General features: G+C 34.8%; 2 protein-coding genes across 2 annotated transcripts; both read left to right on the top strand.

Annotated features, from left to right (window-relative positions):
- Positions 1-13,375: 13,375 nt before the first annotated feature.
- On the top strand, positions 13,376-60,147 carry LOC117022404 (transmembrane protease serine 11D-like). The gene is made up of 10 exons (XM_033106445.1): positions 13,376-13,445; positions 28,124-28,242; positions 30,247-30,365; positions 38,385-38,452; positions 42,128-42,285; positions 45,056-45,094; positions 47,794-47,971; positions 54,196-54,455; positions 55,635-55,777; positions 59,219-60,147. The coding sequence occupies exons 1-10, from the start codon at positions 13,438-13,440 to the stop codon at positions 59,378-59,380; spliced, it is 1,254 nt and encodes a 417-aa protein (XP_032962336.1). The 5' UTR covers positions 13,376-13,437; the 3' UTR covers positions 59,381-60,147.
- Positions 60,148-78,293: 18,146 nt separating this feature from the next.
- LOC117022644 (transmembrane protease serine 11C-like) lies at positions 78,294-141,595 on the top strand. Its single transcript, XM_033106788.1, has 10 exons — positions 78,294-78,349; positions 85,752-85,867; positions 96,188-96,306; positions 106,923-106,990; positions 111,342-111,505; positions 130,116-130,154; positions 133,857-134,028; positions 135,221-135,480; positions 136,535-136,677; positions 141,434-141,595. The coding sequence occupies exons 1-10, from the start codon at positions 78,294-78,296 to the stop codon at positions 141,593-141,595; spliced, it is 1,299 nt and encodes a 432-aa protein (XP_032962679.1).
- Positions 141,596-144,179: the final 2,584 nt, after the last annotated feature.

Raw genomic sequence — 144,179 nt, 5'->3', positions numbered from 1 at the left:
TTATTCCCCAAACACACGCCGATCCCCAGATCAACAGAGACCTCAGTAAACATTCCTAGATCCTTCCTCCCTTAGGGAGAGGTATTCTACACAATGATCTAATCACTGTCTTTTAAACATACTAAGGTTGTTTCTTTTAAAGCATCTAAAAACAAAAGTGAAGAAGAGTTTTTATGCCAATATTTAATGTAATTTTATCTCCCACAATGCGTCCACTTGTCCCTCCTTTCCAGTGAATCCCTCTTTTCTGGAGACCTGGCTTGTGCTGTGGCAGGACACCATGGTCGTTCCAAATAGGGTATTAAAAAGAATACTCACCATGGGAATCCATACCCATAATTTAATACCCATAACTTAATGGGTTCTAAGGCATCTTAAATATAACATTGCATAGCTATAGATACATTTTTCAGAAATTACTACTTTAAAAATATTACCATATGTTCAAGTCAACATATAAGGCATTATCTCTAACTTTAATGTTATAATTAAATTACTTTTATTATACCATCTGCCATCTTTCATGATATTAATGTTACAAAGAATCTTCTAAATATTAGTTTCTTAATACTGAGCAAGAACCATGTCCAAATGCTTGTGAGGTTTTTATACTGTCTTTGATACAACTTTACTATCATTTTTAAATACTAATGCATGGTCTATTATTGTTCAAGAATACTTTTAAAATGAAAACATAGATATAAAAGATATGAGACTGAAAAAAAACCATGTCACACCTAAATTACCCTTAGTCATAATCTAAAAAGAACATGGTTTATAGGAATAAAAAAAGAAAAAGAAAAACCTGCGACTTCTCTGCGTTTTTTTCTGTACAAATTTAAAAAAAGTGAAGATAACTGGCAGTTGGTAGTGCCATACATTCTCATTCCACTTCCAAATGAACAAGACAATATAAGGTACTTTTAATGACTTGTAATAATCACAACAAAATCAATTACTAAAGAAGTATCTCCAGAAAAAAAAAAAAAAGCCTACTCTTGATTATAAGGAATCTACTCAATTACAATGTTCCCAACAACCTGAAAAGTGCTGCTGGCTGAGGTCCTCTGGGTAGGCAAGACAAACCCATATCTGACATAAATATCTATTCCTGAGAAAAACTGGCTGGCTCTTCCAGGATGGGAGATTCAATGTAGTCGACTTGCCACCAAGTGGCCACTTAAGGAATAGTGCCATTCTATGTGTTCAGTGTTCGTCCCTGATGATGATAGCTTGGACATTGAGAGGAAAGGTTAGTTCAATTGGCATTGAGAAGTGAGAGGTCAAGCTGTCAGAGCTATACATGGCCTCCATCTCTCCCACTGTTCATGGCCTGACATTTAAGTTTGCAAATTTGTTGCAACAATGTTGCTAACCTTTTTTGATATCAAAGGGATTATTCATTATGAGTTTGTACCAACTGGACAGTTAACCAAGTTTACTATTTGGAAGTGTTGAAAAGGCTCTGTGAAAAAGTTAGACGACCTGAACATTTTGTCAACAATTCATGGCTCTTGCATCATGACAATGGACCAGCTCACACGGCACTGTCTGTGAGGGAGTTTTTAGCCAGTAAACAAATAACTGTGTTGGAACACCCTTCCCACTCATCTGATCTGCCCCCAATGACTTCTTTCTTTACCCAAAGATAAAGGAAATATTGAAAGGAAGACATTTTGATGACATTCAGGACATCATGGGTAATAGGATGACAGCTCTTATGGCCATTCCAGAAAGAGAGTTCCAAAATTGCTTTGAAGGGTGGACTAGGTGCTGGCATCGGTACTTCGAAGGTGACCATAGTGATATTCAACAGGAGGTATGTAGCACTTTTTCTAGGATGAGTTCGTGAACTTAAGTGTCAGACTTCGTGTAAGATTTATAGATGTGATAACAGGAAGTAAAGGCCATCTAAGATGGACAGGAAGTAAAGTGTTCATCTAAGGATGTTCTATTTTTTTCTACAATTGTAGAACTGTAAGTCATCTGTTGAAAGCAAGGGCCGGGAGTAAGTCATAGAAGACAAATAGTTGGGGAGGGGTAGAGAAGATCTGAAATCGTTTTGTAAACACTAACTAGACACTGACCAGGGAAATCTACCTGCATTGCTGGGCAGTACTGAAGAGCCAGCGAAGACCAACAGTCATACATTTATAAGATTAAAGTTAAAATAGATACAACTTAGAGCAGTTATATATATTCATACTACTGTTGCTATTGGTCAACCAAATAAAAAAATCACTTAAAAGCCTTTTGTAGATAAATAATTTTAATTGAGTTTATCAGCCAGACATTTCAGTTAGTAAAATGATTTAGGGAGTTGTATATTAATATATATTCTATTTGCCATGATTGCTTCTCTGAATGTGGAGGGAAAGTGCAGAAGTCAGATGTGTGTATGTATGCAAGAAGGTGGGAATTACCCTCCATAGAAGAAAATGGCTCTATGTAGCCCAAGGGAGACTGATGTGGAGGGCTTAGGAGAGGCGTAAAGAACACATACTTCTTCCTTTAACAAGTTATAAAGGTACCTATGGCCAAGATGCTTCTTACTATTAGAAACTGTTTTTTTAAAATGACATGTAAAAATCATAAGAAAATAACTGGTTGTCAACATTAAAGCCATCACAGGTTGTGATGAGCTTTGGATTTATTAAACCATGTTTGAATGAACGTTTGGTTCGGCGAAGCCAAATCACGTGTGTGAATCTGGAGAGGAGGGTAGTTCAGAAATATCTGGCGCCATTTTCAAACTATGCCTGCTTTCCCCCTCTCGCCATTGTAACCACTACATGTATACACATACAAACTGCCTTGGGAATTACTGCTGAAGGAATGACTACATTACATATTGTTGAATATGCCAGGTGCTTTATTCTTAAATTCATTTCATTTGATTTGATTGAATTTAATCTTCACAGCATTATGAGAATGGTATTTTAACTCAATTTGTACATGCAAGAAAACTGAGGCTTTTAGAAATAAATAACTTCTAAGAAACTTGATGGGTAGTAAATAGAAGAGCCAAGATTTGATTCTAGGTGTACTCCAACTCCAAAGAGCATACTGTTTGCATTACAACAATTCCTTCTGAATAGACAATATCCTTTGAAACAGTGGGATATACTTATTTCCTTAACTGCAATTACCTACACATAATGGTTCACAAAATTAAATTTGGCCACACTTACAAATCCAATTATTATTCAATTTTAAAATGTACATTTACAATAAATATAAAACTTGTATTTAAATAATATTTTATATCAAATGGTGGGCATATCTTTGCTTTTCAATTATTATAGAAACTCTGAGAGAGGTCACAACAGATTCATCACCAACCATAGCCATATGACTATACTGCCCTGAAATTGATGACTAAACAAACTTCAAATTCAAAGAAAACACTACTGGCCAACACCCTTTTAGATCATCTGCGTTTTGGTTGTTTTTTCCTGCTCATATTATTATGACAGACTCCACTGAATGATTCATATTCCTTTCAAAGCTACATCTATTAATAGACATTTGTGTAATTGGAGATATTCTCTTTACCATGCTGTCTTCCCCTCAGCCTAGGCAGGCAAAAAAACAGTCTCAATAGCTCATACACTGCATGGTTTATATTCCATCAAAATAAATTTTCCCTTTTATTTTCTTGAAGCATGTTCCTTCGAGGTCAGGTTGCCTTAGTTTTGTGAATGTACAACAGGAGGAATAAAACCAAGCCTATGACAGGGAGGAAGAGGATTCTGATACTTTTTGTATGTTATTCTATGTTCCTTATTCTTGCAATGGCTGTCCCTTAAGAATAGAAAAGGTCAAGGCCTATCCTGCCACTCTCTTACGATCTGAAAATTGAGTCATCTTTGGTGTTGGCTAGGATGCAGAGAAAAGGGAACACTCATAAACTGTTGGTGGGATTGTAATTAGTGCAGCCACTATGGAAAACAGTATAGAGTTTCCACAAGAAATTAAAAATAGAACTACCATATGACCCAGCAATTCCACTTCTGGGTATTCATCCAAAGAAATACAAAACACTAATTTGAAAAGATATGTGCACCTCTATGTTCATTACAGCATTATTTACAATGTCAAGATATGGAAACAACTTAACTGTCCATTGATAGACTAATGGATAAAGAAGTTGTGGTACATATATACAATGGAATATTACTCAGTCATAAAAAAAAATGAAACCTTGTCATTTGTGACAACCTCGATGGACCTAGAGGGTATTATGCTAAGTGAAATAAGCCAGACAGAAAAATATAAATACAATGTGATTTCATTTATTTGTGGAACTAAAATAAAACCAAACAAAATAAATGAATAAACAACACAGAAACAAAGTCACAGATACAGAGAACAAATTGATAGTTGTCAGATAGGAGGGGTGTTGAAGGATGAGTAAAGAAGGTGAGGTTAAGACGTATAAATTCTCAGTTATAAAGATGGTCATGGGGATGTAAAGTACAGCACAGGGAATGTAGTCAAGAAGACTGTAATAACTATGTATGGTGTCAAATGCGTACTAGACTAACCATGGCGATCACTTTCTAAGTTATATAAATGTCTAATCACTATGTTGTACACCTGAAAGTAATATAATATTGAATGTCAACTGTAATTCAAAAATACATCTTGTATTGCAGAATTGTACACCTGAAACCTATGTAACTTTACTAACAATTGTAACCCCCATAAACTTTAATTTAATTTATTATTTTTTTAAAGAATCAACATCTTTTGAACTAGTCCCTGTTGCAAGCAAATCCTTTGCCTCACAAACCATAATTTCATGCTCCACTTCTCTCTCTGTGTTGAGCTCATCACAGATGAGCAGGAAGTCACTTTCAGACCAAATGCAGTTTTCCCCATGCCACTCCCCTGACTAATTCCCAAGTTCTGTTGTGAATAATGATGGCGTACTGGGATTTACATTATTACATTCACTTATTGGACATAAAAACAATATGTGTTGACTAAGTACTGAGTCATGAAAAAGGCCTTTGTTGAGTACTCCAGGAAATACAAAGATGGAGGAGAAAGAGTAGTTATTGTGTATAGGACAATGTGTAGTTGGGGGAAAGTACTGTCAACAAAAACCAGAAGACAATACTGCACATCCTTTAAAAAATTACTAAAACAAAAGCACATTTTTAAAAAATTTATTGGGGTGACAATTGTTAGTAAAATTACATAGATTTCAGGTGTACAATTCTGTATTACATCACTTATAAATCCCATTGTGTGTTCACCACCCAGAGTCAGTTCTCCTGCCATCACCATATATTTGAACCCCTTTACCCTCATCTCCCACCCCCCACGCCCCTTACCCTCTGGTAACCACTAAACTATTGTCTGTGTCTATGAGTTTTTGTTTTTCATTTGTTTGTCTTGTTCTTTTGTTGTTTTTGGTTTATATACCACATATCAGTGAAATCATATGGTTCTCTGCTTTTTCTGTCTGACTTATTTCGCTTAATATTATACTCTCAAGATCCATACATGTTGTCACAAATGTTCCTATATCATCTTTTCTTACTGACGAATAGTATTCCATTGTGTATATATACCACAACTTCTTTATCCATTCATCTATCGAAGGACATTTTGGTTGTTTCCATGTCTTGGCACCGTAAACAAAGCTGCAATGAACATTGGAGCACACTTGTCTTGATAGATAAATGTTTTCAGATTTTTTGGGTAGATACCCAGGAGGAAGGATTGCTGGGTCATATGGTAATTCTGTTCGTAATTTTTTGAGGAACCTCCACACTGCCTTCCATAGTGTCTGCACCAATCTGCATTCCCACCAATAGTGTATGAGGGTTCCTTTTTCTCCACAGCCTCTCCAACACTTGTTACTATTTGTCTTGTTGATGATAGCCATTCTGACTGGGGTGAGGTGATATCTCATTGTGGTTTTTATTTGCATTTCTCTGATGATTAGTGATGTTGAGCATTTTTTCATGTCTATTTGCCATTTGTATGTCCTCTTTGGAGAAATGTCTCTTCAGGTCCTCTACCCATTTTTCAATTGGGTTGTTTGTTTTTTTGTTGTTGAGTTTCATGAATTCCTTGTATATTTTGGATATTAGCCCCTTATCGGAGGCATTGTTTGCAAACACCTTCTCCCATTCAGTTGGTTGCCTCTTTATTTTGTCGATGGTTTCTTTTGCTGTGCAGAAGCTTTTAAGTTTCATATAGTCCCATTCGTTTATTTTAGCTTTTACTTCCATTGCCTTGGGAGTCAAATTCATAAAATGCTCTTTGAACCCAAGGTCCATAAGTTAGTACCTATGTTTTCTTCTATGCAGTTTATTGTGTCAGGTCTTTTGCTTAAGTCTTTGATCCATTTTGAATTAATTTTGGTACATGGTGACAGATAGCAGTCCAGTTTCATTCTTTTGCACATGGCTATCCAATTCTCCCAGCACCATTTATTGAAGAGGCTGTCTGTCCTCCATTGTATGTTTTTAGCTTCTTTGTCAAAAATTATCTGTCCATATTTATGTGGTTTTATTTCTGGGTTCTCAATTCTATTCCATTGATCTATGTGTCTGTTTTTCTGCCAATACCATTGCTGTTTTGATTACTGTAGCCCTGTAGTACAAGCTAAAGTCAGGGAGTGTGATACCTCCAGTATTGTTCTTTTTTCTTAAGATTGCTTTGGCTATTCAGGGTCTTTTGTGGTTCCAAACAAATCTGATGATTTTTTTTGTTCTATTTCTTTAAAAAATGCCATTGGGATTTTGATGGGGATTGCATTAAATCTGTATATTGTTTTGGGTAATATAGCCATTTTAACTATGTTGATTCTTCCAATCCATGAGCATGGAATGTCTTTCCATTTTTTGTGTCTTCAATTTCTTTAAAAAATGTCCTATAGTTTTCAGCATATAGGTCCTTCACATCTTTGGTTAAGTTTATTCCTAGGTATTTTATTCTTTTTGCTGCGACTGCAAAAGGAATTATTTTTTGTTTTTCTGTTTTTGAGATTTCATTGTTAGTATATAGGAATGCAATGGACTTTTGTACGTTGATTTTGTAGCCAGCAACTTGACTGTATTCGTTGATTGTTTCTACTAGCTTTTTGGTGGAGTCTTTAGAGTTTTCTATATATAGCATCATGTCATCTGCAACGAGTGATAATTTAACTTCTTCATTCCCAATTTGGATGCCTTTTATTTCTTTCTCTTGCCTGATTGCTCTTCCAACACTACGTTGAAAAGCAGAGGTGATAGGGGACAGCCATGTCGTGTCCTGAACGTAGAGCAAAGGACTTCAGTTTTTCACCATTAATTATGAGAATAGCTGAGGGTTTGTCATATATGGCCTTTATTATGTTAAGGTATTTTCCTTCTATACCTATCTTATTAAGTGTTTTAATCATAAATGGATGTTGTATCTTGTCAAATGCTTTTTCTGCATCAATTGATATAATCATATGATTTTTGTCCTTTATTTTGTTCATGTGATGTATCACATTGATGGATTTGCGGATGTTGAACCATCCTTGTGCCCTGGGGATGAACCCCACTTGGTCGTGATGAATAATCTTTTTAATGCATTGTTGTATCGAATTTGCTGGAATTTTGTTTATTATTTTGCGTCTGTATTCATCAGAGATATTGGTCTGTAGTTTTCTTTTTTTGTGTTGCCCTTACCAGGTTTTGGTATCAGGGTAATAATGTTGGCCTCATAAAATGAGTTAGGGAGTACGGCCTCTTCAGTTTTTTGGAAGAGTTTGAACAGGATTGGTATTAGATCCTCTTTGAAGGTTTGGTAGAATTCACTAGTGAAGCCATCTGGTCCTGGCCTTTTGCTTTTGGGAAGGTTTTGGATGACTGATTCAATTCCGTTACTGGTGATCGGTCTGTTTAGATTTTCCAGTTCTTCATGGGTCAGCCTTGGAAGGCTATATGTTTCTAAGAACTTGTCCATTTCTTCTAGGTTATTGAATTTGGTGGCATATAGTCCTTCATAGTATTCTTGGATGATCCTTTGTATTTCTGTGGTGTCCGTGATAACTTCCCTTTTTTCATTTCTGATTTTGTTAATTAGTGTCTTCTCTCTTTTTATCTTAGTGAGTCTAGCCATGGGTTTGTCAATTTTGTTAATCTTTTCAAAGAACCAGCTCTTTGTCACATTAATTTTTTTCTATTGTCTTTTTGTTCTCTATTTCATTTAGTTCTGCTCTGATTTTTGTTATTTCCTTTCTTCTGCTGACCTTCGGTTTCACTTGTTCTTCTTTTTCTAGTTCTTTAAGGTGTAACATGAGGTTATTTATTTGAGATTTTTCTTGTTTCTTGAGACAGGCCTGTAATGATATAAATTTCCCTCTTAAAACTGCTTTCGCTGCATCCCAAAAATTTTGGTAGGATGTATTTTCATTGTCATTTGTTTCTATGTATCTTTTGATCTCTCCTCTAATTTCTTCTTTGACCCAGTCGTTCTTTAAAAGTATGTTGTTTAATCTCCGTGTATTTGTGGTTTTTCCTGCTTTCTTTTTGCAGTTGATATCCAATTTCAAAGCCTTGTGATCAGAGAATATGCTTGGTATGATTTCAATCTTCTTAACTTTGCTAAGGCTGATTTTATGTCCCAATATATGGTCTATTCTTGAGAATGTTCCATGTACACTAGAAAAGAATGTATAGTCTGATGTGTTAGGATGAAGTGCTCTATATATGTCAATTATGTCCATTTCATCTAAAACTGTGTCATTTAGGGCTGATATTTCGTTATTTATTTTCTGTTTGGATGATCTATCCATAGATGTCAATGATGTATTTAAGTCCCCTAGTACAATTGTGTTTTGGTCAATTTCTCCCTTTAATTCTGTTAGTAGTTGTTTGGTATATTTCAGTGCTCCCTAATTGGGGGCATAAATATTGATGACTGTTATGTCTTCTTGTTGTATAGTCCTCTTTACCATTATGAAATGTCCATCTTTGTCTCTTGTTATCTTTTTCAACCTGAAGTCTGTTTCATCTGATATCATTATGGCTACACCTGATTTTCTCTGGGTACCATTTGCTTGGAGTGTCAATTTCCACCCTTTCACTTTGAGTCTATGTTTGTCCTTGTAGCTGAGATGTGTCTCTTGAAGGCAGCATATGGTTGGGTTTAGTTTTTTGATCCAATCTGCTACTCTGTGCCTCCTTATTGGTGAGTTCAGTCCACTTACATTTAAGGTGATTATTGATATGTGAGGATTTCCTATCATTCTATCTTTAGTTTTCTGGTAAGGCTGTGTCTCCATTGTTTCTTTGCCTTTTTGTTGTTGTCTATCATTTCTGTGTGGTGGTATTCTATGATGTTTCCCTCTGTTTCTTCTTTTATTACAGTATATATTTCAGTTCTGGATTTTTCTTGAGTGGTTACTCTTAAGTAAAAGAAAATTTGATATTTAGAGTATTCCATTTTCTTTAGCATGCTTACTTTCTCCATTCCCATATTCCAGTTCAGGCCTTTACTCTCCCCCTTTTTATGTTTTGATTGCCACAAATTGCCCCTGTTGATGGTGGTCGAATAGCCTCTTTTAGTATTTCTTGTAGTGCAGGTCATGTATTAGAAAATTCCCTTAGCTTCTGTATGTCTGGAAAGGTCTTTATTCCTCCTTCATATCTAAAGGATATCTTTGCTGGATACATTATTCTTGGCTCATAATTTCTCTCTTTCAATAGTTTGAATATTTGGTTCCACTGCCTCCTGGCTTGTAGAGTTTCTGCTGAAAAAAATCTGATGATAATCTAATGGGCTTTCCTTTGTAGGTTACCGTCTTCTTTTCCCTGGCTGCCTTGAGGATTCTTTCTTTGTCGTTGACTTTAGATAGCTTCAGTACAATGTGCCTTGGAGAAGGCCTGTTGGGATTGAGGTAATTAGGTGTTCTATTTGCTTCTTGGATTCGAGGATCCAGTTCTGTCCACAAGTTTGGGAAGTTCTCATCGACAATTTGTTTGAATATATTCTCTGTTCCCTTCTCTCTTTCTTCTCATTCTGGTATGCCCATTATTTTTATATTGCTCTTTCTGATGGAGTCAGAAAGTTCTTGTAGAGTTCTTTCATTTATTTTGAGTCTCAAGTCTTTTTCTTCTTCCATCTGTGTAATTTCCAGGTTTCTATCTTCGATGTCACTGATTCTTTCCACCATCTGGTCAACTCTACTACCTAAGCTGGTTATTTCATTCTTAAATTCTTCTATTGAGTTCTTAATCTCCAGAAGTTCTATTTGGTTCTTTTTTAAAATTTCAGTCTCTTTCATAAAATGCTCATGTTGTTCTTTGATTGTGTTTCTGAGTTCATTAAACTGCCTTTCTGTGTTTTCTTGCATTTCGTTGAGTTTTTTCAGCACTGCAATCTTGAATTCTCTGTCATTTAAATCACATATCTTTAAGTTCCTTTTCTGGAGACTTTTCACTTTCTTTCTGAGCTGTCTTCTTGCCTTGGTTATTCATGGAATTACTGATTTATTATTTCTCTTCCTAGACATCTACAGGAGTGGCTTCTGCAACAGGTTGATAGGAAGAGGTCTTTCTTTTGTTTTCCAGTACTTGTTGGTAGAATGTTTTATTTTCTCTCCGACTGCAGCCTTTTTTTTCTCTCTCACATGGTAGTGCTATGTTTTCTCTGCACTATTCCAGCTTCTCACACAATGGGGGGATTCCCTGGGAGACAGGTTTCTCCTCTGTTAATAGTTCACCTGGGTCACAGGGCGCAGTGTCCGTGTGCGTATGCGGAGAGCTTTTGAAGTTCCAAAGCTCTTCCTGCACCAGATTCAGAGCCCGTATATTTCAGCAGAGATCCGCCCAGAACTCCTGCAGAGATCTGCCCAGATAGGTGGGGCCAGGGGCGGGGTGAGTTGTGAGAGGTGGCCCAGAGCAATGGCGGCACCCACCAACACAGCTGGTCCTGCTTCCACAGCTCCATCCCCTTTGCCAGAACTAGTTGGGCTACAGAACTGTGTCTGCGGTCCAGTTCTCAGAACAGCAAATATTCTGTTCTTTTGATCTGACACTGCTACTGTTCCACTTCTAGCACCAGGCAGGTGGGGGTGGGGCGAGCTCTGGGAGGGTAGGGAGGGGGCGGCTAGTCTCAGTGCCTAAGGCTTCCGTTCTCTGCTCTGCAGTGAGGGCTTAAACCACCGTTTTCAGCCTTCTTCCCTCAGTCTTTGCTCCGAGGTCTCTGCTGTGAGCGTTGGGTTCAGCCGTGTTATATGCTGCCCCCTCAGCCCTGTGGGCCATAAGCGGAGCCCTAGCAGCGCGAGTTCTTCCCTCTCCTGCAGCTGCGGTAGTTCTGGGATACAGCGAGCTCGGAGCACTGAGCTAGGTCTGCGTCCTGCGCCCGCCCGCGTGGCTCCGTCTCTGCACTTCTCCCTTCCCACCTCCCCAGCTTGCGCAATTCGCCCACCTTTAGGTGAATTCAGTAGTGGGCCTCTTCATCTTGCCTGTCTGCTGTGCAGGGAGTCCTTTGTGGAGTTATTGTTGTTCGATTAGTTGTAAATTCCAGGGGAGCTTTACAGAGGCTCACCTCATGCCACCATTTTGATGACTACCAAAAGTACAGTTTTAAAAAGCCATTAAAATATTTAAGTAATTGGTTCCAATAAATTTTTTTATTTTCATTTATTTCAAGAAAAAACTTGAGCATTGGGCTGAAAAACTATATTTCTGAAGGTTGTCATTGAAATAATCATCAACAATAAAAAAAAAAAAAACTATTTCATATTAGGAGATGGTTTCAGTATTTTATGATGAATCTATCCGGAGTAACATGATTCACCCTTTAAAATGCAACCATTAAAATTGCTACTAATTTATGAATGTATGTACTATATTTGCAAATTTTCTGTAAATTTGACATTATGTCAAAATAAAAAAGTTATAAGACACTTTTTATGCAGCTACTTGATACATATGTAGCTACTAGAAATAATATATACATCTACTAGAAATAAAAGTTAGTAACACATGTACATGTTTATAAAATAACATGAAGTATAAAAAGCGTAGTACAAAGTTATACATTATGGTATAACTGTGTGAAAAAGACCTGTACATATGAGAAGTACTTAAATGTTAACATTGAAATGAAAATGATTTAGTTAACTGTGTTCAAAAGTTTTAAAAATAATATTTCATTCTTTTTACTAAAAAATACAAACAAAAGAAAACAAAACAACACAGAAAAGCACCATAAAATCAGGCATGAGATATAGGATCTGATGAAAATATTATAATAGAAAGACAGAGAGGAGCCCACTCATTCATGTCCCTATTGCCTGGTTTGCATTTTATATTTAAAAAATGTAGAAGTAAGTAAACACTTCTCCAGTTTCAGTCTGGATTGAATTTATTAGCCATCAGCTTTCAGTGATTTACAAAATAAAGTCATAGAATTTTAGAGTTGAAAATCTTCTCTAAGGCTACCTGATTCAGCTTCTTGTTTTCTCTGATGATAAATGAGACTCATAGAGGAAAAAGTGATTTTTTTTCCCCTTAGGTTACACAATGAGTTGCTGAAAAAGCTGAGACTAGAACTCAAGTTTTAACACACAGTCTATTCTATTACACATTCTAATTTTCAGCCTTCATTATTTCCCACATAGTAACTCCAGCATAACCTTCCAAATTTATCTCCTACTTCCTTCCAACACATTAGACAAGAATGTTTTTTCTCACTTCCACACTACTGTAGCCTATATAATTTCCTAGACTCTGCTCCTTTCCTGGAAACACCACCAGACATTCCATCCTTACCCTCACCCTTTTCATACTCTACTATGCTCTACTGTCCACTCATCTATTAATAGTGAGTTAGATATTTTTTTAAAAAACATACTTAGAAAAATACAAAGTGAATTTTAGTTCCAACTATTCTGCTTGCTTATCCTACAACTTTGTACACCTACTCAATTACTTCTCTGAATCTGTGTTTTATATACTATAAAGAATAACAATACTTTACCACAGAGAAGTAACAACTCAAAGGTAGTACTACTCATTAATGTATGGTAAGTATTTTCTGATAGTCCTTGGCTTGCTGTAGCAAAGAATGAGGTGTGTGAAAACATAATAATACGGGCAAGTGTCACATCTTCTTTAAATGAAAAATAATGAGTCTACAGCATGTTGGAGTAGTTGCAAACTTTCACAGAATACCTGTCACCTGTTATTGAGTTTAATCACAGTTTACCAGAATAAAGTGAAATCACCTTGTCTATTTTGGATTATGTTCTACAAATCATACTGTGGGTTCAAGCTGATTCCTTCAGACTTGTTTAACAAGTTAGATAATAATCACATGGGATTTCCTCCTCTGTCTTTAGCTCTTTCATGGGTTACACATAATACATGAGCGTCATTCATTTGAGTGGAAATCTCAGAGCAGGAGAGAAAAAGAACCTCTTCATTATTCAGGACCAAAATGTATAGGTAAGTGTTATTTTTGCTTCTGTAGTTTTAGAAGGTTTACTATATCTTAGAACTTGTGAAATACATACAGAAGCTTAAGAAATTTTGGCTGTGTCAAGCTACTTTTCTGAAAACGTCATTAAAACTCTTAGATATTTTTAGATAATATGCTCGATATTGTTTAAATAAGGTGCTTGGCTGCTTGACTGAATTTTTTACAAAATATGAAAACCTACAGAGATGGCTTAGCGTTATGACAATGTATCTTTAAATAAGGAAGTGTTTTTGGTTCCTCATGTTTAACTTTTCAAAAAGTGATATGTGGACTTTAAAAATGAAATCAGTGAAAAAATTCTTCTGTTGTTTTAAATTAATTTTTAGAATTCTGTATTTTAACTCCCATCAGGTTATTATTACTAGCTATTAAATATGCAATGAATCCTGAAGTTCTCTTTAAGAAAGTAAAAAGACATTATTTGTCTACTTTTTATATACTTATTATATCATTATTTTCAAGTAAATTCTTATTGATACTTAAGAAAAAATAGTATTTGTCTAGTTTTGTTCTAAGTTAACAAATATTTATTTTCTTGTACTTTCACATAAAAAAACAAGTTGTAGCATAATCTGGATTCTGATAGTACAATCTCAAAATCATTATATAATTTGATGAGTTTGTGTGTACCTCATAAGTACACATATTGCTCATTTTGTTTTTCCATGACACAGAAAAATATGATTCTGATAAGTCATTTTAAAAGGGGAATAAATAAAAGCATGGACATTGTGTTGACTATGTTAAGTATATGAGTTTTCTAAAGTTTGGTACATTTAAAGTGACATCAAAACTCAAATCACTTTAATAATAAAATATATGTACAGGGGATTAAGAACTACAAACTGCCAGTCATAGAAGTAGTCACAGGGATGTAAAGTACAGCAAAGGGAATATAGTCAATAATATTGTAATAACTAGGCATGGTACCAAATGGGTACCAGACTTACCATGATGATCACTTTCTAAGGTATACAAATGTCTAGTCACTATGTTGTACACATGATGCTAATATAATATTGTTGTCATGTATAATCTAAAGATAATTTTAAAGATAAGTGTACAATAATGTGCATTTGAATATATATATGAGTAAAAAATGAATAGCTGTCTAAGTTTCCAATAATAAGCAATTAACAGTAACATAAAGAAAATAATATTATTTCATATTCATGCAATGGATATGACAAATTCATTTAAATAAGTTAAAATCTGTGAAGTAATTTATATACTATGTCTGTTCTCATTTTATGTAAAAAAAATCACAAAAATGTGTTTACTCATCAACTATCACTTTGTAAAGCTGTACATATGTAAAAGTGTAATGAGGACTAAAAAACATGAATTATTTTTTGTTGTATTTAATTTAAGTGGTGAGCTTATGAATTATATTTTTCTCATTATTCATAAACTTTTTATAACACTGTAATATACAAGGTCAGAAAATTAAGTCTGTGAACTTGCCACTGTGCGCTTACATTGGTAGCACTGTACAAACAGCTTAGTAACATTTCATAACCTTGGTATATCAGTATTTCACAGCTGTGTTCCTGTTGATATGTGGTGGCATCTTGCTGAGTGGCGTTAATTATTGTTGTTGCGTATTTTTGTGTGCCATTGCGAGAATGTCTGAACTTAAATTAGAGCAACGATCAAACATTAAATTTCTTTTTAAACTTGGAAAGAGTGGAAGTGCTATCAGGGACATGTTAGTCCAAGTTTATGGGAATAATACCATGAAGAAAACGGCAGTGTACAAATGGATTAAACATTTTTCTGAGGGGAGAGAATGGGTCACTGATGTAGAGAGGTCAGGGTGGCCAGTAATGAGCAGAACTGATGAAAACATTGCAAAAAAATCATCAAATTGTGAGTCAAAATCATCGACTGACTGTGAGAAGCATAGCAGTCCAATTAAACATCAATAGAGAAGCAGGAAAATCTGAAATGAAAATCTTGGCATGAGAAAGGTGTGTGCAAAAATGGTCCCGAAGGAGCTCACTGATGAACAAAAGCAAAGGAGAATTGAAGTTTGGCAAGACCTTTTGGAGAGGCAAGATGATGTTTTGGGCCATGTTATCACTGGTGATGAACCATGGGTGTACCAATACAACCCTGAAACAAAGTGCACAGTGGAAGTCTGCCAATTCTCCACAACCAAAAAACTTCCATCAGTACCAATCAAGAGTCAAAACAATTTTGCTAACCATTTTTAAAAGTAGAGGATTATTTGTTATGAATTTGTACCAACTGGACAAACAGTTAACCAAGTTTACTATTTGGAAGTGCTGAAAAGGCTGCGTGAAAAAGATGAAAACGACTTGAACTTTTCACCAACAATTCATGGCTCTTGCATCACGACAATGCACCAGCTCACACAGCACTGTCCACAAGGGAGTTTTTTATACAGCAAACAAATAACTATTGGAACACTCTCCCTACTCACCTGATCTGGCCCCCAATGACTTCTTTCTTTACCCAAAGATAAAGGAAATATTGAAAGGAGATATTCTGATGATATTCAAGACATCAGGGGTAATACAATGACAGCTCTGATGGACATTCCAAAAAAAGAGTTCCAAAATTGCTTTGAAGGGCAGACTCGGCACTGGTGTTATTGCACAGCTTCCCCAGGGGAGTACTTCAAAGTTGACTGTAGTGATATTCATCAATGAGGTATGTAGCACTTTTTCTAGGATGAGTTCGTGAACTCAATTGTCAGACCTCATATGTCATATTCTAAATCCTTCATTGTCATTTCAACAATTTTCATAGGATCGTCACTAGGAGTAGTTTCCATCTCAAGAAACCACTTTCTCTGCTCATCTATAAGAAGCAACTCCTCATCCATTAAAGTTTTATTATGAGATTGTAGCAATTCAGTCACATATTCAGGCTCTACTTCTAATTCTACATATCTTGCTATTTCCATCACATCTGCAGTTAGTTCCTCCACTGAAGTCTTGAACCCCTCAAAGTCATCCATGAGGGATGGAATCAACTTCTTCCAAACTCCTGTTAATGTTGATATTTTAACCTCTTTCCATGACTTATGAGCATTCTTAATGGCATCTAGAATGGTGAATTCTTTCCATAAGTTTTCAATTTACTTTGCCCCAATCAACTAGAGATATCATTACCATACATTGTCAATGAATGTATGAAATATTTTGAAATGAATTTTTTTTTCTAAGCAGTTATCAACAGTGGGCTTAAAATTTTCAGTAAATCATTTTTAAACAGATGTATTGTCATCAATCCTTTGTTTTTCCATTCATAGAGCACAGGGAGAGTAGATTTCACATAAGTCTTAAGGGCCCTGATTTTCAAAATGGTAAACGAGATTCAACTTAAAGTCACCAGCTGCATTAGCCCCTAATAAGAAAGTTATTTGAAGATTTAAAGTCAGGCATGACATATAGGACTAGTATGTCATGGGAATATTTTTATAAAAATGGAAAAAAATTGAGTAAACAGATACATTTATTCAGGAGACAAAAAGGAATCCCTTTTGTGCATGGGTATTTGGGCCCATGTTAGAAGCCACTGTAATGTTCAGAGTAGACAGGGCCTCACTTCCATCACCTAATCCATTCTCTCACTTATAGATTCACTTAAAGAACCATTGAAAACTTTTGGTGCAGTAGAGAACTAATTACAATCAGTCCCTGCCTTCATTTATCTGACTGATCAAGCAATGACATAGGGCCCTGTGCCAGACATTATTCTAGTTGTTTTATTAAATTTTGAACTCATTTATCCTCATAATAACTTGGAGGTAGGTTCTATTGTTACCACCATTTTGCTGATAAGGAAATTGATAAGTTAGGTGATTTCCCAGGTTCACATAACAGGTAAATGGCAAAAGTGGAATTCAAACCCAGTTTAGTCCAGCTTCAGAGTCTGTGCTCTCAACTGCTGCCTCTCTCATGGAGCTTACAGTCTACTGCGGAGAGGAGGCGTGTGGGGATGGGGAGACAAATAAGGAACGTGGAAGCAGACAGAGCCTCTTAAGGAACAATGGGTTTGCACAAATTGAGAGTATGGAGTAGAGGTGAGAGAACCTTCCTAACAGGGCAGTCTTGGAAGTGAGAAGGAGCCATCTTGGAAGTGAGAAAAGAACAGTGTGATGGTTATAAGCAAATTCACTGATTCTTCATTTAATGACAAAGGAGAAAACTGAGGTTCAGAGATGTGATTTGTCTTGTGTCAAACAGCTTTTCTGATCACTTCAACAGTTTTACCCTACTCTGCATACTGCTTCCCAAAATAAGAGATATGTCTGCAGCATTTTTCCTGAGCTCTGAGGAATACATTCTGTTGTTGTAGGTCTCAAAAATATTAGTATCAGAGACCTTGGAACTCTGCTCATTTCATTGGGATGCAAAATCATGCTGGAAAAAATGATACTGAGAATCTCATATCTTTCCTCTGCTTCGTAGACAATCTGGGCAAGAAGCCACTAGGATTAAATTCAGAAGTGGTTGAGTGCAAGATGTTGTTTTTAAAAATATATTAATGCAACTAAATATTACTCAAGAGCATTTAAAACAACTAACCTTGGGTTTGGTCCATGATTCATTAAAAGCCACTTTTTTCCCATGAAAACAATTATCATTTAATGGATATAGTTAAATAGAACTAACCATAATGAATACATATGGGATTCTGATTCCAGTCTCCACTCCTACCCTCTAACTTACTAGTAATAACCCTCAACTAGTTGCACTGAGAGAATAGTTCCAAGAAATTTCTGGATTCTCTATCATGCCTGCTAACTTTTAGTTTGTGCTAAAATGTCTTTCTTGCTTTAGACCCTTTACTAATGATTTCTACTTTTTTAACTTATACATTTAATTACATTTTTTCTTTCTTCTACTCCATCATGTACAACACCTCTTTTACCACCTCTCTTCTTCCCTACCTACATAAACAATGTTAACAACCTGGCATATAGCCTTCCATATAAATTAAGCAGGATTGCTGCCTTGGTAATTGTCAGAATCTTTTTATATTTGGACTTGTATATCACAATCAAATCAACATTGGAGGATGAACACATTTGGGGAAAAAAAAAGCTGCCTTCTGCTTCTCTGGAGTGTGATGTACCATATTCCTCACCTCATTGGGACACACTTTGTAGAAACAGAGAAATATCCTGACACTTGCAAATTAGTATTATAAATCAAGTAAGGGTCCCTAAATCCTTTACTCATTTATTTCCTTTATAAAGCAAACATGTATCTAGCTCTGTATTTGGTCAATATATTTTGACAAAGTCATAAGGTTTTGAACACTTTCTAATGATCTTATAGCAGAAGAGGATTAATTGGACTTTAGGAAACGGAGAAGGAACTAGTATGATTTCTAAAAATCACTGTTTTGTCTTGGAGCTACTCTGATTGAATTGTATCCAAAACTCTTGTGACACAAAGTGTGGTTCTTGGAACAATAACATTGGCATCTCTTGGGAGCTTGTTGGAAATGAGAACCTTGGGTCCAGCCTCAGATACATTAAATTAAAATTTACATTTTATAATATATGGTGATGGAAGGAGAATTGACTCTGGGTGGTGAACACACAATGTGAGATATAGATGATGTATTACAGAATTGTACACTTGAAATCTATGTAACTGTACTAACAATTGTCACCCCAATAAACTTTAAGTTAAAAAAATGACAAGAAAGTACCAATGCATTTCATTAAATTGAGTTTGAAGTTAAAAAAATAATTTGCATTTTAACAGGCCATTTATATATACATTAAATTTTAAGAAGTACTAAACAACAATTACAACTACAAAACAGCTATAAGGTAGTCTCCAAAATGAAGAGAGGGGTACAGCAAGAAGTATCCCCATGTATTTAAATATGAATAAACCCACCCCCTAAGCTGGGCATGCAGTAGACTTCTCATTCCTCTCCAGCAGAAGGACTTAATGTCTTGGATAAGTTAGAACTCACAGAGCAACATTTTCTTAACTGAGTTCTGGCAACAGTGCTCCTCAAAATGTTAGGGATTTCAGAAATAAATATTTCTGTACTCAAATAAATTTGCAAAACACTGCTACCTAGTCAGTTCAGGCTGCCTAAGAGAAGGAAGAAACAGAATTGGGGAATGTGCGAAGAACAAATAAATGGCTTTTTGTCATTTGGCAGTTTGAATTAAATAAAGGTTTTTCTCTAGGATTTCTTAACCTTTTTTTCCCCTCATCCTGACATAAGACAGGTGACAGTAATATGTGTGACACACCCCCATGGATCTAACCAGACTTATAAGCAATTCCCAGTGCCCTACTTGTAACTCCAGCATACCCCCTAAAAAAAAATAAAAAAATGAAAATGAGCAAGAGGAATGTTATGTTAAAATTATCTACTCTAAATTGTGTAACAAGTAAATCACTTCAAAACTCTGATGCTTTGACTATTATTAGTAACAAATTGCTTGCCATCAACAATAACACACCACATTCTAATACCTGACTGAGAATTGCTTTCTAGGAAATGGTGTTGAAACTTTGGATGGGTTATTGAGTACTTTTTTATTTCTGTGAATTCAAACCCACCCTCATTGTCAATTTTTGCTGAAAGCTTGGTAATTTTGTTGTTGCAGTAAGTTAACAATCATTAAAAGACAAAATTTTAGCAACTTTATTGAAATATAATTACACACCATAAAGTTCACCCATTTAAGAGTGCAACGATTACCAAAATACAATTTCAGAACATTTTCATCATCCCAATAGATACATTTAATTTTTAAAATTAATTTCAATTACTCATTTCCCAAAGAGCATTTGACAATAAAATATCACATATTACTGTCATGAATGATTTTTTTGTAATTTTCAGAAAGCTGGAAAAATAATGTTGGTGCTAATAAAAATTAAAGATCATCTTTAGTTAAAAATAAAGGGGAAAAAATGGAAAGGAAATGAGGGGAAGAAGAGAAGGCAAAGGAGAAAGAAAACTTCCAATTAGTTTTTGGAAACTAAATCAAGGTGGGGAACAGTGCTATTTGGAAGAAAATAGACAAGGAAGCAAATCGACTAGTTTCTTCTTTGAAACTATTCTGGTTTCAATGGCTCTGTCAATAGCTACACTTTTTAGAACTCAGAAGGAAACTAACACTGAACAGCAGTGGCCTCTAGAGTACATGCTAGTCTCTCCCATGTTAATCAGCAAGGAGGTCAGTAACCTGTGCCAGGACTTCCTCTGTTACAGGTGTTGGTATTAATACACTAGGAACATGTTCTTTACAATGGTAGAGTCAACAAAGTATTGCACATATCACTTTATGGATTTGGTGGCTCCTAGAGAAATATACTTAAAATATCAAAATCATGAAGTTCCAGAAGAAATATTTCCATCTGTTATGTTGTTTTCAAATCACCTAGGTAGGCTCACCTGTGTAGACAATAACACCGTCTACCATAATGTCACTCACTGTGCCCATTTGTACACTAAAAAGGCTATGTAATCTCAATTATGTAAGCAAGAACCCACCCTTTGGGTAGCTATACAGTTCCAGCAAAGTTTGCCTTCCTTCTAAAAGCAAGTATACCTCAAGTGTAGCAGAGCAGTAACCAGAATATGTCTCTAAGTCTTTAACTGACTCTGTCAGTCAGCAGTCTTCAGACATCTTCTATTAATAATTACTCAAGGCTGTCTCTACAACGTAAATCTTCTAACTCTAGTTCTCTTTCCACATCCCCTTAGATATCTTTTACAATGCAAAAATTAAACATTATACTCAGAAAGAAATCATCTTTTTTAATTGAAAAAAATTCAGCACCCTCCTTACTTATTGTAGAAACATAAAGTGAACATTATTAACAAAGAACAAAACTGAAACCATTTTTCAATTTAGCATGGTCCAAATAAATTATGATTTGATACACTGTGATAAAGCCTAACCTACAATATTTTCTCTCTTTAATAATTGTTTAAAAAGCCTTAAGTATTAGAACTTAGTGAAATTTTTAAAAAATCAGCTAATAATTGCTGTGAATCAACTTGAAATACATTTCAATGCTATAATAATAAACTGGAGAAGGAATGCTCATGGACTTCCCAATATGAAAATGATTCCTTCAAGTTTAAAACCAATCAGACAAAAAAATGAATAGAGCATCATTAGAGAAGGCACTTATTTTTCTCCCAGCAGTAAAGATGGATTTTCCCTATTGTGGCCACATCTTCTCTTGGGGCTCACTCTACAACCTCTACCTCTTAAAAAAACCCTGAGTTCCAGAATACAGCCTGAGTCCTAGGAAAGGAAAACCTTAACTATCCTGTGAAACAATTGAGTCCACACTCTTAGCTTCATTGGCAGCAGGTTCTCATGAACCATCATCAATTCCCAACTTCTTAACTACTACATACATTATGCATACATTATAGACACACACACATACACCTATTAGTCATTTGTCTCTATCAACTTACAAACTTTGTAAGAACTTCAATCCTAGATTGGCTTTCTCTACAAGTAGCAGATTCCAGAATTTTCACACATCATTTCAAGTCTACTATATACAACTGTGCAGTTTGTGCAATACACAGAAATGCAAGGCTCAGGGAAAGATTGGAGGCAGATACAGTGCCTATATTCCCTGCCAACCTATCTGTCCCAGGATGAAACAACTTGTAGCTCAAGGAGCAGCTTTTTATAATTTTCTGCCTCTCAGAGAGTTGTCTTTTCCTAAATCTCACAAAAGTATTATATTGGCTAGCTCAGGTCTCTCACCACTTGCCCAGCCTCTGTATCCTCAGGAAGTATAAAATGATTTATAGTCTCAAGGAATATAAACTTATTTAAATGCTACCCGAGATAAAAAAAATAAACTGGAAAGTAAATTATTGAATTAAAAGAAAGTCATGTAGTGCATTCTAAAGGTACACACACATAGAGTGTTGCGCATTTGTGATTCAAGGACAGGATTCTCTTTTTGAACAATTACAGTTGACATACATTATATTAGTTTCAGGTGTACAACAGTTCTTTTTGAACAATTACAGTTGACATACATTATATTAGTTTCAGGTGTACAACAGTGATTAGACATTTATATAACTTACAAAATGGTCACCCCACTAAGTCTAGTACCCGTCTGGCATCATACATAGTTATTAACATATTATAAACTATCTTCCCTATGCAATACTTTACAAAGGATAGAATTCTTCCATATAAATCTAGTTTCCGGAAAGTATGATTTAGTAAAACAAATATATTCAAGAAGTCTAAAAACTGGGGCACTGACTCTGTATCTCTCTTTGTACAGTGTACCCAAGTTTATCAAGTTGATAAAGTTGATATCAACAAACTTGATATCAACTTTATAAACAAAAAGAAAAAGAGAGAAATAAAAGTGTTGGACTAGATCACTGATCTGCAGGAAATAAATCATTTTCTCCCACCCCAAATTCAAACAGAAAAGCTACACTATTTTCATCTGTTTGCCATTATTGAGCTTCCAAACAAGATCTTGTTTGAACAAAGTCTTCCTCAACTTAAAAAAAAATTAAACCATTGAATTAGTCTCTACTGCCTGCATAGTGGTAACCATCAAGAATTAAGGAAACTGACTAAAATAGAGTAAAGCTGTTTACTTTGGAACCATTTCTCCTACTCTTAACTTCAATATATAATGTAGACACAGAAACATATTCAAAAGTATGTGTTTATATATCCTGTAGTATAAGGTCTGTAGAATTATTTTTGAATTTCCATCTCTGGACATCAACAATAAGGTAGTAAATGTGATAGAAATTATTAATGTGATGATTAACGGAAAATCTCCTCCCATCTGATGTGGACATTTGAGTTTGAGCTTGACAGACCTGGATTCATATTCCAGCTCTGTCACTTACTGAGTAACTAAGTCTCTATTTCATCATCTGTAAACGAGTTATTTATAAGGATTAAACTAAATGATGTACAAAAACTCAACACAGTGCCAAATACATGGTAAACCCTCAATAGATTATTCTCTGATCTATATTTTGTCAGCATTAAAACAAGAATGCATCACACAATCCTATATAATCCTATATAAAAATCCAAACTACAGTACAATTTTTAAATCCCTCTCTGCTGTCTCATTCCTTAATTTTCCCACAAATAAGGCCTGATGTGGACTCTGTAATTGGTATTGTGCTAGGGATGGGGCATATCATGACAGACAGGATGCATTTTTTCCTTTCATGAGTTATAGCCTAGAAGTGGGTGCAAGCAAGAAAATCATTGTTTATCATCTGAAGGGATAAGGTCTAGAATAGAGAAATCCATTGAGCATTAAAAGGTCAGATGAGGGGCAGCTAGGACACAAGAAGGGAAAAGAAAGATGCCTGAATTATCTTAAGAATAAAATGGGAATTCGCTGGGCCTGTGGCCGAGGATAAGTCGACAGGTGAGGATGCGACAGAAAATAAAGCAGCAGTGGTGATTGCGATGGGCCGTAAATTCCATGTGGAAGGTCTGGATGCCACCCTGAGGATCTTGACGAGCTACAGATAAATTTCAAACGAGGCAGATACATTTCCAAAAAATCCCTACAAGGGTTTTAAAGGATTGCTTGAAAAGAAAGAAAAAAATGTTGGATTCAATCTAGGTTCCCTTTCTCCTACATCTCATAAGTGATTCATCAGCTAATCCTCTAGGGTCTAAATTTAAAATATACCCAGACTCTGACCACTTCGCACCACCTCCACTGCTACCAGCCTGTCTAAACTCCCATCATCTCTCACCTCAATTATTGAATGACCTCCTGAGTTCTCTCCCACTCTATCCCCAGCTCACTACTCCCCACACAGGGCCCAGAGTGATCCCATTAAAGTAGATCTGATGTCACCCTGGCTCAAAACCCTCAAAGACTTTCTATCTTATTTAGAGTAAAGATGAAAACCCTGACATACAAAGCCCAAAATGATCTGACCCCACCCGCTGATTCCCTATTGCTACCTTTCTAACCTTATCAGCTCTAATGCGCCCCCACCCCTAACTTGCTCACTCCACTTCAGTCCAGTAAATGTACCGGGTGAGCTCCTGGCACAGGGCCTGCTGTTCCCTCTGCCTGGATCATTCTTCTCCTTGTATGGTCATGACTTGTTCACTCACCTGCTTCTTGTCTTTACTCAGATGTCCCCCTCTAAGCACAGCCTTTCCTGGCCACTCTATCTAAACTTCCAGCACCTATACATACTCCCTTTCCCACCTTCCTGCTTTTTACCTTCAATTTACTTATCTTATTCATTTCTGTCTTCTCCCACCATTAGTACTGCCATCTTTATCTATTTATTTTCATTGTATTCTCAGTGCCTAGAACATTGGAGGTGCCCAACAAAAGTCTCTGGAGTTACCTGATTAGTTAATGGAAGAAGGGAGACCAGTTAAGAGACATTTCAAGTAATATAAGTAAGGAAATAACCTCCAGAATTAAAAAAGAAATAGAGGTTATAGAGAAAAAGATTTAGGTGGTGAGATGAGCACTGTTTAGTGACCTCTTGAATATGGGAAGTGACCAAAAGACAGTAGGTACAGCTAATTCCTGGGTCTCTCACTTAGGGTACAAGGTAGATAGAGGGTAGTGAGTTCACCAATGTTAGAAATAGTGGGGAGCGAGTGCAGTGGGGGGGGAGATAGCAAGTTCAGTTTTGAACTGAACTGTTATATTAAAATTAAATCAATGATTATTTTATTGCACACTTACTCTGCATAAGACAAAATCCTCACTTAATGAATACTAATTCCCTTTGGTTCCCCAAAGTGAGGTCAAGAGAGATAGGAGTCCCAAAGATTTTCCATCTCCTGTAGTGTGAGAAAGGAAGGAGACATGTTCTTTGATTGAAACCAGCCTGATTTCTGTTTCCAGCTCTGTCACTCCTGAGTAATTAGGAATTATTTACTCTCTGAGCTTCAGTTTCCCTACCTTCAAAACAGGGATCCCAATACCTACCTCACAAGACCATTGTGAAGACTGGCAATATATGCATAGAATTCCTGACACTTAGGTCCTCCAAATAAAAGTACAGAATAAGTTTTCTAACATTTATCTAACTTTTCCAAGTTAATGAAAGAAAGAGAGGAAAGTTATTTAAACACGTCACAATTAAATATTTGTTTTGCTGTTTAAATGTAAACACTGAAACGTCCCCTGATCAGGACCCTGCTTTAACAGCAAGGTATTTTCTTGTACAGATTTCCATTGCATTATAAGTCAAAATTCAGTATTTGAAAACTTTGTCTTTTCTCTAATAGTTTACAGAGTAAATATTGTGCACAATTGAGTTTGTGTGGCATAAGCTTTATTAACCAGTCACACACAGAGAAGTTCAAAGACAAGTTGCACTACCAACAAAAAAGCAGATATTTCTTCAGCTGTGTCTATAGGGTGGAACAATCCATTCTTACGCAATTAATTGTGGCTTGTGAGATTAAGGTAATTTGGGCTCCACACCCTTTGTTTACTGAGTCATGTGTCTCATGGTCACTGGGTTTAAGATGTTTTCCATGAACTGAAACAAAGTTGGCTCTAAAGTCATTCCCAGGTGAGGATCATCCAAGCTAAAGGATATGCTGACTCTAACATTTGGTTTTTGTTTTCTGGGGTTTGGCCCTCCAACTTAATCTTTGTTTTTCAGTACTTCTTTCTCCACACTCATAGATCTTGACACATTAGTTCACCTCTGGAAATAGAGTCAATTCCTAGTTGAGGAGGAGAATCAATCAATTTGAAACTTATTTAGGTTTGGAGGGTTTAATCTTGCGTCGTACTCTTGTCTCCTTTTTGCCCTCCCACTGCTCAGTGGCTACGAACATTCACTGAACTCACGAATGCCAAACCCCATGCATTTGTGATCGCACGTCATTGGTACAGCAACCCCATAAGGCAACAGATGAGTAAACTAAGGATCAAAAGTCAGCAAATGTCAAGGTGCCAATTTTCTCCAACTTGACAATGACCACTAGGGGACCCCAAATGTTGGACTTTGGACAGTGTCAGTGAGTAGAGCAAAATGAATAAGTAAGAGCAATGGAGGAAAAGGACATCATAAAGCTAAAGCTAAATTATTCATTTTTTAAACTTATTCTGAGATTAGTCCTTCCTACTTTTACGTATTTAAATGACCTTTTATTAAATGATAATGTTTAAGCATGCTTGAACACGTGTCGAATAACGTGTTTATTCAATAAAATTGAAAGCTGGTGATTCTATGTCCACCTCCAATAATAATCTTCTGACGTGTTACTGGTCCCAGAGCCACAGCATACAACGCACAGGGAGTACACTGCAAAACACTGGAAGGTGCCCTTCTATAAGTCTGTGAGTTGGCTAGAGCCCAAACACTACCCTGCGGTAAAACCTAAATGTCTAGGAATCGCTGACCTTCAGAACATTCCCTTCACACGTACATGAGAATGTCGGCAACACGAATAGAAAAAATGAAAGTCAGATTATATTCTGGCTAAATGTAACTGCTTTTCAGCTCCGTTAAGGCTTTTAAATCTGAAACACGGTCAGCAGTTAGCACATGCAGCAAATATTTATAAATATCATAAATATTTGCGAACCATCCATAGATGCCAGGCACCCTGGAAAGTGTCAGAAGCATAAGCATGAAGACCACCGTACCCCTCGAGGTGCTCACAGGCTAGTGGACAACCTATTTAACCAGGAGTCTATACTTTATAAATCCAATATAACCTCACTGACCTTCAAAACAGCCTCGTGAGGCAGGTAGTATTATTCCCATGTTTCAGATGAAGAAAAGCTCAGATAAATGACAAGATGATCTCCAAGCACACAAGGAATAAAACAAGAATTCACACTCAGTTCTTCCGGCAACCTCCCCAGTGTGAGTGTGTATGTGGTGGGGGGGAGGTGGGGAGGAGGCAGCGGAGAAGACAGGACCTGGCCTATATGCCTGATATCATACCGGATGCTGTGTTAGTATAACTCTACTGGCTTACACTGCGGTTGACAAATTCATGTGGAAAAAAATGATAAATCACACAAATCCTCTGCTGGTCGTACAACTCTAATTCATTTCAGAGGCTTGCTACTCTCCTGGATCTCAACAATCAGCCTCTGGCCACATCTCCATCTTTATAACAGTGAGAAATGCTACTGTTCTGACTCCCTCTACCCTTCTCCCCATACAGAATGATCTCTCTTCTGTACATCTCTGGGGACAGTGCCCAGGTGAGGGAGCTTACTACAGTACCTGTCCAACACAAGGTCTTGGAAGGAGTTAGAGCAAAACAGAGAATGAGTTGTTCTTGAAAATATCATTAACTGGCAGAAAAAAGGAAAGAAAATTGCAAACCATAGGTTAGATTTCCTTATTCTTCTATCAACCTACCTAAATGACAACATGTTTGTGCTGAAAAAAAAAACATTTGAGGAAAAATCATGACAGAGAATATTGTTCGGGTCACGTTTATTTCCATCGAGAGACTATATCCCCATCGAGATATAGTGACACTATATCCGCATCGAGAGTCACTCGGTTTCCTACAAACAGAACTATGTGCAAGCTAAGAGACTTTAGAAAGGCAGAAAATTATCGTGAACACTGAAATAACAGCTTCTCTGAGTGGAATGAGTAGGTTTTGATGTTTTTCTCTTGTTCTTAGGCCAGCACGGGTGCCATCGACAAGAATCCTGAATCCGTACATAGTGTGTTTTGTTGTTACTGCGGTGGTGGTAATTCTTGCAGTGACAATAGCTCTACTGGTTTACTTTTTAGCTTTTGGTAAGTACCAGAAGATTAAAAGTACAAATTTTCAGTCGAGATAAATATACTTTCGGATTAAAAGTTTCGCATTCTTTAATTGCCATTTTTATTTCTTAATATTTAAATAATTACATATCTTACTTATATATCCCATATTTTCTATATTTTCTATATATAGAAAATATATATTTTCTATATTTTCCTTCAATCAGTATATTTTTCTCTTCTTTTGGCCTTTTTTAGTATAATAAATATTATTCCCCAGGCAATAATTATTCTAGTCAAAGAAAAAAAATCTCTTAATACTTTCTGATACTAGAATTTTCCTATTTTTTATTAATATCATGATTACCTTTTTCATTTAATAACCTGATAAAATTGTAAAAGAGAAATATTGCAAAGAACCTTAAGTTTCAACACGTAAAATTTGGATGTACCTAACTACTTGTTAATTTGTAATTTATCTCTTGAAAACAATCTTAGTAGCAGAACAATTAAGATAGCTGAATTTGCAATTAAGTAGAAGAAAAGGATAAAAACAAACTTTAAAAAGAATTCTGTTATTTTATTATGTTTCTCTTATTTTGTTTAATTTTTCATTATTACATCACAAAAGTATAGGAAACATGAAAAAGAAAGAAATAATATAAAGGATACAAATACCCTGCTAATTCATAAACAACTATCCATAATCTCAGTGACTATTCGTTCAGATGTTTTAGTGCAGATAAATGTGTCAAATTTCACTAGGTAATACCTACTATAATATGCTTTTTTCACTTAAAAATAATACACTTTGAGGTTTTTTTTAAAAAAAAATTCCACTATAATTCTGTTAAGTCCTTTAAAACATGTGTGGGGATGTATGAGCGTGAGTGAGAGAACATAATTTACTGTATGTCCTATTGCAAATGGGCAAAAATGCTTAATTATGCAAAGGTTGAAAAACTCCCAAGGGTGCAAATCAATTACCAATATTAGAAAACCCAGTAACTTGGAATAATCTTTTCAATCTAATTATAAAGTTGTGGCTAAATTTTGCTTTTGACTACATTTTGCTATCAAATCACATGGAATCAACTATGTCTATGGTGAATTAAGAAAAGTAGACAAAAGAAAGATCAATTTTCAGATCAATGAATATTCACTCTTGACACGGTGTGTCACACTTAAACACAAAGGGAGCAGCCTATGTAAATGCTGTACAAAGTGTATCCCGGTGACTGACTACTCATGGCACTAGAAAGACTTGTCCCTCTGACACAAAGGACTACACCTACCTTTCCCCAGGATCTCCAACTCTTTCCTGTGATGGAGGCATTTCTCCTCGTAAATTACGTATATGAATGATCAAAAGAAAGCAGGGAATTTTCCTCAGACATATTAGGTTATGTTCATAATGTTTCTAAGATGTGTACAAGTATGTTTTAGGGGTTTTTGTTTTCTTCATGTAGCTGAATATGTCCTCTGAAAGACCCTTTTTGATGAAAATAATTCACATTGGACAACCAGATTAGATATTAATATCTTGTCAGAAGATTTATTTTCTAGCTCAGTCCAGAAAACTAATGACAAGTTATTGATTCCTCCAAAAAAAGTATTATTTGAAATAATTTTTAAAACTATTCAGAATTACTTTGGGTTATTTTTTAATGATAAATGAATAATACCATATTATAGACATTTGTTAAAATTTCTTGAATAAATAAATCTGCAAAAAGAAATCTTCCTAAATATAGTTAGATTGAAAATTATGATACTTCTGGAAAATTTAATTTCTCAAATAATGCTGTTCTGATTTTCATATATCTTTCACAGTTCCAGCTTTGCCAGTCTTTCTTAAAACTGAAAGAAAAATAATTTTATTACAGGTACATTTATATTGAGTTTAGAGTAGTCTTTCTTTTAAGGGAAGCAAAAAAAAATTTTAATTGTGTAACATACTTCCCATAATCCTGAGTAAACTAAAGATTAAAGCATTTAATAAAGCGAAACTGATTCTGCCTTTTCCTTGTTTTACAGAGCAAAAATCTTACTTTTACCATAGCAGCTTTCAAATTCTAAACGTTAAATATAGTGATGAGTTAAACTCACCAGCTACACAGGTATATAAGAGTTTGAGTGGAAGAATTGAATCTATGGTAAGTATTTGTCTTTGCTCTTTATTCCATCATAAAACAAATATGATAATAAACCTGTTATTTTGTGATACATTTGCAATTGCTAGATGCTCTGTATTATTTTCCTCCCTTGAATGGTAAAAGATGTTTCTTTGTGCTTTTACCAAGTTAACTCGATAGTGTACTGGTTCTTACTCACATTTTCTTCAGTCATGAGTAAAAAGTGTTTGAAGGGTCATCACTAAATACATATTTTTTATGATTATGATTTCAAAGATTGGAAGTGTATTATTTGTGCAAGTTGACCATTTATTACTGCTCTCCTTGAGATTGCCTTTTAGAATCCTTTTTATTTTGCCTTAGTTCTTTTTTCCTTATTCAACTGAATACACAGGTAGTAGGTGTTACAAGACATGTTTGCATATCAATAATTACAGTTTGGAAAACACACTACTTCAGTGATAGATGTAGAAACTATGCAAAGCAAGCTTGGGCTTTCACTTGAAGAGGCTGGCAGCCTGCCTGCCAGGAAACTTCACAAGTGGACCCTTAGCATTTGTTTATCACAACAGACCAGGGTCTGACCTTCGGCTCTGCAGAGTCAGCGTTGACCAGTCTCAGGGTTGCTCATTTATTACCTTTTGGAGTCTGAAGAATATAAATTAATCTGATGGCTCTACAACTTTAGCATGTAACAGAATCACCTATATTATTAACATCTTGCATACAATAGTGTATTTGTTATAATTAATGAACCCAGGTTGATACGTTGTTAACAAAATTCCATATTTTATTCAGATTTCCTTAGTTTTTACTTAATGTGCTTTTCTATTCCCTGATCCCATCCAGGATACCACATTACATTTAGTTATCAGGTCTCGTTAGGCTTTTGCAAACTATGACAATTCTTTGGATTTCCCTTGTTTTTGAATACCTTGACAGTTTTGAGGAGTACGAATCAGGTATTTTATAGAGTGTCCCACACTGGGTTTTTCCTGATATTTTTCTCATGGTTAGACTGGGGTTATGTGTCTGGGGAGGAAGACCATAGAGGACAAGTGTCATTTTCATGACATCATGTGAAGGGGGTACATATTATCAACATGCCGTCACTGTTGACCTTGATTACCTGGCTGAAGTAGTTTCTGCCAGATTTCTACACTCTAAAGTTACTTCCTCCCTTTTCCACACTACCCTCTTTGGAAGAAATATACTATAAAGAGTGCAGGAGAAGAGAGTTATTCTTTGAATATTTGAAAAATATTTAAATCTTGTATTTGTCTATTTTCCCCATGTATTTATTTATTCAAGCACTTGTTCATATCAATATAGTGGTCTATGCATTTTAAAATCTTAATGTCTAGATTTTACTCCAGAAGTGCACCAGTTTACGTTCTCACCAGCAGTATATAAGTATTCAGAAGTATGCTTATTTCCCCATAGCTTTAATACTAGGCATTATAAATCTTAATTGCTGCTAATCCAATAAGTGAGAAGTGGTATCTCATTATTTTGATTTGCATTTCTTTGATTACTAGTAAGATTTATTCTGCCTACATATATTAATAGGTCATTTTTATGATTTTATTTTTGAAATTTCCAGGTCATGACCTTGCCCATTTTCTTATTGAAGTATTTATCCTTTTTACATAAACTGGAAAAGGAAAACTTTTCCTTTCCTCATTAAAATATTAACACCTGTCATTCATGTCACATATTTTTCTCTAATATGTGATTTGATGTAGGGATTTTTATGCCAAATAGATTTACTATTTTCATGTAGCCAAAATTATCAATCCGTTTTATGATTTCTCACTTTTGTGCCAAGTTAAAAATGTCTTTCTCTACTCCAAATACTCTTTAACATGTTCACTCACATTTTCTTTTTGTACTTTTATTATTTCAGTTTTTATAATTTTATCTTTGATTCATCTGGAATTTATTTTATAGTAAGGTAGAGATCCAGCTTTTTTTCCAGGAGATAGCAAGGTGGTGGTATAAAATACATAAACATATAATATAAAATCATGTATTAAATAGTGCAATTGATTTGTCATGCAACCTTTATAATACGCTAAATTCTTCTCTTTTTTCTGTACTCTTTTACTGATTAATCTTGTCTGAACCAGTACCAAACTATTTAGAGTACTGTGGCTTTATGCTATATTTAAACATCTGGCAGAGCAAAATTTCCCTCGAAATTTTGATGTATGATTTTCAGTTAACCTCAAATATTTATCCTTCTGTAAAATCACTTTGAACACTTAAAACACATGAATAATACTCTAATATACTGCTTTATAGTTTACATAGCACTTTCATATGTATTATCTAACCTTAAACTCACAACAGCCATATGAATTAGTAAATCATTTTTATAAACAGGTCAGCAAAGGTTGTGAGATTAAGAAACATCAAAGGCTATTCAACTGGAAAGTGGTAGAACAAGAATTCAAACCAAGGTGTTCTGACCACAAATCCAAGGCATACCATTTCCAATGGTAACATGAGTGCCACCATTATCCTTGTCCCATAGATGACATTCTTATATTTAACGAGTAGTGAAATAGTCCCAGAACCTTCTATAATATTGAGCAATTCACTTCTTTTTTCTTGTTCTCAATGTATTCATCAGTAAAGTAAAATCATTGGGCCAAATGATTTTTATAGTACTTTCTAACTCAAAAAGCCTGTGATTTTGTAATGTCTATGAGAGCTATGCGTACCACGCATTTACCTGTTTTTCTTACCCTGCCTCTCTGTCCCCTCCTCTGTGTTCTTTACAGGCTCACTTTCCTCTACACTGCCATTAAATGTTGAAGTTGCCCAAGGCTTTGACCTACATCCTCCTCTCCTCTCACACTATCTCTAGATGATCTATTTCTAGATGATCTCATCCATAACCATTATTTCAACCAAAAGTTACATACTAATGACTCACTCTATCTCGAGCCTAGACTTTTCTTTTGTACTTTAGACCTTTTCACCCAACTGTCAGCTTGACATCTCTACTTGACTGTTTTTAAAAATCTCAAATACATTATGTCCTAAAACTAAGCCGATGATTTCCCCACACCATTCCGGTCTTCCAACAATCTTATCCCCATTAATCACAATACAATTGATTCAGTTTCTCAAACCAGAAACCTAGAATTCGTCCTTGACATAGTGCTCTGTCATTCCAAATATCAAATTCATTACCAACCCTTATAGGTTTTATCCCCTATTTCCCTCAAATCCATTTATTTCTTTTCATATCCACTACCACCATACCCATCTAAGCCATCATCTCTAAAGTAATAAAATAGCACCATAACTAATTTGCATTATTTCTTCCCTAAAACTGATATCCATACTCAGTAAGAGATATTGTTCTCATATTGCAAAAGCTGGTTATATTATCCTCTTGTTCAAAATACTTTAGTGACTTCCTGTTATTCGTGATAAAGACCAAATGCTTCTAACACACTAACAAGACCTGCATGGTTTGGCCCTTCTCATCACCCTAGCTTCTTTGCTTTCTATGCTACATACTTGGCATTGGCTTTCTTTCATTCTTTAATCACAACCTGTTTGTTCCCACTGCAGGACTTTGCATGTGCCACTCCACCTGTGAGGCTTTTATCTTCCTCTTCAATCGGATAACTCTGATTCTTTCTTTATGGAGCTGAAGATATCAGCTCCATAAGTATGTCCTCTAAGAAACTTCTCTAATCTCATTGATTGGATCACATTCCTCTACTATAAGGCTACACATATCACAGGTAAAATTTTACTTAAAAGTGCACAATAATTTGATTCGTGCCTGTCTTCCCCCATTAGATGTAAGCTCCATGATGGCAAGGACTATTTATTTTTTCTCACCGTTGTATCCCAGTGTTTAATACAGGAGCATGGAGCACAAGAAGTGCTCAATAACTGTTGTTGAATGAATGAAAAATGAATGAGGCCATTTAGAAATAATGAAAGCACCTGTTTGCAAAACATATGTATCAAAACTGTGAATGCATTCTGATTGAATGGGTCTCTTCAAATAAAACAAGAGATTTCAATCAGGATTCATTCCTAGGATCAACTGAAACACTGAAATTCCCGTTTGCTATCAGGGTAATATTGCAGCAGATGTTTCAAACAATTGCCATTTCCCCCCAAAATATATCTGATGATAATCCCACAAATAAACTAGGACACAGGAAGATAAAGTAATATCAATTTAAAATTCATCTTATAACATTACTTATACTATCAGGGCTTTTGGATAAAATTCATTTCAGACACATCCATTTAAAAAGCATTGATTGTTGCCTAACGCCTAAAAGAAAATTTGGCACATATATGGCATTCAAATAGTTGTTGAATTAATGAATAAATTATGCATTCTATCTGTTGATTTCTGTTTTAAGTCCTAGGGACACAAAATAAAAATGTTGTTGCAGTTGGGGTGGACCTCACAGTGGTCTCCAAAATATGGTTGTTCATCCCAAGGAGGGATTCACAATAATTTATTAGAGTGATGGAAGAAAATACTCAGATGTCACTCTACAGGTATTTTTCCCTTAAATGATTTTTTACAAAACAAGAAAGGAAGGAAGAGAGGGAGGAAGGGAGGGAGAAAAGAAAGAAGGAAGGAAGGAAGGAAGGAAGGAAGGAAGGAAGGAAGGAAGGAAGGAAGGAGGACGGGAGGGGAGAGGAGGGGAAGGGAGGGGAGGGGAGGGGAATGGAGGGAAAGGAAGGAAGGAAAGAAAGAAAGAAAGAAAGAGAAAGGGAAGGGAAGGGAAGGGAAGGGAGGGGGAGGGGAGGAAGGGAGGAAGGAAGGAAGGGAGGAAGGAAGGAAAGGGAAGGGAAGGGAAGGGAAGGGAAGGGAAGGAAGGAAGGCAGGAAGGAAGGAAAACAAGAAAGAAAGAAAGAAGGAAGGAAGGAAAAGAAGGAAGGAAGAAAGAAAGAAAGGGAAAGGGAAGGGAAGGAAGGAAGGAAAAAAAGAAACAAAGAAAGGGAAAGGGAAAAGGAAAGGGAAAGGGAAGGGAGGGAGGAAGGAAGGAAGGAAGGAAAGCAAGAAAAAAAGAAAGAAAGAAAGAAAGAAATGGAAGAAAGAAATAAAAGAAAGAAAAGAAATATATACCTTTAATTGGTTTGCAAGGATAAGCAATTGACCTCAGGGAAGACAGAAAGTCACTTGCTGAATTTCAACGAACACTTTGCATGATAGCTGGAACTGACAATTGAGTGTCATGATTTATTAAATTCTACCAATGATGCAATTCATGCATTTGGAGCCACATGATTCTGTGGGAAGTTTTTTTAGCCCTTCAAACCAAGTATTTGAATTAAACTTAGAATCATACTTTTGAGTCACTTTATCATAGTGTTTCAAAATTTTAAAATTCTATCCATATTGTTAACATTGAAAATATTATTTTAAAATAAATGTAATAAAATACCTAAATATTTGTTCTATAACTCAGCGTTTTTAATTTTTAATTTTGTCAATGTTCTATAATGTATATTGTTAGTAATATAGTATTATTACATGTGTATAACTTATAAATAAATATATATGTTTTGGCTCCTTGTGCACAAAGTGTTTGGAATGCATGCAAGTACATAATCAAGAGTACATATTTCAAAACCACTGTAGTAATAGATAGACCATATTGCCACATATTTTATCTTTTTCTTAAAAACTAAACTTCCGGAACCTCTGATTAAACAAAATAGAAAGTTGTATCTGGAGGGTGATTTGAAATCACAGAAACAACCTCATTTCTATCCTTTAGCTCGTGAATAATATGAATAAAACTATATCTATTAAGAAAATACTGAAAGTAAGAAAGTGATTTGTCTTCATGGGTAGCTAATAAGATCTTTTCCCTCTAAAGATGAAAAAGATGTGACAATTATAAACATTCTATGTATAATGCTTTACCCTTTGTATGATTAGTCTATTAACAGATTTAATGATGTTCATTTTGTTAGAATTTACCTAAATAATCCATATCTGACTTCAATTTTTAGTGATAATATTACTGAGATATGAGGATTCTAGACAACTCCAGAATACAAAGATAGCATTGCCACCCTCAATCAGGAGGAAAATATAAAACAGTTCTTTTTTAATTTTTTACTTGATTTTTGTCCAATGTAATAAGAGGGTCAAAAGCACAGGTTACAAAATCAAGTGAGTGTGAAAGCAAACTCATGTGACCCTTTGAACACAGTAATTATTTTGAAGGGAAAAAGCTAAAAGTTGACTGTAAAGCTCACTAAAAGCTAACACATAGTTTCCATAAGCTGCAGTCATCAGCTATATACAGATAAATTTTTTAAACACACCTTTGACTCTTCTCTTTTTACTGATGGAGAAACTGAAAGGAAGAAAGTTTACAAGGTTCATTCAATTTCTCATAGCAAGCTAACTCTGTGTTCTCCATTTACTGCTCTTTCCACTATCCCACTGGCATCCCCTTCAATCATCTGCTTACTGATTTTCTACCAAGCATCTGATAAATTCTAATGAAAGAACCAATAATATTTCCACACATTCCATAAAATATGGAATCTTGTCCATAGGCCTCTTCTTTCATCCTTGTATATAGATATATCAACCAATTAATCAACTTGATTTATGTTACTTTTCTTAGTCCTCACTAAATTGCCTCTTAATATTTTCCGCACAACAAGAAAGGTCATAATTAAATTGGATTTTTAACACTTTGATCCAGTCTAGTCTGTGCAGGTGCAACACCAAATCACAATTTAAAATATGATTATAAGAAACATTTATCTAAATTTTAGCAGCTCCTTCAGCCTTATGTCAGTTCCTTTTACTTCTGTTAAAGTCAAGTAAAATTAAAGTTAAAATCATTTTATTAAAATACTTTCCACAATATACCATATTAATAAACATATTAAAACCCATCCTTCTATGTAGCTAACTGGAATACAGTTCACCAAATGACAACAACAGTTAATTCTAGATCATCAAATTTGGGGTGACTTTTTGCTTTCTTAATACATACTAATATTTCTGGAATTTTTCAAAAAAGGAACACAACTTATTCTAATAAAATCAATAGTCTCATTATTCTGAAAAGTGTTCAAGGCCTCTCTAAAAAAGAAAACAATTCCATTTTGTCAAACAGCTGGTTGTTCTGATATCAACTATTAGAGTGGATATTGAAAAAGATACAATATGATGTAATAGAGATTGCATAAAATTCAAAATTTCAAGAATTGGCCTAAAAACCTGGATTAATGTAACATTCAGCACGCTACTTAATTTCCCCACCTTCGTCTTTTCCTGTCCACCTTCACCTTGGTGCAACCTCACATTACAAGCTAAAAGAATCCACTCTCCATCGTGAGACCTCAGTACATCTGACCCTGCATCTTAGGAACTGTTCCAGTCACAGAACCACTCCTAATTCATTATGAAGCTCAACTTTATACCTCAAGAGGCCTGTCCTTGCTGGGATTGAGCAATGATTCAGAGAAATAGCTGTGGTTAGGTCAGGAAACAAACAACCGATGTGAAAAAAAATAACCTCTGATGCTTAGGCATTAATCAGAAATAGCAAGGAAAAGAGTGCCCTTGGCTTCTTTACCCCTTCTCTTCAAGACCACCATTGTTACTCACTTTAACCTGGTTTTCCCTTTTGGAAACAGTTAAGGGATCACACAATGTAAGTTGTATCAGTGGACTTCCCTAATGTTGGCTTGGTTCCTGCCCCCAAACACCTAGGAACAGCCACCAAATCACATAACATGGGATCTCATTGAGTAAAATATCCAGTGTGTTTCGAATGGCTTCTAGTGAAGACGCATCCTGTCCACTATCATCTTTGTGTAATAGGTGAAGAAACGGGCAGTGCATCAAAAGTTTACAAACCTGCCTAAATCAATCCATGTGCTCTGAAATGAAACTGAACTGTGAATTGATAACATTTCTCATTAACATAAGTCCCATGTTGCAAGTTTGGGAGCAAGGACTAAGGACAGAAAGAACTGTAATTACAGAGAAGCTTTTTTCCTTTCTTTCTACAGATTACTAAAACACTCAAAGAATCAAATTTAAGAAATCAGTTCGTCAGAGCTCATGTTGTCAAACTCAGGTGAGTGGAACTATATAAAAAAATATGTAAACTTAGGTGCGGTTTGGCCCATTTGATTTTGTTTTACAGCATGGATAATGAATGTGACATTCACACAATTTGTTGCAATATTATGAAAATAGTATCATGGGCAGCTTAAAAAACAATGCCAAAACAAAACCAAAACATGCCTCATAGGATCTATTTACCTACTAATGCAAATAACCTTATTAATTTAATTCTTGTTAGGAAAAGGAGGAAAGGGTGGAGAGAGATTTGGGTGAAGGGACAGTAACAGGGCTATCCTATCGTATAAATGTAGTAGATACCATTCACAATGCAGTCTATGTAAACAGTGCCCACTGGAGTTGTGCAATGTTGTGGTCTTCAGCATATTCATCCAAGATCACTATAATCGACATCAAAAGTGACTTGTTTTTTGTCTGCCTGGAATGCTATACTATAAAAAAGAATGCTGTGGCAAATCCAAGCATGTCTGTCATGAATAATAAAGGGAGTAGTGACATGCATGTTAGCTATTTGCCATTCTTGCCTTAGTTGAATGTGTACCTATTCACGTGACATAGGACAAGCATTCTCAACTAAAATAGTCAACCTTTACTGACCCTACCACAAATGCTTCAAATGCCCATATTGCGCAATCTGTCAAGTCATATACAAAAATTCTTTGGAAGAAAGAATTATTTAATTCTTTCTTAAATATCACCACCACAAAAAAATTAAATTTTTAAATTTTCTGTAGAGTCACATAATGAGTACCCTGGAGAATGAAGCTCTGGTCATGTAAGTTTTGTTGAGAGGTTAGAGGAGTAGGAAGAATCCATGAAAAGAGTATTTTCCAAACTGCACTTCAGTCAGTTCAGTGTACATTCGCCTAAGTATTTTTCTTGTGAAAGTCTCTGTACTAGCTGCAAGCTCTGAAAACATGAAGGACTGAATAAGCTATCTGTGTTTTCTCTCCTTTTATTCACTTCCCATTTACTGCTCAATCCCCTGCAATTTCACTTGTGACCCCACCACAAAACACTATTTGCTCTTGCCAAGTTCAACAATGACAGCATAGGGAATACAGTCAATATATTATAATAACCATGCATGGTGCCAGATGGGTACTAGACTTGTTGGGGGGATCACTGCATAAGTTATATAATTGTCTAACCACTATATTGTACACCTGAAACTAATATAATATTGGACTCAGCTGTAATTGAAAAATAAAGAAAAACAATAAAAAAAAATTACATCCAAATCACAAACTCCAAAGGAATGTTATCTGTTCTCTGGACCTCTCAACAGTATTTGGCCCTGTTGAATTTTCAAGTCTCCTTGAAATATTACCATCCTGTAGTTTTTATGACCCTACATATCCCTGATTTTCCTCTTACCTCTCTACTTCCTACTTCTCCATTTTCTTTGCAGTTCTTATTCCTTCTCTGTACATTCCTCAAATGTTGTTGAAGGTCAAGCTGTACTATAAGCCTCACCTTCTCATTACTCATTCTTTCCTTTTGGTGGCTTCCTTGCCACCTATATGCTGATTATTCTCAAAGTTGTATCTCTGGACCAGAACTCTTCCTTCATCTCTAGAGATAAACATATATAGCTATCCTCTTGATATCCTCATATGTATATCTTGCAGACAACTCAACTTTAATATGTCCAGACCTAAACCTATCATCCTTCCCTCACCAAATGTTACTCTTCTAGTGTTACCTACCTCTATTAATGGTATCACCTTCACCTTCAAGAAATATGAGTTATCTTTAATTCCCTTCCTTCAACCCATGTTATACATGAATCAAAGGTGTATATATATATATATATATACACACACACACCTTTAATGCATGTGTGTGTGTGTGTGTGTATATATATATATATTCTTGATACGTATATAATGAATATATACGAGGTTTGACAATTAATTTCGTCAACTTGCCACAGTGCACTTACATTGGCAGCACTGTACTAACAGCTCGGTAAGGTTTCATAAGCTAGGTACATCAGTGTCTCACAGCTGTGTTTGTGTCGACGTGTGGCGGTGTCTTGCTGAGTGGCATTCATTACAGATGTTGCATATTTTTTTGTACCATCGCAAGAATGTCTGCGCTTGAATTAGAGCAACTAACGAACATTAAATTCCTTGTTAAACTTGGCAATAATGGAAGTGAAATCAGACATGTTAGTCCAAGTTTATGGGGATAATGTCATGAAGAAAACAGCGGTGTACAAATGGATTAAATTTTTCTGAGGGGAGAGAACACGTCACTAATGCTCTGTGACAGATAAACTTCTATATTTTTCTTTTATGAGATGATGAGCAGATTCTTTTCTTTCTAATCCACACTTTCACTGAGGATTTAGTTCATTGAGAATCTGGCGTTATTCTGAAATCCCATGTCCACCTCTCTATTTTGCACTAGCCCAAGGCCTCATCTCCAGTACTTTCGTAAATGCTAAAACTCGTCTGTTGTATACTCTAGTGTTTACCACATAATATTCATATTCTTTATTTTTGGTCTTTCAAGATTTCTCTTACTTTCCTTTGAACTCAGTTTTGCATTTCAAATAGAATTTATTATATTGTTTTCTAGCATGTCTGGTTGTTTTATTTGGAAAGTTTTAAAAATTATTCCGGTTTTCATGTTGCTAGAAATAGAAGTTATAATTCTTTGTTCATCGCCTGCTTCTCCTTCAGAACTGCTAGATCTATGAGAATGACAACTATGAATCTTGGTCATAGCTAATTTCTGAAACTGAAAAGAGTGACTAGGACAATATTTGTTAAGTAAATATTAAATTAATGTCTGGAATGAATATTATGGCAGAACTAGCAACTGAGATTAGAGAAAAAGGTCTAGAATGAACATGAGGGCATCAAAACCAAGTTTGTCTCAATGCATGTGTTCAGAAAAAAAGACATCCAGTGTTCAGGGGAGGAAGTGATTTACATCATAACCTACATGAAAGGAAGCGGAAATTATCTTGATGTTAAATAATTATAGCCTTTAGTCGAATTATCGAGGTTTGCAGAGAGGTGTATCTGTGGTTAATTGAAATGGAGATAAAATCTTAACATATGACTACAAAATATGAAATTTGATTTTGTAGCCAGATGAATGGGTGTAGGTATCAGAAATTTAGCTTACCCTCCAAACCACATACATTTGGAAACTCATCACTTCATAACTTTGTTTAATGAGATGGGGTTGGGGGAGAGGGCTGAAGATTTGTGAAGTCTAATAATAGCTAATAGTTATAGTTCATTTACTATACGTTATATATTCTGTCCAAAAGCTTTGCATATATTAATTCATATAATCTTCATAACAACTCATTTTAATGTGAGGAGACTTAGCTACAAAAAGATTAAGAAAGAAACAGCTTAACCAAAGTCAAACAGTAGATGGCAGAGCTTGTATTCAGACTCTGGCATTTCTGACTTCAAAGCCAGTTATCCTGAATGGTGGGTACAGTATACTATGCATTGAAATAAAATATTTGTGGAATAGCACAGTGGTATATCATTACATATAGAAACACTGTTATGTGAATCTGTTCTAAATTAAATACCTCATGTAAATTTTTTAATGTTTATTCAAGAAGAGTATATAAATAGAAGAGCAGAAAATTGTCATACTTATGTATTTTAAAAAATATCTTTATGGTTTTCAGGCAAGCCGGTAGTGGTGTGATAGCAGATACTGTTATGAAATTTAAATTCCCTAGGAATAACCATGGTGCATCAATGAAAACCAGAATTGAGTCTATTTTACACCAAATGCTGAATAACTTCGGAAACTTGGAAATAAATTCTTCGACTGAGATAACACGCAAGTATCATTTTTTATATACCTTTTTTTATTTAATATATCTCTCAGTTTAACCAGTTATAATTCACATTTTAATTTAGTGAGAGACTGACCACTTTTCCCTTTATGAAAACAGTACATTATAAAGCTAGATATAATATGTAGACCTTTACCATAAAACATTCTAAAGTTTAAAGAATCATTCATATAGTAAATTTTAATTTGCTAAAATTTCTTTATTCATTTTCCTTCTCAATAGTCCTTACGATGAATGTTGTTGTCAGATGTTCAATTTGTAGTTATGCTATAGAAATGGTAACTGTTCAAGGTCAGAGAACAATTTAATGATCCTCTTCACCTAGAACAGAGCATGCCGTTGGAAGGTAACTGGTAAATATTTGTAGAATAAAGAAGGAAATTAGAAGATTTAGGTATATCCCTATCTTCTCTTTGAAAATCATCTCTCCCTCAGCCTGTCTTGAATCTATGTCCATTTTCTTCCATCCCTACTGTTACCACTCTGGTCCAAGCCAATATCATTTCTTAAACTTCTGCACTGGCCTCCACACTACTCTCCTTGGCCCTTCCAATCTATTGTCCATATATTGATCAAAGAAATATTTTACAATATAAATGCAATATTGCTTAAAAGCCTCCCACAACTTCCCACAAACACTGCCCCTACCCCCCACACACACCTGCAAGTGGGATGTCATATTTCCTCCTTTGCCCAGGACAGTCATTGTTCATGCCAATTGTCCTAAGAACCATTATAAGTATTGCTCCCTCAGTGTCCTGGTTTGAACAATAAATGATATTGCCATTTCATCTAAAGCACTGCATGATATTGTTCATACTTCCCCCAGCACCTTATTATACCTCTGTCTTTCTCATTCACTGTAATCTGGCCACACTTTCATTTACTTCAACTGCCAAGCTCCTCGCCTTCCAGCCTCAGAGCCTTTGGATACGTCGTTCCAATTTGTTATAACCCTCCCTAGATCATACCTGCACATCCCTCAGGTCTCATCAAAATTATTGCTTTCTAATGGAAGCCTCTTGTAACTGCCATTACTCAATTATTTACCTTTGTCACAGACTCCTTCATTTACCTTCATAACATTTCCCACAGTGGAAATGACAAAATCATTTGTGATTCTTGTACTGTCTTCATCCTATTCTGTAAACTTCGTAAAGGCAAGAACCAGTCTGTGTTGTTGATCCTACTATCCTTCTACCACCCAGTTTCTAGTACCTAATAGATACTTCATTATAATTTGTTGCATGACTAAAAGGATTACTTAATATATCGCTAGAATTTAAGGACACTCCTCCAACTTTGCCACGTACTTCTAGCTTAGTAAACCATGATTCCCTCATAATAAGCTCAAGATTAAAGAATTTTGGTGGCTCCCACACAGGACTGATATTCAATCAGATAGTTTACCAAAGATAGGAAAGTAATTTGAAATCTGTTGGTAAACAATCACTGCACCAGGCCCACAAAGTTGTCTCCTCAGCCCCTCTAAGCCCTCCCACCCGTACTCTGGACTCCCAGCTCCTCGCCCTGCAACTAAAGAGTTAATGCTTAGCACAGAAAGGACCTCCCAGACACTGCTCTAGCTCCATGGCTGGTTGTACCCTTTCTGACTGGCTGGCATTCACATATTACAGTTTGTTTAGTCCTCACAACAACCATATCTTACAATTTTATAGTTTCCACTCAGAAAAGGTAGATAATTGCCAAGGTCATAGAGCCAGCATGTAGAGGAGTCAGGATTTGAAGTCAAGTCTCTCTTGTTCAAAGAAGGAACAAGCAGTGGCCCGTTATTTTTCTTTCCTGCCTCCAAAAAGGTGTCTTGGCTCCTCTGACACTTACAAAGCAGAAGTGATGCCCAAGCCCTGTGAAAATTCTGGCAGCAAGTAAGTTTTGATTTTAGAGAGCATGAAAACCTATTGGAGAAGTTTAGATTTCTCTTACCGGAAACAAGAAGCTGATTTATTTAAAGATTTAAAACAGAAAAGGACATGATCTGACATACATTTTTAGAAAATTCAGCCTGGTAAAAGTATAGAAGGATGTACTGAAAAGTGCAGAAGTGGAGTCAGGGAACCCAGTTCCTGGGTTATTGTAAGAGTATAGGTGTCAAATGATGAAAGCATGAACTACCGTGCTTCCCCGAAAATAAAACTGGATTTTATACCGTATTTCTCCAAAAATAAGACCAGGTCTTACAATAATTTTTGCTACAAAAGATGCATTAGGGCATATTTTCATGGAATGTCTTATTTTTTCATGAGCAACTATGTACATTTCATTTATTCATGTACAACAATCTACATTTATTCAAATACAGTCATGTCTTCTTCTGGAACATCGTCATAACATACTAAATGTGTCTGTCTGGCTGACGATCTTAAGTGAGGCTTACTTTTGGGGTAGGTCTTATTTTCAGGGAAACACGGTAAAGTAGTAGCCAAAGGGATAGGGAAGATGGGGCTAATTCAAAGGAGAGTCAAAGGGCAGAAGGTACAAAATCTGGAAACCAATAAGACGTGGAAATGACAAGAAAGGAAAAGTTAAGAGACCATTTTAGATTTCTGGCTACCGGTTTTAAGTGGTGTGATTACCAAATGAGGAGCCTGGCGTCTGTAAGTGATTGATTCTGATCATGGTTGTCTGAGGACTACACTTTAAGAAAGTAAGGTGAAATGATATACAGTCCTAATAAGGACTCAGTACAATAGTATTGATCTTACTTACTCTCATCCCTTTCTTTTTGGACACCAGAAATGACTGACCAGGATACAGTACATATGTTCACTCAAGGTGAGTTTTAAAATTATTTTGTAAATACGGCTTACCAGAATATAAAGAGTAAGTGTTCAAGTCATTTTTGCTCTTTGCCAAGGCAGTGTCTACTGAGGTGGTATCTTTATTCTTAATTCATTCACATGGGGTGTTGTTGACATAAGACATTACTGATTCCCTTGGTCCGTGGAGTGATTTTCAGGTTTCCCTCTCCTTTTTGAAGAAAAGAGGTAGTAGGGGCATTCCACCCACTCTGTATTGAGTTTGCCCTCATGAAAAATTTCTTGGCAGCTTTAGAAAGCTTTTCCTGTCCTGGTTCTATGGTGACACTTCTGTAGATGTGTAAATTATGTTTGGTGACACCAATTATATGGCTTCTCATAACCACCAGAATACGTAGCTTGCTTTGTTGTGGATTTAATTATAAAGTATAATAAAAAAGTTATGAAAGGTGTTGTCAGTTTTATGTCTATAACCTAAAGGAAAAGTCACTACTTTCCAATGTCATCCTGTATACTCTCAGGCTAGGATAACAGAAATATAATCCCTAAAAACAGCAGTTTGCATCTCTGCTAATAAATATAATTAGAAATTAGTTCAGTGTACCTCAATAGCTGGTCTATCGCAGATACCTAAGTAATGATACAGGATAATGTTACCCCCATGAGTGTTTTTCAACTTAATTATTATGTTGGTGCAAAAGTAATTGTGGTTTAAAGGTTAAAAATTGCAAAAACCGCAATTACTTTTGCACTACCCTAATATATATTTAATTCATGCTTTTTAGTAAAAATGTGCTTAGGTAAATTACTAGAGAATTTGGTTGGAGGATACGGCAAAGGAACCTACGTTCCATGTATATTTGTAATGTAAGTCTAGTCCTCCTCTACCTGGGAACTCTGTTAGAAAAAAGTGCCTTTGGATGGTTGTCTCACTGAAGCAGTGTCCCTACTTTAGAGCTGGTCCAGCAATAGAAATTGTTGGTGTTGATTTACCTCTAAAATCCAATTAATAGATTTAAATGAAAGGAAATAAATCATGATGATGGGAGATGAGAGGCATGGAGTGATCAGTCCACCCCAGCCCATTGCCGCTTTGGCCATTGGGGTTCTCATGGGCTCTCTGCAGATGTTTAAGTCAACCTCATATAGATACTTAGGAACACGGTCACCCTTGAGAACATTCCTTTTCAAGTTTATTTTAAGGTAATTCCTTGAAAGTTGCTGAGAGTAAATCTGAAGCATTCTCACCACATACACATACATACACACACACACACATACATACACACACACACAAATTAACTATGGGAGGTGATGGGTGTGTTAATTATCTTGATCTTGATCATCATTCGACAATGTACATGTATATCAAGTCATATTGTACACTTTAAGTATATTTAATTATATTTGTCATGTATTACTCAATAAAGTTGGTAGGGGGAAATGAATTTTCTGATTTTTCCCTACTATGGGTCTGAGAGTCAATATTTCTTTTCTTTTTTTTTTTTAGCTTACAATAAAATTGTAAGATAGTTAAGTGTACAATGTCATGATTCAATACACACACACACACACACACACACACAATGTGAAAAGACTCCCCTCATCTGGTTAACACATAATCCGTCACCTCATTTAGTTACCCCTCCCCCAATTTTTTTGGTGAGAACACTTAAGTTCTACTCTCTTGGCAAATTTCAATTATACAATACAATGTTATCAGCTATAGTAAGCATGTTATACGTTAGCTCTTCAGATTTTATTCACCTTATAGCTCAAAGGTTGTACACTTTTACCAAACTCTCCTTATTTTCAACCCATGTTGGCAATCATTTTCTACTCTGTTTCTATGAGTTTGACTTTTTTTCTTTTTATTTATTTTTTATTTTTTATTTATTGGGGTGACAATTGTTAGTAAAATTACACAGATTTCAGGTGTACAATTCTGTAATACATCATCTATGTATCACATTGTGTTCACCACCCAGAGTCAGTTCTCCTTCCATCACCATATATTTGATCCCCCTTACCCTCTGGTAACCACTAAACTATTGTTCTTTTTTTTTTTTAAGGTGATATCATGCAGTAGTTGTCTTTGTCAGGATCATTTCACTTAGCACAATACCCTCCAGGTTCATCCATGTTGTTGCAAACGATGGGATTTTCTTCTTTTTTAAGGCTAAATAATATTCCACTGTGTGTGTGTGTGTGTGTGTGTGTGTGTGTGTGTGTGTGTGTCATGATCTAGTCATCCATTGACAGACACTTAGGTTGTTTCCACACAGCATCAACATTTCTAACAAGCTCCCAAGGGATGCCATACTGCAAGCCCACAGACCACGCTTTGAGTAGCAATTTTATAGAGAAGACGGAAATTTCCTAGTGAACCTGTGGCCTGCGCTGGTACATCCAGCATTGACCTGTTTTATCCCCCGCTCATGAGGAATTCCAGAGAACCCTGAAGCTGTTCCAGAATTTGAAGACACATACCAATTAAGTTCAGAAATGTTCTCTAAAATGCAGTTTATAGGCAACAGTAGTGATGTAAGTACTCTAAAAATATAACATGTCGATCATGCTTTTGGAAAGGCTAGCATGTCCTGGGGAAGAACACATAAGAGACAGAAAAGTCATAAAAGACGGTGAAATTCTTGTAATATCTCCCAAAAGTAAAAGAATTATGATCTCTGTACATTAATGCTGTTTTCTCATTAGAGTGTGGGGCCCGTTCAGACCTAATGACGTTGTCTACAGAGAGAGTCGTGGGAGGCTCCGATGCTGCGGAAGGAGACTGGCCATGGCAAGTCAGTCTACAGTGGAATAATATTCACCACTGTGGAGGCATCCTGATCAGTAAAACGTGGATCCTGACAGCAGCTCATTGTTTCAGAAGGTGAGGCCACAGCTACCTACTCATCCGGAACAACTAGGAGAGACATATACATGAGGACTCCACCTATAACCTTAGGACAGAACATGATTAGATTGTGTTGAAAGCAAAAAGAGTATTTTCTTCCTAGTCATGATAGCAAACATATTTTTTTTCTCTTTTAGCTTTATAATTTATTCTTATTTCTCTATTTCAGGTAATAGTATATCATCATGGTAAAGAACAAAGATTTATATGTCCAAATGTTTAATTTAAATCCTATAATTATCGAACCCCCATAAGAGTTTTTTCTTTTTCCAAATTAGGGTCAAATAGGGACATAGCATTATCTATGTCTTAGTGTTATTGGTAGGATTAAATAACTAATGCAACTATATTTTAAATGTAAACAAAATAAACTGTTGCAAGAAATTTGCACAATGTATCATCTAAGTTAATCAATAGGCTGAAAGCTGATCTCAGACTGCCCTATGCCCTTATTCTTTCAAAAATTACTGAGTGTCTATTATGAGCACAATGCTACCTATTATAAACACTAATTAAAGAAACACTGCCCCTACTTTAGGGAGCCTATATTCTAATGCTGGAAGTAGACATGCACAAAAGTAATGATCAATTACAGGGAGTAGCATAAATAAAACGATTTTAAGCAACTTACAGAATATTCTTTCTTGATGTGAATAAAGGCTATTGCTAAAATTAGAGTAATAAAATGCTAGTGGATTGTAGAATACATAAACTTATCCTATTGACATAAAGAAAAGGTCCTACTCCTCATAGTAGAAGGACTTTAGACTTTGGTGTGACAAAAATCTGTTAGGTTCAGACCTACCTTATTATTGAGGCATCCTAGATCCAAACATTGCTGGGAACTAAACTCAAAAAGTCCACTCAGAAAAATGATGGCGATCTGAACTCAAGTATGTCTCTGACCATATCTATTCTCTACTCAGACTTTCAATTATCACTGTCTAAAATCCATCCTCCTTACCACACACCGAAAGTCCTCCAATTAGATCAATTCAGACTTATTTTTCGAAACTTGAGCTCCAGCCAGACTGCATTAGTCTCTTCCCCTGGACTCTGCATACATTTTACTACTTAAGAGCACTTGCTCAATATGCTTCTTCTCTTTAAAATGTTAATATCCCTTCCAATCCTCCATTTCTTCCTATTGCAATTCTGTAAAATCTTCACTGTTTCTAAGATGTCCTTTATAGATTTGAGGATACTGCCTCATAACACAGTGCCTGTTACAAAAGTGTTTGTTAAATTAAGAAGGAGTAAAGATTAGCAAGGCTAGTATATATTTCTAAACAAAAGTTTTAGGAAACCACAAATTATTCTGAATTTTTCTTATGGCTATTTTACAACTCAGTAATTTTTACACAATGAATAAATTTAAAATTATCAAATTTCTGATTTCAATTGACACATTTATTGCTGTGTCCCAGAAAACACAAGGAATGAAATTCACAAAAACATTTCAGTTTTCATTGCCACCTGAAAGGCCAAAGAACAGGAGTGGCACTAATTGATTTCCATCAACCCTGAGTGGGGAAACCGGACATGCAAATACCTGGACTTAGCAACCAAAGATGTAATAGAAACAGTACTGGATTCTAAGCCCTATTCAGATCCAACCACCAAAAGCTAAGTAAAATCTATCACTATATGAAAGCCACAGTTATAAATATCACCAATGAAAACTAAAGGAATCCATGATTTTAAAGTCTTAGAACATCTTTGAATTTTGCCTCCCCAAATCTTTCTATTCACTACCATGACTGATCCAGGAGAGTCAACAAGCTACATGAACCTTGTATTGGTTCTAGTCTCTCTGTAGACCTGATTATCACTGAGAACCTATCATTGAGGATTTGTTTGGGGCATGACCAGCCTTATGTTAAGATACGTGTAAGTGATGGGGCCCTCACAGAAAGGAGTCTTGAATTGTCATCTCCTCTATGAAGTTTTCCCTGATGTTCTCTTCCCTCCCTCACCTTACTCCCACAGAAATTTGCTTATCTATCTTCAACAGTAGTCCCTCAGATTGGACAGGCTATTTCTCTTAGTCTCCTCCTTTAGTGTGTAGAGCTGCCCAATGACAAGACCATAATTATTTATATTTTTATTACCACAGACTCATCCTATTTTTTATACAAAGTAGATACTTAGTAATGGCTTGTTGAACTATAACTAATGAAAATAATAGGTACCGTCACTGAGTGCTAACCTTGTGCCAAGCACTGAGCTTGACATACTTTACTTGTCCCACTATAGCTGTGTGAAAGGGCATTAACAATCACAGTTTATTTATTAAATAAAGTGAGAACTAGAGATTTTAAGTAACTTGCCCTAAATAATACTGCTAACGTGCAGCATAGCCAAGATTGAAATCTAAATCTAACTGGTTCCAAAACCATGCTTTTATCCATTTGGAGAAATAGAGTAAAGGGAAGCAGGGAGGCAGGGAGAGAAGAAAGAATATCTTTTAGAACCTTCACTGTAAAGACCCTGAGGAAAAAAAAATTCAATTAGAAAATCCATGTATTTGCTTGTAGTCAAAATTTTTTTTCTTTAGGATTTTTAACTAACATTCACTCTTATACAAGCTACTGTACCTTATAAAAGTATTTCCTGTCTTTATAATTTTTATTTTCTCTATTAATTCCACTGTATCTAAACTCAACAAAACTTTTCAATGGTTATTTGGTTTTTATTCAACATTTTATTTTTATTCACCCTTAGGAGCATGTTTAGTTAATCAACTGTACAATTCACAGTTCCTTATTTTTCATCAGTCTGTACAAGATCTTTTTCTCATTTTATTATATATATTTTTTCTCATTTCATACCTGGATCCTACTTCCCCTGCCCTCTGTTACCCATCACACTAGTATGTCTCTAATCATGCAATTACCCATAAAATCTATACGTTTTTTGTTTGTTTTTTTGGGTTTTTTTTTGGGGGGGGGGCTTGTTTGTGTACATGCCTTTCACTTATATAAGAGGCAATGTGTATAATGTCTCATATTGCTCCTTACTGTGTTGGCTCAGCCTTGGGAATTTGAATCTGGTCTGCTACTGAATGCATCCTATTTCTTCATCCAAGTAGGTTGCCCCAGCTTCCTACTGCCACAAAGAGTGCGCGAGTGTGTGCCTACACCCACATCCACACATGCCTTCATATGTGCCTCTCTATAAACCTGCAAGAATTTCTCTGAAATATGTATGCAGAAGTATGTATGCACTCTGCTAAATACACTAGAATTCTTTCCAAAAGTTTACATCTTAACCAGTAGTACAGAGGAGTTTAAACTTCTCCTCGTCACCAACACAATATTCTTCTCTTTTTTTAATTTTTGTCACTCTCATGAATATACATTAGATGCTCATTATTATAATATGCTCATTATTGTTATAATTTCTATTTCTCTGCTTACTAGTGAGTTTGAGTATCTTTTCATATCTGTTAGCTGCTTGAGATTCACCTACCATGAATTGCTTATGAATATACTTTACTCATTTTATAATCATTTTTCTGTCCATTTATTGCTGGTTTACAGACACTTTTCTGTATTTTCTACTAAAGTTTTAGATATTAAATATTGCAAGTATTTGCTCATGGTTTCTCATCCATCTGGTAAACTTTTCTAGGGTATGCTTAATTTTGATTCCATGAAATTCATCCATTTTTATCCTATGGTTTGTGCTTTGGGAGTTTGATTGAAAAGTCCCAATTTCTAGGTCGTAAAGATAATGCCCTACATTTTTTTATGTTAGTGTTCTCTCTCTCCCTCTCCCTCTTCCCCCTTCTCTCTTTCTCTTCTCTTCTCTTCTCCTCTCCTCTCCTCTCCTCTCTCTCTCTCTCTTTTTCACACACACACACACACACACACACACACACACACACACATCAAATTCTTCAAGAAGCATCATACTTAGTTCAGAAAAATCACTCATTAATAAGACAAGAGCCCCTTTTCATCACTACTATTTAAACAGAGCTTCTGGCTAATGGCAAGGAAAGGGAAAAATTAAGGATTGGAAGGAATGTGTTAAAACTAAAGTGGACCTTCTTTCAGACTTCTTAGTTCCTTGGATGGGAAAATATAGAAAAGAGTGAAATCAAAGGGGATATGTGTATTATACTACTTATCATCAAAGCATCAGAATATCTTCATTGGAACATAAAAACACTGAGATGTTCACCAATCTAAGATATGTTTTCTAAAATCTTTCTATGTTTCTTTTTTTTTTAAAGTTTATTGGGGTGACAATTGTTAGTAAAATTACATAGATTTCAGGTGTACAATTCTGTATCACATCATCTATAAATCCCATTGTGTGTTCACCACCCAGAGTCACTTCTCCTTCCATCACCATATATTTGATCCCCTTTACACTCATCTCCCACCCCACCCCTTACCCTCTGGTAACCACTAAACTATTTTCCGTGTCTATGTGTTTTTGTTTCTCATTTGCTTGTCTTGTTCTTTTGTTGTTTTTGGTTTACATACGACATATCAGTGAAATCATATGGTTCACTGCTTTTTCTGTCTGACTTATTTCGCTTAGCATTGTACTCTCAAGATCCATCCATGTTGTCACAAATGGTCCTATTTCATCTTGTCTTACCGTCAAATAGTATTCCATTGTGTATATATACCACAACTTCTTTATCCATTCATCTATCCACCAATGTGATACATCACAAACAAAATTAAGGACAAAAATAATATGATTATATAAATTGATGCAGAAAAAGCTTTTGACGAGATACAACATCCATTTATGATTAAAACGCTTAATAAAATAGGTATAGAAGGAAAATACTTTAACATAATAAAAGCCAATATGACAAACCCTCAGCTAATCTCATAATTAATGGTGAAAAACTGAAGCCCTTTGCTCTATGTTCAGGAACACGACAGGGCTGTCCCCTATCACCTCTGCTTTTCAACATAGTGTTGGAAGTCCTTGCCAGAGCAATCAGGCAAGAGAAAGAAATAAAAGGCATCCAAATTGGGAATGAAGAAGTTAAATTGTCACTCTTTGCAGATGACATGATGCTATATACAGGAAACCCTAAAGACTCCACCAAAAAGCTATTACAAACAATCAACGAATACAGTAAAGTTGTCGGCTACAAAATCAACGTACAAAAGTCCATCGCATTCCTATATACTAACAATGAAGTCTCAGAAAAAGAAATACAAAAAACAATTCCTTTTGCAATTGCAGCAAAAAAAATAAAACACCTAGGAATAAACTTAACCAAGGATGTGAAAGACCTATATGCTGAAAACTGCAAGACATTTTTAAAAGAAATCTATGTTTTTATGGGTAAAAAAGGGAAAAGGATTAAGAAGTACAAATTGGTAATTACAAAATAGTCATGGGGATATAAAGTATAGTATAGAAAATTAGTCAATAATATTGTAATAACTGTTCATACTGTCAGATGGGCACTAGATTTATTGGGGTGATCACCTCATACGACTAAGTTATATAAATGTCTAATTGCTATATTGTACACCTGAAACTAGTATACTATTGTATGTCAAGTGTAATTGAAAATTGTTTTTCAAGTATACAGCTTTTTTTTTTTAATTAAAGTTTATTAAGGTGACAACTGTTAGTAAAGTTACATAGGTTTCAGGTGTACAATTCTGTAGTACATCATCTACATATCACATTGTGTGTTCACCACCCAGAGTCAGTTCTCCTTCCATTATCATATATTTGATCCCCTTTACCCTCATCTCCCACCCCCTAACCCTTACCCTCTGGTAACCACTAAACTATTGTCTGTGTCTATGAGTTTTTTTCCTTCATTTATTTGTCTTGTTCCTTTGTTGTTTTCAGCTTTATATCCCACATAGTAGTGAAATCATATGGTTCTCTACTTTTTCTGTGTGACTTATTTCATTTAGCATAATAATCTCAAGAAAATTTTTTAAAAATTATTTGGAAAAAAAATAAAATCTTAGTTTCTTTAGACAAATGATCACTCATTGTGCCAGTGAAGAGTTAAACTCCTTTACTAGTTATGTAATACAAAAATATATAGCAAGACAGAAGTTGATCCAATTATTCCTTGATGGTGATGGGGGGAGGTGACAAAAACAAAATCCAAATATTTGAAATTCTCATAAATTCCCTATTCAAATCTATGTTTTTTGTTTGTTTGTTTTGTGTTTGTTTGGTTTTTTTTTTTTTAGAGACTCTGATCCTCGTAAATGGATTGCCACCTTTGGTATTTCCTTAACATTTCCTAAACAGAGAATGAGAGTAAAGACTATTTTAACCCATAAGAATTATAACTCTATAACTCATGAAAACGATATTGCAGTTGTGAAACTTGCAACAGATGTCGACTTTACCAAAAACATCCACAGTGTGTGTCTCCCAGTGGCTACCCAAAATATTTCACCTGGTTCTACTGCTTATGTAACAGGATGGGGATCTCAAAAATATGGCGGTAAGTGTCTCAGCAAAAACAACAACAAAATCTCCTGGTGCATGCTATTTTTTGTTAATTAGGGAACACCTGAAGGACAGGTTCTATGGGCAGAATCATCCTATATTCTGGTCAGCCGAAACTCTATTCCTGGGTTTCTTTAGCAAAGCAAAGCAACACCCCCAGACACTATGGGGAATTCTCAAACACAGTAATAAGGAAATGTAAAAACTATGTGATGAAGAAACATGAGCTCTTAAAAAAAAGAAAAGAAAAAGAAAAAGAAACATGAGTTCTCCAATGCTGTTGAGACTCCATGGGACTCAAATGACTTTCCTATAAAGAATATAAAAAAATGTTTTAAAAGAGGACGTGGCTAGGTACTCTCTAAAGATTTTAATACCCTTTGAAGTGTTAATACCCATTTAAGTTATTGTGGGATGAAATAAATCCTACCTCAAGCAAGAAACTCTCTGTGTACATATGCATTTTCTCAGACTTGTCTATTGAATTAAAAAAATGGAAATAAATATAAGGGCAATGTGAGAGCAAAGAGGGCCAAGGGGAAAATAAAAGTATCAGCCAGGAAGTAAAAAGATAGCATTAATAACTGCCATGTGTTTATACCCATGTTGTAGATGTCTCATCAAGGGATAATACAAATATTTAATTGTCCAAGAAAATATTTTGTTGTGTTCTCATGGTCCAAAGTAATTTAGTGTAGTAGATAAAATTTGTGCCAGTCACAAAAATGGCAGTGCCATTTTGAGGGAGCATCAATATAAAATAGATTAGTTCTTTAGCTTTGAAACCAGAGTGGTTTCTCTTTTCTTGCTGGATTAAAAGTTATCCAGTACGTAATTTTCCAATTCAGAGTCAGTCAGTAGATGATTTAAATGCTACTAGTCAATTTTAAGATAACGAGTTTTGTTTTTCTCTTAAGGTCTAAGGATTATCACAAAGCTAAAGCGAAAAACAAAAACAAAAACAAGAAAAAAAAACACTAATCTGTGTAGAGGGGTTATCTTTCTCTACTGTGGGTATCTTTGCTGAGAAGACACTTCTAAGTACATATTCAATATCCTTCTTTAATGAATGAGAAATAATGTATAGAGTACATTAATTCCATCCCATATTCATCATAGAGTCATTAACTTATATATCTTGAAGTCCATTTGCTTTCTGCTGTATACTTAACAGGCTACACAGTTAAAGATCTACAGCAAGGACGGGTCAACATAATAAGTAATGAAGTATGTAATGAACCATTTAGTTATAATGGAGCAGTCTTGCCTGCAATGCTATGTGCTGGAGTACCTTACGGTGGAGTGGATGCATGCCAGGTAAGTTCAAGACAATTTTATCAATGTTATCATTCAAGTTCATAAGTACTTACTAATATGTGATATTGTGATAGGCATAGAGGTAAATTATAATACGTAGTTCTGATCCTCTCAAAATTGACAATCTAGATTTTACAGATAAAAATCTTTTATGAAGTTGATTTGTCATGAAAAACTAATTCTGAGAAGCCAAATTGTAGAGTGGTTAACCACCCAAGCTCAAAAACCAGACAGACCTGGGTTTGAATGATTTAACCTCTATAACCAATTCTTTTATCAGGAAAATGGGGTTGATAACAATAATAGCATCAAACTTTTTGGGTACTACTAAAGATTAGATGGAGATTAAATATGTCAGGCATGTACTAAGCAACAAAGAAACTTCAGTTATGTTTACTGTTTTTCTTAACCTAGATCATGATAGCTGACATTAATAACTAATTTCAACCTTTATTTAATATTCATATAAAAGTGATTTTTTTAAATTAGTTTCAGGTGTAGAAAACAATGTAATAGTTAGACACTTACACCCCTCACAAAGAAATAACCCCCTCTCCCAATCTACTACCCCTCTGACATCGTATATAGCTGTTACAGTTCCACTGACTCTATTCCTTATTCTGTACTCCACATCCTGTTCCATATCACTAATTTCAACCTTTTAACTACTGTGAGGGTTTAAATAAGTTAATCACTCATCTAAGACTCACAGATAATAATTTATGTCAAAACATAAATAACATATGAATATCAGCATATTTAAGATAGAATGTACACAAAAAGCTTTGTTACTTGAGTCACAACAGCTCCCACAATTTTTAAACAGCAAAATGAGGGGAAAAAAACAACCTATTTAGATCCACTCTAAAATTTTCAACCAAATGTAAAAATGCAAACAATATGAAATTTTTCCTTTAAAATAATTAGTATTAGATTTTAATACTAAATTTTTAAATTAAATTATCTAAACAATTTAGGTAGTTATATCTTTTAATAGATTTTATTCCTATGTCTGAAACCCAGCCCCATATATTAATAGTAACAACTACTTAATATCAAAAATTACATTTCTGGAATTAAGAAAAATCATTCTGTCTTCTTAGGGAATCTGAAGCTGTTTTCCTGGGAATTGTAATCAGAAAAAAAAATCTGGTTTATTCTTTCCACAAACATTACTTTTACATTTAGGGCTCACATTATTTGGAAAAAAAAGTGAATAAAAAGAAGTTCTTACATAGTTTTTGTGAAGACCCCAATCCATGTGCACTTTCCCCAAAATGAAACAGTTTTTTGACTGCAGTTTGTGTGTAGGTGAGGGGAATTGGTTATCAATTTTCAAGATACCATTAATTACCTACGGGCCCTTTAATCCCTCTATGTGGATATGTCTGTGGTAAGGAATGCTTCTTACTCTCCTACCTGTATCTTGTTTTCTTTCTAGCCCTGTAACAACTTGGGCTAGAATTCTCAACTTGCTTAGTTTTCCAAATAATTCACCAAATAAGAAACACACCTCTATACTGCCAATTCTGGATTACTAAAACCTGGATTAATTATTAGATTCTGGATTAATTAGACCTGACTTACGGATACACAAGTATAAAAGGGTGTTACTCACGATTTACTCATGATTCCCTTTACCTTCTGTGTATACAAACTCTGCTCTTCCACCAAGCCTAGTTCAAGCTGTAGAACTCATCCTACAACGTCCCCTGTGTTTTCTTCTCCACACCTGATTTTCAGCTGCAATACTATAATACAGATTTTGTGCCTCAAAAATAGCATTTTACACAAGAGCTTAGAATATGATATTCATTTCTGCTCATTCATTGAAAGAAAATGATTACTTTCCACGCCCCATGTGCTATCACAACAATGGGATCCCGCACTCAGTAAAGCTATGGGCTAGAACAGAACACAAGCTCAGATGTCTGCACAATCAAGCAGTGAAGTTCGCCAAATACAGGAAACATTACAGTTTAGCATTTGCTTGCTCATTCTTGGTAAGACATTACACAGAAATTTCATTATATAAAAGAAGTAGCGGCAAAAACACAGTGATGAAGAAGTGCTGAGAACTGGTTAACTGGAGCAGATTTGCACAATCTAAAGGAGGCAGGTGCTAACCAGCTTGATGCAGTGCTTACCATGCAAGCTGGTGATTCACACACCAACCCTTCTTTGCATCAAGGCCAGTAATTATGCAGGTATATACGAACTAGCTACTAAGAGCAGTCAAATGAATAGCAAACTGTTCTAGAACACACTTGATAATAATGGCTGATGTTTTATTAGTACCGACTATAAGCCAAGCAGTACTCAAAGTGCTATGTGTGTTAAACTCATTTAAACACATAAAAACATTATTTACAGATGAGGAAATTGAAGCACAGGGAGCTATCAAATAGCTTACTTAAGGTAATATATCTGGCAAGTGGAGAATTCAAACCCAGGCTATTTAACCCCAGAACTCGCAAATTTAACTCATCATGCAGTATGTAAGACCTACTAAATTTGTCTCCCCAACTAGAGAGTGTATGCACAGATATTTGCTGGTTGGCTTATTATTATAGTTGGCTGGTAAGTATTTCATAAGGAGTGTTTTACTCATTGCCATATATATTTTTTTCTGTGTATTCACCAAAAGAATATTTTTGGTGAATCAGACACCATGTAGGGAGGGTACTGTGAATAGACAGATGAGACTTGTAAAAACTCATTAATTCAACAAATATTTTATTAACATCTCTGTGGGCTAGAAGCTTCAGATACAGCAGTGGCTGGAATAGGTATGCCCCTTCCCTGATAGGCCTTACAGAATAGCCAGAAAAACAGGTATCATACATGCAATGAGTGTTGCAGAGATGTGTATCTGTTACAGTGAGGGGAACTGATCTATGGGAGTAAGTTTAACAGGTTCACAAATGTGCTTGTATGAAATAAAGAAGAAGCAGTGAAAGAGACACACATAAGATATAGGGACACAGGCAGTAAACTAACCCAGCCCAAAGGTGGAAGGAATGGCAGTGGGGAGAAAAGGTACAGGTGGTCAGGGATGGCTCCCTGATGGAGGTAAAGCTTGGGATGAATGACAGGCAACCATGCCACTGAGGGAGCCGGGGAAATGTGTTTCTCATCTTCTCATACTTGCTGAAGGAATAACATACCGTGTTTCCCCAAAAATAAGACCTAGCTGGACAATCAGCTCTAATGCGTCTTTTAGAGCAAATATTAATATAAGACCTGGTATTATATTTCATATTATATTATATTATATTATATTATATTATATTATATTATATTGTATTATATTATAAGACCTGGTCTTATAGTAAAATAATTTATTGTCATAATGGATATGACTTCTACTGCCATAGAAATAAACTCCTAACTTTGGGATTGTCTTCACACTTAAATAATCAATCATTCTCTTTCCCTCAGGGTGACTCTGGTGGCCCACTAGTACAAGAGGACTCAAGGCAACTCTGGTTCCTTGTGGGGATAGTAAGCTGGGGGGATCGATGTGGTCTGCCAGATAAGCCAGGAGTATACACTCGAGTGACAGCCTACCGTGACTGGATAACCGAACAAACTGGGATCTAGTGTAATAAATGCCTCTCTGTCACAAAGTCTGCATGAAGGTGGGCCTGTCTAAGATTCCAAAACTATTCTTTTCAGATGCAAAAGAAATGGGAAGTGTCTAACATCCTATTACATAAATATGGTTTCACAAACACTGTTGGATCTTTATTACTATGGATTTTCTATTTTATCAAGAAAAGCATATGAACATTGAATAGCACTGTGGCTGTGTGCTAGGGGAAAGACAGAAAACTAGTTACAGAGGTAAGAATTTAATTATAATTGTGATAAGTGCTAGTAGTGAGGAAAACAGGTACTCAAGAGTGGATACTAGAGGAATCTGGACACATCTGCAGAGTCACAGGCATCTTCTGTGAAGAAGTCTCACTGAAGCTGATAAGTGGGCAAAATATTGAAACTTGCAAAGGAAGAAATGGTGGATTAACATTCAAGACAGACAGAACAACAGGAGGCAATAAAAATACGATTTATTCGAAATTTCTGCTTACTCAATGTTTTATAGGTAGGGTAAGTCCTGAAATTAAGTATGTGAAGTCATTGCTCAGTCCTACAGCAATCTCAAGTATCCTGTAAGAACATGCTCCCATAAGAACTAACTGATGAATTTCAGGCATTTAAGATCAAAGCTGAAATATTTGCTCCTCAACTAAGACCCAAAGCATTATAAACAATTTCCATGATTACTTTTATTAAAAATATCCTTCATCTATGCAAAGGAGAGAATTTATTTCCTCCATAGAGAAGCTTATGAAATATACCTACCCTATTTCCCCAAAAATAAGACCTAGCCGGACAATCAGCTCTAACGCGTCTATTGGAGCAAAAACTAATATAAGACCCGGTATTATATTACATATTACATTACATTATATTATATTACATTACATTATATTATATTATAAAGATCCGGTCTTATAGTAAAATAAGACCGGGTCTTGTATTAATTTTTATTCCGAAAGACACGTTAGAGCTGATTGTCCAACTAGGTCTTATTTTCAGGGAAACACGGTACACAACAAACTGTCACACAATTTCTCAGGTCACTTACAACTACAGTGTTTTTTCTACAACTAAATAAGAGTAATTTTAAGAACTTAAGATCACCAGTGGCAGTTATTTTTGGTTTAAGAATCCTCAATACCTAAACCCAAATAATGAATTGAAAGTCACGAGGGAAAAAAAAATGTGAAGAGTTGGTTTGTAAAGAGAAAGGCTTAATTTCAACATTGTCATAGAAAGAGAAGGAACTTCTCTCTCTCTCTCTCTCTCTCTCTCTCTCTCTCTCTCTCTCTCTCTCTCACACACACACACACACACACACACACACACAAATTAAATACATTAAAACTTAATGGCACAGCAATTTATATAGTCTAAATTATGAATGTTACTGAATTTTTAGGGGATCCTAGCATAGCTAAAGCGTGGTTATGCATGATCACCTATGTGTCAGGGCTTCTTTCTAACTTACGACACCTGAGTATCAGAACTACATGAATTGTGATGAAAACTCATGTAAAATTGTGAGGAGACCTCCATTGAAGTCATTTACTTTTAAGGAAAAGAGGTTGAAAAATGTAACTAACTCTTGGTGAAATGTACAAATTGTTGGTTTACCTTATTTCAAATAAATTCTCTTAAAATCATTTCCCGGCGTAAGTATTTATGGAAGTTATGATTTATGAAGGACAATCCAAAACAATTTATTTAATTGGTTCTCCAACAAGAAAATTGCCATCTAGACTCTAAAGGCTTGGCACTTTCTGCTGCCTTATAATCAAGCTTTGTAACTGAGGCAAGCGTCCAGCTTGACACTCCCTGGCTGCACCCTGTGAGGACAACATTAAACTGGTAATTTAGGATATGCCTCAAGGGGAGTGGGTTTTTATGCCTGTGTTGGTGTTTGTGAGAGGGTGTGTGCATGTGCCCACATAATCATAAGCATATTTTTGTTTATTTCCATAGTTTGAAAGCTATATAAAGTACTTATTTAGCAGAAAATAGAGAAAACTCAATTTATTGAAAATACTGTTTAGCAAACATGCATATTTTTATGAAAAGATAGTTGAACATCAGAACACTTATTTTAAGAGTTTTTTTGTTTGTTTTTTTTTTTTTAATGTACTGATGGGTTCTGTTTTTCTGACAGCTAAGTAACTCCATGAAAACAATTTTGAATATTTATGGGAGGGGCAGTAATTTAGAAATCATCTTTCCAGTGCTTAAAAAAATCATTCTGGAAACTCTGGCAGAAACTTTCTAGCACCCTAATTCAATGCCAGAAAGAGAAATACCATGTATTGAGCCGTTATTAGTATGTTCAAAGCTTTCTACTACACATTGATGAAACTAAGATAAACAAGAAATATTCCTGCCATTAAGACAGAGAACAATGGTGGTATTGACAAACATATTATATAACACAATGGATGCAACAATAAAGATTAGGATATTTATTGCAGGATAATAAAAGAAGGGGAGAGGTCCTACAAGACTCAGGGGAACTATTTTATAATAATACAAAAAGATGAGTTTTCCAGAGCATCAATTTGCCACATACTCTGTGGTCAGAGAGAAGGGCTCTGTCACAGGCTCTAATTTACACAATTCAATTCCTACTTTCCAATTTGCTCAACATTAAATGATTCAAACAGATCCAAAATAGATTTTATTTTTATATTTCTCATATATCTACATAACCCAAATCTCAAAACCCAGTCCTTTCCATTTCTAATCTATCAGTCTGATTAATCTCCAATGGGAAAAAACAGGTAATTTCCCCCATGTATTTCTAGTGATTTATTTCTATAAGAATCATTTGTCTTTTGAAAAATCAGTCCCTTATCATGGGAGATATTGAATCAGAAGCTGGATGATCTCCCCCAGAAATGTTCTGAAAGATTTCACAGTGGGTCAGGCTTAACAGCAGATAATTTCTATGGTTTCTTTCAATATACGATTCTATCCATGATACACAAATAGTTTTAAGGGAGCATAGAACTCTGTGAGAAAGTAACTTCAGAGTTTAGTACTCATTTGTTTGTTTAATCTCGTGCACAACCGTGAAACAAATCATCTAGAATAAAGAAATGAGAATTCAAATTAAGTAGAAATCCATTTTGGTGAAAAAGGCAACTGAATGAAATTGAGGAATTAATTCAACAAGCAAACAGAGCTCACAGGGCATTTTCAGAGCCACCTCTACATTCAACCTACCTCCAATCATACAAATTAGATTGAAATTAGTAATGGAATAAAAATCAGTTGATACATTAATAAAGCATTGCTGTTGTTTTTTTTCTGAAAAATTCATCAATCTAACCGTTCATTTTTTCATCCATCCATTTGTTTATCAATAGCATTTGAGCATTTATAATGTGCCAGGCTATTCTGGACTAGTCAAAACAACTTCTAGGAAAGAGCAAGCCAGACAGAGGAAGAAGCAAGGGTAAAAGTCCTGACGTGACTATGTCTGTGGGTTTGAAGAAGAGGAAGAAATCAATGTGGCTAGAACAAAACATGAGAGACTGGTGTTAGATGAGGTGAGAAAAATGGGCATGTGGACCATATAAAGAAGTCTTCATTTTATTCTAAATTTGAGGGCAAGATTAAGGAAGGAAATCATATGAGCAATTTTGCATTTTCTAAATACTTATCTGGCTGCTCTTAAGAGAAAGCCCTACAAGAAACCAAAAGTGGAATAAGGAAGATGAGTCAGAAGACACAGTAATCCAGGGAAAAGATGGGACTGATTTGATTGAGAAGCTAGCAGAGAAGATGGTGCAAAATAGGTGAATTCAGGAAATATTTGTAGAGAGAAACAACAGGAATTTCTAATAGATCAGATTTAGGGTCTGAGTAAAAGGGAGAAATTGACTCAAATTTTGAGCCTGAATAACTGAGAGGAAAATTTGTGAGGAGGACTTGATTTGGGTATGGGGAATTAAGTGTTTCTTTCTGACTCTGTTACATTTGAAATGTATATACAAACCAGCAAATCAGGCAAACGACCGTAAATACAGATCTGGAGCTACGAGGAGGGATTGTGACTAGAAATATCAATTTGATGGCATTTACATTTCATCGAAGTGGGACAAAATCCATAAAGGGGACTAGAAGATAGAATAGGATAAGTAGCTTTTAGAAAATAATATAAGGAAATATCTTGATGAACTCAAGAAATATCTTGATATCTTAAGATAATGATTTTAGTATGACAACGAAAAGAAATTTAGAAAAAAATGTTAAATTTGATTTTATTAAAATTAAGAACTTATTGAAAAGATTAGTATTAAAGGATAAAAAGAACAAATGACAGTAAGAGAAGATACTTGCAATATAGATAACTAGAAATAACTTGTATCTAGAATTTATTGGAATAACTACAAATTAATAAGGAAAAGATAGATAACTCACTAGAAATATGGACAAAAGATTGGAACAGGCACAACAGAAAAAAAAAGAAATCTAAATGACCAATAAATGTAAGAAAAGGGGCTCAGCCTTATTAGAAATAACGAAAATGAAAAATAAAGTCACTATACTATACCACATCTAAACACTTATGGATGAACATTGAAAGTCTGACGAGATCAAGAACTGGCAAGAATGGGAGAGTATAAATTGTTTTAATAAATAGGGGGAAATTGGCATCTAATAAAGAATATCACATGGATATCCTATGACCTAGCAATTACACTCCAAAGTGAATACTCTTAAAATGGATGCACACGAGCAAGAATATGCAAAGCAGCATTATTTATAATAGCCAAAACAGTAGAAACAACCGAATGTCCATTAACAATCAAATGGATAAATTTTATTTATTTATACAATAGAATATCATACCTCAACAATAAGAATATACTAAAGCCACACTTAACAACATGCATGAACCTTAAAAACACAAAATGAAACAAAAGAAGCCAGTCACATAATACATACTATCCTATTCACTGGGATGTAAAGCAGAGCATAAGGAATATAGTCAATAATGCTATAATAACTATGTATGATGTCAGGTGGGTCCTAGACTTATCAGAGTGACTTCATAAAGTGTGTAAATGTCTAACGACTATGCCGTACACCGGAACTAATATATAATATTGTATGTCAACTGTAATTTTAAAAAAATATAACTGTATTATTTAGGAATTCATTCTTATTCATGAAAAAACTATAAAGAAAAGAGATTCTTATTCATGAAAAAAACTATAAAGAAAAGGGATATTTATTACCAAAAAATCTAGGACAATGTTTATCTTTAGGGGTGTAGGATTAGAATTGTAATTAGGAAGGGAAAGGCACAGAGCTGCTTCTTTGTTAGCAAACTTCTATGGATATTTGGTTATGGTAAGTCTATGCGAAGTAAAAGTTTATGTTAAGTTATGGTAAGTAAATGTACATAAACATTGTACATTTATGTTTTATGTGCTTTTCTGAATGTGTATCGTTTCTCAGATCTCTGACGCAGAACATCTGTAGTCATCCCCAGCATGGTTAGGGGAAGCAACTGATAATTCTCAGGATATACAGGAAAGAACACTTGAAGGAAATACATGAAATTTTTTTTTAAGTATATGTTATGATGGATAGCAGGAAAATCATTTTATTCCTGTTCATGAGTCACATTAATATTTTAATAATTGTTTTCATTTAAATGTTTATACTTCTGTTAGGATTACCTATCAATATTAACGTTGTTAATACACTTAATTTAAATATTTCTACCATGCATGGTTCTATTCAAATACTAGATTCTATTTCTTTTCACAATTAGTAATTTTTCTAAACTATAATATTTCAAGGGTAAAATAAAAACATACATATAATCCCATTTTGTAACAAGAGACAAGCTGAAATGACTCAGTGAGATTGTTAAACAATTGTACTTGCAATAATAAAAGTGACAATGTTTTAAGTAATAAAAGGGTGTGTGTGTGTGTGTGTGTGTGTGTGTGTGTGTGTGTGTGTTAATATAACACCCTTAGAAATATAGCCCTTGGAAAAATACTTAGGGAATCAATGTGCCCAAATTTTCTTTGCTGGTAATTTTCTACCTTTCCATCTTTAGTCCCCCTCTGTGAAAGATATAAAATTAAGATTAGCACTGTATAGCCTTTATAATTTGCAATTCTTTTATAAAGTCCTGATGTAAACATCTTTTAATATTCCAAATATTTCCATTTTTATGACAATAGCAGTTTAGTTTACTGTTTGGGTTCTACTAGTCAGGAAAAATGGTCAAGGTTTTCTACCAGCTGTTTTATTTACATGATTTGTCACTGGGAAAGAAAACTATCAAATTTAGTGGCCATATCAATGACTTTGAGCACTAAAATATATTTAGAAGAGATAAACTCAGTTAATCTGTTGGTTATTACTAGATATTTAGATGTTTCGATTTCGTGGTAAAATGACAAAATTTTGCCTAAATGTCATATTTCATCTATTTTTCTGGAGTGCCATCAACTCATAATTTTTAAAAGTGGGTTTTATTGCAGGCATCTACACTAAAGAGAAACTTGAACATTATGCCAGAGGCTTACAAATACATTTTTAGGTGGCAATAATATAAAGACAAATTTCATAAACAGTAACTATGTTCCAGTGCTGGGTAATATTTTCACCTTATCATGAAATATTTTTGCATATTGTTATTTTTCAAAAAAAGGAGGAATAAGGAAATAAACTCAGCTCATAATATGATTTAATGTTTACATTTAGTTGTCATAGTAGGTGTTTTTCATTAAAAGTTATTTAAACTCTGCAAAAGGTCAGAGATGTGAGCAAGTTCACACAGTAGGAAAAGGCAAAAAACAGTTCAATTGCTGGTTCTCTGATTCAGACCGAAGCTCTTCATCACTGCTCACCACTTCTCGCCAACCACTTACACTATTCTTCCACTCGTACTGGTCCATTGAAGGACCACGGTGGGCCATGGGCAGTATTTTCATTTCCTTTCCTGTAAAACTTCATCAGTAGTATTCCCTATTTTATAAGGGTTTCCTTCAGGTAAATGAGAAATGTGAATATTTTGTCTAAAACAGACAATATAAAATTTGATTATTAAGGAAAAGTGATTTAAAAATAGAATAACTGAGCCAACAAAAAATGTTAAATGGTAATTTTTGCTCCAAAGATATATAATCATGTAATTTATTTCACAACTAGCTACACATTCTAAAATTCTATTTTATATTACTCCATAATTTCAATGATAAGAAGACGTCTTTTTCTAAAGCTCTAAATCACATTCAAAGAATAAGTGCCACTCTTTAGTAGAAAGTGCAAAATCGTCTTGCATTTGGAGTTTCCAATCCTATTAGGTAAAAGATTTCAGTTACCTCCAGTCTGGCTGGGTAGTTACATAAGGGCTGTCTCTTTTTTAAATGGATTGCATTGAACTCCTTTTCAGAATCCATGACAAACAAAACCTGATCAGAAAAAATTAGAGCGTGAAAGCTTCAAAATTCACACTCTTCTTGTCACCAATATTTACATGTTTTTATTAAATGAAGTTAACATTAAAGCTCTTTTTTTACACACTCATCAGGCAAAGTGCTTTCCTTAGTGGAAAACAGTAAGTTCTCGTAAAAATACTTTCTAGATATCTTGCTTTTGTAAAAATAAAGCATACCTGCAATGTTATAAAGTGAGATTTTGTTACATGATTACAAAACATTTGGGTAGAACTTGTGAAGTAGACGATTTCAATGAATTCTAACCATATATTGAAAATATGGCAGTTAACATGTTCAGGCCTACCCTACTATATTAAATCTATAGATTACCCAAAACTTCTTCTATCCTATGTGTTAAAACTTGCTCCAGATAAAATAGGTTTATAAGGATATCTGTTTTTACTGGCAGCAGTTTGGCTTGAATACTCCACATAAGTTGATTTGCTGGGTTACTCTAGTATAAACTATTCTCAGTCTCTTCACTTGATCAATTTCAAAGTTGTGCTTCAGCTAACAATATTTATTTTAATCTGAAACTTACACACATTTCCTCACTAACTATTCTATCTCATCGATGGTATTAGTCTTTGATAAATAGAAACTATGAAAACAAAAATTGCCCTTTTTCCAGGATTTTTTGGGAAAACAATGTGTAACAGTGGACCAAGCAAAGGTGACTGATATTCTAATATCATTATTATTGTAGCCTAACCATACTCAAATATCTGACAAAGTCAGTCAGGTTGCTTCCCACCATCAGGCAGCCTAGATTTGGTTTCCTCTCAGTAAAGAACAAATAGTTAACTCATTCATTTCCAATCAACTGCTTGCCAGCGTATTCATGTACAGCTATCACATACACAGTATAGCTGCTTAATGTTGCTGACTACTTAACTAACTCCCAAGATTATTTTACAAAGCCATGAATAGCTGTTTATTAATTCTCCCTTGAGAAACCATTTGTTCAGGTGTCCAGTATACTATATATGTCGTACGTGTTAAAGAATAAAGTACAAACATTCTCATTAGCAATGAGTAAAACAATAAACTAAAACTTCATATAAAAAATCATATTTTCCTTTAGATCAAAAACCTAATCATTGAAATAATGATCTGGAATAATAAGAGTAATGTAAGAATGATAGTTATAATAGCTGATATTTATGAAGCATTTACTAACCACCAGATGCCCATGTAATAAAGCTGGGAGAGATATTATTATTATTACAACTATTTTTAAGAGGAAAAAAACTAAGGTTCAGAGAAGTTAAGTAAATGTCTAAGATCACAGAGCTGGTAAGTTGAAGAGCTCGGATTTGAAGGCAAGTTTTCAGATTCTAAAACCTGTGTACTTATCCTTTAGAAAATAACTGCTAGTATGATCTTAATTTTTCACATGTGAATGTTATTTTTACTGTCCCACCTCCTTGAGTTTTCAGCCTAACAATCAGACCGTCTAAATACAATTTCCTCTGCATTACAGTGATAGTCATGTTTTCACTAGTGCCATCCACATTATGAGAATCACCCTGTCCTAATAATCTAGATTTTCAAGAGTTATTATGTACTCATATCCTTTATTATCAAAAAATATACACTGGGTATAATTCAAATTTGAACCTGCAGAATCATGACACTCAGATGATTTAGAAAATTTCTTTGTCCTTCCCCATGTCTTTCTAGACATATTCTCACTTTTATGTGATGATATACAACATGTGCCTCCTTTTGCACCATGCTGCTTCCATCTCTAAGTACCACATCGAATCTGGCCTCTTCTTTCTTTCTTTCCCAGGCTCAAACACATCCATAGCCATTCATAGAAGCCATTCATATATATACATACACACACACACACACACACACACACACACACATATATACATTTATATATACATATATACAAATATAAATATAATGTGCATATATGTGTATATATATGTGTGTGTGTGTATACACACACACACATGCCTTACCACTGTAACTACCTGCCTTCCACATCTAGGCCACAAATGCTACATCTGGAGATTCCCTAAACTTCCAACCCCTGGGAATGATGGAGGTGCCAGTGAAAGGCAGAAAGACTGGCTTCTTGCAAAGTCTGTGCCACACTTTTTCAACAATAAGCAATTCTGAGAGGATCCAAAGTCTCATGAAAGATCTCTTGAACATCTCATTCAGCTTGTACTGATCACCCCTTCCTTAAAAATATCACTAAACTCCTCATTTTAATAAAATGTTCTTCTCTTTGGGCCTTGACTCCTCCAACTCTAAGAGCTGACAGTCCCAGGGAACTGATGTATCCCCTACACTCCGTGGCCACTGCCACCAATCTATAACTCCCTCTTCTGAAGGAAAGAAAGCTAAAGCTTCCATACATATCAATGTAATGAAAACAGATGCTGAGAGGATGCAAGTATGAAGGTAAAGGCTTCTGGTCTTCAAGTGAATCAGCCAGAAGCAGTGTTCTACTGTAGTTTTTGTTAAACTACTGTAGCTTTTTTTCCACACATGCTTAACTGAATCCAACACTATCTGCAATTCCTAAAATGTTTTCTAGTTCCAATGCTATATTAATACCACTAGTACTCATCGTGAGCCATGTGAAAAATCCTGTCTTTTGCTCCTCTTGTGATGATTTCTACATCCCCACAGCTGTTTTCAGACACTTTGTCCTGAACAGGTTTAGGATGCAGCCTTGTTTCTTTTCAACCTTAGATATATTACTTCTCTCTACTTCTGAGAGTCAGAGCAATTTATTAATTTTTTTTAAAGTTTATTGGGGTAACAATTTTTAGTAAAGTTACATAGGTTTCAAGTGTATAATTCTGTAATTATCATCTATATATCACATTGTGTGTTCACTACCCAGAGTCAGTTCTCCTTCCATCAGAGCAATTTAATGATAAAGGTATACATTTGAATGAAATGTCAAAATCATAAGTAATAAAAAATAGGACTTTAAAAAAAAAACCAACATTAGCTCCAAAGATATGTTTATTCCACCTATTTGCACCAATTAAAAAAAATCTTTACAATTATTCTACAGATTTGATGGTCTATATAATTATATTGTTCTGCTAAAAAATAGAAATCCCCATCTGGTTTGTAGTTCTTATCAGAAAAAGGAAACTCTTCTTCTAAAACTCTGAAGCTTTATATAATCCCTTCTCTAAAAACCTTTCTATTTAGAAAACTTGTCAAACTTGTTTTATATAAATTACCTGTAACTTCATTTTTTTCCCAAGCCTGACCCAGGAAACATCAACTGCAACATGAAATGCGCTTAATTTTATAATAACACTCACCCATGACATGAGACTAAAACGAAGATTCTTTTCCTCTTCTCCAATTCCAGATACCCAGAGTTAAGTGTGACTCGTTTCTTTGTAATTTTATATAATCTGGAGGATACATGCCAGTGTGAAGACATAATTGTAGGACTCTCCTCAGTGGCAAACATTAAGAAAATAGAAAATAAGAATAATTCCGTCATGAGAAAGACCTCTCTAATTAGAGAAATTCTTTCAAACTGCCTCCCAAAAAAGTGAAATATATTATGCTCCTATAAAATATGTTCTTAAATTTTAAAGGTAAAATTGAAAAAAATTTAAATAATTTAAGAGTGGACCAAATTAAAAGGCTCCGCAAATGAGGCAAAAAAACAGGAGAAATAATAACTAGTGTGTCTATAATCTAAGAGAAAATTCTTCATGCTAATGTTTGCCTAAAGCAGACTTGAAATTATGCATCAATTAAAAGAAAACATTTACTGATATGTGAATATATATTTTAAGTTACTTATATACATATATGGGAAAGTTAAATAGGATCCTACATTTTGGCATACTGGATTTTAATTGTTCAAGTAAGTTTTTAACATTTCAGAAAGCAAGATTTATGTACGTGTATTTACAGGTTAGATTTCTTATGGACTTCAACAATATTGAATGATATAATCATTGGGACTCAGCAGACAGAAATATGTAGCAATTAACCTTATGACCATTTTATATCACAGCTTTCCCATGAAATGTACACAATCACATAACACATGTATAGAAACTTTTCACAAAATCCTTACGAGATTTAAATTTTCAATTAATTAAAAGGTAGTTGACTTTCATCTCAGAATTCCCATTATGATGCATAACAGACAAAAGACATTCAATGAATGTTTGTTGAATGAGTGAATAAATAAAAGTTTTAAAAAATTTAATGGCATTAAAAGGAAAATTAAATTTCTTCTCACAGTGGATGGAGATTGTAGTCACAGGAAATTTTATCTTATGTGCTGCCATTTTTTTATTATAGCTTCCAAAATCAAAATACATTTGGGAAAAAAAATATCTAATACTTGTTCTAAACTTTCAAATACTTTTTCTAGTTTACAGCCTTTGTTATTAAAGGTTACAGTGCTAGTGGGTCAGATAGGTACATACAGACACACAGACACACAGAGACACAAATACTTTGAAACACATACAATTATGGAACTTAAAGGAATTATATATATTCTTAAAACTAATCATATGCACATTAACAAAAAAAATCGAAGTTTTCTCAAGTAAGAATAATTAGAAAATTTAACTAATAGTTTTTATGAGTTAGACAATTTTTACAAAAACAGTTTAAGTATGAGTTATCAACAATCAGTATATACATATATATTCATTAACAAAATCCATAATACTGCTTCTCAAATTGTGAATTGCATAAATTCCAGGATTACTTTTTAAATTAACTTCTTGGTATTCTAAATAAAAAATTTTGACATAGAACAATGTCCTCTAAAATAGCTTACTTATGTCTAAAAACCAATAAAACTTCTCTCCTAAGTGCCTTTTTAAACTTTGAAGTATCTTTGTTTTATCCTTTGTGATTTTATAAAATTTCTCTTCATTAAATGTTTCCTATTTGAAAATTGGATAGGAAAGTACATAACGTCTATTTTATACTTACGTTTAGAAGAGATCCATTTTAAAATTTTATATGAAATGTTAAAAGTGGCTATAAATGGATAAGCCAGAAAAGTTCCTTCATTTTAAAAGAATACATTGTGTATGCAACATTATAATAGGAATTAAAAGCTTTAAAAAAAATCAGTGACACTGCCAATAATCAACATCAATTTTCACTTTCTCATATTCTCTTCCAGTTCTTATCTAAATAAATATATATATACATACATACATATGTGTGTGTGTGTGTGTGTGTATAATTTTACTTGGTTTATAATCATAACTGTTGGTTAATAACCTGTTCCCTGTACACAGAGGGCAAGGAAGGATGAAAGAAAGATGCAAACTACTTCAGATTTGTAGGTGGCAGATTTAATAAGCAAGAGAACTTATGAGGCTTGGTTTGAGCAGCAGCAATAGGATAAGATCTTAGCACCCGCCCACCAAAATCTTAAAAGTTTGTATCTTAACTGAGTTCACTCATGTATTTAGCCCAAATCACTTCAACATGTTGTTCTCTCAAGGCTGCATCCTTGATGATGGCTCCCACCGTGGGAATAGTAGGAAGAACTTACATTCCAAAAGGGGACCTGGGGGTGGAGGTGGGGTGGTGAGGAGCCTCGGATTGCTGGAGTCCAGCTCACGAGTCAACTGGTGGTCATGGCCTCTCGATGATGAAATCCAACAACACATAAAACAATTCTGAATTCTGCCTTATTCACTTTATATTTTTAATATCATTTTATATCGCTTCATGATAATTATCAAAAGGTTTTAAGTTCTCATTTTGTTTACATTTCAATCCATCAGTTAATACTCAATTAGAAAAAAAAAAAGAAGTTTTTAAACCTTTCTCATTTCAAGCCAGTGGTTGGTTTGTTGATTTTTAATGATAGCTTTTAAAGTGGATTCTTAAGAGTCCTAATAAAAAGAAGGGGGGGAAAAGTACAATATAGTTGACCCTTGAACAACATGGGTCCTTGAACTGGGAATGGGCCCTTTTACATAAAACGTTTTTTTCAATGCAGGGGGCCTTTCCTATCTTCAGGTTTTGCACCTGCAAATTCAACCAATAGTGAATCAAATAATATTTTCACATGCCCAGCCATGATGGTTTCCCAACCTCAGATTCCCAAACACAGATTGAAGATACAGTTGACCCCTGAACAACATGTGGCTTAGTGGTCCCAACGCCAACACATTGGAAAATTCACATAAAACTTTTGACTCCCCCAAAACTTAACTATAGTCAGCCCTCTATATCTCCAGATTCAACCAACCGTGGTTGGGAAACCACAATCGCAAATGTGAAAATACTGTTCTTTGTCAGTGGTTTGTTAAATCTGGCAGATACAAAGGGCCTGCTATATTTATTGAAAAAGATCCATGTGTAGTTGGACTTGCCTAGTTCAAATCCATGCTGTTCATGAGTCAACTGCACTGTTTTCGATCTGAGGTTCATTGAATCTGTACTGCAAAGTTTGTTAAGTTTGGGGGGAGTTAAACATTACATATGGATTTTTGGACTGGGGGTTGTGAGGGGTCAGTGTCCCTACCCCCCAACCCTTGTGTTGCTCGAGGGTCAACTGCACTTTTAGTTTTTGAAAGTGTTCTACCATACATCATCACAAATATTAAATGTAGAGGGAAGACACTTTTGAACACATAAAATTATGAAATGTAAAAGGAAACAGTTGTAACTTTGATATAACCTCTTTCAATGGCATCTTCCGTCTACATAATTTCTTAAAGCTATCACCCTGTTTTTCCTTGATACTTCGAAACATCTCATTGCTTAAAAACAAACTTTTATGAAACTCCTTTTTTGCATAACTTAAAGGCTGCCTCTTTTTAAAGCTCATACTCAAACTTGCTACTCTAGTGGATATGATTTCTTGCCATAAATTCAAGTATGTCCCCCCAAAAGTAATTTTCTTAATTACATCTCTTTTCAAATCCTCATGCTGCCTAATGGTGGCAACTATACATTCTCTTCTTGGTGGAAGTCATCATTTCACTGTTTTCTTAGACAGTTTGCGGTTTCCTCAGGCAAGTTACCCCTCTCCCTTCTCTAAGTTTCAGGTGACCTAGCTGCATAGTGCAAAGCCCTGGGGCTGAGGGGCTGATCTCCAGTCATCATTTATCCAGTCAGTCATTGTTTGAGATACACATTGCCTCATCTGGGCTGCAGGCATTATCAGCCCCTGCACACTGTCCTCTCAGAAGTCTGGGTTCTCATCTTGTCTCTGACTCAGATTCAACAGATCATGCTGCTCACTGCTGGCTCATTCCCCACCAGGTCAGCCAGCTTTCTCACAGTCATTTCTGCATACTTTTTAGAGGAAAAGAACAACTGGCACACTAACCCTCATGACTCCCGGTCACTATCAGGCTCCACAAGGCTATCTCAGGGTCCCTCTGCCTCAATACACTGTGAAGTCTCTCTACTCCAGGGCTCAAGTGCAGTGATGGCACAAGGCACTCAGCAAGGTTGTCATTTTCCCACTTCAAATATGAAGGCAGACATGAGATCTCTCTACTTTCAGAACCCTCCATACTTATTTGAATTTTATTATTCCTACTATTCAGAATTAACCCTGAATTGAGGGAGAAGTATGAGAAGGGTTGAGTGGACACAGGACCTATTCTCAGGCTCTCACTTTAGTGCTTTCCTCTGACTCTAATACCTCTTCCAGTCCACAGAACATTATGTAGCCTGGTCAGGTGGGGAAAAAATTTACTCTGAACATTAAAGTATTTTTCCAATTCCACAGCATAAACTTGGGTATCAGCTTAAAATATACAAAAAGTATATAATATGTTGCTATCAAGTTAAGAGAACATTTTAAAATAAGCACAAATGCGTTTACTGTAAGAAATAGAACATTTTCAGTACCCTTGAATCCCTCTGTGTAAGAGATCAGTTTTTAATAATTAAAAGAATCAGGCTCTTCTGATTAAAAGTAAACAAAGTTTTATTTTAAGATATTGATTCTACCACATGCTGAAAGAGCCTATTTGAAACTGACTATATTACTGCTATAACAAGATTCACTTGCTGACAGTAAACTCAGAATGCTGTGTGACAATGTGAAGTGAGGGAGAGTCACAGGATCAAATGGAATTACCAGGAAAAAAATATTCACAATTTTATTCTAAGCACTTGTTTTGCTTTCAGAAAAAAAAGGAAAATGTCACAAAATAGATCAACATGATAGTGTCTCAGATATTTTATCTCAGCTGTCACATCTTGCCTTCATCCTGTTCTTGTGAGAAAAATATTTCCATTCCTTCAACCACTCTTTCCATGGCTTCTAACCATGTCGTGATTCCAGCTTTTCTCCTCTGGTTTTGCACTATCTTATCATTATTCCTCTGAAACTGCAGCACCCAAAATTACATGTACTCATAGTACTTCGATATGGTCCAATCACTGTGGAAAAAAGTGGGAATACTACTTCCTGTGATTTGGAATGTATACTTCTGTTGTTGAGATTAGCAGTTGGGGAAGTTTTTAAAGCAGCAGCATCATACAGTTAGATCATTAGGTATTTGCACTTCTGAAACACAATGTTTCCCTCCTTTTGTACTTATTGTTTTAACTTTACTACAAAACCATATCATTAATATGCAAATAATATTATATTATGCATCATCTATTTTTCCCAGAATTTTACAATTTCACTTTTTAGTTTTATTTTGATTTGGACCCTATCATTTTAGCTACTCCTACAAATATATTTTTCCTAAATTGTCGGTTAAAATATTAAATAGAACAAGGGCAAAGGAGAATATACACTAAATAACTTTAGTTTATATCCAATTATTAACACTACTTAGAGTTGTTTAACAAGCTGGGAAGTGACCCATTGTCACACAGTTCATTGTTTGCTATATTATACACCAGGGTGTTATAAGGTACGTTTGTCAAAACTGTACTTTCTTGAAAGCATTTATTAATGTTCTTGATTCCTCATCTCCATCTCTCCCCACTTTCAATCATTGAATTATATCATTTCTCTTGACTGAGTTGAGAAATCTCCACCCACTGCCTTAATTCAAAGCACTTGACCTGGGCTGAGTAAAATAACTTTCTAGCTGTTTGCTTCAGCCTCCATAATCCAATCTTATTTCCACATAACAAGCCAGAGTTATTTTAACCAAATGTTAATCTAATTACATTTAAACTCTTCATTAGCACTGCATTGCTCTAAAGTTAAGTCCAAATTCCTTAAATATCCTTATAGAATCCCATTTCATCTTCCATCAGCTTCCTCTCCCAACACACACACACCTGCACCCTCTAGACCTTGGTCAAAGTACACGGGGGTAATTTTCAGTCACCCCAAATTGCAATGTTTTCTCTTTCATTTTACTGGGCTTATTCCATTTTTACATAGTGTTCCATGAATGCCCCATCTGGGTTTATTCTGATATGTTTTAATCTCTAGTTTGCCTACATTGCAAGATTATATTCACTGTAGGGTATGATTTCTAATTCTATAACTAACCTAGTGCCAAAGCCATAGCAGGTGTGCAACACATTTGTTTAAAGACTTTATTTTTTAAGAGCAGTTTTAAGTTCAGAACAAAACTGAGAGGAAAGCACAGAAATTTCCCATATGCCTCTTGCCCCACTTGTGCATAGCCTCCTCTATTACCAACTTTGCTCACCAGAGTGGCACATTGGTTACAAGTGATAAGCCTACACTGACACATCATCATCACACCAAGTCCGTAGTTTACCTTGTAGTTCAGTCTTGGTTTTGTACCTTCTATGAATTTGCAATTACAAATGTATAATGATATGTATCAATCATTAGAGTATCATACAGAGTATTTTCACTGCCCTCTGTGATTTACCTATTCATCCCTCCCTTCCCCAAATCCTTGGCAACCACTGATATTTTTACTGTCTCCATAGTTTTGCCTTTTCCAGAATGTCATATAGTTAGAATCATACAGCATGTATCAGATTGACTGACTTCTTTCACTTAGTAATATGCATTCAAGTTTCCTCCATGTCTCTTCATGGCTTGATAGCTCACTTCTTTTTAGTGCTGAATAGTATCCCATTGTCTGGGTACACCACAGCTTATTTATCTAACGTACATTTCTTGACCAATGAAGGAAGAGGTATCCTGTATCAGAATACTTTTTTTTTTTTTGATCACCAAAGACCATTCTATGACAATAATTCAGGAAGTTTCTCATTTGATTCTTGGTCTTATGTACTCCAAATCACATGCAGATTTAGGTGGAACATCCCATGAGTTTATAAGCTTCAGATGATAAAGCAGTGTATTTTGAGAAGCACATATGGAGAAAATAGGATTGAGCTAAACTTGAAGGATGAGTAGGATTTACACAGACAAATGGAAGGGAGAAGAACATACTGGATATCTTGAAGACAAGGGTAAAAGCACAGAGTCTGAAAAGCTCAAAATAACACAAAGTGGAAATTTTTTAAGAATGTAAAAAATCTAATCAAGGTCTTATTAATAACTGATAAAAGAATTGCAATTACTATTCTTTTTCATTCTGATACAAATATTATTTCTCTGACAATCTTTCCCTTTCCATGTTTTGGGAAGAAAGAGGTTGCATAGGTAAAACAATGATTCTACTTGATCATATAATGAAGTTGAGTCTCTAACAAAGACTGTTACCCAAGGAAGACTTCTCTCCCAACATAACTGGATTCTCCCTTACTGCTGGTCTGTCTTTGGCCTCTGGCAAATTCTCTCTCTCCCATGTGACTAAACATTAGGATGTGTCCTATCTAGTCTCTATACCAATATTGAAATTGGCTGCCAAGACCCAGAATGCTATCCAAAACTTGAGAAAATTACTAGTTAAACCTAGATTTTTTTCTTAAATAAAAAGAAAAAACACCCTTTGGATTTGGATTTCAGAGAATGAAAAAAATCTTTAATGAGTGCTACTATTAGAGTAGCTGTAAAAATTTCAGGAAGGAATTAATGAAAGGATGATATATGTGTTGAAAGAGACAAGAGCGTTATGAGTTGGAGAGCATTCAGATTCTAATGGAGGGTTAGAGCTTGGATGGCCATTGGCCTTCCACCAAACAGCAATAACAAAACTGCCAAAATATTTGGAAGTGGATTCTAGGGAGTGAGAAGAGTAGCCACTCTGCTCCCAAATCACAAAATGCAAAAACTGGGGCTCACTGCCCTTCTCAAACCAGGTGACCCTATTGATTCCCCAGTCACAACAACTGAGAGTTTTAAATTTTGCCTCCACTTGGGCCATGTGATTATTTATTATTCATGGAGTAGCATATATGCAGCTCATGGTTTTCTAATGTAAAATTAATTAGCAAATGTTCAGAAAGCACTTTGAAGATGAAAAGTTGTGCGAGTGCTAAGTATTATCATTATATTATTATCATCAAACACATAAAAGTCACAGGATCTCGTAAGCTAAATAGGTGGAGAATGACTGTGCTGTGCAGTACTCGAGGAGAAGATGACAAAGGGACAACCTCCGCAGAGAGATCGGGCATGGACACCTTTGCAGAACAGGTGGGCTTAAGGGGGGTGGGCTGCAGGATGGACTGCCATTGCTCCTTAGGTGAACTTTCTGAAGGGACTTAGTTAAAGTAGCTTTATTTGTATTTTAAAATTCTTAAAAACAATTTCATCCCTCAACCTTTTTATGGAAATAGGAGCAACAGAAATCATAATAAAGGAAAACCAAATGAATAAGACTGGTGAAATTTAATCATTAGAATCTGTTTTGCTTGTTAATTTTTCTAAAATATCTTTCCATCACATTTAGACCATTCATGAAAAGTGTATGTACAATTGCTGAAGTAAAATTGGGGGATTTTACTTTTTAAAAGATAATTTCACTTTGAAAATGGAAACAATACAAGATAGTTGCGTCTATTTCTAATGGTGTAGAGATAATATTTATGCTCACGGTATGCTATTTTAACTATAGGAAGTGGGACAGCAAAGTTTAGGTCCTAGTTTTTAATTATTGAAACATCATAATGTTTCATTGCTATACATTTTTAGTGGTGTGATTTAACGTTGTAGTTGGAAACAAGAACAGCAACGAGAGGAGAGGACTTGATTTATTCCCATTAACAGTGCTGTAAACTCAGATAGCAACTGGACTGAAAAGTCAAAGAGATGTGCTGACTGGTTCCATGGCACACAAAGATGGACACATAATTTTTATGTTGTGATTCTTAAGTTAAACAAATTAACTCACAAATATAAATGTTCATGTACACATTGCAGTCTTTCCCAGCAATTTAGCAAAATGCATGCCTTGATAAATCCATTGAGCCTGACCTATATGTTTAATAAAAATTTTAGACAACTTTTCTGGTTTTGACATCTTGCCAACATCTAGATTCAAGGTGAAGAGTATAATATTGGACAGAGTGTAACTTCCCAGCAAACAACTTGAATAATCAGTCATTTTACACGTTTACTTTAATATTTAGCTTAATCAGCTATAAGAGAACCCTTGAAAATTTTTCCATAAAATTAAGTTACTGTTAATCATTTTGATTTAATTAACAGAAACTCTAGTAAATATATTTGATCCTGGCTTCTAAGTAATGTGTTCTCTATCCTTCATGTTAACTTGCTATGCTTTTTATGCTCTATAAAAAATATATGAGAAATCATGTAGACAGAACCTGATTTCATTCTTTTAAGGAATTAATAATTTTTTAAGTACAACTCATCATCAAAGCCACTGTTTCTAAAATCCCTAAGTAATCCTTGATACCCTTACCATCTTATCATTATTATACCTGAATGGCTTCAGGATACATTTGGTGAAAAAATAATACCCTTTGAAAATTAAGGCATGTTGCTGAAATCAACGCATATTTTTCTATTCCTCACTTTAACTCCCTCCCAAGACCTAATTTCTGTTGAATAGTAAGCAGTCTATTTTTCCACCAACATTCCACATAATAACTCTTTGGAAAAAAATGGAATGTATATGTCTGACATTGTTTGTAGAAAATGCTTTAAAGAATCTAAAGGATGACGAAGTTGAGGTTTCCTTTTGAATTAGAAACCTACACACACACACACACACACACACACACACACACACACACACACACACAGAGGAACTTCTTGGGTCCATAATAAATAAAATGCTGATAATAACCAGAGGAGTACTTTCCACCTAGAATGTATATCTACCATAGATTTGAAATGTCCTAAAGAGAAAATATTCTACAATTTCCCTTTCTTTAGAATTAGGAAACCAGAATGAGTGATTTGCAAAGTCCCTTCCAGCTCCAAAATTCTGTGCACCTCTCATTCTAGGAACTTCACATTGGAGGGAAGTTTGAAGTCAAATAATCCTCCCTAATAAACAAATTCTGGTCTACAAAAATCACTGTTGCATCACTTTACAGACAAACAATAAATGAAGTTTCTCTGTGTAACTATAGGTTGAAATGTTGTAAAATTGCCAATAATCAGTTTTTTTATCTACAAGAGCAGCATTTTTGTATGGTTTAATCTATTAGAATAACATGGTTGAGAAGAATAGGAAAATACATTCCAAATATTTGCCACATCAAGTTTCATACTCCATTTATCAAATTTTCTTTGAGGCTTATCCTACTGCAAGCTGTAAAATACACAAACATATACCTATAGGTACGAAAAAGCTTGCTTTAGGATAACATACTCATCTATAGGAAATTAAGTTACCAGGGTTCTATCATATCACTTAGTCAGTTTTCTTTCCAAAAATTTTAAACTCTATTTAGACTTAATAAGTTAGTTGGTCAGGTTGGGGAAAAGTGCTTTCATCTAAATTTTTACTTGGTAAGATGTCTTCTAAGTTTTTTCTAAATTTTAATTATTATGGACCCAAAAAGTTCATGGGCATCGTACTTCTACAGAAACATTAAGATATCCATTTTTATGTGCAGGGTGCAAAGATAATTTGGACAAAATAAATTTAAATTGTCAAAGTTTTTTTTTAAAGTAAAACGAAATTTCTAAAAGATTTAAACTTGGAAACTGGCATTGGAATCTAGTTAATATTATCTGTTCAGAAAATATCTGTTCAGGGAATGACTCTTAACTAAGAATTAAATTTCCTATAAGATATTTGATTCTGTTTCCAAATAAAAATTCAAATATAGGTGCTTCAAACTAATCAACATTTGTATAGTCATTTCAATGTATGTTAATTATGTATGCTGATTATGTAACATTATATATATATCTCAGAGACACCTTACACAGATATATATATATATACACACACACACACACACACACACACACACACACACACACACACCTACCTGGAGTATTGTATTTATAGATATATAATACACAAAATATAAAATGTAAATATGAAGAATTGATATTAAATTAATATGAAATATGAACCAAACATAAAATATAAAAATATATTATGGGCTGAATTTTATCCCCTCAAAATTCATATGTTGAAGCCTTAACCCCTCATATTTCAGAATGACTAATAATTGGCGATAGGGTCTTTAAAGAGGTAATTAAGTTATAATAAGGTTATGAAGATGGGACCTAATCCAATGTGACTGGTGTCTTTATAAAAAAAGGAAGTTAGAACACAGATATATACAAAGGGAAGACCATGTAAAGACACAGGGAGAACATAGTCATCTACAAGCCAAGGTGAGAGGCCTCAGGAGAAACCAAACCTGCCAGCACCTTTATCTCAGACTTCTAGCCTCCAGAACTGTGAGAAAACAAATTCCTTTTGCTGAAGCTGCCCAGTCTGTGATACTGTGGTACTATGCTATGGCAGCCCTTGCAAACTAGTACACTATTTAATATAGTATATAAAACGAAATTAATTTTACAGTTCTTGCATTTTACATTTATTAGTAATCTTGCACATCATTGTACACGTCTTGCCTAGACCAATCTCTTGCACATAGAATGCTCAAAAGCATGATTGCAATAAATTATTTAACTTCTAATGATACATTTCCTCTGTTTATGCCAAAGATTTAATGCCTATGAAAAACGCTATGAGTTTGTTCATAATGATGAATAAACACCCAGAGCTTCTGAAGGCTGTTTTGATTAAGGCATTAAAAAGACTGACTTGAGCCCTAAAATATTAATTTACTCTAAATGTAAATACTTGAAATATACCAATAACCCAATCATATGATGTCAATAAGAAACTCACTTTAAATATAATGATATATAGGCAGGTTAATAGTAAAAGGATGGAAAAAGACCTATCATACAACATTATTCAAAGAAAAGCATACGTGATTATATTAAAATCAGATAAAGAAGTAGACTTCGGGACAAAGAAAATTACCAGACAGAAAAGGACATTGTATATTGATCAAAGAGTCAATCCACCAAGAAGACATAGCAACCCTATAAGTATATGTACTAAATAACATATCACCAAAATACGTGAAGCAAAAATCAAAACAGCTAAAAGGAGAAATTAAAAAATTCAAAATCATAGTTGTAGACTTCAAGACCCCTCTCTCAATAAGTGTTAATTAACCACACAGAAAAACAATATAGAATAACTCAACAACACCATCAACCATAGGATCAACTCAACATTTATAGAAAATTCTACCCAACAACAGAACACATTGTTTTTTAAGGGTCCATGGAATATTGGCCAAGGTAGATCATATGCAATGTCATGAAACAAGCCTCAACACATTCAAATGAATTTAAATCATTTATAGTACATTTTCTAACCGTAATGGAATCAAACTAGAAATCAATTTTTAAAAAGATAACAAGGATATCTCAAAACACTTGGAAACTAAGCAACACATTTCTAAATAATCCATGGGCAAAGAGGAATTCTCAAAGAAAATCTTAAAAATACATTAAACTAAATAAAAATAAAACATATCAAACTTGACAGACACAGCTAAAAACAGTGCTGAAATTTTAAAAATATAGCATTAAAAACATGCATTAGAAAAAATAGTCTTAAATAAATAACCTAAGTTCCCACTGAAAGAACCTGGAAAAAGAAGGGCAAAATAAACACAAAGCAAGCAGAAGGAAGGAAATAATGAAGAATAGAAATGAAAACAAACAATAGAAAAAAAACAATAAAACAAAATTATGGTTCTTAGGGAAAAAGGCAATAAAATTGGCAAAATTCTAGGATAACTGACAAAGGAAACAAAAGACACAACTTACCAATATCAGGAATTAAACCAGAGGATCTCTCTGCATACCTGTAGAAATCAAAAGTATAATAAATTTGCATACATTTGACAACTTAGACATAATGGACCAGTTCCTTGAAAAAACACAAATTACTGCAACTTATTCAATATGAAATAGATTTTTTTAATAGACTCACAACTACAAAGAAAATTGAAATTATAATTTAGAAACTCCCCAGAAAGAAATATCCAGTGTGGTTTATGCCAGGGGTACAAGAGCCGTTCGATATTCAAATAAAATTAATATAATCCACCATATTAACAAGCAAGAGAAAATTCATGTATCACTCAATCCATACAAATATCCCCAAGTGATTTTTGACAAAGGTATAATGGATCTCCCTAGGTTATTTCTTACAACTACATGTGAGTCTATTACTGTCACAAAATGAAACATCTAATTAAATTTTTTTGAAAAATAAACAAATGTCTTCACTTAGGTAGAATATTTTATAAGAAAACTGACCCACTATCTTCAAGTCAGTGTCAAGAAAAATAAAAAAAGGAGGTGAAGTATACTTATAAAAGCTGTTCTAGATTTAAAAAGATGTTAATAACCTAGTACAATGTGAAGATTTTGATTTGTGTTTTTGTTCAACAATAAAAAAATTGCAAAAGACATTTTGAGGACAAGTAGAAATATTTGAATATGAACTTGATTTTAGAGGATATTAAGGAACCATTAGTAGTTTCATTAGGTATGACACAGTTCGTATTTTTTAAATGCCATTTTTTTTTAGAGGGAAAATAAAGTATTTAGGGGCAAATGTCATGATTCAATTATTTTTCTGTAAGTATTCTAAAATAGAAAAATACATAAAGTAAATGTTGCAAAAGTTCATAGCTCTTAAATCCATGTGATTGACAAATAGAGGTTCATTAAACTATTTTCTCTACTTTCATGCATATTTTAAATTTTCCATGATAAAAATAAAACTTCTCTTTCTCAGGTTTTCTTCACCATATAGAGTCCTATTTCTTTGCTTCCATTTTCAGTAAACTCTGAAAGAGGGATAAATGGTCACTATCTCTCGTTCCTCTACTTCTCTCTCTTTCAAACTGTCTCTAACCAGTCTCATGCCCTTCCCTCCTAGAACATATTTCATCAAGGTCACCATTACCTCTATAATGCTAATCCAATGACCAATTTTCCATGTTCATTTGCTCATCTTATTTGAGCCATCAGCAACATCTGACACAGTTGATCCTACTCTTCATTCTTAATACACTTCTATTAGCTTCTAGAACACCACTTTCTCTTAGTTTTCTTCCTACTCTCACTAGTTGATTTCTCTGTCTCCTTTGCCGTGTCTTCCTCTATTCCATAATCTCTTAATATGGGAGTGCTGCAGTGATCATCTATTGGTCTCCTTCTTTTTCTACACTTATTCCCTTGGTAATTTCACCTAGTACTAGAGTCTAATCTATATTTTGTTGAGTGCCAAATTTATATCACCAGCCCAGACCTCTATGCTAAACTCTAGACTTGTATATCCAACCTGCATCTCTATTTGGATGTCTAGTAAACATCTAAAACATAAAATGAACAAAACTGAACGCATAATCATCCCCCTCAAAACCTGCTATATCAACAGCCTCCCATCTCAGTTGATGACAACTCTATCTTTCAAATCCTCAAGTTAAAGAATTGGAATCCATCCTCGACTCCTCTTTTCCATTCACATTCAACACCAATCCATCAGGCATTCCTTGTAACCCTGTACTCAAAATGCATCCAAACTTCAATCCCTTTTCATTCCCTCCACCTCTACCACCCTGGTTCAAGCCAGCATCATTTCATCATTTTGTGCTTGGATTGTTGTAATCATTTCCTATATTGTTGCTTTGCTTCCACCCTTATTCTCTATAATGTACTCTCCACAAAGTAGTCAGAGGGACCCCATTAAGAAATTAGGCCAGATCATCATAGTCTTTTTCACAAAGCCCTCCAGTCCTTCCATTTCACTCAGAGAACAGGCCAATATAATTACAATGATGTACAAGGCCCTATGTGATCTGGGCCTTGGTACCTGTCAGACTAAGTCTCTTACTACTCTTCCCCTCATTTACTGCTCCAGCCACACTGCTCTCCTAAAGACCAGGCATACCCTCCCTCAGGGCCTCTGTGAACTTGTTCCCTCTGCTTGGAACATTCTGATATCTGGATAGTTAACGGCCTCACCTGTTTCAAGTCTACTCAGATTTTACCTTTTCAGTAGGTCTAACCTGACTACTCTATTTAATATTGCATCCTGCTAGCACAACCATCTCACACATACTCCAACATATGTGTATCTTACATAGCTCTACTTTTTTTCCTATAGAAGAACTCAGTACCATTTTACCAGATATGAATTAGCTTATTATTTATGCCCTTTGTTTGTTGTAAGTTTTTCCTCAGTAAAATGTGAGCTTCATCAGGAAAGAAATCTTTGTTTCTACAACTATGCTTACCACATACTAAGACATCTAAAAATATTTGCTGAATGAATTTTGATTTTAGTATTACTATTATTATCATGTGTGCTGAAAAATAAGCAGGCCAAATATTATATTTACTAATTCTACATGTCGTTTTCCAAGTTCAGCAGTCCACTGAATCCATAATTAATGTAAAGTAATATATTTTTATACTTAACATCAGATCCATATTTATTTCCAAGACAGTTCTATAGCTTACGCACATTAACACTTGCTTTCCTGTCCTTTTTGCTCAGAAGAAGAGAGTCAAACACAAAAATGAAACTCACAAGGTGTGGAAAGATTACCCTGGGTATCTTAATAATGGTGATTGCCACAGTAATAATCGGACTCATTGTTTATTTCGTGACTTATGGTAAGTACTTACAATGTCTGGCTTTCCAGTTACATGGAATTACTCTCCCATTATTGGGCAAGATAGGAACTTTGAGAATGGGAGAAGGAAAAGAGTCAGACAAGTTTACTTGGCAAAGAAAATTTCTTATGGTTAATAACATTTACTGCAGTCTTTGTTCTTTAATGATCTATGGCTTAGGGCATTCTGGACCCAGAGATTTGGTATGCTCTTTTCAAAAGTCCTGGTAAAGATTCAGGTGCTGGGAGTACATTAATGAATAAAGTAGTCTTAGTCTCTACCGTTGTTGAACTTATAACTTTATGAAGAGATAATGAGTTAAACAAATAACTATAAAAGCCTAGAATCTGGGATTCTAAGCTAAGATTTCTTATTCCAAAACCTATATATTTTTTTCTCCATATAATGTTTTCTTCCCATAAAATTATCCCTAAGAACTATTTTCCATTATTAAGTGATGAAATAAAAAAGAACTGTCAGTACAAATTTTCCTACATATTTGCATGAAATAGAAAAAAGTTATGGGATCCTCACGTTTGATTTTTCTTAAAAATATCTTTGTGCCAGTTCTTTGTGTCCTGTTCTTGCTACTCTCTTAAACTCACTCTTTCCTAAACTTTTCAAGGATGAGGACACTTCTATAGAAAAAACCTGTTTTTTCCTACATTCCCACAATAATTACTTTGTTGAATAAGAAGACAAACAAGTACTATAAACTTAGTAATGCTTTTAAATTAACTTGTATTTAATTAATTATATCTACCTATGCTTGAAAATCAGTCATACATATATGTGTAAGAATCACTGGTTATTAAGTCTAGAACAATGCCTGGTGTGTATTTAAATATTCATCCCTAGAATCATCTTCTGCTGCCACCATGCCCCTGCCCGATGTAATTCATGACTCACAGGTTGGGAACTACTGCTTTAAAACATAGCAGTGTTTTCTTTAAGAACAAAAGAAAACAAAACAAAAACATTTAGAGAAGAGGCTGTCTAGCTAAATAAACATCCATTTCAGTTTATAGAAGGGGGAAGAATTTACACGGAGAGAACTAGAGCTGTGCACAGTGGAGTAAAGAGGTCATCCACCCAAGAACTAAGTGTTTACTACTGTGAGCTTCATTTTCCATGCACACCCTTCCATAGACACAGATTGCTTGCTTGTGCCCACACAACCATTGGATAGATTGTAATGCCAGCTGCTACCACTGACAGACCAAGAGTCATAGTCAGAGCACGTGCCCATGAACCTTTGAATAAGAGATGCTCACTCAAGACACAAAACCTGCTGTCTTTCATCAAGGGTGTAAAAGTGCCAGAAACTGGAGATAAGAAAAAGATGTTTAAAGAGGTTATCTTGGAAGATAGGCGAACTGTAATTTCTCATACTATTACAACCGCCCCAATATGTGAAGAATGATTTCCCTTTCACATCAAGCTGAGAGATGGGTTTTGAAAAAGAGATCAATACGGCCTTAAGAAAACTCTTGCAGATTCAGTAACGCAGTGAACTAGAGTCTAACTCACACCCAAATATCTAAAGTGCAAGAGACTTAGAGCTTGTTTAGCAGAGTGAAGAGGAGGTGGTACCCTTGGGCAGTTTAAACAACCAGAGCTTTTGCAACAAACAATGCATAAGTGTTTCCTCTGAAATACATAGACCACCCAGGAAAAAAGCCCCGTCATCTTAGGTCCTGTCCAAGAGACCACGTAGAGTGGTCATCAGAGTTCAGGTTAAAGAATGGGAAATATCTCCAGTTGTCTAAAAGCTGAGGATGGAGTAAATGCAAGCTGGAATAGTTACATTCATCTATGTACGGGAAATTTAGTTAAGACATCTCCAGCAATGAGTGGGAAGGGAATTTCAAAGTTCAGAAAAACCTAGAAGGATGTTAGTTTTAAAGGTGTATTAGGTTCCTAGAGCATCAAAGCTAGGTGACAAATTCTCTACCATTCAAGTAAGGTCCAAATTCAGTTAATGGAGTGGGAAAGGAGGAACATCAGGGCTGGTGAGTAAAAAGTTTGGGGAGGGAAAACTCTCAACTTTGTCGAGTTCAATTTTTGATTATTATATATGCCTAGGTATTTTAATTTCTGAATTGAGACCATATTTTGTGGTTTATAGTGACCATAGGACTTATTAAAGAACTTTTAAAATTGTTTTGTGGTTACAGTCTATAAAATATACTTGAAATACCAGTTTATATATATTTGTACACATGTGCATAATCACCACTTTCAGCTTTATTCTAAGTAATTCTATGTAGTTTTAGTGGGCCTAGGAGAAACAATTCATGTGAGAATGAATATGGCTCTAAGATCTCACTCTTGAATTTAGTCATAGTAATACCCATTTCCCAGAAATTATAAACTTTAGTGGCTTATAAAAACTTCCAAAAAACAAAATAATCCAAAATTAAATACTTCTGCATCAGAACAATAAGTTTTGTTAATAATGTAAGTTTTCTCAAGTCACAATAAACCTATAGAAATAAGAATAGAACCTCCAGAGACTGCAAAGTACTTTGAAAGTGCTTCCCAATTCCTAGATTGTATCTCTTTTTGTATTTTTTGCATTTTTCTTTTTAAAAGTCATTAAATGGTTTTTCATCTTCAGACTGCCTACCTGATGCCATGATATCTCGTATAAACTAAAAAAATTAAATAAACCAGAAGGATCTTTTGAAGAACCTATATATTTGTCACTAAACAAACAAAATCTCAGTCTGACTAGCCAAATTGTATACTTTTTATCCAAATGCTTGGGCATCATATAGAGGCAGCTTTATGATGTTCCTCATTTGAATTAAACTTCCAGTATTATTTTAAGATTTTCTATTAATAGTTCACTACTCCAGACTCTAAACTTGGAAGTAACCAGCCACCTTCTCACAATAACTACTCTTCTCCTACCAACCCTGCTGACACCTTGATTTGGACTTCTGGCCTATAAAATTGTGAGAGAATACATTCCTACTGTTTAAAAAAATAACTACTCTTCCTCTTGAGCCAGTAATTAGTTAAATAAGGACAGCTGCACAAACCAAAGCAAAGCAAAAATATTCACTCCAGAATGCCTGCTTTTTCTGCTTCACATGACTCTATATCCTGATAATGTCATATTTTCTATTTGGTTAACTTTTTAAGAGATAGATGATAGATAAACAGATAGATAAAATGGGAGAAAGAATAAGAGCATCTGAAACTGTAGACAGATTCAACTCAACCAGCATTCGCTGGGTGACTGCTGCTAAGTAATTAGTGGTAGGTAGGAGGCTAGGCGCTACAACGGGGGTAGAGCAGTAATGGAGGAAAGCTTCTAGAGCATCACACTCACCCTGGCACTAAAGGTGCTCAGCATCTAGACCAAGGTCAGCACTTTTTCCCTGTAAAGGACCAGATACTATTTCTTTTCCTCTTGGTGAGCCATTATAGTCTCTATTACAACTACTCAAGTCTACTGTCGTAGTGCTGAAGTAGCCAATAAGTAAATAAGTGAACATGGCGTGGCTGTTTTCCAATAAAACTTGATTCATAAACACTGAAATCTTGATTTCATATCATTTTTATATGTCATAAAACATTCTTTTTTTAAACTTTTTTTCAACTTTTAAAAAATATAAAAAACATTCTTAGCTCATAGGCCATATGAAACCAGGAGGCAGGCTCAATTTCAGAGTTTTCAGACCCCTGATCTAGAGCAATGAAACTTAATCCTGGCTGTACCTTAGAAACACCTGGAAAGCTTTTTAAAAAAACACTAGTGCACAAGCTCCATTCTCAAAGATGCTGTCTATAGTGGAAATTGTCATTTTCAAAGCTCCCCAGGTGGTTCTAATATGCAGCCAAGGTTAAGATCACTGATCTAGAGGGAGACAAATACACGTAAGACTCAGATACAAATAAGTTCAGAGGTCAGTGGTCCAGGCTCAGTATGTCACTTCAGGATGGCAGGGATCCAGGCTCAATCTATGTCTGTGGGGACAGAGCCAGAAGTGCAGTTTCCAGACTCTCGGCCTCATGCTAAAAGGTGCTGGCTCAGGTAGTAAATGGCCATCAACTGTCATTAGATGGCCATCAGCTGTGGCTAGTTGGCCGTCAACTGTAACCAGTGAGCCATTGGCCACTAATATAATTGCCGTGGCTATGCTAGCAGAAAATGGGGGCTAGCAAGCAGATGGTGGCTGAGCTGGCAAGCGCGGGTTGCAGTTAGGATGGTGGGTTATGGACAGTGTGGATCCAGCCTCCAGTGAGACTATAGTGCTGCCAGCGAGAATATAGTAGTTTGACTCCGCCATCTATGGCTCCGTTGGTGTTCCTTTCTGGCCTCATCACATCCTGCGTTCTTATGTGGGGAGCGGGACCAGAGACTCTGCAGGCCGCCCTGCATGACAATGTCTTTGCTCCACGATGACCAACTTTGCCCAGATCATCTCAATGTCCAAAGTGACTGTGCCAGTTCTGGCTATCATGTCCACATTCCAGCCAGACGGCTATCATGTCCACATTCCAGCCAGACGGCTATCATGTCCACATTCCAGCCAGACGGCTATCATGTCCACATTCCAGCCAGACAAAAGGTAGAAAAGGAAGAAGAGTGTGTTCTCCCTCGGTAAGGAAACATCTCAGTAGTTTGCACATACCACTTTGCTTTCCATTCCATTTGTCAAACCTACATGCATTAGATCACTCTTAGATGTAACAGAGGCAGGTAAATGTAGTGTTTTATTTTTTGGTAGCATCTGCTCAGCTAAAAGTCACACATTGTATCACTACAGCAAAAGGGAAAAAATTATATCAATAAATAACACATAGTTTTTCTCCTCAGGTTAAAATGGTGAAGGGATTAAGAAATACAAATTGATAGTTACAAAATAGTCACTAGGGATGTAAAGTACAGCATAGAGAACATCGTCATAATGTTGCAACAACTATGTATAGACCCAGGGGGGTACTAGACTATTGGGGTGGGGGAAGATGAGATCACTGAGTAAGTTATATAAATGTCTAACCAGTATTCTGTACACCTGAAGCTAATGTAAAATAATATTGAATGTCAACTAACTGAAAAAATAAAAATTAAATTCTATTGCAGTAGTTTAGGCTGTAATTGGTGAGGAAATTGGCCATTAAGATTGCCAGTAAAGTTTCTGGATATGCATGGAGAAAATTAATCTTTTTTGCTGATTTTCTCACTACTACTATTTCAGGATGATACTTCCAAATCTTCCTGTGCTAACTATAAATGGAAACTATTAGCCACCCAAATAGCACTTCACTTTCAAATAGGAAATGAAAGGGAAAAACATGAGTCTAGGGAAAAATAATTCCTTCTCAAACTTATTTGCTTTGTTTTCTTGCTTTCAAAGACCAAAATGATAAATATGAGAGTTTCTTTTTCTAGAGTGTCTCTTCAGTGCCAAGTTTAATGTGAACTCTAATAAATTCTGTAAAAGGCATCTCTTTGATTCTCTGGAGGCACGTTTGGGAAAACCTGGCATGAAACACTACCTTCAGTAAGTCTTGAATGTGGATAACAGAAGCCAAGGATCAAACTGAGGGTATTTAAGGTGATTCATATCTTCTAAGATAACAGCTGCCAAAAGTGAGAGTAATCAGTTGCCGCCGGAACACAATTTTGAGCAAATAAGTCACCATATCTGAGAAAGAGTTAGGCATGGAACCATACAGAAAGAAGTGCACTGATACTGTTATCAGTTAATTATAAGCCCACAATATATGTATGATCCTGACCACACAAAAAAATATCATATTTCTCATAGGACAAGTGGCATCTTAAAAGAAAACTCAACATAAATCCATTTCCTTGAACAACATTTTTAGATTAGTTTTAAGTAATTTTTTTAAAAGCAAAAAGAGGAGTACTAGAGGAACCTGGCAGAGAGCACCTGACCAAATGAATGAAGTTAACATTGGCTGTAATGGGACAAATTGATAGCAGGTACCTAATGTTTGCAAAGGACACATCAGTGCCGTGATATTATTGGCCAGAACAATAAGTAAATCATAATCTAAATCTAATCATGAAAAACATCAGTTTTATTCAAATGTCAAGGCACATAGAGCACCCATGTTCTGTAATCTCTAATAGTGTATTTAAATAGCTAATCTTTCTTTAGCATTCTATGGAGCCCATCTGTTTTGTTTTTATTTTTTTTTGTTTTTGTGTTTGTTTTTAATTTTTTTTGGAGCCCATCTCTTTTAATTACTCTTCTTTTTCAGAAATTTCTGAGTTATGCTGGGCCATTAGCACTATCCAGATTAGATGTGCATTTTCTTAATCCTGGTCTACATAGAGCTGATGGAACATTCAGATGGGACCTAAACACTACATTCTCCTTCTTCCTGATATCCCAGGACACCACCTCATCTCACATAGGAATCTTGGATATCACCACCTTCCCACATTAATCTGTCATAAAGAACATTTTTCAAAAGTTACAGCTCATTAATTCATTGGAATTCAGTGGAAATTGTTCAAGGCATATCAGAAGTCTGAATGGAGAAAAGAGAGAGAAGGCACTGGAATTTAGAGTATGATAAAGAGTTAAAGTTGACTTTCATAGAAAGTGAAGGAGGAAAATGTAGTTGAAAACAAACTTGTTAAGCAGGAGCACCAGAGGTACAGAAGTAAATGTTTGCATGTTATAAAACTATGGCATTTCAGGAAAATAAGAGGACAGAGCCCCTGACCAGGACATGACATTTACCTGAGAACCTTCCATTTCTTCCTCTTCTTTTCCTTCTCTGGGTTTCTTCTTCAGGTAAGATTACATGGAGAAATCACATCTGCATCTTGAGAATATGCCGTTAAAGGCTTTGGCATACACCCTTCACCTGAAACCACCATCGCCACAAGCAGAAGGGCCTTAAAATGCAGGAAAGTTCACCCTTCCTTGTTCATTATCACAGGAGAGATTCTGGAACAAGGAGCTCCTACATGGAAACCAAATTTTGATTTTCTCCATTCCTGTCTTCAGGGACCCTTCTTTCTCTCAGATGCCCCCAAATTCTGCTACAGCATGGATAATGTGGACAGCAAGGCCTTGACCCTACCAAACCTCCCTGTTGCCTCCCTTTGGACTAAAGGCTGAACTCAGCTCTCAAGAGCCCTCATACTTAAGCCAGGTCTCACCTTAGAATCACCTGGAGCACTTAATTAAAACAACATCGATGTTCCCACACCGATAGACTCTGTGGGAGAGGGCACAAGTGATGATCGTTCTTAAAACTCCACATATGATCCTAATTGGAACCCTGAGCTGAGGGCCATTTACGAAAGCCTTGCTTCTTAAGATTAAATGTGCATAGAAATCATTGGATGGGTGTTAACTAGATTTACTGTGATAAATATACACATATCATATATCAAACCATCAATATGTACCAAACCATTATTTGTACACCTGAAACTAATGTAATGTTATATGTCAATTATACCTCAAATAAAAAAAAAATCACCTGGAAATCTAAAAATAAAAAATATATTCAAATACAAAGAGGAGAATTGTCAGAATCTTCCCTGGAGCTCTTATCCCTAGCCCAGAAAGTGACCTGGATTATTTGAAAATATGACTCTTCTAGGAAGGAAAAACCAATGAAAATAACAGGAGGTCCTAGGTCATTTTCTCAAATTAAAGTCTAGGTTACGTATGAAGGAGAGGAGTTAATCCTTTATTATGCATCAGTACCTTTTACTCAGTTTACTACTATACCTTCTAATTAAGGGTTCAGTGCTCCAATAGGATAACAGCGCTAGACAATGGCTTTCCTCTTTAGTGTCTGAAACTTATTTAGTAGTCCAACAAGTTAATATAACTTAAGACTGCCTCAATGCCCTACAGTCTCAACCCTGATATTCTAATAGAAAAAGTCATACAATATATGAATAAAAATATATAACAACAAAATATTATGTTCCTTTGGAATTTTCTTTTTCCAAGCTTCACTGAGATATAATTGACAAATAACACTATGTAAGTTGAATGTATAAGAGTTAATCTGGTACACTTATATATTGCAAAATGATTATGACCATACATATATATATTATTTCAGATGTTTCATTGTTAGTGTATAAAAATACAACTGCTTTCTACATGTTGATTTTATATCCTGCAACTTTACTGGACTCAGTTAGTTCTAACAGTTTTTTGGTGGAATGTATAGAATTTTCTATACATAAAATCATATCAGGGGATGACCCGTTAGCTCAGTTGGTTAGAGTATGGTGATGGTAGTACCAAGGTTGCCGGTTTGATCCCTGCATGGGTCACTGTCTTTAAAAAAAAAAAATCACATCATCCACGAATAACAATTTTACCTCTTCCTTTCCAATCTGGATGTCTTTTATTTCTTTCTCTTGCTTGACTGTTCTGGATAGGATTTCTAGTACCACGTTAAATAGGAGTAGTGAGAGCAGGCGTTCGTGACTTGTTCCTGACCTTAAAGGAAAAGCTCTTAACCTTTCACCATCGAGTATGATGTTAGCTGTAGGTTTGTTATATGTGCAGATAGCCTTTATTATGTTGAGGTTTGTTTCTTCAGATCCAATGGGTTGTGCATTTTTAAAATGTGAAAGGAGGCACATTGTATCTTGTCAAATGCTTTCTCTGCATCTATTGAGATGATAATATGATTTTTTTAATCTTTTATTCTATTAATTTGGTGTATCACATTCATTGATTGGTATATATGGAACCATTCTTACATCCTAGAGATCAATCCCACTTGATCAATGTGTATTTTAATGTATTGTTAAACTGTTTGCTAGTGTTTTGTTGAGGATTTTTACACCTATACTCATCAGGAATATTGGTCTGTAGTTTTCTTTTCTGGCTTTGGTATTAGGATAATGCTGGCCTAATAAAATGAGTTTAGAAGTGTTTCCTCCTCTTTCATTTTTAGACAATTTTGAGAAGGATTGATACTAATGTTCTTTAAATGTTTGGTAAAATTCACCAGTGAAACCATCTGGTTTTGGGCTTTTCTGTGTTGGGAGGTTTTTGATACTAATTCAATCTCCTTACTCATTATTGGTCTGTTCAGATTTTCTATTTCTTCTTGATTCAGTCGTAGAAGGTTGTATGTTTCTCAGAATTTATCCGTTTTTTTCTTTTGTTACTGTTTTCAGCTTAAAGTCTATTTTGTCTGATATAAGGATAGCTACCACAGCCTGGGTATTATTATTTTTGTCATCTTTGACTTTTTAATCCAAGAAAAATGGTATCTCATTTTATTTTGCATTTTTTTGATTGTTTGTTGAGTGTACAGGAAAGATTTTTCCAAATAATTAACTTCACTTACATGAAAGATTTTCTCAGTGTTACAAAATGCTTTTCCTCCCCCATCTCTTTTTCTGCTCTCTCTCCTTTCTCTTTCTAGCCTTTCCCTTTCTCTCTCTCTCTCTCTCTCTCTCTCTCTCTCTCTCTCTCTCTCTCTCTCTCTTTCTCTCTGTCTCTCTCTCTCTCTTTCTCTCCTCCCAGTCTACATGAAGGGAGCAATGGGACCTGACAAAAGTTACAAAAAATTTTTAAATTCTACTATATTAAAATAGTACAGTCTAGCCTAAGCTTGAAATTTAACCTTTGTTTTACTTTTCTAAAATCATAGGTTAGATGTTTTTGTTCTATTTACTTAATGTGCAGTACTTACAAGTCATGTCTCATTTTATTTTCTTCTTTATTCGTTTTCATTTCTTCGGCACTTCATAAATGATAAAACCTAGGACTCCCCAAGACTCCCCTAGGATTGATTTTCCAAAATGTAATCTGCGATGATGACAAAAGCTAAGATTATTATCTATGCTTTAATATAATTTCAGCTCATAGTAACATATCTGTCTCCAGATTGCCAGACTTAAAAACCGGCACAATGAGATTTTACATTAATAATTCTGAATACAAACTTGGGTAAAGTTATAATTTCATAAACATTCCTCTGTCATAGTTGTTTCAACAATCCCTAGGAATCAAGTTTATTTAAATGTTGAGGTACCTGAAATTTTATCAGAGTATTATATTTTACATGATTTTCTTAAGAATGAAAGTAGTTTCAACAGTGCTAGGTGGGTACTAGACTAATCAGGGGAGATCACCACATAAATTATATAAATTCACCACTATGCTGTACACCTGAAACTAATATAAAGTAATATTGAATGTCAACTATAAATGAATAAATAAATTTATTTTAAATAATAGATAATTTAAAAATATTTTAATATTAAAAAATCAAGAATAAAAGTAGTTATACAATGAGCAAAGTGAGAATTATTTTTATCTTTTCTCTCCTCAGGGAAGACACCTTTCTACTATCACATCAGCTTTAAAGTCAATAATATTGACTATAACAGCGAGTTTGAAAAGTCATATTCACAAGAATATATGGACATAAATAAAAAGACACAGTCTTTGGTAAGTTGACATTTTTTTTCTGTGCATTATTTTTTTAAATGTTATGCTCCTAGAAGTGCCAGAATCCTAGCATTCACCTTCCAAGTTAGAAATGATTGGTCATTTCATATTATTTCTCACCACTACTTTAGTTCTAGATTAGGAAAGGCAGCCCTTTCAGAAAGTTGGTTAGAAAACATGTACAGGGGAAGAAAACAAAAAACTTAAAAGGACACATTTTGAGAACACCTAAGAAATGCCTAACAATGAATATTTCTAATGTATTCATAAGTTAAATTAATGAAATATATCTTTTCTCCATGATAACTGACAAAGGCCATACTGTTTCTGCTCCCAAACTAAGGAGTCCTTCAAGGAAGAGGAATGGCCAATGTAGGAGAGAACATACAGCCCCCAAATAAAGATTATCATGTAGCTCCTTAGTGTAAAGTGAAAACTTTTTAATGTTTACTTAAGAATATGCTTTCTTTTAAATTAACCTTTACCCGACTAAAGAGCTAATGAAGAGTCTTGACTGCCCCATGGATATAAGACTTTATGAATGATACCACTTTAATTAGATCAAATAATTTTATCAACCAAACCAAATGCTGCCAAGAGCCGTGGTGGCATTACTCATCTCCCATTTCCTTAAGCAGATTCCTGACAGGACATCTGCAGACCTAGGTCTATCTGACTAGAGCTTGTAGTCTTTCTATATATAACATGCCACTACCTCCTGGTTTCTGGTAAGTTCAAAGTCTTTAAAAGTCTTAGTGCGCTTTTACAATTATAGTAAGAGTGAGTATATAGAAAATGGAGACAGAAAACTCCCACTTTTAGCTTAGCTTTGTAATAAAAAGGAAATGAAAAGGAAGTAATATAATACAATGGTTAAGAAACTTTGGGTTCAGAGTTCTTATTCAATTCTAAGTTTATACACTTACTGGCTATATGTCCTTAAACACATCACTTAATTTCTTCACATCTCAGTTTCTTCAACTAAAAATGAGATGAAAAATACCTATATCATATAATTGTTGTAGGCATTACATAAGATGAAATATGTCATATTCTTAGCACAAGTTCTATTATTTTGTAAGCCTTTAAAAAAAGATAGCCTAAAAAATTACCAAAAACAGAAGCATCATGAATATTCTTAATAAGTTATAACTATATAACACAATTGATATATAACTTTAAAATAACTCTAAACATACCCAAACTTTTCTGCTGTAAATTCTGATCAACTCCTTCAAATCAATTAATCTATGTTTACTTCAAAAGTCAATATTCTAAAATGATCATATCATCTTGGTCAATCAACTACCAACCCTGACATCCTGCTACAGGCTCCTTTCACACCTCTCATTACCAGTTTCTAACTCACCTGTATTTAAAAAGTCACCAACTATTTCTCATACTTTTCCATTTACATGCTTTTACATAAATACAATGATGTTCCATGTATTATAATTATTACCATGTAGACAACATTCATTAAGGACAACACTGGTGATAACAGCATGTACCAAATGGAATCATGAATCATTCAAACTTACCTATTAGTCATATTATAATACCCACAGACTATTTTTCTTCTAATTTCCATTAAATAATTCTTGTGATAATTTACTCTAAAAAGAGGAAAGGATTTAGTTAAAAAAAATACTGCTTTATTACAAGTGGTAGTTTTTTAATTACAGAAGATAAGGCTTCATAGGGAACACTTTCATATTTTAGATACATGGTTTTCTAGTGGTCAATTCAAAAAGAAATCTCTATGTCATTTATTATTTTTTGTCACTCTCCAGCAGATACAATACCCAATTACAGTAAATAGAAATTCTAAAAATTAGAAGTGAGGCAGTACCTTAACAATAATAATTAGCTTTACTAATTGTCACTATTAGCCTAAGCATTTTATGTATTAACCTATTTAATCCTCACAACATTCCCATTTCTATACGAGGAAACTGAGGCACTAAGAGGTTAAATATACCCAAAGTTGTACTGAAAGCGTGCTTCCATCTTCTCTACGGTTTATTCTTCTATAATTAAAGAGCATGCAAATACAAAATCTTGAGCACATTTCAGATTACATTGATTTCACATGGCCAGTCAAATATTCCAAATGTTTAAACCAATTCAATGTGGTTTTCACACATAAATACATTAAATTATAGATGACCAAAATGATATCTGATATGTGTAAGGTATTTAAGATTATTCATACAAAACAGGCCAGCCAAACTCATTCATTAAACTATTTACCAGAGCATTCAAAAGCAGGGGACATCTTTGGTCACTATATAACCAGGGCATTTGTCAAATAAATTTTCCAGGGAGCTAACCTGACGTTGGTACGAGCATATGCACCTTTATTCATGTACCTTTCTTTGGGGAAGACTATCAAATGATATATTATCTATGGAATTCATCAGGTTTAGAAATATATCATTTAAAAAAGGTAATAAAGTGAAGAACAATATTCAGGACTCCTGTTCCATCTAGTATGGATTAGCAATGTTTCATTTTGAGTAAAAATTATGTTAGCATTTATTCAGTTTCATGCCCCTCAAAACATATCAAAAAACTGAAAATCCAACAGTGGTTCTAAATTAAATATTACTGTACTCTCTGATCCAGGCTATTTTTCAAAGAACATAATTATCTGATGTATTAAATGAAAATCATTGTACATTAAGTTTCTAGTAATGAACTTTGTACATTAATGTACAAAATCATTGTACATTAAGTTTCTAGCAATGAATTAAGAGAATCTAAAGTTTATCCAAAAATGCAACCATCATTACAGAGCAATTATTCCTATTTCAAATGATATGAGGACAACTTATAAAAATTACTGATATACTAGTTTTGTTTTGTTTTCCTACAGTTGGAAAATAAGGATAGCAGAAATAAATACCAGATATTCAGGATATCTGTAGACATGTGGGAAGGTGGTTACTTCCAAAATGGCAGAAGGGAATATAGACCCAACTTCCACTCCATATCTGAGAATTCCAAACTAGCAAACATGTGCTATCTCTTTTGTATCCACTTTTGGGGTGTTTGTCATGTGAGGTAGGATTTTCCTGCCTTTATAACAATGTATCATCTTACAATCCTTTGTCACACACTTAACGGCATAATTTAACAATATGATTACACCACCAACAAAAACTTTTCCTATATATTTGTGAGCTGATTTGAAAGACAGAGTTTAAAACCCCTGGATGATGATTTATGTAAAAGTTAATTATAAATGAATATGGTAAACAATACTGTACTGCTACTACACTAAAATTTCGTTGAGACCAGAAACTCCTCAGAAATTAGAGTTCCCAATTACTTTCTAGAATTTTTTCCTCTACCTCATGTAATAGAGTTATTTTTGTTGATCGTTAGAACATCCACTTTAGTGTGATCTTTTTTCAGAGGACAATCCCTTGTATACAGCCAAATACAGAGGGTACCAAAAAAATCCTATATACATTTTAAGATGTTATCTTAAAATGTATATACTTTTTTTTGGTTTGGCACCCCTGTATTTAAGCTTTGATCATGTTCCTCTGTTTATTAAAAAGATGTATTGACTGCTACTATTAAGTCTCCTGTATTTGATAAGCATTGTGATGACCAATTTTTCACCCATAAAGGTGATTTTAACATCATAAATGATCATGATTTTGCAGTTAATACGCCCATCCTTGAGTTCATCATTCTCAAGATCTTCCCATCAGCACAGTCCAGAACCTTCTTCCACTGACTTGGTGACTTGGGAAGCATTTTGTACATTTTTCTTCAGGGAGAAAGAAGGGAGGAGAATGGAATGAGGTGAAGAAGGTGGGAAAAATAAAAATTAAGCCACCTGGTATGAAAGAGAAAGATTTGTGGTTTGTGATATGTATGCCTTTTGACTTTCATTTAAATTTCCACTCTTAATCCTCCTTCTTTCTGGGAAAATAATTAGTTCTGAAGTCATTGTGCAAGGCCCTGTCTAATAATCCCAAGTGGATGTCTGAATGTTGGCATTTGATTTCAGGTCAAATACCTGACAATCCTTTTCCTACAGGGTGTGCCAAGAGACTAAGCTTCTTAAAAATAGGAATTGCATGACTATTACTGAAAAAATTCCCATAACTCTATTTTACAGCTTCTTGGAATACCTTAAGCCTAAAGTTACTATTCACTCTAAGGATGGCAGGCTTCGGTATTATTTAGGTGTGTGTTGACCTTTTGAGCTGTTGTACGACTTGGGACAATGGATATGATTATAAAAGGGGATGAAGAACAAAATGAATTGCTAGTCTTTGGAGATAATATTATAACTAAAAGCGTTGCCAGTTTATCTATATTCTGCTTTAAAGAGTGCCATACCAAAAAATGGTTCTATATCATCCATCTTTCCACACTTTGTTAAATGAATGTTATATGCTAGGGCTGGGTGTCTGCGTTCACAACAAAGCCTATTTTTAAAAACTAAAGTATCATTTAGCAGTCATCATTTTTGGTTCTCAGTCTAGTCTCCTTCCCTGGTTTTAATTCATGGTATTCCCATTCTCCCACCCACCTAGTTATTACATCTTAAAGTTAATTTTGACTCCTCCTTTACCATTATCTAATCATACACCAAATTTTATTAATTATTCCTATAAAGTGGTTCTTGCCTGATTTCCAAAGCAAGACTGCTGATTAAAAACAACCCAGTGTGTCTTACAATGACAGGAATGTTGCCATCAATAGACCACAAGAGCAAGGACTTTCTGGAAGATAAAAACTAGAGGTTTGCAGAAGAGCAAAAATCTCAGCAGCACAGTTGCTGACAAATTCACAATGCCCTGGAGTAAAAGACAAACCTCCAAAAAACTGAGTCCTCCCAGCACAAGGTTAGTTCAATGAACCCAAGATAAGAGACAGTAAAGATTTTGAAAGAAAGCCAGAGTGGGTAATAAATAAATTAATTAATTTAAAGAATTAATTATTTCCCCAGAAAGTAAGATATCTTAAATTAAGTAAAGAACTGAATCAAACATTCTACTAAAAGCCCATACCAATGCAATTAAAAAGATAAAAGGAAGTAATATACTATGCACATTGAATAGAACGAGAAAGAAGTCATTATTTACAGACACTATTACTACATGTTTATAATATCCAAGAGACTCAATTGAAAAATTATTAGAAGCAATAATAGAGTTTTGTAAGGTGGCCAAATACCAGATCAATACATGAAAAGTAATAGCTTTCTTAATCACCAAAAATAACAAAATATAAGTTATCATTTTTAAGTACCACTTAAAAGAAACAAAATTATAAAATACAACTAAAATAAATTAAAAAGCAAAAAATAAACTATAAAATACACATAAATAAAATTAACCCAAATTTTATAAAACCTATATGAATAATAAAACTATAAAAATCTAAACAACATAAAAGAATAAATAGGGAGAAAAAAACATGTTCCTTTAAGAGAAGACTCATTATTTTAATTATACTGATCCTATCCATATTAATCTGTAAATTCAGTAAAATCCTTTAGTTTATGATAAAGATGTTATTTCAAATTTGGTAGCGTTGAGACAATCAGCTAGCTATCTGGAAAATACAGGACGCAATATTATTTGTGTTCCTGCCATAATTATTTGATAAATAGTTAGCCTGTACACGGTTCTGTTTATGTATTTGAAGAATAAGGCTGGATAAGATTGTTTTTAAGGTTGTTTATAGATTTAAAATTCCATGAATCTTTGGATTTATTACTATCAGTTCTAGGATGCTATTATCTAACCACTCCAACCCAAAATGATGTTTCCTGTCTCTGAATACCTACAGAAACCATAATCTACGGTACTAATTTTGTCATTTACTGTGTCTTTTCTTTGTAGCTACAGGTATGCTCCCTATACCTATTGTCCAAATATCTCCTCAAGGACAGAGACCAGTCAGTGCTGAGCATATTCAAATCATATTTGGAAAAAAGAAAAAGAATACAAAAGCTAGGGGGAAGTGGGTTAAAAAGGAGAGAGAAGAAAAATGATGAACAGCTTATAGGGAAAACGCTACATTTATGAATCATCAGAAATATTTCTGCAACCTAAGAGAGTTGACAATATTTGAATTATTCTGAGCATATAAGCAGACTTCTTTTCCACAGGAAACAAAATATTATAATACTATTGCTCTCCTAGAATGTACTACAGTATTCTATGGTCTTTTCTTCACAGATATCATTAGCTAGCTCACACACTATCAACCCCTAAAAACATTGCTCAATTCTGTGTTCTCCTCCAGCATCATTTCCCTGCTCCCTTCCTCTGTAAAACATTGTTGAAAAAGACATGCTTGCTGTTTCCATCTCTTTATCACCTAGTGAAGTGATATCAAAACAAATAAAAAGTACTTTTTAAGTACAAACTTTTTCTTTTCTGCTTGCTTTCTCCCTTCTCCTTTATCTTGAGGTGAGGTTGAGAATCTTTCTCTACATGGTGGCGGTTTAGGCTTGCTCACATGTAATTTTCCCATTCACATCCTTTGTCCAATTTTTCTATTGGGTTGTTTGTCTTATCCTTGTCAACTTGTAAAATTATCTGTAAATAGCCGGTTAAACTTTCTCTACTATTTTCATGAAAATATCTTCCCATATGTACATTTTGCCATCCGACTACTTATGTCTACTTTATTTTTAATTTTCTGAATTTTCTGTCTTGATTTAAAGGATTTCCACAGCCCATAAAAGAAGTGTATTCAGTTTCCTAGTGAGTGTTTTTTTCCTACTTTTAAATCTTTATCCACATGAAAATAATTTTAGTAAAAGGAAGGGTCCAAAATTTAGTATAGCTAGGCAGATGATTTAGCATTATGTATTAAATAATGAAACCTATGTCAATGATTTAAAATGTCATCCTTGTTATATCCTAAATCCCCATATATTCTAGGATCTATTTTTGGATTCTATATTGGTATAGTACTAATTGTATAGTACTTCCTTCCATAGCTTCATTTTCAACAGTCTTTCATCCCTTTATTTACAAGTGTGATTCTTTTAAATAATAGATAACTAGGTTTTGGTTTTTTATGCAATTTGATACATTCTTTAATGACAAAATTTTATCTATTCTCATTAATTTTAGCAGGTTAAATACTTGACTTTATTTTCTCAGTCTGCTTTAAGTAAATAATATAATTTTTTTGCTTCCTTTTTTTATTATTGCTGATTTAAACTTTTTTTCAATTTTTTCTTCTTGAAAATTTCAATATACTTAGTTAATAATTAACTTATCCTTCCTGGAACTCAAAATTGCATAAATGTCTTTCCACTATTATTAAAAAAACTGAAAACAACAGAAGAACAGGACAAACGAAGAAACGAAAACTCATAGACACAGACAATAGTTTAGTGGTTACCAGAGGGTAAGATGGGAAGGGAGTGATAGATAAGGGTAAAGGGGATCAAATACATGGTGATGGAAAGAGAACTGACTCTGGGTGGTGAAAACACTATGTGATAAATAGATGATGTATTACAGAATTGTACACCTGAAACCTACGTAACTTTACTAACCATTGTCACCCCGATAAACTTTAATTTAAAAAAATTATTAGCCCCATCAAAATATTATTTTCCTTACCTAAGGTCCAATCCAAGAAAAGGAGTCCTTTAATATACTTTCACTGCGTTCCTCTCCTCCCTTTTCCATTCCCCACTCCTGATAAGGCTTTTTAACACTTTTGTTTCCCCTTCCTCCTCTGCCCTTCTTTCCTCTTTCTAAAAACTAGGTTTTGCCAAGTTCTAAACTATTATTAGGATGTTTCTTAAAGTATGTTGCTCCTACTTCAAACATTGAAATTATGCATTCATTGTATTACACACACACACACACCAGGTTTTATTGCTCACCATTTTTTCTCTCTCTTTTTAATCTTCCCGCTTTTGAGATCTGAATTCTGATTTAAATCTTGCTCTACTAGAATCTTTAGTCAAACATTTTTCTCAGTTGTGATATGTGAATGATATATTACTAAATTCTTGTATATCCATAAATATCTTTTCTCCTGATTTAAGATTATAGCTTGACTATGAATAGGATTCTTGAATTGTAAATTTATTCGCTCAGAGTATGAGGATATTATTTCAACACTTTATCCCACTCCAAATATCATTCTATTTTTTTCTATCCATATATATATTCTTTATAGAAGTTTGTAGAAATTTTTCTTTGTATCTAAAATTCAAGTATATTCCCTGGATATATCAGACATACCAGGAACACAGTCTACCCCTTTGAATCAGCAGGTTTTGATTTTTTAATTCAGAGCCATTTTCTCTCATGATTTATTATAATTATTATATTTCATTCATATCTTTTTTCTGTCTTTTCAAACTTCTATTATTTATAGGCACTTCTCCTGGAATCATGGTCTATTTTGTTTCTTTTCATTCATTATTTTCTTCTTTTTAAATTTTACCACACAATTTTATTTTGTGGTATTTATTCTGTTTGGCCTTCCAGGACACAAATTTGGATCTCAAGAGTGATAGTCATTTTTTTTTTAATTGACTATAAAATTTTTTAACATGAAAAGTATGTTTTTTAGTACCACAGTCTTTTTTATTTTTTTTATTTTTTTACTATGCTTTTTTTGTCCATATGTGTGCCTTTTGCCATTGCATTTAGGTTACTATCTGTTTCCTTCAGAAGTTTTTGATGAGCACCTGATCTGTTTCATCTCCTTTCTCTGGCTGCTGAGCTCCTTTAATTGCATTATCATTTTCCCCTATTGGCTGATTGGGACTACTGTTTTGTTACTGGAGACTGTCTTACAAGCTAGAAGGTGAACCGTTCTTAAATCCTGTAGGCTGAAGGTTGAGCAGCAGACATTCTGCCTCACTATACCAAGGCTCCAGTAGGAAGTCTTCCATCTCTCCATTTTCTGTCCATACCAGCTTAGCCTCAGGAGCAAGGAATCTTCAGCCCTGCCCCCTTGCAGTTCCTTCTTGGTGGCTGTGGGGTCATGGAAACCCACTCACATTGTCCAGTGTCAACTTTACCCCTGGACATCCAAAAACTTCTGTTGGCCAAGCTCTTCCCAGGTTCTGTTGTGATTCCATCCTTGCACAAGACTCTCAGGTTGTTCTCTAGGTTCTTTGCTGACCCCTGGAAAATTCTTCATCACGTCCCTTCATCCAGGACTCCCACTACACCCAAAATAACTTAGCCCCAGGAGAGGCAGATATATTGGAATTTGTAATAGAAGAGAAATATGATATAGTTTCATTACTATGTTGTCAGGATTCCTCAATTCACTATATTTAGGAATAACATCCAAACGCCCTCCCACGGCCAGCAAAGCTCTCTGTAATCTCATCCCTACCTACCTGGGCAAACTCAACTTATACACTCTCTCCCTTACTCACTTTAAGTGAGTCATAATAACTTTGCTTCTATCCCTCAAATATACTTGCACCAGTCTCATTCTTGCCTAGGACTTGCTGTTCCCTCTACCTACAATACTCTTCTCCTCTTGATTGTCAATTTCTCATCTTTCAAGTCTCACTCAAATGTCATGTCTTCCCAGAGGTCTTATTTATTCAAATACTATCCCCTGAATGAGTCCATCACACTATTTTACATTTTTCATATCACCAAACACCATCTGAGATTATCATATTTATATATTTATTCCTTGATGTACTTATTATGTTTCCTCTTTTGAATCTCCAAAAAAGTATGGATCTATTCAATTAGTTAACAGTTTTTTTTCAATAGATGTTTATTGAATACATGAACACATTCCAATTGCTTTGGAACAAGAGGAAAAATATAAATTAAATCTTTGCAATTCCAATAATGAGTCACTGGTTTTGAAGGTCTGTCTGCCAAAATAAAAGCAAGGGGCAGGGCAACTTGGTCTGGTGCTCTGTGAACATCCTATTGTGGGAAATCATCCATTAGGTAGAGATCAGAAGCAGCTGAGAAAATGATTCTTATGTAAAATTTCTCAGAGATTTCTATGCATCCCACTTTGAACCTTTAAGTAGCATATAACTGAAAGAGCAGCGGAAACAGTTTGCAGTGCAGACATGAAAAGGTACTGCCATAGTACAAAAGAGAAAAAAGATCTCCTCCCCTTTTGAGGACATTTCTGTCAAGTTTTATGGCATCAATGTTTGAGCATGGAAGATAAATCTATTAGGTGATCCTTTGAATTCACCTCGTCAAAATGAATATTATGACCTATTATTCTACTATTAGGAAATAAATATTTTTCCCTCACCCTGACACATAATTTATTGATTTAAGGACACTTGTGACTGAATTGAGATCATAAAAGACAATTTTCAAAAAGACACATATTTACCATACATTGCATTTTTTCCCCCAAATGAGTCATGATCCGAGGAAATTTTAATATTATGTATTTGATGATATTAAAGAAGTATTTAATTCCTGGGATGTAGGTAGTAGTAACGTGAAACCAGTTTGGCCGTTTATTGATAACTAGTACAGCTGAATGATGGTTACATGGGTTTTGTTACACTAGTCTATCTGTTCTTGCATATGTTTGAAATTCTCCACATTGAAAACTTAAAAATTAAAAAAGTAATTATTCATTTTACTTTTTAACAGATAAATGAAACATTTCATGGATCCAAACTGAGAAAACAGTATGTCAGATCTCATATTGTCCAAGTAAGGTATGTAAAATAGCCTGAGAGACACAGAGAAAAAGTTTTTGTCTTTAGCTTTCATATCTCATACTCAGCAGAATATCTTTGCTTGGTATACAATTGAAAGTTTGAAATAAAATTAAATTTGGGGGATTCAAAACCACTAGTATTTTCAAAAGTAGAAAATGGTATTCAAGGTCTCATGAAAAATTATTAAACCAGAAGAAAGAATTCCAGCTGATTCTGAGTTTCAGATAAAGATCAAATGTGTTTCTTTTTTATTTGAAGGCACAAAGTCAAAACACAAATCTAAAATCAGGAGATGATTTTAATAGAAAGAAACAATGGGTAAGATAAGAGAACCATGTACAGAATGTCTGATCCGGAAATGGCAAACGAGTAGCCAATGGGCTGATTCTAGCTTAGAGTTGTGGATTAAATGTATAAATTGGGAAATTTCACATTAAAAAATAGAACTCTCACAATGTGGTGGAAAATTAAAAGATCTGACAACATGGAGCCCACATTCCCACATGGTAACAACACGCTGAAACTGAGACCGCGTGTTTTACAGCAATCCCTAACACTCACACAATATATGCATAAGTATTTACACCCAACCAGCTTCTGTCTTTTATCTTACCTTCCCGACCCCTCTAAAAATCCAAATCTACAGCTAGTTTCTAGCAGTGACAATGTTTATCCAAATATCCAAATTATTTTCCTTGCAATAGACAAGGAAAATAATAACTACAATCACTAATAGAAATATTAAAATGCTTTGAACTCGACCTCTCCCTAAAACTAGAACTTGTGATATTTAACTTTTATGGTTTATTTTTAAATAATCCATGCTCTTAAACAGTATCCCCAGAGAACTTTATATATGCTACGTACACACACACACACACACACACACACACACACACACACACAAGTATACTATTAACCCATTTAACCTAATAAGAACCCTGTATGGTGTGCATATATTAGTTTTCCATGTCACAGATGAAGAAACTTAAGCAAAAGTAGGTTAAGTGACTTGCCAAGGCCACACATTTAATAAGTAATAAAGTTGTACTTTGAACCCAAGTAGTCATATCTATATTATTGCATCAATTGATCTAATCTTCAGCTTTTACTCTTGCGCTGTGAAGGTCCTACTGTGGTTCCTACAATCCCTTTTCCAAATAGTTTCCCACAAATGTCAAACTCATATGTCCCCATCTTGTCTGGCCCAGGCCCTACCTGTCTCTGACGTCATCTCATACCCTCATCCTCACTCAGAACTTTATATCCACATTGACCTGCTATATTTTTCCAATAAACATGCAAAATTTTTCCCACCACAGGGCTGTCCAAGTACAAATTGCATCAAACAAAGTTAAACAGATAAGGAATATTTTATTCAAGGCAACTAGGGTACAGAGGCCAGAACTGTCATAAATCCCCTGAAACAATAGGGCCGTAGGTAGTGTTTTTAAAGGCTGGGGTGAGAGGGAGATCTTAAGCCATCTGTGTTTGCTAATTGGCTTTGCCCAAAGATTAAACTCTTTTCTCCATGACAGAGGTAGTTTTACAACTTGGGGTAAAGACCCTACCCAAGTTAGGCTTCCACCCTCCCACAGAAACTGAGAGATAGAGGGGCTACCTCCTTTGATGGTTACATTTCAAAGAGATGGCTTTCAGGTCCCTGAAAAAGATACTTCAGGGGTTGTTAAACTGCAAGAGGCTTTTAAAAGATTTATATATAATTCAAAGGGGCAGAGTAAGAATTGACAATTATTAGTTTTTCTAAAGTAAATGAGCTAAGTAAAGGGATATCAGGGGCCTAGAGTCAGGAAGAAGCTTGCCAAACATTTAATATTAGAAAACTGAGGGGAACATTAAGACTATCTCGGCCAAGGCCTTTGCACTTGATGTTCCTTGTTTCTGGAACATGCCTTCTTCAGATCTTACCATGACTCCTTTTCCTTATCATTAGGGTCTTACTCGAAAGAGGCCTTTGCTGAGACTTTCTATATTGTTCTCACCTCTACCCTTCAAGTCATTGCTCTATTGTCTTCATATAAATTACCTTGAAGATTATTTTATTTCTTTGGTTTCTTTTTTTTATTTAACTATTTTATTTTATTAGTTTCAGGTGTACAAAGCAATGTAATAGTTAGACATTTACACCCCTCACAAAGTGATAATCCCCCTTCCCCAATCCATTACCCCTCTGATATCATATATAGCTGTTACAATTCCATTGACTCTATACCCTATGCTGTACCACATCCCGTAAATATATATATATATATATATATATATATATATATATATATATAGAGAGAGAGAGAGAGAGAGAGAGAGATAATTATAGTTGACATTCAATATTATTCAGCTTCAGCTTCAGGTGTACAGCCCAGTGCTCAGACATCTACACAGTCCATGAGTGGTTTTCCTAATAAGACAAGTGCCCATCTGACACCCTACAAAATCTTTACATTATTGATTATATTCCCAAAACTGTATTTCATATCCCTGTGGCTACATTGTGATTACTAATTTGTACTTTCTAATCCCTTTACCTTCTCCCCCATCACCACCCTCTCCCATCTAGGAACCCTCAGTTTTTTCTTTTCCCTATATCTCTGAGTCTATTTCTGTTTTGTTTGTTCGTTTATTCCGTTCTTTAGATCCCACATGTAAGTGAGATTATAGTTTTCTTATTTACCTGTCTCGCCTATTAGCTTGATAGCAGGGACCTTGTGGTTTTATATGATGATAATTCATACAGTTCTGGTACCTAAAACTCTGTCTGGCATATTGCCTGGGCTATATGATACACATTTGTTAAATGAATGAACTCATGAATTAAAAGGTCAGGAATGTAAAGGAAAACTGCCAAAGAATTACAGGTACTTGTCATATAAAACTAAAGAATTACAGGCATTTGTCATTGAAAATTGAAGAGCATTTTATGAGTCAAGAAAAGGTAAAATTAAAATAACTTTGTTTTCAGTAGAAAAAAGGATCATATTATCCTAATGACGTCAGATTAAGAATCCATATGTCTATATTTAGTTTAGTTTTAGATTGTTATTTGACCCAGGAGAAAAGTTCAGAGTGACATCCACAGTTTAACAGAATCTTTAAAATAGAGTAATATGATATGTCCTTGTCTATTGCATAAGAGAGAAAGGGTTTGTCCATACAGATCAGAGAAGAAAAGATTAGCATTGCATCTGCATAAAAGCAGAAGAGGTGAGAATACTTAATAGATTAGCATGTAATTGCTCAATGCTGAATACTGTACAAAGGAAATAAAAATAATACATGTATAGCACTCAGAGAAAGAGCATCTCGTGTACATATACTCGTACCCTAAAACATAAAGTAATAAGAAGTGATATACAAATTAGCTAATTTACCTATTCAGAATTATCCTGGAAAAATATTGAAATAATAAGACTATAATCATTCAGAAAATCTTGGATCTTGGCGATGGTTTCTTGTTTTGCTCATGAGCATTCTGAAGGTTTGGAAGTGGATGTTTTCAGGATCTGTCTTGAGTCACATAAAACTCTGGGGCTGTTGTGGATTTTCAAATGCACAAATACAGAGAAATACCTAGGAAGAAGTGAGGAGGCACAGAAACAGAGAATAGAGCGGAATAGATATTCCATCGAGTCAGTGGTAGTTAGCCCTTTTAAAATTCCTGGTTTATATATTTGCATCTTCAAGTCAGAATTACAAATTTAATAAATTTAGTCTAATGTGTTTGCTCAGTTATATTTCCAATAGGTGAGTGAGAACTTGCCCAATCTTACAAATTCTGTCTCCACTAAAATAAATAAATAAATAAATAAATAAATAAATAAATAAATAAATAAATAAATAAATAAAATTATTCTCTTACCTGTTACATTTCATTTTGTTATTTGCTATTGGCCTTTTATACAGAGTCCATAGTGGATTTATAATATATAGATGACTTTATATTAATAACTAATTTTTGCACAGAACTCTAAGTTGAAAATCTTAATTTTCAAAATGCCTCCATATACATTATCTTATATGTATACAATAACCCAGTAAATAATATTAACATCCCCATTATAGAGATGAAGAAATTTAATTAAAGAGATTACCAAGAGCTTGTTCTAGTCAGAGTTGGCAAATGGTGAATCTAGAACACAAACTCAGTTCTCCTGAGTCTAAATCACACTCTCTTTACTGTTCACCATTTCCATAAAGTGCCATTTCCATGTCCTTGGGAGGACCTGGCATAGCTGCCAGGAGCTCTGCTTAACAAAGTATAGAATAACCCCACTAAGAATGAGAGAGGCTCAGTAATAAAAACATAATTTATTTGTGTGTTTCTGTTCTGCAGCAAAGCCAAAGGGAAAGTGGTAATACATGCTGTGCTAAAGTTTATATCCTGTTTTAAAAATAAAGCAGCAAAATTTCAGGAAATGATCAAAAACATTTTACAACAGAAGCTAAATGGTGAAACTGGGTCTTTGCATGTAGACTCTTCTTCATTTAAAATTTCAGGTAAGCATTTTTATGTGTGGTATAGCGTGATTTTTATTTTAAATTTTGGATATGTTATTTTGTTGTGCAAATGCAAATAATACTTCTCCTTTAAAATATTATGTCATATATAATGATAATTGCTTTTAACCACTGTTAAAGTATTTAGGGTTCATATTAATCGATTTATCTTTTTTAATAATTGTTTTATTTTTCAATTACATTTGATATGCAATATTAGTTTCAGGTGTACAACATAGTGATTAGACATTTATATAACTTATGAAATGATCACCCCAATAAATCTAGTACCCACCTGAGACCATAAATAGTTATTACAATATTCCTATTGACTATATTCCTTAGCTATACTTTACATCCCCATGACTATTTTGTGACTACCAATTTGTACTTCTTAATATCTTCTCCTTTCTCATGAAAGCCACCAACGACCCTCCCATCAAAACCATCCAAATGTTCTCTGTATCTATGAGTTTGTTTCTGTTTGTTTACTTTGTTCTTTAGATTCCATATATAAGTGAAATCACATGGCATTTGCTTTCTCTGTCTGACTTACTCCACATAACACAATATCCTCTAGGTCCATCCATGTTGTTGCAGATGGCAAGATTTCATTCTTTTTTAATGGCTGAATAATGTTCCACTGTACACATGTACCACCTCTTCTTTATCTGTTCATCCATTAATGGACAATCAGGTTGACTCCATATATTGGTTATTGTAAATAATGCTGCAATGAACATATGGATGCACATATCCCTTCAAAGTAGTGTTTTGGGTTTCTTCTGATAAATACCCAGAAGTAGGGTTACTGGGTCCTCTTTGTCTCTTTGTTATAGTCTTTATTTTAAAGTCTATTTTGTCTGGTATGATAGTATGAGTATTGTACCCAGGCTTTTTATTTTATTATTTTTTCATTTACATTTTCCTTTTCCATCACTTTACTTTCAGTCTGTGTGTGTCTGTCGATCTGAACTGAGTCTCTTGTAGGCAGCATGTGTAAGGGTCTTGTTCTCTAATCTACTCAGCTACTCTATGTCTTTTGATTGGAGCATTTAATCCATTTACATTTAAAGTAATTATTGATACATATATAGGTATTGCCATTTTTTAATTAATATTTTTTATCTTTTTTTCTTCTTAAAGATGTCCCACAAACTTTTCCTGTAATACTGCTTTGGTGTTGGTGAACTCCTAGTTTCTCTTGTCTGGGAAGCTCTTTATCTGTCCTTCGATTCTAAATGACAGCCTTGCTGGGTAGAGTAGTCTTGGTGGTAGGTCCTTGCTTTTCATCATTTTGAATATTTCTTGCCAATTTTCTGTTGAGAAATCAGCTGACAGTCCTGACAGTCTTGTGAGAGCTCTGTTATAGGTAACTGACTATTTATCTCTTGCTGCTTTTAAGATTCTCTTTCACTTTGTGTTTAATCTTTGACATTTTAATTACGATATTTCTTGGTGTGGGCCTCTTTGGGTTTATCTTGTTTGGGACTCTCTGTGCTTCCTGGGCTTGTATGTTTATTTCCTTCACCAGGAAGTCTTCCTTCATTATTTCTTCAAATAGATTTTCAGTTCCTTGCTTTCTCTCTTCTCCTTCTGGTACCCTTATGATGTGAATGTCGGTATGCTTGATGTTGTCTCAGAGGCCCCTTAAACTATCTTCATTTTTTGGGATTCCTTTTTCTTTTCATTGTTCTCATTGGATGTTTTCTGCTATCTTATTTTCTAAATCGCTGATTCAATCCTCCGCTTCATCTATTCTATTGTTGATTCCCTCTAATGTATTCTTTATTTCTGACAGGTTCTTTTTTATGTTTTCTATCTCTATTTTTATGTTTCCAATCTCTTTGTTAAAGTTTTCACTGAGTTCATCTACTCTTCCCCTAAGTTCATTGAGCATCCTTATAACCAGTGTTTTGAACTCTGCATCTGGTAGATTGCTTGTCTCCATTTGTTTAGTTTTTCTGGAGCTTTGTTCTGTTCTTTCATTTGGGACATGTTTCATTGTCTCCCCATTTTGATTGCCTTCCTGTGTTTGTTTCTATGTATTGAGTAGGGCTGCTATGTCTCCCAGTCCTAGTAAGTGGCCTTAAGTAGTAGGTGTCCTGTGAGGCCCATTGGTACAGTCTCCCTGGTCATCAGAGCTGGGTGTTCCAGGTGTGTCCCTTGGGTGAGTTGTGTGTGCCCTCCTGTTGTAGTTGAGCCTTGGTTGCTGTTTGCATGTCAAAGGGAGAGACTGACCCTCTAGCTTATTTGTTCTAAGAACTGGCTCTGACGATAGTGGAGGAGCTTCTGTGCAGGGGCTGACCATATGGAGCAGGATTAACTTTAGCAGGGTTCTGATGTCTACCTAGTCTCCCTTTGGGTGTGTTGCCCACAGAAGCAGCTAATTGGTGCTCCCACTGGATCTGAACCCAGCCACTGGGAATGCCAGCCCCAGGACCTCCTGTGTGGGGCTCCACCTCTGGCCAAGTTCAGTCATAGCCTGTCACCACCCAGGGCCACTTGGCATGAGCCTCAAGGTGATCCACAGGTATCATACACCCACACTGGGCTTGGAGTTGCCTTGGAGAGGCTATGCTGTGAATCAAGGCTGGTTTCTGCCAGTTCTGGGCTTGGGGCTGCTCAGCAAGAGACACAGGGCATGATAAGGCTAGATGCTGCTTGTTTGGATTTTGTGAACCATTGAGAGATTTTAGAAAAGTCCTAAAGCATGATCCATGACAGGCCATTTGTACGCAAAAACCAGTGGAAGAGGCTTGGGTGGGTTCCCAAGTTGGGTGGAGGGTCTCAGGGAATCACCAGGGCAGAGCAAAACAGTGTTAGCTAGGTTGATGGAGACTCAAATATGGCAGCTGCCTGGGTCTGCATGCTGGGAGGGGGGAGGGTAAACAAAGAAATAATGGCTTCTGCCAGCACTTCTGTCTGGGAGAAAGGTGCCCCTTCAGCTCTCACGCTGAAGTCAGACAATTCAGTTCCTCCCTGTATGTCCCTGGTGCCTTTGAGCTGCTGCCCTCATGCTGGATCTCAGAGCCAGTAAGTCCATCAGCGAGTAAGTCCATGCATGGGCCCTTTAAGGGGAACACCTGGGACTCCAGCCACCCTCTGTCTCAGTCAGCCACAATCTCTGCTCATTTTCACAGCCAGATGTTATGGGGTCTTGTCTTCCCAACACCAGAATCCTGGGGAGCCTGGTGTGGGGTTGGGACCCCCTTGCTTTCCAGGGTGACCTCTACAGCCAAGATATCACTCCCAATTTTTAACTGCCACACATGGGTGTAGGACCAGCCCATTACCCATTTCCACCCCTCCTACCAGTCTCCGGGTGTTTTCTTCTGTATGTCCTTAGTTACAGGATTTCTGTTCATCTAGACTTCAAGTGATTCTCAATAATGGTTCTTCTGTAGTTTAGTTGAAATTTTGATGTGGTCATAAGAGGAGGCAAGCACGGTGTGTACGCACTCCATCTTGACCGGCAATCCCAATCAATTTTTTGATATAATATCATCCTATATTCTGGGAATCAAACCTTACTTGATGACAAAATTTTAAAAACTAATCAAGGTCCCAATAACATTTCTTTGCAAAACAAGGCAGCCTGTCGTTTTTCGATTATTATGGTTTATTCTACGGGTTGTGATTTTTCCCTCTATTCTTTTGGATGTCTCAAGAATCTAGACTCCCAAAATCCAAGATTGAGTTTGAATCTCTTTAACATCAAAGTTCTCTCTTGATAGGTCTTAAATGGACTCTCACTCTTATGTACAATCTAATTCTTATTCTTTGTCACCTAGCACTATTATAAAAGGCAGCTTTAAAAAGATAGGGACAAATGTCACTCCATTCACAAAATAATGAGTGTCTCTCTAATCTTGATAAAAGTACAGACATCACTTAGGACAGCTAAGCTAGGATATCAGTTCCCTGATACAACAAATTTAACCAAGGGCAGAGAAGTATCCCTACCCCTACTGGAGGAACTAAAAGGACCAAATGTTTGTGAAAAACAAACAAAAAAATCTAGGCCAAGGGTTCATTTGCATGGAACATCCAAAGGATCAAATAGGAAAAACCTGAACATGCATCCCGTGGATTAGAAGCCATCATGTTGTAGAAATGTGACTCTCCTGGCATTATTTGATGTCTTTTCTTAGAACCTTACTTCTCACACAGCTTATTTATTCTATGTGTGGTGACTTCAAAAGAACACCGAGAAATAAAACAGCTTTCCAATTTATAAAGAATTTGTTAGCAAAGATATATTTTTGCTAAAAACATGAACTCACACTCTAAGAATCTATATTACATTCCTGGTATTCCTCCAGACTTTAAGAACATTATGTAGGATCACAGGAAAACAGACTTTCTGGAGGTCCTTTATAGATTTATTATCTTTCTCAATAATTTTATCTATTATAATGCCATCCCACAATTTCATGAAGAGCAGTCACTGTTGAGCATAATACACTTGAGTACAGATTGTGCTTTGGCATTGTCTCCAGGCCCCCATGTTGCTTAGAAACTTCCTCTCCCTCCTTTCGCACCTCTCATCAGAAGCTAGATGTCTCATGAAACTGACTTGGGGCTCACAGGCACAGGATCAAGCCCAGAAGCCAACTGGGCCAATCCTCCAAAACCACAATGGAATGAGTTAACTCATAGCTCACATTCAAGACAGCTCTTATTTAAAAAGAATGTTAATTTTCATTAGTCATCACAGAACTAGGTCTCCGGCTTAGGGCTCTATGAAAAGTTCAGTTGGGTAGTCAAGGTTGCTGTCACAGCAACTTATCGACTAGCCTGACCTTCTTGTGCTGCCTGGTTAGTTCAGTTGCTTAGTGCCTGCTCTTAAGCATGTCAAGGTTGTGGGTTTCATTTTCATACAAACTGCTTAACACAGAGGAAAAAGTCACAACTTCCTCCAGCTGTGGCTTAGACATCCCTGGCCTGTGCTATTAGTTACACTCAATGGCTGAATATAGCACCAGTATTTCTGTATTATTATGCCTAGAAAGAAGGGATATAGAATAGTGATTAAGGTCACGGGTCCTGCTATGAGATTTGAGATTTGAATCCCAGGTCTTCTACATATAAGCTGTGTAACTTTGGAAAGATTACTTTACATTTCTGTGTTTCAGCCTAACCATCTTATCTTGAAAATGATCATAGTAAAAAAATATTTCATATGGTTATTTTGAGCATTTTAAAGACCTAATGTACATTTAAAAAAAAAAACAAAGAAAAGAAAGAAAGTAACAGCACTGACACAGAGTAAATATCCTTAATTGTGGAGTTTTTATCATGAAAAAAAGAAATTCTAAATATATGTCATGTGGATTATAGATTTGCTAGTCAACCATATATATATATTATATATAATATATTAAATATATTATTATATATTACATATACACACACAAATATACATACATACATATACGCTATTATTTTTATTAATAGCCGTGTCCCTGCCCTCCTCCCAAACTCTGGCTACACTATGGGTAAGGGGGAAGGAACTGGAGGCACTCTAAGGGAGAATAACTTCCCAAAACACTAGTGCAATAGGGGCAACTCCATGTCCCCACCCCTAAACCCCCACCAAAATCAAATTACTTATCTCATAGAGCCTCAGCTTCTCCATCTTTAGAAAGGAGATTATGGTCCATATACTTCATAGTATTTTTTTCTAAAAAAAAGACCACATACATCTAAAGCTCTTAGCTCAATGCCTGGCATAGAGCAAGCACTTAATAAATAGTAACCGAGATAATTATGTTCTATATATACACTTTAGAAAAGAATCTTTTCCCAGCCATCATGGTTATTCTTCTGACAATTATATACTGAACATTCATTGCCCAGCCAACTGAATCTTAGCGAATATACCTATGTGCTTTTTATATATGGATTCAAAGCAGGGCAATAGCCCATTTAAAGAGATTTTACAAGCCTCAGGGATGAAGAAAATCAGTGGCAGTTGAACCAAAGGATAAAAACTATTGCTTTTACAACAAATAAATAAGACAAACAAACAAGCAAAAACTCATAGACACAGACAACAGTTTCGTGGTTGCCAGAGGGTAAAGGGGAAGGGGAGGAGGTAGAAGATGGTAAAGGGGGTCAAATATATGGTGATGGAAGGAGATTTTATTTTGAGTGGTGAATATATAATGCAAAATACAGATGATGTATTAAAGAATTGTACACTCAAAACCTATATAATTTTATTAATCAATGTCACCCCAACAAATTTAATTAAAAATACACATTTTTTGAGAATAAGGGAGGACATAGTCTTATTATAGTTTGTCCCAGAATAGCCTGGGTTGTTATTTAGAGTGACAACATTAAGATAAAACAAATAAGAGTGCTGATGGATTTACAGACATTTGAAAATGTAAAAAACAAAAAAAATTATTGCTTTTGTAGAAACAAAACATTAATCAACTGAAGCATCCATTAACATTTCAATACTTAATAAATATACCTATTCCAGGAAAATTGCTCTATACAATTCTTAGTTATAATACTAAATTATTACTAGGAAAATTTAAAAATCATAAATTATTGGTTTAATTTGTTAATTCATTTATTGGATAAATACTGACTGAATACTGATTATCGCTCAGTAAATTTGGATAAAATTTTACCTTATTAGTTATTTTTTGTTTATACTAATATTAAATTCATTTTCTTTTCTTATGCACATACAAAATGATACTAGAATGAGTGTCAAAAAAGGATATTGTTTGATGAATTTTTTAAAATTCGCCATGGATCATTAAAACTAAAAAGCAAAATCTCACTGGATTTTCACTTAGAATTTGTATTCTCTACTTTCGTGCATCTTAAGTTATTTATCCCAGTTCAGTGGCAAAATCAGGAATGGTGAAAATACATTACTGGTTTCTGGTCCAGACCAAATGTATGAAAATGCACTAGTCATTGCACAGTGGATATTTGGAAGACTTTAGAGTTGGAAAAGACCTTAGGGTTCTCTAGTCTTGCTGCCTTATTTAGTAAAGAAGATTCAATGAAATAAAGTGATTTGTCCTAAGTCATAACGTAAATAATGAGCAGCCCCAAGACTTAAACCCATGTCATCTGATTGTAAGTGCACTGTGCATTCTCTATATTATTTTATGAATCAGTTTAGAACTGAGAACTGCCCTAAAAATCTGGCTTAGTTGCAGATTTAAAGTTCCTAGTGAAAAATAAAAAATCTGCCTCCTTTCGAAATCTGTCGTCAGTCATTCTAAATCCAAATCTGTTCAATTCTGTCCTCAGTTTTAATATCAATGAAAAAAAGGATGTAAATCCATATCTAACTCAAAGAATTGCTGAAAAGAGTTAAAATCAAATATTATGAAATATTAATTTTAATGAACAATTATGAGGTACTTGTACAAACACTTTGCTAGGCAATATAGGGAATTCAAAGTATTGAAAGAAAAAGAGTATTGTCCCTCTTAGCAAAAAGCCTACATACATTTAAGTTCACACTGAGTTAGTGTATATGAGACAAAAAGCACAATTAGTATTATTATTTCACAAATATATTTTAAGCTTATCGAATATAAACAGTGTGATGTGGATTAGACCTAATGCTGCAATCAGTTTGTAAAATCAAACGGTGACTGCAAGTTGCTAGATGAGAACAGCTGAAAACTGGTTTTGTCAAAAATATGCCCAAAGCCCCATGTTTCTCCGTCCACTGGCCTCTACACCATTGGCCAACAATTACCACTTTTGGCCAACAATTCCAGTAGAGGTCATATTCTTTTGACACAACTCTCAGAGAAACCTATTCCTTTCCTTCAGAGCACTTTCCCAGGTTTTAATTATATATTCACTAAGGTGATTATTTGATTACTGACTGGCTCTCCCATCAGATCATAATCTCCATGAGAGCAGAGACTATGTTCATTTTTGCTTATCATTATATCCTTAGAGCCTAGCACAGCGCCTGGCATATAGCACTAAATGGTTGTTGGGGAATGACTTCCATAATATCAAAGCTGCAGAATAGAAGACTGCATATACACAGAGGGTGCCAAAAAAAAAAAAAAAAAAAAATATATATATATATACACACACATTTTAGGAAGTTAAACTGTATTAAAATTGTAATACTCAATATATATATCGATAATAAAAGATGGATACAAGTCACGTTTGACTTCTACAATTACAAGAGGTGCTCAAAGTGGTTACCATCAGCATCTAGACACTTCTGATTATGGCAAACTACTGCTTGAGCAACACTGACCGAAGTGTCCAATTGTATACATTTATTTGGCACTCCCTGTATATATATCTTTCTCAACTGAGGTCCACAAAAGACTTAAACTGTAAAGAAAATGGTATGTGTGACTTCTTTCAGTTCATCCAAGGACAATATGTAGTTAATAGTATTCCAGATGCATAAAAGAGAAGTTCATTCATTTCCTAAAAATTAAAGTTCCCTAGGGCTTTAGAGCTTAATTCTCTTCCAGAGTCCCAATTGCGGAGGGCTTATGGCAAGTGGGCCACATGTATGCTACCAGCAGACACTGCTACCCCAGATTTAGTATGTAAAGAGTGTTTCATTTATTAGGACCCAGGAACATAATGTATAATTAAATTTTCCACTCACTCCTGAATTCCATGAAAAATGACAATGCTACTACCTTCCAAGCTACTAACAATTAGTATTTACAGAGTGTATTCTTCAGTGAGAAATCAATGGTTTCTCCATCAATTCTAAACACTGGATCAGAAGATGTTCAAATTAACTATATAAAACCTAGAAAAAGAACTGGTAGTATAGCTGCCCCTGTCCATGAAAGAATAGTTTTCTGAAAAATTTCTCATAAAGCAAATTCTTTAACTTAATACCATTGTTGTCAATGGGGAAAGTTTTTTTGTATTCCCAAACCCGAAAATTTATATTCACTTATGCTTAAACAACATCACAATCCTTTGAAACAGAGTTGATAATATCAATAGCTAAAATTAGTTAACAAAATCCTTTAATAATTATTTTAATAATTAATTAATTATTAAATTATTCAATTGATTAATAACTAATTAATTATTTTATAATATGCCTGCTTACATGGTCTCGTTAATCCTCATCACCTCATTAAGGTGATTTTATAGCTTAACAATCAAACCAGAACATACATATGATACTTCATGTTTATGTACAAACGTTAATGGAAAAAGGAAGAACAAGTAAAGTCTTGCAAGTGATATCTCATCAAACAAGTTGACCACACAGCATGATGCACTTGACTGTCACTATCACAAACTCTCAAGCCAAGAGATAAGAAAATGTAACACAAGACTAGATGTGTCAACTATACATCTGCAAGTATGACCACATGGTAGCTCTCTCCTGGAAGCTCTGGAAGGAAAAAGATATCTAAGTCATTCCTTGTAAAAGCAAAGACATGCCTCACATGGTAAAGTGAGCGTTTCAAATGAAAAACCTTATAAAGTTGAATGCTCATAACTTTAATGAGCATATTTAAGGGTATGATTGTAATTTGGTTTAAAAAAATAATAATCATTTCCTACAAAAAAAAATGCCTGTGTATAATGGTACGCTTAACCATCTACTGAATAAGTATGAAAATATTTTAAATGCTTATGCTAAATTATAATTGGTTAAAATAAAAACTCAAATTATGTAGAAGTAATGGAAAGAATAATAACATTGGACTTCATACACAGGATGACGGTCCTGACCCACTATTAAGAGTTTTACAGGAAGAAGAATAAAGCTCTGGCCTAACACTCATTTGTGAGGAGGTGGCCAACACGGACATATGGATGCTATTAGTAAAACACACGTTTCCATGTGGCTAGATCCCGAGGCAATGCATGGCTTCATTTTTACCATGCTTTAAGCAACTGATTAACCAATCATTCTTTGATAAATCCTAGAGGACATTTTTTTAAAGCATGATTGCCCAAAGTGTCCTTTTTAAACCAAGAACCAATCTTCAGCGCTACAAACCTATTTTATTAGCAAAATGTTTCTTAAAATATTCTAAGTAGTATAAGACCTTGAGCATTGACAATTCATTGGAAATAAGTCTTCCTAAAGAGGCAAATTTTCTGAATAGCTTATATTTAATCGTTTTAGTAAAATATAAAATCCTCTTAAAATTATATTTTTATAAAAACTTTCTCAAACTTACCACCTACTTTCTTGACATTACTATGGATATGCATTAATACACAGTAAGTATTGTAGTGCCCTCAGGGCATTCAGGGATATGGAAGGTTATTGGTGCTTTCACCAAATGACCCCAACATTTAGGCTTTTGAACTCTCGTATTTGTTCTTTATGTTTTATTTCTCTCTCATACTTTAATCTCAAGCAGTATTCACGTTGTCATTTCTATTTTCTCCATCTTCTCTTCTAACTTGTTCGAATTCATTTTAAATAGTTTATAGTAATGTATGTATAAAAATTAGAAAAGCAAATAGCCTTTGGATGAGGATGTGTTGGGCCTTCTTATTTAATTATATCAGGTTTAGTGAGCTGATTTTTCTAATATGCCTTTTGGCTCCTCAGATAACCTTCTTTTCTGATACTTGACTTTATTCCAGAGAAAATATTTCCCAGTCTCCTGAAGACATGGAGAGCTATACTTGTTGCTATTTCAAAGTGTCTTTCAATAAAGCCGGTTATTTATTTAAAGTAATATTTCTTTAGGTATTTTTCAAATGTAATCTTGAGTTAGAGTTTGAAATATATATTACTGAGCCATACAATTACGTTAGACCTGTCCAGATACTTTAAGAAAGTTTAAATATTAACATATAGTCATTGTGTCAAAGGATCCACTATCAATAGGGCACATGAGACATATTTCAACAAAAATATCCATGAACTAAGAATGGTCTTTCAAACTAATCAGTCTTATTTTCTAATCTTCATGAAAGGACAAAACTATTATAATTTTGTACGTTATTTTTGTTAAGCACTAATTTTTCATTATTAATACTAAAACACTCCATAGTGGGTCAATTCAGTTAATTTCCTGGACTACTTCTTTACATCTATCTGGAGTGACTCAGTTCTAAACACAGGAAAAATCTGAGACTCCAGGCCAAAGTAGGCAGCTGTTAGTAATCATACCCCAATAGATTTTATTCAGCGGAGTTTCAAATTTATCTTGCCAATTTAGATCCAGTTAGCCTGGGATGAGTCTTAAATTTCTGCCATATCCTCTCTGCATCATATCCTTTCCTTGACACTTGACTGAATTCCCAATCTGTTTCTCCATTATTGATAGTTTTTTACAACTATCGTTATTTTAGCTGTTTGTGGTTTCATATTTGCATTCTCTGCTAAAACTGAAGTTCTCAGAAACTTAGCACTTTGGGCTGGGTCCTAATAGCTGAACTACTACCCATAAAATGGTTGGGATCTTGTACCCAAGGGTTTGAATACCTAGATCCCAGATACTACTGTTTTGATTATGTCCAGCATCATCTAAGGTGGGATAGATCTGTAGGATGGTTATTTTTATGTGTCAACTTGATTGGGCCACAGGAGGCCCAGATATCTGGTTAAACATTATTTCTGGTGTTACGGTGAGGATGTTAGTATTTGAATTGGTGGACTGATTAAAGCTAATTCCTTCCCAATTGTGGGTGGGCATAATCCACAAAAAGAGAGAGGAAGGGTGAATTCTTTCTGTCTTCCAAACTGATTGAGCTGGAACATTGGTTTTCTTCTGCTCTCACACTGGGATTTAAAGCACTGGCAGTTCAGTTCTCAGGCCTTTGGACTCGGACTGGAATTAAACCACTGGCTTTTCTAGGTCTCCAGCTTGCAGATGGCAGATCAGAGGACTTCTCAGCCTCCATAACTGTCCATGAGCCAATTCCTCATAATAAATAGTTTCTGTTTCTCTAAAGAACACTGACTAATAAAACCAGCCAGAGTGCATTGCCAATCAGCATCAAGCCCAAATAAGTTCAAATTTGCTATGGGCATTTGGAAACCTACTTGCCTCACATATTTCTAAGAGGCTAAGCGTACATACATCTAGACCAGGGGTGTCAAAACTGCGGCCCGCAGGCCAACTACGCTCCGCAATCCATTGTTAATTGGCCCTCAGCAAATTCCAAAAATACATTTAGTTTACTTAAACCAGGTGAGGCAATATATACTTCACCTCGAGTGAGTGGCCCGGCTGTTTGTGTATTTTACCTCATATGGCCCTTGGTAAAAAACATTGAAAAAAGTTTGGACACCCTTGATCTAGACCAACAACCCTCTCTCCTTTAAACTATGTCCTAGCTTCCTTTGATTTTCCAGGAACCTAAGCTTTTGAGGCCACAGCATTTCTTATGTCTAGCTTGGGTGGGTTATAACATAATGAAAATTAAGAGAGATGAGTTTTAGGTGAAAGAGTTTGCACTTTGGTAGGAATAAAAGGTCCATTAAGATCTATTAAAACATGAAAGACACAGTCAAATCTTTGCTTTCTAAAAATCTTATCTGATAATATTGTGTAAAATGAGCAGAGGGGAGCGTATTTAAGCAGAGAGAACAGTTAGGAAGGAAGTACAATGGTCCAAATATGAAGAACTGAAAACCTGAACCATCATAGTGAAAATAATATTAAAAATAATGGACATATGTCACAGAGATTATACTCATAGAAATGGCAGAACTGAACAACTGGATGTGAGGCACAACAGTGAGAGGAATTGAATACAACAATGGAGAAGGAGTAGAATATAGGTGATTAGCTTAAATTTTGAGTATTAGATAACCTATATATCTCTAGATAAAGTTATTTATCAAGCATTTGGAAATAAAGAATTGGTCCTCTGGAGGAAGCGTGGGTCTAAAACCATAACATGATGGTCACTCCCATAAGGTGATAATGAAGTCCTGAAAAAGGATAAAATTACAAAGAATATAGGGAGATAAGGAAAAGGAAAGTGAAAATGATAACAAAACCAAATTCTAACAAAGTCAGGTACATCATACCATAGAATACTACTCAGCAATGAAAAGAACTTGGATGAATCTCTAGAAAGCTATGCTGAGTGGAAGAAACCAATTCAAAAGTTACATATGTATTATTCTATCTATGTGAATGCATGACATTCTTGAAATGAAAAAAAAATTATAGAATGGAAGAACAGATTAGTGATTGCTAGGGATTAAGATGGGAGGAAACAGACGTGGCTATACGTAAAAGGGCAACATGACAGATCCTTGTGTTGATGGAAGTGTTCTGCATTTTAACAGCATCAATGTCAATATCCTGATTAGGATATTGTGCTATGGTTTTGAAGATGTTATCTTTATGACATCTTTGCAAGATATTACCTTTGGGGAAATTGTGTGAAGGGTACATAAAAATTATTTATTACGACATCATCTGAATTTACTATTATCTCATGATAGATGTTCAATTTTCAAATTACTTCATAAAAACATACATATAAAATATTTACATTAGATATTTGATGTCCTGATGAGTCTGGCTCCTTACCTCTCATCTTCCTAGATCTCTGAGTTACTGTCATAATAAATATTATTTAAATGAGTCATACCGTGAGACTTTTTTAAATGTTTTTGAAAAATTTAGAAATATTTTTGTGGCTGAAAAATTAACATTATGGAGTCACTCCTGCTAAAACATAATAATATTTTATCTGCCATTCCAGCAGCCTGAAATCTTTTGACACTCAAAAACACTTTCTGTAAGATTTTGAGTGTGCTAAAGCTATCAGAAAAACCACTTTGATTCTTCTTTCATATACTGAAAAATTACATGTGACTATTTCTTTCCTGCTTCTCTTAATGCATACATGTTAAATAGCTGAAAGTGCCATAAAATAAATGCCAATTTTAATGTTTTGCCCCTTATCTTGATTTTTCTGATAAGATATGCATCCAAGAGTTTTATTAAAGCTCATAATGTAGGGGGAAAGTCAACAAGGGACAAGAAAAAGTATTCAAAATATTAATAGCTCTATGTTAAAAAGAAAGAAGTATCTTTACAAAGTCTGTCAACTCAGGCCAGGTAGAAATTTAAACTTCAGAAATTTCTTCCAAACCAGTTTTTCCATTCTTTGTACCCCCTACATTCTTTGTCTATTCTGCAGAATTTCTGAAGAAACACAAAAGAATCCTATGTGTTATGAGTAAGAAAAGAGTAGCTGTGGTTTGTGTTTAATGACAGCTTACTTGTGCAACTTCAAAAAACATGTAATTGTCATGGATTTACTCATGAGTATTACATAAAGCGAGTCTATAAATTCTGCTATGGTTGTAAGTGGGTCTATTAACCACTGTCTAAATATTTTTATTTTTCTGTATTTTTTTTCAAATATGTATAGTTCTGAGAAGTAATCTGTTTTTTAATTTCAATTTTTTAAAAAAGCAACTTACAATAAGTTCCAGAGGAAAAAAGAATCATTCAGAATGAACAAGTGAATATGACCAGGTGATGGTTATTTACATCAAAAACTACTATATGCAAATTGTCAAGGGGACATGAAGATAAGACATTTTCTGAGAAGAAGGAGATAAGAAGGAAAACTTTTTGGAGAGCCTACCTCTTAAGATGGGTCTTAAAGAAAGCAATGGGCATGAACTGAAAGGAATCCACAAAGTATTCTCTGCTGGATGAAACACCAGAGGTGTGCCATCAAAATGCAGATCTTCATAAGGGGTCTCAATACCTGGGACAGCCAAGCTAGAAACTTTCCAAATTGAAAGTACTAATCCTAAATATTAACTCCCTGTCCAAAGTGTGTCCTCAGAAGGGCCCCTTAGAAACACAAGGATAGCATTTTCAAAACGATGAGAGGCTATGACTTACATAGTCCATTGCTCACTACATCAACATAGCTACCCAAATATACTCCTCAATACATGTCTTGTCCTTTGTTCATTACAGTAGTCTTTTGTACTGCTTCCAAAACTTAAAATCAACAATGGCTAACTCATAGGAGAAGCAGATAAAATACCAAATGAAAATAGTTCTGAGTTTTCGTATTTCTTAAAATCTGCACAAAGTTAGAAAAATTGGAGCGCAGTTCTACCTTAAAACCTACTACTTGCATATACAACTGGTTATTAATTAGTTTAATTAACATAAAGTTTTAATAAATTAAATCTTAATATCTTTTAAAAGTTTTTTATCTTCAGAGTCAAAATGATAAACGTATTGAAGATATATACTGTGAAAAATAAATCTACGTCACTCTGAGGAATGACAAATGATATTTAATATCTAACCACAGATACAATTTTCAGTCTAATTAGAGGCTTAAAGCAAAGCACTTACTGAGGTTAAATATGCAGCCAGGTAATGAATAAAAGCCTACCATGAATGAAGGATTCAGATTTTGTTTAACTACAAACCAGATCCACACTCTATTCTTTCGCCTTTTAATGTAGACCAGTCATATTAATGCTCCAGAGTAAGTTTTTGTTGTTATTGTTGTTGTTTTTTGGTGAAAATATTATAAATGAACTTCCATGATGGAAAATGATTTTGTCACAGTTACCTTGCCCAGTAAGTCCATATACATTTATGGCTTTAAAGTTGTCAGAAATCTACCACATGAACATTTAAAAATATCCCATAAAATACATCCCCTAAGAGAATTCAGTTGATCTCCTCTATTTTGAATGCTAGAACTCTAGGAAAACTATGTGAAAACAAGGAATAATTAACTAATTTAACATTTGGACTCATGTAAAGTAATAAATTCACCTAAGTAGAATTAAAGCCTGTAGTATATATAAAATTGATATTATAAATACATCTACTGCTACTGTAAAATTCTTCCTTATATTTTAGAGTCACACAGCTTAGTTTTCATTATTATTATGTTTCAAACTTATTTTTTCAAGGAATAAAATAATCACTGGATATCAGACTTTTAAGGAGTCCTTCTTTCCAGTGCATCCAATTGCATTTCTTGCTTCCAAACCTCAGAAAGACACCAAATATGAAAAAAATTACAGATCCAAAAGCCCATTAGAGAGCATTTAAGCACATTTTCTAATCTAAGTTCAACAGTGAGTCAATTATGCCTATTTTTCCCCAATAAAAGTAATTCCTTAATTTTGTTATCAGCTGTTCTATTCCACTGGCACTCCTCCATGCTAGTGACTTTTCTGGTGCATCCAATTTTGTACACATACATCTGCCATAGCACTTATCACATCACATTAAATTGTCTACTTAGTTGTATATCTCTTCCGCAACACTCCAAGTTCACTGAGAACAGGGTCCATGTATATTCTTCTTTGATTCCTGGACCATGGGAGAAGACCAATGCACATTTGCTGCCTGTTTTTTAAAAGAGCTTTGCCTTATTATTCCTTGATGGAATCTCCTTCTTTGCAGGGGCAGTGTTTTTTTTTTTGTTGTTTTTTTTTTTTTGTCACTTCCTTTATATGGTACTTTGTAAACAGAGTATCTTAGGTTACAGTGTTGACTCCTTGATTCAGAGGTAAATCTATAGGAGTTCCAGGCTTTGAGTGTGAGCCAGAGGACTTAAAAGGAAGGAAACACGGTGACTCAGATCAAAGGAGTGACAGTTTAAGTCATTTCCCCATTTATTGTACCTGTCTTCCATCTACCCGAGTGATAGTTATTCTATTAAGCTCTGGGATAATACAACTATTAAAAGTAAATTATAAGTCAGAAACACTTCTTTCCTTTATCAAGTCACGTATCAACAAAGAAAACCTCAAAGAAAGAGAAAAGTTCTGCAAACATAGAAGGGTTTCTAAATAATTACTAAGGTATAGAAATTAACATTTTCCAGTCAAGAGTTTATTTCCCAAGATCTTAATATGGTTTAATATATTTTACCAACCACAAAAGAGTCAATTAAACTTTAAAGGTAACATGTCAAACAAAAATTAGCCTCTGGGAGGCAGTTACGAAGGATTAGATGGAAATATGCCACCTTCCTGTTTTAGTAGGTGTGGTTCATATCTACTCATAGTCCATCTGACTGCTGAATTACTCCTGTCTTTTTGTTCAGACAAGTTGACTTTCTGGTAAAGGATTCTTTTGTCTCCCTGGTTTGTTGTGCAACCTAATGTAAGAGTATGTAATTGTAATTGGCATATGGAACTGGATACTCCCTCCTGGATGTATAAAAATCCAAGAGCATACCGGTAATAAAAATAAACCTACATTGACATTTATAGTATTTAATTTATAAAGCAACTAGTGATTCTTTTTTGAAGAGAAACTCTTAAGCAGAAATGGCTAATGGATTTACTGTTCTCTGCATCTGAAACTTGGGACATTATTATGATTCATTTGTTCACCCTCTTCTCACATACCTCCCCCATGAATTGAACAGGTTTGCAGTTTTGCAGGGACGTGGGGCCCAGAGCAGAACCGTCTGGACTAAATCTCATCCTGTAATATTCTCTAGATGCTAGGATTGAGTAGACAATGTTAAAGTCTGCCTTATTATTAAAGTAAAAAAAAAAAATTGTTATCCAAAATGAATGGGAAATGGAATGGCATGCTTAATTAACTGTTTTGAATAATCGAAACTTATCACACAAAGGGTATAAATTATTTTAAAATTTTTATTAAATTTATTGGGGTGACATTGGTTAGTAAGGTTTCAAGTGTACATTTCTATAATACGTCATCTATATATTGCATTGTGTGTTCACCACCCAAAAGGTATTAATTTTAAAAGGATTAAAGCACAGCAAAATGCACTCGACACCAAAAAATGCACTAAATATAGCAATGTATGTACTCTTTCCTAGTTATTAACATATTTGTAATGGAATATAGTTATCTGAGCATCTTAGTTTTCTGGTTCCCCAAAAAAAAACATCACCTGAGATAGAGACTTGTCTGCAATAGTTGATTTGAGAAAGAGTAAAGGACAGATAAAATGGGGAGGGAGAGCTGGCTATCACTAGGGGCAATCTAGCTCCATCCCATGGGACCTTATGAATTATATTTCAAAACTGTGTTCCTCTGTGACTGAGGGGGAAGCTTTGGTCCACCAGCTCCCATCTTACATTAGCTCCAACAGCATTAACTCCCATATTTCCCATTGTTCATCTGGGAATGTCCATTGGGGTCCTCCTGAACAGAAAGTGAGAAGTCTTAGGTGCTGACCTGAGAACAGCATCTGTGAAGTTACTCCTGAGTAAAGCAGATCCATGGAACTAGTCGCTACATTGTGCCAGGAATAAGAGATGGGCCAAAAGTATTTAAAATGGTGCGTAGAAGTCATTAAATACATTCAGTTATCAGGTGATTTAGATACAAGACCACTATTTTCCATGTATTTTAGTACTTTCCAGGACCCAGATTTCTTTTTCAAATTACTTATAATGGGAAACTTGAGTGTTTTCTTAGAAACTGAAAAATGAATGCTAAGATTTTATTATTCTCTATGCTAATCTATGAACATAGTAGAAATTACACATATATCAAGATTGAATAAATGATTATGCCTGCAGAAAAATGTGTTTCCAAAAGCAAAATAATTAATATTAATTAATATTAAAATAAGTTAATTTTAAAGTAATGTGTTCATAAATATAAATATTTCCACTTTCTTTTCACTTGACTTTCAGACATGGAAATGCCAACAGCAGAAAATCTTCTCAATACCTGTAAGTTCATTGACAAAGATTTATTTTCTAGTGAAACTTAATTCCTTGGATGGCAAAAAAGACCTCCACTTGAGAGTCAATGTGATATTCGTAAAGCTGTAATGGGAAGTCAGCTTTTAGAAACTCGTGTGAAGGTGATTATAGTTGGCATTAAAAATCACTGATATCATGGATTTAAAATGAGGAACACATTATTACATGCCATAATGGAAGCGGGTTCTACAAATAAGTGCTGATAACTAAGAACTTAGAATCTAAAACCAGCTACACATTAGTTTTGAGCCCCAGATGTGCCATTTACCACTGGATGCATTTATACAGGCTATTTAACCTCTCAAACCTTCAGTTCCAAGTTGTTGTGAAGAGAAAAGAAAGTAGCACATGTCAATGCTTACAAGAATTAAAATACTCCTCCTTTTCCAACTGCATATCTGTGTAAGGCCAGAGTTTCTTCATATACTTTGACCAAAACAACGTATTACAATTGATTGAAAGGAGAAGCAGATATAAGAGTTCAGTCATCTTTTATTAAGACAGACATTGAAGACACTTGCAAAAATGTAAAACAATGCTACTCTTTTTCCCTAAATTATATTGTTTCAAAAATATAGTTTTTTTAAATAAAAATAGTATAATTTGTGCTAAAAAAATAAAAAAAGTATACAGCTCATAATAATCACTCAATAGATGTCAGCTGTTTGAGTTTCTATTCTGCCTATGAAAACTTCAGGTATAGGAACTTACTATAGAATTCTGATCCTACAAGCCAAGCTTAGTGGGCTGAGAAGTAAGCTGCCTTACATGCAGGCAGCTTCCGTGCTGGCCAAGGCATTCTGCTTCCATTCTCCCAGTAGCTGCCCTGGGAAATGTGATCCCCAGGTTGCTAGAACCTGGAGCAGGCTGTCAGAAGAAGCACTGCTCTTATCTGGGGACTGAGACTAATTGGGATACCGTGTTTCCCTGAAAATAAGACCTAGCCAGACAATCAGCTCTAATGTGTCTTTCGGAACAAAAATTAATATAAGACCCAGTATTATATCATAGTAATTATATTTTGTCCAGCTAGGTCTTATTTTCAGGGAAACACAGTAGCTGGATTAGAGGACTCTCCCTCCAGAGCCAGGTGACAGCGACCCTGACCGCTTTGACTATCCTTCAGTAACAGCATACTTATTTCTGAAAAACCGGGGCAAAACTTAAACACAGACTGTATTAGATTATTTTTCCCTGTGATATATTCTTACTGAACAGTCCTCAAGTGACTTAATAAGACATTTTAAAGTCAATTATTCCAATTAAAACTTTAGTACTGAATGATCAAAATCCACAATTAGGAATTTGTGAGATTAGTAGAGGACAGGTAGTCAAGACAGGAATAAAAACAGTGGTAAGGCTGGAACACTAAACAACCATCCAGACCAGTATTCTGAATTTCCTATCTGAGATTTTGGCCTATCTGAGATTTTGATTGTACATAAATAAAAGAGGAGAAAAGAGAAGTAGGCAAGAAAAACCAAACAGGGTTGAAGAAAGAACAGAGTTTTGATATCTGACAGAAAGTGTGTTAAAGTGCAGTAATAAGTGATGAAGTAAAACTTAAAAGGGTAGGGAAGTTGAAAGAGCTTGGTAGATTCTCTAATGTTTTTTAAAGTATCAGCCAGAAAAATCTTCATTATATACCTTAAATCCTTGAAATTTACCTTAGGACGTCTTTTAACATAACAAAAGCTACAAGGTGCCACATAAGATTTCAAGGTACTATGCAGAGGTGGGAGCTGAAAGCTTAACAGACACAACAATCATGACTAAGTGAGAACTCAGAATGGACATTGATGCATAATTATGAATTAGATTAAAATTCTGAGTCAGAGCAGAAACAGGGAAGTTAGAATCGCCCACGGGAGGTTCTCCTAACCCACAGAGAAGCATCTTTGTTTTTATAGTCCTCTGAAGGAAGTTGAGTAAAAGCCAACTTCCTTTAGGAGTTCTCCAAACAGAAGGGAGGATAGGGAGGAACCATTATACCTTTGGGTTCTGGATTATTTGTTTTATCTTCTGCAGCGTCTATGATAAAGGAGTGGAAAGAGGAAAAGAAAGGGAGTTACATTCAGTGAGTCACAACGTGAGAGCTCTCATTAAAAATAGCTACCTCAAAGGCTCTGTGATTTTTATGAAGAGGGTGCCTTAACAACCTAAGGTTTGGGTGGCATCAAAGAGAACAGAATCAGAAGCGATATACAAACTTAAGGACTTCCGAGGGCTAGTGAAGGCCTTTTAAAAAGTCTACATATCTTCCTTTGTGCTTCTGATGCCTTTCCACACTCAGGAAAGAATATCTCAAAATATGTCTTGTCACATACAACAACAACATCTCTGAAGCAATTGACCATTTAACCTTTCCAATTAATTTAAGTGTTCTTATTCTTGCTGCAAAAACCTTTGTCTAACTCAGAATTTCTCAACTTGAATGGCATGGACATTTTGGGCCAGAAAATTCTTTGTTTCAGGGACAGTCCTACGTATTACAGAATTTTTAACAGCACCCTAGGCCTCTACACATTAGATACCAAAACCCCTGCCCCAATAACAAAAATAAAAATGTCTCCAGATATAGCCAAATATCTCCTGGAGATGGAGAGTGATGTGCAAAAATGTACTGATTAAGAGCCACTGCTTTAATCTATGCCCACTGTGTTGATCACGACAAGTTTTCTTCACTCCCTGAATGTTTAGGAACATACCTGTTACAGAAAAAGGTTTTGTAATCAAATATTAGTATCATTTTTATTTCAAGATGCTTCATGGATTAGACTATATAGACTTCATTTCTACAAACATTTGTTGAGCTTTAGGAGATGGATTCTCTGAGGTAGGTTCTGGAGATACTATTTTTTTTTAAAGTTATGGTTCCTGCCCTCTAAAAATATTTATTAATAAGGCTAATAATCTCTACTAACAGATACCATAAGCTGTTAAGGTACAAGCTCAGTGCTTTAGTTGGAATAAGATGAGATAGTCAAGAGAATCAGAGAGAGAGTGAGTCAGACAGAATAATAGTGAAGTTGTACGATTACTGCAGATTTGCTTTCGAGTCTTAATAGTCTAGCAGCTTATCTGGATTTAAATTGACACTAAAGCACAGTCGTGATTCAGAGAAGCATGTAACTTTGGGAAAGGCTGACCATCTTCATGTGTTATTCCTTTTATTCAGGTATTGTGGATTGTAACTTGAGTATGAACACATTTCTGTCTACTCCGTCTCTCATCAGTATCTCATTCACATTCACATTCGTTCACACTTTCTCAGGAATGTTTCATAGAAATCATGACTTTAAACAACTGCCCACAAAATTAAAAAGCACACATTTCCCTATGCAACTTCATAACTGGTTATACAATTACTAACTTCCAAGTTCAAATATGTAATTCTACCTACATCTTACAATAGGTCATAGCAAGACCACACAGAAACACAGGGAATGTGTGCGAGCGAGAAGGATGGGGAAGGAAGAGGTCAATCTATTTTGAATGAATTACTTGGAAAGCTCATGTCAGCAGGAAGTGAGTCCTAACTTCTCCAAGACTGTATGAGTTTTTCCTCAGTTAATAGTGACATGTATTATGGGGAATTTGTTTACCATAGCAATGCATGCATAAGCAGTATCTATATCATGATATGCTAATGAATTCTGTTTTGAGCAGGTTGTGGACAACGCACAATAACTTCCTATGGCTACAAGATAACAGGGGGCATGGATGCCAAGGAAGGGGAATGGCCCTGGCAAGCTAGCCTTCAACAGAACGGTGTCCACCGATGTGGAGCCACTCTGATTAGTAACAGCTGGCTTGTCACTGCTGCGCACTGTTTTATAAAGTAAGCTCTAGACCACATAAAGGCCTCAAAGCCACTCAAGTACCTAGAAGTCTGATACATATCTTTCAAGAATATGGCCACATAACTACACTCCCAACTGTTCAACATTGTATAATATAGCCTCAAAATTACTCAATGAATTAAGAGTTAAAAAAAAAAAACAAGTAGATTCAGGCTAACACAATGTTTGTCAAAATTGGCAATATTGACATTTTGGATCAAATAATTCTTTATTGTGGTGAGGGGAGACACTATCCTGTGCGTTAGAAGATAATAGATACCCATCAAATGACAGTCGCATTCTCCCAGGATTGACAAACAAAAATGTCTCCAGACTCTACCAAATAAATGTCTCCTAGAGGACAAAATAGGCCTCAGTTGAGAATCACTAAGCTAGATTCACTTAATTCAAATTTATAAAGAAACTATAAATCTCAGATGTAACATGGGTGTTCTATTACTTTCTCACCATTTTTACATTTGTTCTTATTTATTTATTTGTAAGTATTTGAATTCATTCTGCGTTCTCCATATGTATTATAGTCCCATTTGAAATGATTATTTCTTTAAAGGATATATTATTGCACCAAAAGTTTGCCTTTCTTTTTTACCTAAAAGTTTTATTACTCTTTTGTTTAATGGTTCATTTCATTAATTTCTATTGGTTTTATGTGGCACTTATAGGTTTCATTTTTAAACAAAAATCTATCTCAAACTTAAGAGTTTGAAAATGTTCCAGAACACTGTTTTTCAGTGCTTAATATACAAACCCTTGCTTAACAAATAATGGTAAAAGTCCGAAATATTTTCCTATTTATAGTTTCTAATGATTACAAAAGAGAACTTAGATATTTCCTTAATTTCCATAAGTTTACTCTGTCCCATATCCTTGCCCACTTTTTATTTAATCTTACTGACTTGTGTTGTCATATTTGTTTTCTAAATCTCCTTGAGTTTTTTCCTGGACAAAACAAGAATAAAATGTAGTTTCCATGGGTTGTCTTTTAAAATACTTACTGAGTTATTCAAAATCTTCCATGTTATTATTTTTATTTTTATCTTTTACATATAGCTTTACTTTTGTATGCTTACATGCACTATAGGAATTCAAACTATATCTAATTGTTTAGAAAAGCATAAGATATTAATTCCTACAACTCCAACTTTTAATAAATAAATCTGTTTTCTTTAGGGCCAATGATCCCAAAGAATGGACTGTTAGTTTTGGGCTTCTTTTAAGTGATCCTCAAACACAGCGAAGTGTCAAGAGTATTATAATTCATGAAGATTACCATTACCCTGCACATGATAATGACATTGCTGTTGTGAATCTGTCTTCACCAGTATTATATACAAACAACATTCGAAGAGCATGTCTTCCAGAAGCTACCTATACATTCCCACCCAATTCAGATGTGGTAATCACTGGATGGGGAACATTAGCGACTGATGGTGAGTTCCTAACCTTCCTCTATTACATGGTTTGAGTTTTAGGAGTTAAAAACAATACCCACAATCACAACTAAACCTGAGAAATACTTTCTCTGGATCATTTTATAGAGGCTAATGTGCAATACATTGAAAATTACTCTTAACAACATACATACAAAAACTATAATTTCACAGAGCTGTTTACCATAATTTCCCTTAAGAATAGTAATTCAGGGAATACAGAGATGTTATTACTTAAGTGATTAATTTTCTTCCATTTCATTAATTTATTTATTCATCCAATAAACATTCATATTGATTATCACCTTTGTTCCAAATACTGTCCTAGGTGGTTTGGGTATATTAATGAATATAATAAGCATATATTCCTGCCCCCATAAAGCTTACATTCTTAGCAAAGAAAGACAATAATCACAAAATATAATAAATAAGTAAATTACTCATACACAGCATGCTTGGTGCAGGTTAAGTGCCATAGAAAAATAAGGTCTACAGATGATTAGACATTTTTGATGGCATGAAATGAGTAGTCCTCTATGATAAGGCTACCTGAGCAAAGGCCACTGAAACAGGTACATCCCCATGAACCTGACATTGTAAAGATTTAGTGGCTATTTATGTTCATAAATGCATTTAAAAGCAGAAGAAACTAAACCTAAAATTAATTACAAGATTCAGAATTACTCATATAGTAATAAACAGCAAAAAATCTAAAACTGATCATGAAATATGTGTTTCTGGAATAAGCATGTTTCATTTGTTTTCTAAGGCAACCATGTAATGAATATAAAATTACAAAATAATTCAAAAGGAAAAACATCCTACCACATATGGATGGACACACTAAGTATTTCTAAATATGATCATTTATAACAATAGCTTGCTGTGTTTATAAAATTACTTCTTCGTTACTAAGAAAGGAGACAAATAAAAGCTTAACTAAAATGTGTGTTTTACATTGATTTGAAAATGGAACATAGTGTGAGATACTAATAATCTAGCCAGAGAAACAAATATTGACTTTAGCAAAAATTATATAATCTTCTTCCTACAGGAACAAATCCTAATATACTCCAAAAAGGAACAGTAAAAATTATAGATAATAATACCTGCAACAGGGAAGAGGTATATAGTGGTGTGATCAAACCTGGAATGTTGTGTGCTGGGTTTCTAGAGGGAAGAGTGGATGCCTGCCAGGTAAGTCTTCCTATTATATTTTCAAGATTTTTTTCTTGAGGCTTTTAATGTCCAATCAACCAGTTCTATTTTCTCAAAAGACTGACAATTTTTAAAGGCTTAAGTATATTTTATAGCCAAAGTAGCTAATGAAAATTATATTGCTTTCTGATTGGTCTCATTAAATACTAAAGTGCAAAACCACTCTTACTGTTATAAGAAGCTGTAGGTGGGAGTAGAGAAGAGACTCAGTTTGGAATAACAATAAAGAGATGAAGTGGAATATTGGTGACTTTAATTCAATTGCTCCTCTTTCACTGAGAGACTTTCATCTGAGTACAACACCAAATTTAATGACCATGGAGCGCTCTTAATTTAGGGTGGCCCCAATACCCTAAATATTTTATTTATTTAACAAAACATACAGCATCTCCATGTGCCAGGCACTGGTTTAAGCTCTTTACAAATATTAATTTATTCAAGTTATGAGATCTCTGTGATGTATGTTTGTACTATTATAAACCTTGTTTCTCAGATAAAGAGACTGAGACAAAGACAGCAAGTAATTTTTCTAAATTCACTCAGGTAGTACATGGCAGAACTGAGATTTAAATCCAGGAAATTGGGCTCTACAGCCTAAACTCTGAATGCTACACTAAGCAGCCTTTACTTGTGCTTCATATGCTTCAAACACCTCTGATGCTATTTATAAGCAAGCATCCTGTTGCTTACAAAAGTACTACTGTAGTTATCTAGGCAAACAAAATCAGTGATAAATCCAGGAAGACCCTTGTTGTATTTGCTCTTTCACGTAATGATTATTATTGACTACAAATTGTGTGCAAGACCATGTGCTAAGTTCAAGGAAGTAAAAAATGAATAGAGCATTACTTCTGAACTTTAGGAGCGAGAAGACATGCAAACAAGTATTTGCAATATGATTATCATCTCTAAGTACCGATTCCCATCTTCCCAACTCTCACACTAAATCTATTCTTCAAAGCTATGACAAACTTAAATCCCTGTTTCTCTCCATTTTCTCAGTCCATCACTCTCTTCTAACTTCATGAAATCTAGAACCCATGTTTAATAACTTCAACCAACCTTTTGATAGCACCCTCAATGACTTCACCATCTTCTACTTTCCCCAAAACCCATCCTAATAATCTCCAACCACAGAGCAACCTATTTATTTTATTTGCTTTTATATGCTAGCTCCTTAGCACAACTAAAAGAAATCTTGTATTCTTGTAAACTGGTCATATAATCACAGCTGGGTCTTAAACACACTGTAGAATTCTTTAATGCATCTTTCATGGTGCTATGTCAATCTTTCATTACTGTTTGAATGTATCCCACCACACCCTTATATTCCTTAACATATGACATTTCCTCCTACTAACTAGGAAAAAAATGAAAGTGATCATATGAGAAATCCTTTAATTTCTTTTCTACCTGATTTATTTATATTTGTACTTATTTTCACCTTTTAGGCTCATGATGAAAAAGTTTCTTTTACTATACAAAGCTAATCTGTTGCCTGTGTTTTCATCCACTCTTTCCATCTACACAGATATTTGAACTTTCCATTAATTTGAACTTTCTTCCATATTTTCCAAACTGTCCCACTCTAATGAACTCTTCCACATATTCTGTAAACATTATTAGGTCTCTCCCTCGACATATCCTACTCTATTTTTCTTTTCCCCCTCTTGGTCAAATCCGCAAAGAATAGTTGACCATTGTTGTTCCACATTCCCAACTTAGTTTCTGATCCACTGCTTGCCCTACCAGTCCACTGAAAGTACTCTAGTCAAGGTTACTAATGATTTTTTAATTGCCAAATCCAATACATGCAGAGTGGAAGATAGACTAAAAGCAAATGAGCTAGAGATAGTGGGATCCAATAAAATATTTTGCCTGAGAAAGGTAATGAGGGCTTCAACTAAGACACAGTAGGAGGCACAGACAATCACAGTTGAGTAAACAAGATTGTGGGATGGATTAGATGTAAGAAAGAAGGAAAAGGAGAAAAATAATGCTAACTCCCCTATTTCTCCCTGAGCAACTGGAGAGAAGCTGTATAGGAGAAAGAACAGGTTTGAGGAGGATGAAAGTTCAGTTTGGGGTGTGGTAAAGTTGAGGTGCCTGTGGAATATCCAGGCAGATATGTCTAATATACCACTGAAAATAAAAACCTTGTGTTCAGGAAAGAGTTCTGGCTGGGGATACATAGCTAAAAGTCATTGTCATTTTGGTGGTAGTTATATTTTACAAGCATAAATATAAAGCTCAGTTAAAGTGTGTAAAATAAGAAGCGTCTAAGGAATAGAACTCAGATATAAATGCTTTTAATGAGTTAACAGTAAAAGACAAGAAAGTTCAGAAAAAGAGAAAAACAAGAAAAAATTGGTGTTACAGGATTCCAGGATCAGGAAAAAATATATATATATGGTCATGGAAGAACTGACTCTGGATTTTGAACACACAATGCAATATACAGATGATATAATATAGAATTGTACACTTGAAACCTATATAATTTTACTAACCAATGTAAACCAAATAAATATAATAAAAAATTTTTAAAAGTCAAAAACAAAATGAACAAACAAAAAAAGAATAGTTAATAGTGACACATGACATAGAAAAGCCAAGTAAGATAAGTGCTGGAAAGAGCCCATCAAATTCAACAATTGTTTATTGGTAAAGTGTGGGAAGTTGCATGGGTGGAAAGAAAAGCCATTTAGAAGTAAATTGAGAGTGGGATGAGAAAATGGAAACTTCAATATAGATTACAACTTTAAATGACTTTCACTATGAAAGGAAGATAATTACCATGTTTCCCCCAATAAAAGACCTAACCGGAAAATAAGCCCTGGCATGATTTTTCAGGATGACATCCCCTGAACATAAGCCTCACTGCATCTTTTGGAGCAAAAATTAATATAAGACCCAGTCTTATTTTTGGGGAAACACGGTAGAGCAATAGAGGAGGTCTCAAGGTCCAAAAAGGATGTCATTTTTCAGGTAGGCAAGACCAAAAAATAAAAATAAAAAACATGTATATGGCTGGAGGGGAAAGAAAGTAGAGGAAATGAGCACATATTAGAAAAATAAAACAAGCAAGAAAAGAGAAGATTATTGATAGAACAAGTTCCTTGATCCAAAGAACAGATGGAGGGATTAGCCTTGGAAAGAACTAAATACGTTCATTACTAGAAAGAGGAGAGCAGATACAGATATGGGCTGATATGGGGGAGCTGGGAAGTCAAAAGGTACAAAGACAAGAGATGGAAAGATTGCTACCTGTTATTCTCCACTTACTCTATGAATCTGAAACTAAGTAAGACATTAGACTCAGAATGAGAGAACCAGTTTCTTTTCTTAATTGTGAAATGAGGTTTGTGCATCACTGATGAGAATGTAAAATATTACTGCCTCTATGGAAAACAGCATAGTGGTTCCTCAAAACAATTTTAAAAGATTACCATATGATCCAGCAATTCCACTTCTGGGTATAGACCCAAAAGAATTGAAAGCAGGGACTCAAATAGATATTTGTACCTCCATGTTCATAGAAACAGTATTCATAATAGCCAAAAGATGGAAACAACCCACGTGTCCATTGATGGATAAAAGCATAAACAACATACTGCATATATTATTTAACCTTAAAAAGAAAATTCTGACACATGTTACAACATGAATGAACCTTGAAGACATTATGCTAAGTGAAATAATCCAATCCCAAAAGGACAAATACTATGTGACTCCACTCTTATGAGGTACTTAAAGTACACAAATTCATAGAGACAGGAAATAGAATGGTGGTTGTCAGGAGCTGGGGGAAGGGAACCATGGAGACTTATTGTTTAATGGGCATAGAGTTTCAGTTTTGCAAGATGAAAGAAAGCTCTGGAGATGGATGGTGGTGATGATCACACAACAATATAAATGTTCTTAATGCCATTGAACTATATACTTAAAAATGGTTAAAATGGTAACTTTTATGTTATGGTGTTTATAACTAAAAATTAAATGTTTTTTAAACTGTGAAATGAAGAAAGTTTGCATTGGCTCTTGTTAAAAATGAGAAAGAAATATGGCTAGAGACACCTAACTATTGGGGAGAGGTTTTGATTTGAGAATATAAATATGGCTTTCTTTCAGTATATGGTTTGGCCTAGGTTATGATGGGAAGGTAAAAAGCTGAGAATCCTTTTGGAAGAGTAGTGGTATGCGTAAATTCTGGAAAAGTGACTTAAATATCAATAGATAAAAACTGTAAGGAGTGTAGAAGGTAGTTTAGACAAAGTATTATGCATAATTCTGAAATTAGTCGGATGCTTATCCAAGAATAGAAGAGCAATAGTCCAGTGCTGGTGGTGGGTAAATATAAACCTTCCTTTTTTCTCAGCATCTGCCTGAAAATAGGAGAGTTGGGGGAGATAATCAGAAAATTCCTCAGCATATTGATGATTGCATAAGCAACAGTAACTTAAATATCTCTTTTAGGTAAAAATTGAGTTGAATTTTTCATCCTTGTTTCCCATTATTGTATTTTAGATCCAAAAACATACACTCATATCTTCAATTTAAATAAACGATTATAGAACACAAAAATATTCAAGACTAGAATAATTTTAATATTGAAATATCTAGGTGTGTTTTTTTTCCCTTTTTTCTGTCTCTCCCTATCTTTACCACAGAAGAGAAAAATAAGCAGTATTTACCTTTAAATTATAGTAATTGTATATGTTCTTTTTCTTTCTAGGGTGACTCTGGCGGACCTCTGGTTAGTGCAGATCATAGAGGCACTTGGTTCCTTGCTGGTATTGTAAGCTGGGGAGATAAATGTGCCCTTCCAAACAAGCCTGGTGTCTACACCCGAGTGACATACTATCGAGACTGGATCAAATCTAAAACTGGTCTCTAATGCAGAAGTTCTTTGTAGATTAAAGCTCGAAGAATACACGCTTGTTAAATATGTTTGTAATTCCCAAATTCTTAGTTACATTTAACTAAGAATTACTTTATACACATTTAATGTTGCAAATTGAAACAAATACAATTTTAGAACTATGAAAGCTTCGTGTGTATTAGATTTTGACAAAGGTTTTAGTGAGAGTAATGGCCCAGATATACAATATTTCCTTTTACCCCTTTCCAGACTGAAGGTAATTATATGAGTAATGAATTATAGTTTTCTATGTAGGTCTTCTCTGCTGATTTGCAGATCCAGTTCCCTCGAGAAAGTATAGAACATTAACAATAAACTTCCTTATGAGTGTACACATAATCCCCTGCTGACAACCACGTGAATTCCACAAATCAACATATTGGTAGGTTATAGCTGAGTGAGTCGCAGTAATACCGCCTATAAAAATTTCCCAGGAAAATCTGTCTACCTGTTTTCTTTCTTGTCTTTTGGCCGGTGCTAACCCCTTTCCTATTTACGGCTTCCTCACCCTGAGTGACACAAAACAGCATGATATCCCATGAGGTGCATTGAATAAATCTCAATGCTTGTTGATTTGTCTCTATTTTTCTTTCATATGAAAATGAGGCCAAAAGATGTTTCTCGCATATACACACATAATAGTAAAATTATCCTCAGACGCTATGTAGTCTTAAATAGATTCTGCAAATAACACCATATTACATGTCTCCAAACCCTTAAAATTCCTCTATGATACAAATTACCAACTAGAATAATTAACATGAAAATTTTCCTTCCGCTTCACTTTCCTTTTGCCCACACAGAAACCTAAGTGATGGCACCAATGTCTATAAATGCACTTATGCCTAAATCCAATTTGTCAAATAAGCAGAGCAGTTGGCTTTTATCCAGAATATTAGCTCATCAAGGTTCTTTCCAAGATTGTAGTCCACCAGTATTTCTATAGCAGTTTACCCTACTCTTTTTCATCATTGACACTACAGTTACCACTAATCACCTTCATTATAATTTTTTCACATATCTAAAAAATAATTGCATTCAAAATAGTAGCTAACATTTATAGGCAACTTCCTATGTGCCAGGCAAACTTTGCAAGTATTATCACACTGAACCCTTATAACAACGCTGTGAGGGTGGTCCCCTTGTAATCTTAGTTGTATGTATAAGGAAACTGGAATAGAGAGAAGTCAAGATCAGAGAGTTTATAATTGGCTGAGCTGGGATTCAAAATCAGATGACTAGATTACAGAACCCACACTGTAAACAACTTTGCTCAGTTACATGCTATTGTTATAATTAAGGATCTGCCTAGCAGAGTATTCTAAAATGTAGTATTTGTTGTAAACTTTATGGATGAATAAAAACAGTGGCTTTATTATTTGATTGGTTTTAAAATATTCTGACATATCTTGAGTTATACATTTATAAGAATTAGCATTTGTGCTTTTTAATTTTCTAGAAATTAATTATAAACAGAAAACTATAGGCATATTGGTCCGGATTCTTTGGTAGCAAGTGACAGAAACTCAATTAACACTAGCTTAAGTAAAAAGAACTTTACTCATCTAACTGAAAATCAGAGATTCATATATGGCAGAACTAAGGCTATACACCGAGGCTCAAAAAATGTTTCGATCTCTAGCTGGATCTTAACTTTCTTCTCCTCTGTCTATATTCATGGCCAGGTGCTATGCCTGAGATTGTAAAGACATGCTCACTGGCTCTAGACTTAGATTTTCCTGGCTGGCTAACAGTCCCACAAAAATAGAGTCCTCCTGCCCACTGACTCCAGTAAAAAAGTAGTCCTGAGGATGCCATGATCGATGGGCGCAGGTTGGATCAGGGTACCCCTCCTGGTGGAGGAGGTGGGGTCCTTGATGGTAGCCCCTCAGGTCAAAGAGGGAGCATTTCCAGAAAAAAAAATTAGGCAGACAAAAAAATAATAGTTATCTATTACTCAATCAAAATGTGCAATTTTATGAATCAATACCATGTTATTCAAAATTATATTACTTCAAAACAAATAGATTCTATATTTTCCTGTGCTTATTATGCTAATTACAGTATTGCATAAAGCAATGTCATACTATGCATATTCTGGTATCTTAGGGGGAAAGCAAGATAGACTATTGATTAAGCCACCAGTGCAGTTCTTTACCTAATTTCTTCGTGTATAGAAAGTATTCAACGTCTGACAATTAAGGTAGCTAACTCATCCTAGAAAAAGTGCTACATACCTCATTGCTGAATATCACTATGGTCCCCTTCGAAGTACTCCCCTTGGAAAGTATGCACTGATGCCAGCATCTAGTCCACCCTTCAAAGCAATTTTGGAACTCTTTTTCTGGAATGGCCATCAGAGCTGTCATCATATTACCCTTAATATCCTGAATGTCATCAAAATTTCAATACTTCCTTTATCTTCAATTAAAGACAGAAGTCATTGGGGCCAGATCACGTGAGTAGGGAGGGTGTTCCAATACAGTTATTTGTTTACTGGCTAAAAACTCCCTCACGGACAGTGCCATGTGAGCTGGTGCATTGTCGTGATGCAAGAGTC

This window comes from Rhinolophus ferrumequinum, chromosome 5 (genome assembly GCF_004115265.2).
Source record: "Rhinolophus ferrumequinum isolate MPI-CBG mRhiFer1 chromosome 5, mRhiFer1_v1.p, whole genome shotgun sequence".
Lineage (NCBI taxonomy): Eukaryota > Metazoa > Chordata > Mammalia > Chiroptera > Rhinolophidae > Rhinolophus > Rhinolophus ferrumequinum.
This window is presented reverse-complemented; position numbering and strand designations above follow the sequence as displayed.

What these genes read in the sequence shown, in the direction of transcription:
- LOC117022404 (XM_033106445.1), top strand. An exon ending in AGTACATATGTTCACTCAAG is followed by an intron (nt 45,095 to 47,793) that starts GTGAGTTTTAAA and finishes TTTTCTCATTAG; the next exon opens with AGTGTGGGGCCCGTTCAGAC. An exon ending in GTGGAGTGGATGCATGCCAG is followed by an intron (nt 55,778 to 59,218) that starts GTAAGTTCAAGA and finishes TCTTTCCCTCAG; the next exon opens with GGTGACTCTGGTGGCCCACT.
- LOC117022644 (XM_033106788.1), top strand. Translation starts at nt 78,294, where the DNA reads ATGACAAAGGGACAACCTCCGCAGAGAGATCGGGCATGGACACCTTTG. An exon ending in ATAAAAAGACACAGTCTTTG is followed by an intron (nt 96,307 to 106,922) that starts GTAAGTTGACAT and finishes ACTTTTTAACAG; the next exon opens with ATAAATGAAACATTTCATGG. An exon ending in GCTGCGCACTGTTTTATAAA is followed by an intron (nt 134,029 to 135,220) that starts GTAAGCTCTAGA and finishes TGTTTTCTTTAG; the next exon opens with GGCCAATGATCCCAAAGAAT.